Source organism: Dicentrarchus labrax, unplaced genomic scaffold (assembly GCF_905237075.1).
Source record: "Dicentrarchus labrax unplaced genomic scaffold, dlabrax2021, whole genome shotgun sequence".
Classification (NCBI taxonomy): Eukaryota; Metazoa; Chordata; class Actinopteri; family Moronidae; genus Dicentrarchus; species Dicentrarchus labrax.
Window position 1 is genome coordinate 11,540,319 of NW_026136719.1, and position 143,183 is coordinate 11,683,501.

General features: G+C 39.7%; 8 protein-coding genes across 19 annotated transcripts; 5 read left to right on the forward strand and 3 right to left on the reverse strand.

Moving 5' to 3' along the window:
* Positions 1-18,964: 18,964 nt before the first annotated feature.
* LOC127351502 (coiled-coil domain-containing protein 81-like) lies at positions 18,965-28,500 on the reverse strand. 3 transcript variants are annotated; one of them, XM_051379092.1, is made up of 16 exons: positions 28,197-28,500; positions 28,013-28,074; positions 27,785-27,938; positions 26,604-26,800; positions 26,443-26,517; positions 26,180-26,351; positions 25,281-25,350; positions 24,314-24,407; positions 23,667-23,813; positions 22,232-22,330; positions 21,698-21,867; positions 21,533-21,611; positions 20,871-20,981; positions 20,272-20,381; positions 20,015-20,140; positions 18,965-19,428 (listed from the first exon to the last, which is right to left on the reverse strand). In XM_051379092.1, exons 1-16 carry the CDS (start codon positions 28,270-28,272, stop codon positions 19,290-19,292), a joined length of 1,881 nt encoding a protein of 626 aa, XP_051235052.1. In that variant the 5' UTR covers positions 28,273-28,500; the 3' UTR covers positions 18,965-19,289. The 3 variants fall into 3 exon arrangements, with proteins under 3 accessions (XP_051235052.1, XP_051235051.1, XP_051235053.1); XM_051379091.1 differs by having other exon boundaries at positions 25,281-25,353; positions 28,197-28,497; XM_051379093.1 differs by having other exon boundaries at positions 25,281-25,353; positions 26,616-26,800; positions 28,197-28,493.
* Positions 28,501-31,013: 2,513 nt separating this feature from the next.
* LOC127351507 (interleukin-1 receptor-like 1) lies at positions 31,014-48,337 on the forward strand. 4 transcript variants are annotated; one of them, XM_051379102.1, is made up of 11 exons: positions 39,292-39,386; positions 41,925-42,082; positions 44,343-44,583; positions 45,159-45,345; positions 45,453-45,594; positions 45,665-45,730; positions 45,831-45,954; positions 46,560-46,705; positions 47,034-47,177; positions 47,292-47,444; positions 47,530-48,337. In XM_051379102.1, the coding sequence occupies exons 2-11, from the start codon at positions 42,028-42,030 to the stop codon at positions 47,871-47,873; spliced, it is 1,602 nt and encodes a 533-aa protein (XP_051235062.1). In that variant the 5' UTR covers positions 39,292-39,386; positions 41,925-42,027; the 3' UTR covers positions 47,874-48,337. The 4 variants fall into 4 exon arrangements, with proteins under 4 accessions (XP_051235061.1, XP_051235060.1, XP_051235063.1 ...); XM_051379101.1 differs by lacking the exons at positions 39,292-39,386; positions 41,925-42,082 and adding an exon at positions 31,014-31,249 and having other exon boundaries at positions 45,668-45,730; XM_051379100.1 differs by lacking the exons at positions 39,292-39,386; positions 41,925-42,082 and adding an exon at positions 31,021-31,249.
* Positions 48,338-49,893: 1,556 nt separating this feature from the next.
* On the forward strand, positions 49,894-59,157 carry LOC127351505 (interleukin-18 receptor accessory protein-like). 3 transcript variants are annotated; one of them, XM_051379095.1, is made up of 12 exons: positions 49,894-50,378; positions 50,503-50,692; positions 52,200-52,371; positions 52,456-52,624; positions 53,967-54,035; positions 54,427-54,556; positions 54,626-54,771; positions 55,922-56,056; positions 56,343-56,432; positions 56,520-56,663; positions 56,744-56,859; positions 58,502-59,157. In XM_051379095.1, the coding sequence occupies exons 1-12, from the start codon at positions 50,288-50,290 to the stop codon at positions 58,781-58,783; spliced, it is 1,734 nt and encodes a 577-aa protein (XP_051235055.1). In that variant the 5' UTR covers positions 49,894-50,287; the 3' UTR covers positions 58,784-59,157. The 3 variants fall into 3 exon arrangements, with proteins under 3 accessions (XP_051235055.1, XP_051235056.1, XP_051235057.1); XM_051379096.1 differs by having other exon boundaries at positions 56,523-56,663; XM_051379097.1 differs by having other exon boundaries at positions 52,215-52,371.
* Positions 59,158-59,915: 758 nt separating this feature from the next.
* On the reverse strand, positions 59,916-62,895 carry LOC127351521 (PEST proteolytic signal-containing nuclear protein). The gene is made up of 5 exons (XM_051379126.1): positions 62,787-62,895; positions 61,915-62,141; positions 61,424-61,498; positions 61,274-61,329; positions 59,916-61,180 (listed from the first exon to the last, which is right to left on the reverse strand). Exons 1-5 carry the CDS (start codon positions 62,833-62,835, stop codon positions 61,069-61,071), a joined length of 519 nt encoding a protein of 172 aa, XP_051235086.1. The 5' UTR covers positions 62,836-62,895; the 3' UTR covers positions 59,916-61,068.
* Positions 62,896-63,153: 258 nt separating this feature from the next.
* Positions 63,154-68,966, forward strand: stk16 (serine/threonine kinase 16). 3 transcript variants are annotated; one of them, XM_051379118.1, is made up of 8 exons: positions 63,154-63,259; positions 63,634-63,758; positions 64,294-64,513; positions 64,600-64,733; positions 65,397-65,484; positions 66,491-66,619; positions 66,758-66,879; positions 67,404-68,966. In XM_051379118.1, exons 2-8 carry the CDS (start codon positions 63,673-63,675, stop codon positions 67,540-67,542), a joined length of 918 nt encoding a protein of 305 aa, XP_051235078.1. In that variant the 5' UTR covers positions 63,154-63,259; positions 63,634-63,672; the 3' UTR covers positions 67,543-68,966. The 3 variants fall into 3 exon arrangements, with proteins under 3 accessions (XP_051235078.1, XP_051235079.1, XP_051235077.1); XM_051379119.1 differs by having other exon boundaries at positions 63,170-63,240; XM_051379117.1 differs by having other exon boundaries at positions 63,193-63,227.
* A 10,349-nt stretch (positions 68,967-79,315) lies between these two features.
* On the forward strand, positions 79,316-94,663 carry mnx2b (motor neuron and pancreas homeobox 2b). Its single transcript, XM_051379116.1, has 4 exons — positions 79,316-79,834; positions 90,116-90,562; positions 91,853-92,013; positions 93,446-94,663. The coding sequence occupies exons 2-4, from the start codon at positions 90,145-90,147 to the stop codon at positions 93,866-93,868; spliced, it is 1,002 nt and encodes a 333-aa protein (XP_051235076.1). The 5' UTR covers positions 79,316-79,834; positions 90,116-90,144; the 3' UTR covers positions 93,869-94,663.
* A 5,106-nt stretch (positions 94,664-99,769) lies between these two features.
* atic (5-aminoimidazole-4-carboxamide ribonucleotide formyltransferase/IMP cyclohydrolase) lies at positions 99,770-106,040 on the forward strand. Its single transcript, XM_051379094.1, has 15 exons — positions 99,770-99,950; positions 100,144-100,270; positions 100,372-100,515; positions 101,749-101,837; positions 101,972-102,123; positions 103,034-103,190; positions 103,429-103,554; positions 103,664-103,771; positions 103,856-103,941; positions 104,025-104,114; positions 104,200-104,325; positions 104,444-104,536; positions 104,620-104,802; positions 105,301-105,456; positions 105,654-106,040. The coding sequence occupies exons 1-15, from the start codon at positions 99,932-99,934 to the stop codon at positions 105,771-105,773; spliced, it is 1,776 nt and encodes a 591-aa protein (XP_051235054.1). The 5' UTR covers positions 99,770-99,931; the 3' UTR covers positions 105,774-106,040.
* Positions 106,041-106,809: 769 nt separating this feature from the next.
* On the reverse strand, positions 106,810-127,382 carry fn1b (fibronectin 1b). 3 transcript variants are annotated; one of them, XM_051379069.1, is made up of 46 exons: positions 127,077-127,382; positions 126,631-126,756; positions 126,156-126,293; positions 125,743-125,874; positions 125,138-125,275; positions 124,904-125,050; positions 124,597-124,779; positions 124,162-124,344; positions 123,663-123,839; positions 123,268-123,423; positions 123,009-123,137; positions 122,723-122,866; positions 121,247-121,368; positions 120,160-120,328; positions 119,896-120,072; positions 119,249-119,377; positions 119,042-119,131; positions 118,742-118,936; positions 117,460-117,738; positions 117,103-117,366; positions 116,913-117,007; positions 116,412-116,580; positions 116,129-116,215; positions 115,724-115,915; positions 114,527-114,805; positions 114,127-114,318; positions 113,922-114,011; positions 113,464-113,730; positions 113,234-113,350; positions 112,994-113,155; positions 112,749-112,904; positions 112,513-112,629; positions 112,102-112,371; positions 111,834-112,021; positions 111,662-111,749; positions 111,387-111,566; positions 111,171-111,260; positions 110,611-110,799; positions 110,301-110,390; positions 109,419-109,861; positions 109,167-109,305; positions 108,312-108,473; positions 108,102-108,227; positions 107,892-107,998; positions 107,693-107,785; positions 106,810-107,598 (listed from the first exon to the last, which is right to left on the reverse strand). In XM_051379069.1, the coding sequence occupies exons 1-46, from the start codon at positions 127,216-127,218 to the stop codon at positions 107,521-107,523; spliced, it is 7,386 nt and encodes a 2,461-aa protein (XP_051235029.1). In that variant the 5' UTR covers positions 127,219-127,382; the 3' UTR covers positions 106,810-107,520. The 3 variants fall into 3 exon arrangements, with proteins under 3 accessions (XP_051235029.1, XP_051235027.1, XP_051235028.1); XM_051379067.1 differs by lacking the exon at positions 114,527-114,805 and having other exon boundaries at positions 127,077-127,381; XM_051379068.1 differs by lacking the exons at positions 114,527-114,805; positions 126,631-126,756 and having other exon boundaries at positions 127,077-127,381.
* Between the last annotated feature and the right edge of the window lie 15,801 nt (positions 127,383-143,183).

A 143,183-nucleotide genomic window follows, 5' to 3' on the forward strand; every position in this document is an offset into this window, starting at 1 on the left:
TACGAATATACCACCCGCATATCTGTGCGATGTCTGGGGTCTGTAGCAGGAGCCAGCAGCTAGTTAGATTAGCTTAGCAAAAAGACTGGAAACAGGGGGAAACAGCTAGCCTGGCTCTATCTAAAGCAGTGGGTCCCAACCCAGGGTTGCTTCGTAGGGAGCCACAAGGCCTCCTTGATTTTAAGGTGTGTAAGAAAACTTAAAAACTACACTATGGGCCTATATCTGAGCATTTAATCTAATTCTGTGAAGAAAAGTAAATGAAATTGTTTGCTTGGATAGAATGTATCATTGTTAAAACATACATGATAGAGATTTGTATAAAAAATTCCTAATACCATCAGAAAAGTCATCTTTTATGTAATATTTTCAGAAAATATCAGCTCAAAATTCATCTGTAAACTGCTAATTTTACACAAACTTCCTACAGTTATTGTGTTCACTGTTTGGGTTCATTGTACTGTTTATCAGTTGTTCCATATTGTTAAAATCCATAAAATGTCACTCATTCAAGGGTTGTCAGTTTATACTCAGTGATATAAAAGGGGTCCCTTAAGGAAAAATGTTGGGAACAACTGGTCTACAGGGAATAAAAATCCACCTACCACCACCTCTAAAGCTCACCAACTAACATATTGAGTCTTGTTGCCACTGTGTGGTTGCTAGGCAACCAGCTGGGACTTTCAATTGGGAAGTTACTGAGCCTTTATGCTAAGCTTAGCTAACCAACTGCTTTATATTCACTGTAGACGTGAGAGTCACAGAAAGAAAAACAGTGAAAATGTTGAACCATTGCTTTAAAAAGTTTTCAAATCCTGTTCACGGTCTCCTGTAACTGATTATAGATCGGCACCTTTGCCAGGACACAGGGTGGATCTGCTGGCTCATCAAACACTGCTCTGAATAACCCAACACCCCACCCATCCCACAACACAAATTTACAATTAACACTCGCACACACATACCTCTCTCTCTGGAGCAGTATCTGGGGCAGGTCTGCTAGCGTCTCATCCCAGTAACTATCATCAGCTCCTTGCCAGTCTCTGCTCACATTTTCAAATGAACCCAAAGGTACCTGAGTTTTTATAACCAAACTCTCTGTAGATGTCTTCTTTCCATTCCATCAGTTATCATTTTTTTGCTGTTTGATGATTGATTATCTGTGCCAAGTCCACATTCAGGCACATTTGAAACGTAGAGCACACAAGCTGTAATAAAGAAAAGAAGAAATTTGGAGATTTTTTTTTTTTTGACGACAATAGGAAGGGATGAGCCTTTTTACCAATGCCTGGGTGCTAATAAGGGTGCATTTCTGTTGGTTTTGAATTGTTATGAAAGGACTCGTTTGTTTGGCCATGCCCGCTGTTGTCAAGGAAACCCACATTCCCCGGAGTACAGTTCATGTTAATTGTTTTATTCCTCCCACTCTCCTCCTCTCGCTTCTGGCCACAGACACAATCAACCAAGTGTGGATGGCCTCACATGTTCTTCTGAATCTTCTCTCTTTCCATCCCTCTGTCTGTCTCTCTATGTCTGTCTGTCTGTCAGCTCTGTTCCTTCTTTGTATTCTCCCGTCTCTGTGCCTCGCAGTCTCTTGTTTGAATCTTCTCTCCCGTCCTGGACCTCTTCTCTCACTGGTCCCAAGAGGCCATGAAACAGCTGTTTGGCAAAACAAGACAACCACAGAGCTCTTTTGAGAAGTTATTTGCTGTGAAATCTTGAGGGGAACTTGGGCCAAGTTTAAAGCTCTAGGCAAAGCCAAAGGGAAGATAATATAACTGTTGGCACGCACATTTGCTATACAACTTTTAATGCCTCATGTAAAAGATGGTAAACACTGTCTCGCTCAGCTGCAGTTAAAGGAAATTTCCCCTCTTGATACCGTGCATTCCAGTTACTTTCTGATGAAGGTTTTTGAGTTTACTGTTTGGATTACTTACTTTCCTCCACCCTGCATGTATACTTGTGTGTCATTCTGTGAATTCCTGTTGCCCTAAAGTCCAACAATACTCGTGATGATTACATAGAAACAGCATTAGGGCAATTAGAGTTTATTTGGTTGTAGCCCGTCATGATGTGCACTCCACTTACTGAATATGTAAACTAAACATCTATTGTTTTGGCTCTAATGTTGACGTTACATCTGATGTTTTAGGATGTTTTCTTTTTGTGGACTTTTAAACACAGTTATGTTTACGTTCAGATTTTCTCCAAAAACACACTCTGTATCCTCCAGGCCTAACAAATTTTCAAAGGAGGTTAAATATATATATATATCGGAATATAATATTGGAATATGCATTTTTAACATTCATGTCTACATTTACTAGCATTCCCCTTCTTCCATGCCTTTTGCTGGCTTTTGCAGCTACCACCAACTGTTGATCAGTTGAATAGTATGTAATTACAATCCAGTAACAATCCAGGCATCCACTGATCAAAAACATGGAGAACATGGAGTCACTACATGGTTGATCCCCCTCATGACTCCTGGCATTAATCACAAAGACTTTTGGGAGAAAGCTTTTTATTTCACAACAAAAACCTTTACATTCAGAAACGATCTCACTGCTATTGTGACTTTTCCTTTCAAGGAATTAGTTTGTTAGTTTTGCCTCAGTTCACACCCAGTAGGTCAAAGGCATGTTTGTTGCACCAGTAAGTGATATACTTCACTGCAACAGGATAAGAAGTTAACCTTATTCTCTAAAGAGCAACTTAAAACCAACTTAAAGTCTTCTTGGCTGACCTCCAGGAATTTAATTGAACCTTGTTGCGGTGATGTAGAACTGTAGTCCTGGGTGTGGACAGTACACTGTGACTTCGCTGCTGGGTGTGGTTACAGGTGCAAAAGAGCCACACCCATCGGTGACACTTTATGTGTTCAGAGGTTCTAGAGAAGATGACAGATGGTGGTCAGCCTAGTAAGAATTTCCATTTAATCATGAAGTCACGCATGCGACATTCAAGTCAAATAGAGGAAGCAAAAGATAGGGAAACAGAATACAATACCCTCTTTAGGTTTTTTTTTTCCCTGTCATATCAATTTATATTCTCCCTCAGTGTCCTTTCACATACACATGCCGTTCATGACTGAGCTATTCTAAGGAGTTTTGCACCATGACTATGGGTAAATCCCTTGGTTTGAAAATTCATGTGATACTCTGGCTCACTGGAGAATGACTCACTGCCTTGTGATGGATATGGCAAAACAATTATGACACCAACCATGATGCTAGTCTCTGGTTTATAGTTTGATGTAATTTGATGTCCTTACAAGCATAATTTGGTTTCATTTTGATGGTAAAGATTATTTGAACTCTCCTCTTTTTCACTCCTAAGGCCAGTGCATGTAATCAGATGAAAGGGTAATTTAATCGAAACACTGAGTCTTTCATTATACAAAGTTCTGTGGTATTTATCCTTCAGTAATATGAATGCTGGTCATGGGTCCAGTGTATTTCAAATAGACTCATGATCTGATGACACACATGCAGAGGGAATGGTGAGAATGAGCTGCTCTACTGTTGAAATTATTGTCAGAAAATATAGAATTACTTTTTTCCTTACTTCTGGCTCTCTTTGAATTGCCTCTCTTGAGAATTCTTCACTTTTTCTTCTTTTCTGAGGTTTTCTTTGGCATTTCTGCTGGGTTTTTTTGGCATTTCTGCTGGTTTTCTTTGACAGCATTGGCTGATGTCTTAATATTAAGTCCACCGAGACACTGCATGTGATGTTGTTATACTGATAAATGTGACATTATGTGACTGGTGCAAAACCTAGCTTTAATTGGATTTTTCTTTGTCCTACATCATCATTTCCAAGTCTGAAATATGTTTGGCTTGCTTCATACTAGTCTACTTTTTTTGGACAACAGTGCGTTAATAATTAGAAAACTTTCCATTTAAATGATAAATAATGTTGTCTAAGGGACTGGTGACACTGAATCAACAGTGAAGAATCAACATGCTAATCCTGTAAGTTAAAATATGATGTTTAAGAGCCATAGTAAATGCATTAAAACCATCTTCAGTATAAAGGCCATTTTGAAGGGGTGTGTAGTTAAATTAAAAAAATCAGATTTTTCTACGGTGTCTGCTTCAGATTAACAATTGGTCAAACTCTGCTGCATTGTAACTGGCAAATATACTTAGCCTCAGTTTAGCAGGTTTATATAATTTGATTTACTGATGAATGTTCAGTATGTAACATCATGAAATCACAATTATCCACAGGCAGAAATACGTAACGCTCTTATTTTGATCACTTCAGAACATTTTGATACCCTTTAAGGTATTCTAAGGTAACAAAATGACTGTAAAGAAAATATACCAATGAATATTATATCCCATTTCTGCCAATAGATTCTCCTATAATGTTACTCACTGGACGTTTAAATTTACAGCCAGCTGTCAATGATTGAAAATAGGGGCACACAGCTAGCCTGGCTCTGTCTAAAGGTAACAAAAAAACCCTACCATCACCTTTAAAGCCCACTGATTAACATTTTATAACTTCTCTGTTTAATCCATACAAAAACTGAAGCATAAACACAATTCACCACTTTATGAGATGTGCTGGATTACTTCTTGGCTCTGGGCATTAATTTCCTGGAATCTCTGCCCATTGCTCCCAGAAGTTCTGAAAAATTGAAAAACCATTCTTCAAGAACGTTTTACAGCATGTAACTCACTATAAAACCACTAATTGTTGTTTAGACATCTCTGTTTATGTACGGATCAGAGATACTTTGTGTAATTTAATCAGCTTTAGTGGTGCTCGTGGGCATGTATTTGAACTTTGGAGACCCATGCTAGCTGCTTCCAGTCTTTATGCTAAGCTAAGCAAACATATTTTACACACAGAGATAAGATTAGTATCAAATGTCTCATCTCACTCTGAGAAAGAAAGCACAATTTCCCAAAAATGTTGAAATATTCTTTTAGACTAATTAACTGTTAAAGCTGTGTGTGTCTCACATAGATAGATAGATAGATAGATAGATAGATAGATAGATAGATAGATAGATAGATAGATAGATAATAAAACAGACAGACAATAGATTATGTTTATTACAAAGATAAAGCAAGTTAAGTTAAGCACTGAAGCTGATATCAAATATGCTTCACAACAAAACACAATATTAAATCTAGTCAAAAGCATGTCTTATTTTTTATCAAACTGTTCACATTAATTTTCATTGAATATCCGGAACAGCTTTAGCCTGTCAAACACACTGTGACTCAGACAAGTACCCTATTTACATGTAGTTGCTCCCATCCCAATCCAAGTTGAGTCAATGTGAGCATCCACCCATCCCTGAGAGAGCAACCACACACTGAGGAAAGTGACAGAGACCCCAGATATGAAGAATTCCTGTGAATCTAATCCATCTTTAAACTCTTCAAGTCTTCACAGAGGATTTTTTTAGGGCTGTCATCCAGGGATTGTCTCATTCTCATAGCAAAATATATTAATCCTTCACTCTGTCTCAGTTATGTATGATTGAGACACTAATTTCTCACAGTCAAAGCACATCTTGAGATAATCCCCTACAGCAAGTCAAAATGTCAGGAGAATGATGAGTATCTTCTGCACGGCAGGCACTGTGTTCATGTCTCTAATATTCCCTCCAAAGCAGCAGAGACAGTGCATGTTAGTCTCATTGGACCTGTGTGACTCAGATAACCCAAAACATCAACAGCACAGTGTTACTGTCACTGTTATTGAGCTGTAGGTTTCCTGTTTTACTCCCACTTCTGATAGGGAACATTATCTCTCTCTCTCTCTCTCTCTCTCTCTCTCTCTCTCTCTCTCTCTCTCTCTCTCTCTCTCTCTCTCTCTCTCTCTCTCTCAATCAACAGCTCTGTATTTCTGATGATATCACAGCTCAGAGGCCAGAGGTTAAACTCTTCCAGCCAGGCAGAGGTGGTCTGACCACATGACACAAGTTTAAGCCTGGAGTCTACCAGCATACCAGTAAGATCACTTCTGACCATAATAAGCACCCACAGACCACATCGCCCCCTTATGCACTTTTGATGATGAAATGATCTCCATTTCTCTGGTGCAGACCCAATTATCTCTAGAGTACCGCAGAGGGAGTTCTGCGTGTGTGTGTGTGTGGGAGGTGTAGGGGGATGTTAATCATGGGGGTTGGGATTTGGGACCTGTGAGTCATTTCCAGGTCAGGTCGGTTAAAGCCAACTTTAGCTATGATAAAAACAGAAGGGGTTGCCAATGCCGGGGGATCTGTCAATAAAAAAAACACAAGGATGTACGGCAAGAAAAGTTGGCTCAACTTTTGCCGATATTCAAAACAATAGCATCCGGCAAGGGGCTGCATTGCCAATCATGTACATGGAGGAGCACATTCCTGGTAGATTACTTTAAGATGTGAATGCCGTGTTTCTGCTGTTTATTTAGTAAACAGTGTAGGGTTTCATTACTTTTGCAGATACTTGGTCATGATTCAGTCAAGTATTGGACAATAAGTTGGGGGATCACCAGAGTCATTGAAATTAATCCTGAGTGGTACATGAATGTCTGTACCAAATTTCATGGAAATTCATTTAGTAGTTATTGAGATTTTTCTGTCTGGAACAAAGTGGTGAACCAAATGGCCATTGCCAGCCATAGAGTCATACTGCATGCCAGAAGCTGACTGTTGTCATCCATGCTACGATCAATTCTTCACATCAAAATGTATCAGCAGATTTGTCAGTCGATTAGTGGTAAATGGATTCTACAGGAATGACCAAAGCATGTAGGAGAGTATTTTGCTTTGTGGGATCTTTTTCTTGAATTGGTTTTGGGGAAACAAACAAACATTCAGTTAACGCACAGTCTCACCTACTGCAATGGCTCCCAACCTGGGAGTGGGGACCCCCACTGGGGGTCGCCAAAGCATCACATGGGGGTCACAAGGCCTTCTTTATTTTAAGAGGAGTAAGAAAAGTTTCAAATATACACAGTAGGTCTGTACACACACATTAGGATATCTCAGCATTGTGTTCATTTCTGTGAAGAAAAATAAATGAAATTGTTAAAGGAAATGAATCTCTGATGCTTACAGAAATTAATCTGCTCAACAGTCATCCAAATTGCTGAGTCTGTAATCAGTTTACTCAATTATAGAAAAGGGGAAAAAAGTTTGGAACCACTGACCTAAAGTCACGTCAGCACAGTACAAAGAGGAACCTAAAGTCTCACATTCCAGACATTTCAAGCATCCAGTTGACAGCCGGCAGTAGAAGTTTGTTTTTAGATGGTTGCTGTTGACAGTCCTCCCAAAAGATAGTGCTATTTTAATTATGAATTTGTTGTAATCTGGTGTGAGAAGAAGCAGAAGTGCTTCCAGAAGTTATGTGTCCCTGGAATGGTTGAGATGTTTGTCTGATGAATCAGAACATTATAATAGCTGCTTTCACAGTTATTAACACAATTAACACAGCTGGTGTTTGACAGGAAGGAAGCTTAATGGAGCTTAATGTAATGTTACAGTTTAAGGGAGGTTGAGAGACCAAATCTGAGACAAACATTAGGCATGGGGCTGCAGGGACATTGCATGTTTGTCTATTTAATATATCTGTATGACTCAGAGAACCCAGAACATCATCAGCACAATAACTGTTGTGTTCCTGAGTTTCTTTCCCTAGTATATACTGTAATACAGCTATGTAGAAAACAATAGTGCCAAAGTTAAATTTTTTTTGTCATTACAGCTGTAAAATATTGTTTGAAACTTAATTTTGATCTTAAAAACAGCAGCGGAGACAACAATCCCACCACAAGGCCCATTTAGCTACTGTCGTGGAGTTTTAGCTCATATCATATTCACTCACATCATGTTACTTTGGAAAAATGCACAGAATATGACAGAAATGTCTTGTGTTTGATGGATTTGCTTATTATTTTGAGTACATTCTATATTTGCAAATCTAAATGTTTAGGCAAAAAGCCTTTTTTTTTTTTTTTAACGTTAAAATGTATAACTATATATAAGCGCCACCATGAGATGCACATTTGTGGTTTTGACTGAACTCTCCAAAAAAAAAAAAAAAACACTGGCTCTAGAAAAGGCCTTTCCTGTTTTTGTGGCCACTGTATGAAGCCAACATGGACTTCCTCAAACGTCCACTTGAGGCTGTGAGAGAAGTGAGTCACCATGAGACCACTTATTGAAATTTATAGTAGAAATAAACATGTTTGCAGTCTGGTCTCTGTAGCTAATTTTCCCGTTCATGACAACTGCACAGGGATCAATTTTTGAATAACCCTGTCCTAAATTATATTAAGGCCTAATTAAGGTTATGCGTAATTAAGGGCATGGCCGCTTTGAGTGCCGTCACAGGCAGCTGTTTTCTGTAACCAGGCTTCATTCTGCCCGCCTCAGCTCCACCGACACGCAACATATTTGCCAATTTAAATAGCCGGGAGCCAGTGGAGTCAGGACTGCCAAGATGGTGAAGGCCACAGCCCACCACAATGAGATTCACAACAGATCCTCAGAAAACCTCTTGATGGACTACAGTCCTGCTCACCATTATTGGCACCCCTTCATTTTTTGCATAACCTCTACAATATCTTCAGAAATAAATAGAAATGTACCAAATTTATATCATCAGGATCTTTTAATTGGAGCTCCAAAGTAATTTAACAAAGAAAATTGTTTTTTCAACTTATTGTAATTTCAAAGAAGAAACAGAAAAAAACAGCATGTGCAGCCATAATGGCATCCCTCTTTAATATTTGGTTGCACACCTGTTGGCAGTGATGACAGCCTCCAAACGTTTCTTGTAGCCATCTATAAGCTTCTTGCACGTCTCAGCTGGTATTTTCTCCCACTCTCTTTGCAAATTGTTCAAGCTCTTGAACTTTTGCAGGTTTCTTTTCCCCAATGGCAGATTTCAGCTCATACCAAAGATTTTCAATCAGATTGAGATCAGGACTCATTGCTGGCCATTTTAAAACAGTCCCTTTTTTCCTTTTCAACCATTCCTGCGTGCTTTTGGATGTGTGCTTTGGTTCTTTGTCTTGCTGGAGGACCCATGATCTTTGACTCAAACCAAGTTTTCTTACACTGGGTAGGACATTTCTCTCTAAAATCTCTTGATAATTCTCTGATTTCATGATTCCTGTGATACGGTCAAGGCGTCCAGTACCAGATGCAGCAAAGCAGCCCCACAGCATTATGGATCCTCCACCATGCTTAACTGTTGGTAGAGTGTTCTTTTCCTTGTAGGCGTCATTTCTCCGTCTGTAAACAAACTGTTGGTGTGCATTGCCAAAAAGCTCTATTTTTGTTTCATCTGTCCACAGAACATTTTCCCAGAAGGATTGTGGTTTGTCCAGGTTCTCTTTGGCAAAGATTAGTCGTTCCTTTTTTATGTCTTTTCCTCAGCAATGGTGTCTTCCTTGACCTTCGCCCATGAAGCCCTGTTTGGTTTAGTGTGCGGCGTATGGTATTGTTGAAATCATGACCTCAGACTGTTCCTCGTTGGCCTTCAGGGCTTTGGATGTTTGACGTGGTGTTTTGTCCACCATTCGCACCAACCTTCGAAGACTTCTCTCTATTTTTTCCTCCCATTGTTGATTGTTTTAAATTGTTGTTTATCATTTGCTCCTTTGTATCAAACACGAGTTCTCTATAGAACAGAAATGTTTCACTTGATGAAGATATTCCACATTATGTACTTCATGGGTGCCAATAATGGTGAGCAGGACTGTACGTGCATTTTAATCATACAGTCTATGGTGACGAACTACAGCTTCACAGAGCAGCTAACATGACCGATTCCCTCACCGTCATGTGCAGGAGTAAAGGGCTGTTTGAACAGAGGACTCGATTAAAAGTGATCAAATTTAAATTTCAGTTTGAATACAAAAATCCTCTGTGTTTGCTAATTTTAATATTGCTCCTATAAAGCCGCATAACGCTACAAACAAACAACAAGACTTTTACTGTGCAGTCTGCCTCTGTGTCCACGCCAGACAAACATTTCTCTGTAGCCATCATTTGACCTCTTTCTCTATCCAGACACCCTTGCGCCCACAAAACAACTGTTGCCATAGTAACCCCTTAACCAGGGCACAATTGCTGACCAGCAGGAAGTGTGCAGCCTTTTCGGGTTAATGAGAGCTTCCGTGTGGGAAGGGGTGTGTTCACAGCAGGAGGGAGACCTCTGCGTCATTCTGACAAAGGGGTTTTCCATGTTTTTATGACAGTGGGAATATTGTTCCCGTGTTATTCTGCTGGTACTTACAGTACCACCGGGACATTTTTATGTTCAGACTATTTTCTTTTTTCCTGTCTGGACTCTGTATAGTTTCCATGGTCTATTGTGTGTGTTATCTTTGAACTATGTTCACATACCAAAGTGTGTCTAATATTATTTGGCCTCTTTAAAACAATTTTTTGTTTGATAAAGTGAGACATTTATACTTAAATGTGGAATAATCTTGCCTGATTCATGTAATGTAAACCACATCTCCTTATTTTTCTCAGTTGACTTTGTTATCCTGCTTGACATTTCTTAAGAACTGAGAGTGTAACTTCAGTGGAAACAAGAGTTTAACCACTGGTAAATAATTCACTGGAAAAAACTAAATTTTAGTTATTGACTAAGATGGATGCACATATTACAGTTTGTCTCTCAGTAGGATACAGATGTAATCCAATGTTTTCTCCAAGGATCCGTGCCTGAAATGTTTCTGATTGCATTTCACTAAGGTTTTTCACTCTAATCTATCAAGCTAAGGTTGATGTGTTGCAATATTGAATACATACAGTCTAGATCAGGGGCTGTGACAGGAAATGGCCTACAGCCAGTTGGGCTCGACTTCAGGTCAGTGAGTAATTATGTTATGTTATGTGCTGATATTGGACCTGAGCTGCAGTCCAAAAACACAGACAGATACACACACACACACACACACACACACACACACACACACACACACACACACACACACACACACACACACACTGGGACACATATAAAACCATCACCTGCCCTACCCTTATCTTTAAACAGCAGAAATTGATTTATTGGCCACTTGGGCAAAGCGGAACAAGCTGTAAACTCTCTATCAACATCTTCCTTAGTTGATATTGCAATGTGTGTATAAGCTAGCAGATACACATCCAGTAGACACTGAGTAACAATGGCATTCATTTGGAGTTGCGTTTCTGGCCATCTGATGAATGTTAAGGCCTCAGTATGCTCAACTCAAGTTGGTCAAGCAGTGTCTGACACCCCCCTCCCACCACAACTTTTTAACATTGGACTGGGGAAGGGGGACTACATCCAACAATTCTGATAACTTCACAGTATCAAAGATTTAATTGAGTTTCTCTATTAGCTCTCTTTTCTTTCTTTACACAACTATGGCCAAAAACAACACTGATAAAGAACAGTGAGAGTGAACTTAAACAGTAAAGCTGCAAGCTGTACAATCAAAATAACGAGCTGAAAGAGACTAAAACGCTCTGTAGAGCTGAAAGCAACTGCAGAGTTGGGTGATCCACATTTGATCCAACTATAGCAAGAGGGATTAGTGCAGGTTTAATCAACCTTAACCAATTTTAATCTGAACTTTAAATTAAAAATTTCATGCTGTGGGGAATGACCAAAATGTCATCACATCACTAAAAACGTCTTGTCAAGAGAGGGTCCTTGCATGTATAGATATACACTCTCACACAACTACGGCCAGACAGACATGCACGCACGCACGCACGCACGCACGCACGCACGCACGCACGCACGCACGCACGCACGCACGCACACACACACACACACACACACACACACACACACACACACACAGTGGCCTTGCTTCTTAGTTTTGGCAGGTTATCAACATTGTTTCCATCTTTCTTCCTTTTCCCTCCATTCCCAGCTGTTCACATCTATCAAGACTCCACTCATTAGCTGCAAGCAATTAAGGGGCTGGAATGAAGGTATTGTACTGAATTCTATTCAAACACACATGCACACACACTCTGACATCAAATGTGGTGTTTGTGTTCAGGCCAGTGTAATCAGGCAAGCTGCTGCAATACCTTTACCATGATCCGTTTGCAGCTGGATCATACTGAAAGCTCTAGAGGCTCCTCCCTGCATTATCAGCCAAACTGTTGCATAAAAAAATTATTTCTTTCTACGTTGTGCTGAAACTGCAGCTCACTGGGACCTGTTCCTTCATAATATCAGGAGACACCCTCTGTCTCAGTTATTAAAGGACAAAGAACAAGTGCAGAGGGATCAGGGGGAGAATTAACTGTAGTTGATTACCAAGTGATGACACAGGGACTAGCCTGCATGTAATTTACAGTTGTGTGTGTGTGTGTGTGTGTGTGTGTGTGTGAGGAGAGAGAGAGAGAGAGAGAGAGAGAGAGAGAGAGAGAGAGAGAGAGAGAGAGAGAGAGAGAGAGAGAGAGAGAGAGAGAGAGAGAGAGAGAGAGAGAGAGAGAGAGAGAGAGAGAGAGAGAGAGAGAGAGAGAGAAACTAGATATAGACTTAGTGACCACAAACTCGCTATTGAAACTGGGCGCCATAAAAAGGAATGACTTGAAAGAACAAAGATAATTTATACACATTGTGAAACAGAAGTTGAAACCAAAATTATTTTTCTCACAAGTTGTCCAAAATACAAAGAAATTAGAAATCAATTAGAATCAACCAGAAAATCCCAACCTTCCCAAAAGACCAACTAATTCAAACCCTTAAGGGAGATGACAGCACGACAGTAGAACTGGCAGGAGAATATGTTACAACAAATGATTTCAATGTGGGATACTTTCTTTTCTTTTCTTTTCTTTTCTTTTTTTTAATGATATTATTAGTATTTGCTTCAATGTAATACTAAATGGTATTGTATAAGTTGTATTTATATTCTATACAAGACTTTGCTTTGGCAACATGTTTGATTTAAAACATAATGCCAATAAATCCAATTAGCCCAAAAAAGAGAGGGAGAAAGCTTTATATGCTTTTCTTGTGAACCTTACTGCATATTCAACTGTTTTATTAGGCTATTAGGGGAAAGTTACTCACCCCTAGAGCATTATCATTTTGGCATTTTATGGTTCAGCTTGCTTTTGAGGGCTGAGCTGTTGATGGTCACTAGAGGTGGACAGTAACCAAGGGGATAAACTGAACTGCTGAACAGAAAGATCCCCTCCTGTCAAAAATGTTTGATGTTTTTCTTATGTTTATGTTGTCTAAAGTGTTGGAACTTGACTTTACAGGCTTGTATCTATAAGTTTGGCAGAGGTGTTTTATCATTCCTAGACAAGGGGGGCAGAAATGGAATATAATATTCATAGGTAGGTATCAGTATGATCTGATTATAGGAATTGTTGTGTTTTTGTTACCTTACAATGAACTGTTTATATCTACAGATGCCGCGGGTCGCCTTCCATGGTGTCCGCCATGTTGCACCACTATGTTTCTACAGTTGCTCAGAACAGACAAACAGTGGTTGTAGTTTGGGGCTTTTGTGCTTTTTACAAGTTTCGCAGCCACTGTAGTTCTCATTCCCAGGTCACCCAGATACTAGCAGTCTTCAGTTAGTTGCAATCTGAATGTCACAAAATCCTACATACTGGTCCTTTAAAGTTTTCCTTAAAAAACTAATAAGCTTATAAAATGCAGTATATTTGAATTGTTAAAAACAGTTCTTAAACCTTTTTGGGCTTGTGGCCCCTTACAAAACGTCAGTGGATGTGGTTCAAGCCTCTTGAGACGTTTCAGGTGTCTTTGAGTCATTAGCCGTTCCAGTAGGCTAATGCGAGAATTCCCTTCTAAACTTCTCACATGGTTTCATAACTGTTTGAGGCACATTTTATGAAATAGTTCACCAAAAAAATCAAAGTTTTGAGAAAAGTCAGACAAAAAAAACAAAACCTGACTGTAAAGTAATTAAAACCACCACCAACTCAGTTAAAACAGCAAAATGTTGTTTATGCATTGATGCAAAGTTTAAAAAGTTTAATGACATTTGCAGTAAAGTAATATGTAAGTCACAAGGGGCAAATCTGGAGGAACTGTGATAAAGTGACATATAGTAAAGTTATATTTTTTTTTTCTCTAAATCACTCAATCAGTCTCTCTCCTTCCCACATCCCATGGCTGTGCTCTGAGAGACCGTGCCAGCATACTTTGACCATAAACAGGCATGAGAGAGGGCTGAATTCTGAGCAATGCTCAAACCTAACATTTACAATGGATGCACATGTGCGTACACACAAAGATATACACCAGAAAAATTAGTGATTTCAGTCGAGAAGAGTTTGAAATGCCTTTCAGAAAATAATACTGTAAAACAACATGTTCCCCAGGCAGCTCAGACCCTGTTTGAGAGACTATTTACTTTTAGTTTTTAAGGACACATTGCAGTGTGATGTACAATTTAACATTTACCAAAAACCACAGCACACACACTTTGGTACACCAATGCTGACCCAGTGTTGCTACCAAGATGGGCTCCGTGCAGCAGCTGTGTCTTTATCCTTATAACCGAAGACATGTGTGTTATGTTAAGGCAGACAGGAACCTTAGGTAATATACTGGGGACAGGCGAGCACTAAGCGAAAGTAAGCAAGGATAAATATGTAGACAAGTGGTGGATGAGGAAAGGTAATCTACATGGAAATGTAAGTCAAGAAGTAAAAGAAGTGAAGAAAAAGAGAAGCAGAGGGAAAGAAAAGGCTGATCTCATACCTCAGAGGAGTAAAGTAAATGTGGATAAGAGAAGATGGAGATTAGAAGAGAGGGAGGGGGAATAAGGAGAGGGTAACTCAAAATCCCTACTGCTGCCCTCAGGCAACAGCACAAACAATATCTGTAAGTGTATCTGCGTGTAAAAGTGTTGAGGTTGTTCACGTGTGAACCGTTAGGATGTACCTTACAATCGGAAGAGGAACAGGAAAGGAGGGGGCTTCAGTGGAACAGTAGAAGTATATTTGTCAGGAAATGACATTTTTTGACATGCAGAGTTTGTGACATGAGATGCCCTCTGGTTGTGTGTGTACTGTGCGTGTGCATGTTCATTTGACACCGGTTAAGGGGTTGAGGGAGCAGGCGTGGTTGTTTCTGGGCTCCGGCCTGCATTTGTTTCATCTCAGGAAACAGCATTTGGTTCTCAGACATGCTGAAAATGTCCCTGATCAATAACAGATCTTGCTTTTGAAGATAAATAAAATGTTCCCCCCAATCACCATTCCCCATCATCAATTCTGTCACATATAGATATAATTTAGATTTAGGGTTTTTTAAATTTGATTGCAAACCTTGAACTGAGAGAAAAGACTTTCAGAATGAAGACTAACCCATTTGCCAAACATTTGCAAAAACACTTTGCCTGGGTTGCAAGAGTCCAATATAGAGCAGGAGAGAGCTGCTAACGTTAGCCCAAACTGTGACAGCATCCAGCTACCACACAGTTGGGAAATATAACAGCGGATACGCTGGTCTTTTCTTTTCATTTTATATGATAATGATATGCTTCTTGGCCTTAGTATTAGAGAATTGGTCTCAAGCCTCATTCACACCACTTCAACATGTGGAGAAACCATTGCCATGACATAACCGTGTCTTTAACTTAGCTGTATTCACCACTATGTCCTCAGCTGGTCGCTAACTTTGCTGCTTGATGCTGGTGCTGGACAGGTGGCATACAGGGAGTTCTTCAGCGCTTTTAATATTTTAACAATTTTAACTTTTAACAGCTACTTGCTGCAACTGGAATCAAGGTTGATGTGGGCAGTGAGTGAGAGCGAACAGTAAAGTTGTTGGCCATCAATCTAAAACAATGAGCTGAGGGAACTGCAGAGTAAATGTGTGTCTGTGAGTTTGTCACTATCTATCTATTGTTATAAGTCCAGTGTGTAACATTTAGAGAAATTGAATATAATATGCATAACTATGGTTTCATTAGTGTATAATCACCTTAATACAGGAATACCTATGTATTTGTTGCCTTAGAATGAGACATTTATACCTACAGATGCCGCAGGCCGCCTGCCATGGAGTCACCATGTCGAACCGCCAGGTTTCTACAGTAACCCAGAAGGGACAAACCAAACACTGGCACTAGAGTTGCCGTTTTTTGTTTGTTTTGCACCCACCATAGTTTCTTCTTGCCACTTTAAAGGGGAAAGTGAAGCGAGAGAGATGCAATCTGCAACTATACTGCTAGGTAACACTGACCTTTAATACAAAAATGTTGACTAGTGCAGCTATTAAAGTAAATTGATTTTGTCACTTGACATTTTTTCCTCTATCTTGACCCTAAGCATGACAGTCTTCAGGGTAATTATGTCTGAACTTCATCAACATACAAGGACCTTTTTGTTCTACAGCTCATATACTTCATAAACAACAGGTTTCCTTACAGTGGACATAAACACGTGTCATTCCCCATTAGTTTCTCTCCCAGTTAAAACAACTGATCATGTGCTGGTTGTCATTCAATGACACAGCCCACCCACTCTCACGATGTGTTTGGTTTGTGAGGATTGTACTCTGGCCATCGTGAGATGGCGTGTGGGCAGGGTGGAAACATCTGGACATGAAATGAAGCTCGGACACAAACTGTCAAAAAGCCAACCACGATCCGCCTGCCAGTAAAACTAGGATGGATATCCATTAGATATACTAGCTCTGGGAATCTGGAAACATGGAAACACACACACAAAAGAAAGGCTGAGGGTAGAAAACAGAGGGAAATGCAGGGTGTTCACTATGTTTTATAAGTTTCCTTAATTTCACACATTTTACAGATTCAATAAATTCCAATCTGAACCAAATCTGTGTGACACTTTGCCTCAGTCTCACATAACCTCCACCATTGGTTCAGTCATCATGTGCATGACAAACAGTATAAAATATGTTTCCTAGTCTCCTGGAGTCTTCTCACAGGGGAGCATACAGTACATCCCCCATGAGGCAGTGCCCTCCACCCCTCTATCAACCCTACAATGCACTCCAATGACTAATCTTAGGCACCTCAGGGAGCCTAATCGAAGACAGCTATGAGTCCATAAACAACTAATGTTATAGTTTAGTCACCAAGCCTGGATTCCAAGTCCTAAATCTTGAATATTTAATTCAACATTCAAGTCCAAGAAACCTCACAAAAAGAAAGTAATCTGTTCTGGAAATAAGATTAGTAAAAAGAGCATTAAGACCTTTTGCTACATTTCAACTAATAGTTGTGGTCTTGTTCACAGTTTATGGGGAGACTTGAACATAACAGTGCAACACATTTGCCCTTGAGCACAAGCTCCAACATCAGCATGCTAACATATTCACAATGAAATAGTCACTCCCTCTTCAAAGGTCGATCTCTCGCAAGTCCACTTGAGTATTCAACTCAACACTTCAAAGTCAATAAGGTCTTGTTAAACCACTAACAGGACACACACAAGACTTTGCAGGAGATGGGTGCATCACACACGGACACATCCAAATACATTTTTATTTTATTGTTTATTTGTATGTAGTAACAAGTATGTAGCATAAACAAATGCCACACACCACAACATTTATAGCCTAAGCTAATTTGCGATGCCGTCCCTAGATGGGCCTTTAAAATAGATCAAACTCAACAAATACACAAGAGACAGCGCAAAACACACTCAGCAATAAGTACTGATTTTGGTTCAGTACTGCAGTTTGGCACAGATATAACTAATTCAGGGTGGATCCTCTAATGGATCACATATCTCTTTCCTGAGATACAGTATACAGTATGTGAGATACAAAGTATATGCACAACACACGTAGTCACACACACATAAACACCCATATACACACTTCTCTTTGTCCATACACACAATATTTATGTCAATTAGTAAATGACTCACTCAGCCGGAGTGTGCAACTGTTTCAGCACAAAGATCTTCAAAATGCCTCCATGAGCTCATTAAGGGAGTTCTGGCTTTACAGAGAACTGGGACTGCAGCCAGAAGCATACTGTCATGATCCTGCAACACATTTATCATCTATAGAAACTCTCCACTGCATGAACCCATCCTCCCATACCAAAGCCACATACCTTCTTTCATCCTTATCTTGTTTTATTTTCCTCTCTTCTCTCCGCTCCAATTTGTTTTCAACCTTTAACAATTTATGAAGAAACCCACACAATGATGTCTAATGATTTGTGTTTTTGTGTTTTCCTACTTCTGTTCTCACAGTCTTCAGACATGTGGGGCCCTATTGGGGGGCCTTTTGCTTTTCATCTCTTTGTAACTAATGTTCTTCTCTGTATGTGCTGTAGCATGGAGAACTTCCCTCTCCTGTCAGGGTCAGATATGGGACAGCTACCCTTCAAAGTATGTAATACTTTGAAGGTAACACCATAGACAGTCTCTGTATCCCTGTCCCCTTTATGCTGCACTGATGAAATCCATGAAAGCTTTTCAGAATATATATATATATATGTATATATATATAATATGGCCTAGCGTGCCTTATAGTCTGTAGACTGCACTCAGTAAAGAGGATTCAAATCTGTTGTGAACTGAGTGGAAGTTATATTTTTTAAGTGCATGAACTTATACCTGCGTGCTAACTACACGGCACCACCATCTCAGCCCTCTGCGTTGTTTTAATGCAGGACTGTTTTTGGTCTGAATCCTTGCTAAGAGAACAGCTGTCACCTCAGCAATGAGTCTCATAACTTTTGATGAAAGGTTTATTTAAAGACTACAATGACTACTGAAACAATAATGATTTGATAACTCTGTGGAAAATAAGCGCTGAGCTGTTAAACTTGTAGACGCTGCTTGTTTTGTTCGGGTTTTAAAGAGCAACGTACTACTGAATATAACAGAATCATCGCTCAACTTCAGTGTTATGAACAGCTCATTGATGTATGTAGTGAAGTGCAGTTGAACAGCAATTCAATTGTTTGACTTCAGAAAAAGGTATATCGTCAGCGAAAACAAATCTTTGATTGGGCTGACATATGTAATTTTATTGAATGGATATGTTATCGGTGAGTATTATAACATGCAACCATTGGACATACAAATACAAAAAACAACCATATGGGGAAAATAAAAGTGCAAGAAACGAGAAAGGAGCAAGAATAAATCTCACATTAAAACAGAGGATAGCGCATACTGCTCACCATAACATCCAAGTATGCTTCACATATGCTTAACTTATTATTTTAAACTTTGATGACTGCTGCGTGATGAGTTACAAGGGCCGAGGTCTTGTTCAGGCTGTGGGGTTTTGATGTTCAAGTGCTGCTGTTGGCTACACTGTTCATCAGATCATGAACTGGGAGCCAGAGAGATAATGAGAGTCTTTCCAGATGTTGGTCTCTCCACCGTTAGTGGTCCTCCGTTTGCACTGGCAGCAGCGCCTGTACTGTGCAAGCTTATCTACCAGGAGCTGACCAGCAGACCTGACCACAGGGAGACAGAACAAAGCACGGAAGGATGAATTAATGAGCAGGAAAAAACATTTTGTCCTGCATTAATGATGTGGGCCATGATTGATTTTCTAGGTACAGTACATCACAATCAGATATTGTAGCAGGTTTGACAAGCAATGGGTCTATACCACTTTTTCATGTCCAATACCGATACCCAAACCTGAAGTATCTGCTGATACCAAATTGATCTTTTCCCTCTCATAAATGACAAAGCTGTTAATAATTTGTATGGATGCACTTTGGTTAACCTTGCCATCTAAAAAAAACGTCATATTCAAACTTTGAAACAAATATTCTACTTCCTCGAAGGAACAAATACATAGCCCAATGTTTAGTTGAGACTTTATGTAATAATTAAAGCTAATAGATCTTTTTTCCAATATCTACTGAATCAGCATATCCCTAGTTTTGACATTCTAATGATAACATTTTGATGTTTAATTACAGTGCTGTAGAAAAGTTCAGTGAATGTTTAACCAACTTATGAATATATGAATAAATGTAAATGCTCGGGTGAAAGCTGATGGAGGCTCAAGGTGATCCTACATCCACACACCTCAGGAAGCGCCTCTCCTCTTCCTCTCGTTGGTGTTTGAGCTTCGCACTGCGACTCCACTCATCCTCAAGTGACTTACTGAGGTCCCTCCTCTTCTCAAAGCGATTTATGCGGTCCAACATAAATCTGGGAAGGAAACACACCAGGGAGACATTGTTTTCAAAGAAAAAACATGTTTTGGATTAAGGCTGCTGCCTTTTTCTCCACATCTTCATTGTTATCTATTTCTTTCACCCCCTCCCCCGTCTATCACTCACTCCATTTTGTTCAGTTTGAGAATTTCTCTCTCTTTCTCCAGCTGTTTTTGGCGGTTGTGCTGTTCTTCCTTCTTCCTCTGGGTGGCAGCACTGAAATTTACCTGGAAGAGCTGCAGTATATAGAATAACATGACACCAACTTTAAAGTGTAGAAAGTGTAGAATATTTGTGGGCCTGTTAATAAGATTGTATTTACAAAGCATAATATGATGCATTTTTAAAGTTCAAACTATCCTACTGTATATAAAGTTTACAATGAGCATGTTAATGCCTCAATTATATTAATCTCAATTCTTTAATACTTAATAATATAACACTGTAAAAGGGGTGAATTTTTATACATTTATAATAATATTACTTTAAAAATGACCTTTACTTCTTACTTGTGTATTGTGTAGTGTATTTTTACACTGTAGTATTACTACTTTTTACTACTAAGCAAAGTATCTGAGTACTTGTTCCACCACTGCAAAACAAAACAAAAAAACAATGCAGAGACTTTTAATATACTTAAACAACTATGACTATAGTTATTTCTGCCATCTGCATGAGGCCACACTGAAAAGTAATGTTTATGGCAGCAATAAGAAACGGGTGACCTTCTGTGCCCTGTCTCGGCTCTCTGCGTTGCTGGCTGCTGTCTCACAGCGGTTGATCCCAGAGTTGTTAGGCTGGCACACTGTAGGGTCTGTGCACTTCTTATCTCCCACCTAAAGCACAGAACAAACTCATTTCAGCTGTGAGGTTACAAAAGAGCAAACATAACACGCCCCTTGGGCCAGATGTAACCTTGCCGTTTGACACACGGTTAAGCACCACAGCTTGTCACTTCCTCTTTTTCCTTCTAACTCGGTGCACACATTGCCCACAATGCAACCTGAGATTCAGTTTTCTTTATGCTACAGTTTGTAGTGGTGGCTTATTTAGCTCTAACTGCCTCAAGCTGAGTTAAGAAGTGGGATACATGCTTGTCCATTACTGAGGCTATTTTTTACTTTTTGTTGTTATTCAGATACATTTTAACTATTTTATTCTAAGCTACCAGAACAGGTTCAGTTAAAGCTCTATAATGTAACTTGTCTACCTTAAAATAACAGCTTCAAAATCATTTTGATGCTACACTGACTTGTAGGGTAAATGGTACCTTTGTCATTCCCAGAGTAATTTTACTCACTTCTCGCCCTACTGGTGATCATTGCTTGTCCTCACCTGCTTTATAATATATTTTCAACATCCTCATATGCAAAATATAATTTCTTGCCTGAGTGTCCAGAGCCCTCTTGTAATGCTTAGTTCTCTCGTGTTTCTGCTGAAGCTGCTGAGCCTTCTGCGAAGCTATCCTAAAACGCAAACATAAAAACCAGTTGACACACTATTTATCACAACGGATTATTTGAGCAGTACCACCAGGCTGTTACAGACTCACTCCTGGACCAGCTGGACCTGGTCGAGACGCTCCATGAGTAGACAGTTCTGCTGGTCTCGAGCCTCGTGTTGCCGCCGGCTCTCTATCTGGCTCTGAAGCTCGTTCATGTAACGATGCTGCTGAATGCTCCGGACAGGAGTGAGAGGCCGAGCCGGAAAGATGAATGAAGTCTAAACACAAGCAGGCCAGAGAAGACACTTAATTTTAAAAGCCACTGAACTAAAACGCTGCAGTGAGTGACAAGAGCTGTGTGATAATCATTTTAAAGTAATAATCCTTAAGATTTTCATGAACTCAAACCCTATTTCTGATTCTATTTATGAGCATTTTACCTCTCTGTATAGTAGTTTTCAGTAGCCTCACAGTTCATAACAGTTTGAAATTTAATATTAGAACAGAAAGCAGAAACCACAGTGAGCTGTTAGCAGGCACGCCTCTCCTCTTCCCTGCTGTTGTGTAGAAAACAATTTCTGCTGTATAGCATGAAATAAAAAATCTTAAGGATTACGCCTTTAATGTCGAGGTTCTACTCACAGGGAAGAGAGAACTGTAAGTCTTCTCTTTCTTGTCGGACATTTGCAGGTTTAATGAAGCAATTTGCTTTGCATGCTCACGCTGCTCATTCAGCTTTGCCTGCCATATGAACACACAAAAACACGCCTTTTGAAAAAGAGAAGACATTAAGATCATAACATATCAGCCTCACAATGGTAAAAAATTAAGGGCGGTTTCTTTGGCTGCTTAATCGATTTTTAGGGACATTGTAATCTGTTTTAGAGGCCGTTTTATACAACCATGATATAATATTGGCAAAAACTACGTGCACTTAAAGTTGTTTCATTTGGAATTATGATATCCCACATGTTCCACACTTATTTCACAGGGCTGTAAAGAGGAGGAAAAGAAAATCTCAGCTTTTTTTCTATTCCGTTTTTATTTGAATAACTAGTAGTTGCAGTTTTCACTTCTTCTTAATATAATGCCCGACTTTTGCCTTTGCGGAATAAACAGTTCCTACATCCTCAGTGTGGTGTGTTGTTTTTTTCTTGGCTTGAAACCACAATCCCTAGAGCACTTTTAAATCCCTTGCAAACTGCAGCAGACAGTATGCAACACGTATTACGGCCATACATCTATTTGTTTGAGTATTTTACTTTATTTTTAAATATTTTTACAGCACCAAAGCCCTTGCACTTTTACCAGCACAATCATAGTTTCAGCTACACTAGCAGCGTTAATGTTGGTACATCCACCACTTTGGCCCAGACTGCAGTATCATGACAACTAATGGACTGCTATTTGATTCAGACATTCATGTTCCCCTCAGAATCAACTGTAATAACGTCGGTGATCCCTTGACTTTTCATCTAGCACCATCATCAGGTCAAAATGTACCTAACCAAAGTATGACCACATGACTGCAAAACTAATAACATACCTTGTTTTTGTGTTGATTACCAACTGTCAGTATGCTAACAAGCTAATATGGTGTCCACAGTAATTATTATACCTGCTAAACATGGAGAGGCATTGTGAGTCGGGGCTGTAGAGTCTGTCTCCAGACTGTACACGAGGCAAATTTTAGAGGTGGCACGATTTTATACAAAGTAAATGGAAAGATGATGGCGAGAGGCCGTGAATTGATGAGATGATGATGAATCTGACTGCACAAGTTGAAAGTAACAGGGAAAAGAGAAAAAAGGAGAGAGACTGGAGGGAAATTACAAAGAGAACAGTAGTCCCTGGTGAGTTTGGAGATCAGGCTGAGCTGCACAAAAACACACAGAGACACACTCCCGCTGACACAGTTGGTACGTCCATTTCTAGCTAACTTACAGCCAATGTCTGTGCTGTCGGTAGATTGGATGTTTGGGATGAATCAACAAACAATCCGCAACTTTTCAACTTTTTAGCAAACAAATTTGCTGAAAAGTTGTATATAAATACAAATACAAGCACATGAACACACCTGTTCTTTGTCCATGTACTGCTTGTCTCTCTGTTGTTCTTTAAGCAGTAAGAGTTTTTCCTGAGCTTTCTCCTCTGCCTGCTGCTGCTCTCTGAGGTAAACTGGAACATTTCTTTGAGCCCGCTGCATACACAGGTAGCACAGCTCCTATGATGACAAGGCCACAGGAAACTGACAATTATCACTGTAATTCATTAGTAATGTAAAGATATAATTGTTTTCCTCACAGGCTTTTAAATGTAAATATTTTGTAGATGCAATTTTTTTGTTGTTCATATTATTTTCAGATTTCGGAACATCATCCTTACAGCTGCCTTGACAGACACCTGAGCTCCAAAAGCAATAAAGGTTTACATCTAGCATTGTGTTGTCAAGCTCTGAGTTATGTTCTAAACTATCCTATGCTGGAGCCTATCAGAGCACACACACTTGTTGAGGGGTGGGGTACACCCACGGTAATATTATTATATTGATAGATCAATATCAATAAAATCTAATTTCTTATCAATAACATCTAATTTCCCAGCCACTCCACCAAGAAAATAAAGGCACCTTGAACCCTCACCTTGGATTTTAAGAGACAACTGTAAAAGTCAGATTAGATCTACATTCACACACCTACAGTACACACGTATATATACACCTACCTGTCCCGCCCGGGCGTGGCCAGAGCAGCTAATGTTCACAAGAGGTTGCTCCAGTTTGGGAGAGACCTCTGGTGGAGAGACTGAGGTCTCAGGCCTGGGAGTAGAAACAGATTATTTAAGAATTTCCCTTGGGATAAATAAAGTATCTATCTATCATATAAAGGGAACTACTCGTAAATTGTGGTGTTATTATTGTAACCTATTATTAAGTGGATTTAACCAGTGTGATTTCCTTATGCATAAGAAATTTTTTAAATGTTATAAAGGTTATTATATTACACATTATTTATAAGATTCTTCCTAAAGCTCACTCCTTGTTGTTTAGGTTGTTTACTAGAACCAGAAAAAGTATGTACTCAAGAACATTTTCATATAAACCGAATAAATAAGCTTGTTATAAGTGTTTTAATTTATACCAATTTGGGGGACCATAACTTTTGAATTAAAATAGAAAAATTAACTTCATCACAGTGGGTCAATCACAAGTTTTTGTGAACAGCTGTTGTATACATATATTTTTGCATGTGTGTTTTAGGCGTGTAGAGGGTTTCTAAGAACAACAACAGTGAGTGGCCTAATTATAAACTGAAAAAAGAAAGTACATTTGTTGTGACAATGTGTGTGTGTGTGTGTGTGTGTGTGTGTGTGTGTGTGTGTGTGTGTGTGTGTGTGTGTGTGTGTGTGTGTGTGTGTGTGTGTGTGTGTGTGTGTGTGTGTGTGTGTGTGAATGCTGACAGTGCAGAGAGGTGATGACAGAGGAGGAATCTGTCCCACAGGTAGTTGTGCATCATTGATGGAGCTGGAATCCGCCTCTGGGCAGTAACAATATAAGACCACCACTGAGCTCTCAGCTCTCAGGGACTCATCTACCTGAAAACAACAGCTCTGTGCACTGCACACTGAACCACCCCATAGAGTGTGTGTGGTTGTCTTTCTGTGAGCTTTTGTGTCTTTGTGTGTGTAGTACTTCTCTTCTTCAGCTTTCACAGTGACGGGCTGCGGTGTCTGAAGGGATTTAGTTTCTCTCTGTTGGGGAACTTCTGTAGAGACACACAACACTCTGAGTAGGTCCACTTTCCCTAAACATAACTGAATTTATCTTCAGTCTATCATTATTGATTCTGTCATTCTGCTCTTTAGTTATTCTTTCTATGCTGTATCTCAATCTCTGTTACACCCTGTTGATTCTGTCATTCTGTTTTTTAATAGATATGGGTTTAGAATTAGCAAGCTCCAAGTTGAAGTTGGTACAATGCCATGACTCATTAATCAAAGTGTCTTAAGTGCTCCACCCCAAAATGCTGGAGCCACAGAGCACCTTAAAGGAATAGTTCGACACTTTGGGTTCGACTACTCTCATGACTGCGCAACAAATATGAAGCTTTTAGCAAGGAAATGGTAATCTTAGCTTAGCATAAAGACTGGAAGCTGGAAAACAGCTAGCATGTATGTTGAATTGGACATATAACTAAAATTAAGGTGTTAATCAGAAGCCCCCTAGTCTATGCTAAACTAAGCTAGTCTAATCAGCATTTGGCTGTAGCTTCCTATTTAAAGGAGAGAGACAAGAGTCAGTAAAGAAAGTAAATAAGCCTTTTTTCCCAAAATGTCAACAATAACTACTCCTCCAAACAGCAATTTTTGCACATTGTACATAGGATAAATGATAATTAACATAATTTCCACCATGCTGGGTTTATTACAGCTACTGCAGCACCAGCTCATCCTCACAGTGAGGAATGCATTTTTTTTTTCTTTTGCAGCAAATTGATATTGATTTGAAAGGATTTGGAATACTTAATTTAGACTCATTAAAGTGCTATCAAATCCCAAATTGTCAGCCTTGTGCAAAATAAACTCTTTCACCTCCTGCATTCCTCTGGTCTGGAGCTGGTGACAAGCTCCATAGATCTTTGTCACCAGCTTTGTTGTCTGTTTGAGGGGAGCAGACAGTTGGCAGGGTGATGGGGTTGGCAGTTTGTGGCCTCTGAAGCCTGGACAGTCCACCAGACAGTAAAGAGACACTGCTCCCAGGTCTCTGGAGGGACAAAAGTACCAGTGATCTGTGTGAGTACATATACTGTACATTATACTGTAACACAAACACACATGCAATACTTTATACTCACATTGTTAAAGGCTAACAGCAGCCTACCGGTTCCATCCATGGTATTAATAAAATCTCTGTTGAACTTCATCCGCGCCTTTGAATAACATCAGAAGAGATTAAACAAGGAAAAACAAGTGCCCAAATTCCACAACAATGTGATAATCACAGCATAGGAAATACCGTATGAGCCACCTTGTTGTTCTTAAAGGACAGAACTCCAATTCCCTGGAAGGCGAGGAACACATTTTGTTCAGAGGCCAAAGCTCTGAAAAGGACCAGAAGAGTTTCTCTAATGCAGCCCTCCACTACATCTCGACTGAAAGGAGTCTCTTGTGACACAGCGGCAAAGTTCAGTTGCACCACTGGTAGGTGTGTTGCTGCAAGGGACACACACACACACCCACACACACAAATCCTTATTGTTCTTTTGTTAATGTGTCAAAAACAATGATTTGATCCACCCCACTGTCCAAATCCAAATCTTACCTATCTCTTATTTGTCTCTATGTTTTTGATTAAAGCCCCTGAAAACTTGGCTTCAATTCTTAATTCTCTGTAACTTTAAATAAAAAACACCTTTAGTTATTATTTATTAAGAGGTTAACACTGAAAAACCCATTTCATCTGTTTGTTTTGGTCTGATTGACAACAACCAAGCAAACTGTCATGAGATTATGATTCAACTATGATTTCACCTTTTTCTAACTGAACCCCGCCCACTTCAAACCAGTGAGGAAAACACTGGAAAAAAATAAATCTCTTATGTGAAATAACCACATGACTGGTGGAAAACAGTGTGACAACATTAGCTCCTTGCACTCATAGCAAGCAGCTGATTGAAAGAATATGTTTTCAGGGCTTTTAATACATATACTTTATCCATGTGGTGGCACTCTGTGTCTTTACTGTGCTGATGTAAAAACAATAAGTTTGTAATGAAGTAAATCCTCAATAGCCGGTAACTCCCTTTAAAAAAAAATCAACAAGTTAAGAAGATCAATTCTTATTGCCTTGACTTAACAATCCTGTCTTGCTCTACATAATAATTAAAGGAAAAGTTAGACATTTTGGAGAAATGTGCTTGCAGAGATGTGAGAAGATTGATAGCACTCTCCTCAGTGAGAAAGGCATCCATCTTCCCGCCTGTAGTATATTTCCCAAAATGTTAAAAGCTTGAAGACCGCTATTGGCCATGATGTCATTAATAGAAATGACGAAGCATTTCACACATTTAAACTATGAATTACCAATTCTTCAGCACACACTATAATATACTGCACAGCATTTCAAATTGTTATATATTATGATATTGTACTACAGCATATCACAAACATACACTCATATATTAAAGATGTGCTTACCTGCAGCAAGTGGCCTGACCTGCTTTAAACCGAGAGACTGGACTAGTTTCCCAGCAAGGAGAAAGATGGGTCTTTGGATCACCATGAACTTGTTTCCTATGTCCAACTTCTGCTGAGAAAAGGTGAAGGTCCCCAGTCCTACCAGATGGACCCCCTATTACAATCAAATGACTCTATCAGTTTCAGATCGATAGACAGATAAATAGATAGATAGGCAGGCAGGCTAACCTTCTGTAATGTCATCTGACGTTCAGTGTAGGCGGATACATCAGCCCAGATACAGGTAATATCTGAAAAGCAGTTCAGAGTTTGGTGGTATGACACACTGCGCACTTTATTTGCAGTATAGGCCAAATATAATATAAAGTAAAAGCAAAAAAAAAGAGATAATGATACAAGTTTTCTATCCGACCGTTTTCAGAGAGCTGGGAGAGGGTCGGTAAAGTCCGTCTGTCCGCTTCTGCCGCCAGCCGCAGTATGTCAGTCATCTTTAATAAACCCCAAATCCTCCCAGAATGAAGCTTAAACGTTAAAGTAATGTGTTTCTGCTGCCTGGTTGCCAGACATCAAGACGAGGTTGCCATTAGCAATACCCCCGCAGGGCAAGCGTCGGCGCCTCTCTCTCAGTGCGGCTGACACAAAACTACAACAGAGCAGGAGTTCGAGTTTCATCTTGTGGGCTAGTTGTCATTATTATAATGGAGAGCACAAAGCCACAAAGAAGCCAATAATTAAACTATATTCAGGAGGCAACATGCTCTGAGCATAGTCAACACAAGTCTGCTTTCTTAATAATAATTCCAAACAATTCCGACTGCTTTTGCACATAAATTGTGTGTCATTATAAAGAGTAAAAACAGTTAGAATAATGACTGCTGTTCTGGAAATAATCCGTAATATTGTCTACAGTGATGCATAATAATTACATAACAATTATCCAGTAATTCATAAGAAAACGGCAATGACTAGATTCCAGTTTTGCACACTTCACCGCAGACTGCGGTTGGTGGTACTCTGGCGTCAAATTACGACGTTGGTGGTATTCGGGCGTCAAATTACGACGTTGTCGTAACTTGAGTGTACATAATACAATCTGCACCAAACTTCACATGATTGTGACATCTATCACATGCCAATAATCAGTCACAGTGCCACCTATTGGCAACAGGAAGTAAGCCTCGTGTGACAATTGTTTATATTTAGCCTACATGACATTTTCATGGTGTGCTTTATACTTGATGTGCTGGCACATAACGTTTAATTAATGGACATTTTTTTAGCCCCATATGGGGAACACAGGACGTGACTTCGCTCAGTGTCACTAAACACATAAAAGTTCTCGACTACATTGACCCACCTCCAGTAACGTCCAGATTGAGAGGGCCCGTCCATCACCGCTTGCAGCTTTAATCATTTCTTTCTTTCTTTCTTTTTTATTTTAAACATTTTGAGGCTGTGGGTTGGACAAAACAAACATTGTGAAGTTGTCCATTGGGCTCTGGGTAATCATGATGGCATTTATCACTATCATTTATAACTTTTTACAACCCGATCAATAAATCGATGAATTGAGAAAATAATCAGCACATTTATGCTTAATGAAATATTCATTAGTTGCAGTACCATGTGAAGTTCAAAATGAGCTCCACATCAACCAAGTACAGTGCTTTTACATGAATGCATCAGTAATAATAATTGAATGAAATAATATATAATAGTCTTTTTCTGCACTGAGTGAGTGCTTTATTTTATACCCTGGCATCGCCACACTAATACTCAAATGCCAGCACAAATAAAACATGAACTTGGCAGATTTGCCTGGTTCCCAGGATGCTCATTTTAAGCCTTTAATGGGTGCGCTTTATTGGTATCCAGCAGTGAGATTGGAACTAACCTCAAAACCCTTAAAAAAAAAAAACGATTTAACTGTCAACTGCATGAATAAAAGAAAAGAACACACAAGCCCATCAAAGCAGTGGTTGTTCCTGTGCTCTACAAACTAGTCAAAGAGGGCTCCACCCGTCTCGATTGGATTGTAAGTCCAAAGTACCTGCAGTTTCATTTCAATGAAAAACTGAAAATGAAAAGCAATTTGAATCCCAATTTCCATATGGATAAAAAAAAATAGCTCATTAACTTACATTACATTGATGTGTTTGTACTCTTAAATGTTCAATAATGTGAACTGTTCCCAGTAAGTAAGTAGTAAGTAAAAAAAATAAAAGTACAATTACATGTTTATGTTATACATAACTGCAGTGAATTGTGGGTGACACACCTCTGGCACTTGTTGTTGACTGTAAGACACTTTCTTGTTTTTTTTACAAAAGGAACCTGTTCTTCTGGATCCTTGACCTATAAATTTAAGCCCTTATATAATTTAAAGGAGTGAGCTGCATAACAATTCAGCTCCCTTACATTGGTCATGAACGGGGTATTTAGCTATAAAGACCGAAACCAGGTTTTCTACCACGCTTTAAACATGTTGCGCTATACGCAAATGGAAATGGATGGAAAAGATAAGAGTCAGTAGGATACTATGTGTACTGGAACAGAGAGGGTTACTCAGTCATATTTAGAGTGGATTTCGGAAAGGACGATGAACAATAGATTATAGTTAGGGCTATGACCAAAATGATGTATTATCAAATTAAGTAAAATTGGTATTGGATAACCGAAGTCATAAACTGGGAGCTCAGTCCTTACATCAGCAGGGGCTAGCTCAAATGGTCTTTCACTTTCCCTTTTCGAAATTTGAAAACATTTATTTTTTTCTGTGTCTATGTAAATTGAGTAGGTGGCAACAATATCAGTCTGAAGCAGGATTGGTCAGGAAGAGACTAGTGACATTGTATAGATGAGAGCAGCCATACAGTCACTTGGTGAAACAAGCGCTGTAAAGTGCCTAGTGGTACAGAGTAAAAGCAGAGATCTGTGGCTTTAGGCAAAATCTGTAGAGAGGATAAAAGTGGTAAACTGAGGGACCTGGACAGTCAGTGATGACTGTAACACTTAATGATGTTATTGAGTAAATGAAATGGGCTGTGGATTGAAAAGAATCAGTAAAAAGTTGAACCAAAGTTTTTACTGTGAAAAAATATGGCATAAAACACCCGCTATTAGATATAATAAATAGATAATAGAGTTTAGAGTTTAGTTAGATAAGAGAGAGGTTTGACAGCGTGGAGCAGAGGGCATTTTAACCGTAATAATTCACATAAACTGACCTACCTTCTAATAATGAACCTTCTAAAACAGCATAAAGCAATGTAGGAAGCTAAAACAGACTACTCTCTACTTCATCAGCAGGGGCTAGCTCAAATGGTCTTTCACTTTCCCTTTTCGAAATTTGCTTCAAGACATGCTGCTACACGTCTCTCAAAGATACTTGGATGCGAGACACCATCATGAAGGCGGTGAAAATGCTTGCAGCCCTTTCGTTTCTCCTCCTTACATTACTGACCGGTAAGAACATTTCTTGTGGTGTGTGAAATTAGTATTACAGTGCTTAACGTATAGGGACAGTTGAGTTTCTCATCAAGTTTTAAAGGTTATTCTGATATTCACTCCGCATCAGCGACGTCTTCATCTTCAGGCGCTCGCTCCTTAAGCACATAGGTTTCATTTTCTTTTATGTAGCTATTTTATACTTTCATTTACTTTTTATGTAATACTTTTCAGAGGGATCTTTTGTGCTTCTCACTTCGTCACTGCACTTATTTGATTGATTGATTGATTTTACATTATAAACCAGTGGATTAACCAGTAGTTCTAGCCCTCAGTTTCTTTTCCCTTTGAGGAGTGAAAGACAAAGTAAGGAAAAGTATGAAAGAGAAAAAGAAACTGGAATGAGAAAACCTGTGGAGGAAGCAGGTGAAGAGGTATGAGGAACAAATCAAATGACATAATTATTAATCAATAAATAAATTGAATATTAAATAATGAATTGAGTACAAACAAATGAAAAAATAATACATTTTGGTCAAGGAAAGGGCTATTTCTGTATTTTTACATGTATTTCTTTATGTTTTTCAACATTTATTTATTTCTGTGTCTATGTAAATTGAGTAGGTGGCAACAATATCAGTCTGAAGCAGGATTGGTCAGGAAGAGACTAGTGACATTGTATAGATGAGAGCAGCCATACAGTCACTTGGTGAAACAAGCGCTGTAAAGTGCCTAGTGGTACAGAGTAAAAGCAGAGATCTGTGGCTTTAGGCAAAATCTGTAGAGAGGATAAAAGTGGTAAACTGAGGGACCTGGACAGTCAGTGATGACTGTAACACTTAATGATGTTATTGAGTAAATGAAATGGGCTGTGGATTGAAAAGAATCAGTAAAAAGTTGAACCAAAGTTTTTACTGTGAAAAAATATGGCATAAAACACCCGCTATTAGATATAATAAATAGATAATAGAGTTTAGAGTTTAGTTAGATAAGAGAGAGGTTTGACAGCGTGGAGCAGAGGGCATATTAACCGTAATAATTCACATAAACTGACCTACCTTCTAATAATGAACCTTCTAAAACAGCATAAAGCAACATAGGAAGCTAAAACAGACTACTTTCTACTTCTATCGGCTTATGGTAAAATATCTAATAAAAAACATTCTGCTTCACGACAGCAATGCTATTAGTTTACAGAAATGCACAGGCAACCAAAATTGGGGCAAAAACAGTGTCCTAACAATAGAAACAGCGCCAGATGTCAGAAAATGTGAGACTGAGTCAGACCCTAGTTCTTTATTTTCTTTATAGCAACACTGATCAACAATAACATCACATAGTCCGGCTTTTTCAGATTTTCCGTGTGGACATGCCCTTAGTCTGCTATCTTGGTCAGGCAACCAACAGAGGCTCAAAGAAGTCACTGCACTAAGGGCCTGTCCTCCGAATACGTTTTTCTCAAATCCGGATAAATACTTTATCGTATCGGCCTCGCGTCCAGACGGATACGGCGTTTTCGGGGTGTGAAAGCGGTATTTTTTTGGAAACGTGTCCCAGAGTGGGAAAATCCGAAAACGCTGGATAGCCCGGAGTCGTCTGGACGGCGAAAACGGATTAGCCCCACCTCTCTAGCCTTTAACCTCAGCCGCAGCCGCTAGACGCATCATAACAACAATACAACAATGGCGGACTACTACTACTTGTTTGTAAACAGCGCATGCTCCATGGCTTCTCTTTCGGTTTTAGTGTATTAGTGTGGCGGCGTCACAGCGCCACATACAGGCCTGGCATATGTACTACAGGGTTTTGGGTTGTTTCAGTGAATCCATGTGGACGCAGATATTTCTAGAAACGACGCTGTGTTTACGGAGATTTTTTTCGAAACAACATCGTATTGGGTAAGGCCGCGTATTCGTGTGGACAGTAGGGCTGCTCGATTATGGAAAAAATCATAATCACGATTATTTGGGTCAAAATTGAAATCACGATTATTCAAACGATAATTTTTTTTTAAACTTCAGAAACATGCTACATTTATTGGACATTTGTCAAAAACACTTTGCAAGGAAGTCCTCAGTTCCACTTTTATTTCCCCATAAACATTTGTAAGTCTCCTTTTTACATTGACAGTCATAGTGCACTCTTGCAATCTCTTCAAAAAGTTAAATAAAATAACACACAAAAGATAAGTCATAGAAAAACAATTTGTGTTCTCAAATTTTAGTGCACTGCCACAACATTTGAAATGAGCTGTTACCGCTACGCGTTACCTGTTCCAACGAAAACAACGTGACTGACTCATGTGCAGTGCATGCATGTTGGGGTGGAGAGACGGAAATACGCATGTGCGAAATATACACAGACTGTGGTTGTGTCCCAATTCAGGGGCTGCATCCCTGAAGTGGGAACACAGCTTTTTTCTATACAACGTTGCACAACAGAAAATGAAACAAAATTGTTTTCCCCCGAATTTCTTATTTTTGAGATCGTTTGGCCCCAAAATCGCAATCATGATCAAATTTTGATTAATTGAGCAGCCTTAGTGGACAGGTCCTAACACTGAATCAACATTGAAGCTATAATTGAATCAATGTCACCTTGCTACCTGGGTGCCAATTTTACAGTGACAAGATTTCAGAAAAGTTTTTACACTTGGCCAAGACTTGGTCTTGTAGCTAACCCCCTGTTTCTAGTCTTTGTGCTAAGCTCACTGGCTGCTGGGTAAACTGTAGAGACATGAGAGTGGTGTCAATTTTCATCTCTAACTCTAAGTCAAAAATGTTTAAATATTCCTTCTCCTGCCTAGTCTCCTGCCTTTAGGATTGAAGCCGTTCTCTGATTGGTACATTTCCTTTTCAGTTCATGTAATAATGTTACATTGTAAAATAAACTAAAATTTGTGTCTTTGCAGGTGTGTCTCCCCAGACAGCCAGAAAGATATATGTCAAAACAGGTGAACTGGTGGCGCTACAGTGCCCTCATTACACAGGGAATAAGCATAATGATACCAAACTGATCTGGACCAGTTACACCACCCAGGAGAGGGATCTGACAGCGGAACAGAGGCCAGTGGGCATTCTGGTTCATGGGAGGAGCCTTGTGATTCTCAGTGTTTCTGTTTTCCATCAGGGGAATTACTCATGCTCTCTGGGGTAAAGTATCTACACACATTCCCAAATTGATAAACAGCATTCCTGTATTTGGAAATTTGCAAACAGACATCCCAGAAAACACATTTAAATAGAGGCCTTTCGTTTCTAAGTCTGAGACTGAACAAGGTTATGAAAGTGGCATAAATAGTTCAGAAATGTAATCACATTTTTTGTCTTGAGGAATTATTTTTGCTATAAACTACTAACATCACTGATGAATGATGTTCTACATTAGTTATTTCCATTAACAAAAAGATGTTAATTTGCACTGAACCATTGTACTCGCTGCTTGCCATCATGGTGAGCTACAGTTTTGATGATGTTAGTACTTAGTGGTTCTTTGAGCTAAACGCTAACATCAGAGTGCTAACATGTTAACAATGTAAATGTTAACAGGCTGATTTTTAGCATTTAAGTATACTAACATTTGATTATAGCGCAAAACACAGCACAACTAGAGCTGAGGCTAATGGGAGTGGCATTACTTGCAGCTATTTGGTCATAAACTGAATTTACCTCATGATGACGCGTCACGAAAAGTAAGAGATTACAATAAATGTGAAATCCTCATATTATCTTTTTCTTTTATGACATGACAGGAATGCCAGCAGAAAGTTCTGGTTCACTCTGACCGTGTACAAAACACAGACCAAAGAGTATGAAGAGAAGACCATGTACACTAGGACATGTTACACACAAGAATCCTGCAAATTGCAGTGCCCTCGTGCAAATATCCCTGCTTGGAATATCCAGAATATTACCAGCAAAGGCATTATATGGCACAAGGTATTTAAAAACAGCAGACTTTTGAGTATAAATTAGATTTGATTGTGAAATAAGAATGCATGTACTGTACTTTTTTAAAAGAAATTTATAGAATTTGTTTTTATACATTTGAGGCTAAAACTGGTTTGCATTCACTTCTTTCTAAAAATCCAACTTAATTTTCCATCTTGTAGGAGGGTAAGTCATTCCCAACTGTTTATTTTCCAAGTCTGGAGGAGAAGGACCGTGGTGCCTACACCTGTACCAGATCTTACCTGTATCATGGTCAAACATATAACATGACCTTTATAGTAAAACTTCACGTCAAACCTAACGGTAAGAAAAACACTTTTTGGGATTTATCTTCATGGAAGTCCATATTTTCAGTGTCTTTTTTTTTTTTACACGGAAGATTCTGACCAAGCTGCAAGGATCATTTCACCACTCAAGAGTGAAGTAATTAGTGTGGATTTGGGTGAGCTTCAATATTATATTGTGGATACACAAACTTACAAGCATTCATTATCTTTCCAAATTACTACTTTTAAATCTTGTTTAAACTCTGCTTTTTCTAGGCTCAACAGTGGTGATTGATTGTAAAGCTGTTGTGTATTCAGACTTTGCTGACGTGTTCTGGTTAAGTGGGAAGTCATTTGTAAACTCAAACAACAACTCACGAGTCTTCTACAATTCTTCACGGTAAACACGTCACAAAAGTGTACCTGTTCTTACAACTAATACACATAATGCTATATAAAAAAGCTATATAGTGCAGGGATGTAAGTGTCACAGAAAATGTGAGGTACTATACCAGCAATTAATGATCTCCACTGTTAAGAAAAAGTAGGGGAAGTTGAGGAATTTAAACAATTTATTTTGACCATATAAAACACAGCTCATTAACAAAAATAAAAGACAGGCATTAAATACTTTAAATGGTAAATGGACCTGTACTTGTATAGCGCCTTTCTAGTCTTCCGACCACTCAAAGCGCTTTTACACTACGTGCCACATTCACTCTTTCACACACATTCACTCAGTAATGTGTGAACAGAAACTAACATTCATACACACTCACACACTTCGGGGTTCAGTATCTTGCTCAAGGATACTTCGACATGTGGCACCAGGAGCCGGGGATCGAACCCACAACCTTCCGATTGAGGAACGACCTGCTCTGCCTCTGAGCCACAGGCGGGTTTAAAGGGTTTAAAGTAAAAAAAGCTAAATAAAATGGCTCAAGTCAAATCAATGGCTGAGTGAATGGGTGAATGTGGCATGTAGTGTAAAAGTGCCTTGAGTGGCCGGAAGGTTAGAAAGGCACTATACAAGTACAGTCCATTTACCATGTACAAGCTGCAGGTGAGACAAAGAAGACTGGCTAACAGCCAAGTTCAGCAAGTTGCAGTAAGTAGGAGGTAAACTACTTGAGGACATTGCCATGGATGCCAACCTGGTCCCTAACGCAGTTTGAAAGACAGCAGTGCATTGTATGGCCACATAAACATGCACATAAAATAACTTGTTTTTTTGTCTTCTATTTTTTGCCTTTCCAGGGAATATTATAATGAGGGGACAGAAATTACAGCATCACTAGTCTTCAAAAAAGTATTAGAAGAGGATCTGTTAAAGAATTACACCTGTAAACTGGAAACTGACAACCAACGGCCAAGCTTTGTCACCGTCACCTTGGCCCAAAAAGGTATGCAAGATGGATGGATAGATAGTGCTTTGTCTTTACTGTTGTTGATTTTGTATATGTTTGTTTCCAACAGAACTGTGTTCAATTTACTATCATAATGCTTGAACCGGTTCAGCTCATTATCCTCGGATCCACTTAGTTGCACTTGTTTAACACTACTCCACACGTTTAAGCTACAGGGAAGATTCATTTGGTGTCTGCTACTTTAAATAAATTCAAACTTTTAGAGTTATTTTTAGGATTTTATTTATCCCCCTACAGCTTCTGCTTCGTCCCTGTCCCTGGCTCTCAGCATCGTGGTCAGCGTTGTGGTGATTTGTGTAATAGTAGTTGTTTATATGAAGTTGAAGATGGACATTGCTCTTTTCCTGCGAGACACTATTGGTTGCCGTCGCAGCACCTCAGGTGGGAGTCATTTGTTTGGAAATTTCTTTTGAATAACTTTAGTGTAACAGGTACATGTGTTGCTTGGTAAAAGTAAGCAGCCATGTTGTCTCTATGTGCCTCACTGACAAAGCTGTTGTTGTTTGCTTAGATGGAAAGACCTACGATGCCTTTTTGATGTGTTACAAGAGTGACGCAGAGGCAGGACTAAATGAAGATGACAGAAAATGGCTTGAGAGTGTTTTGGAAGAGAGATTTGGTTACAGTCTGTGTCTTTATGATCATGTTGTCTTACCAGGAAATGGTATGGTATAAATAATAATAATGTAATAATGAAAGAACATATTTAACATGAATATCAATTCATGTAAATATCCATTTACTGCTTAATGTATAATCTGAACTCTGGTTGGTTGCAGATGAAGCGGAGGCAGTGTTAGAATCCATAGAGCAGAGCCGGACAGTGGTTTTGGTTCCCACCTCTTCAGATCCTGGTCCAGGATTTGGCCTGCTGAAAGACATCCATGCAGCCCTTGTGGAGCGGCAGACTCGCATGGTTTTCATCAAAACTGAGACAACAGAAGAGTCAAGATCAGGTTCATTACCAGAGGCCTTACAACTTCTAAGAGAGGCTGGAAACTGTGTCACCTGGAAGGGCATAAGCTCCATACCACCCTCCTCCTCCTTCTGGAAGCAGCTACGCTACCACCTAGCTGCCCCTCAGCATGCACAAAATTAAGCCTTTACCTCAGACAGCTAGCCAAGTTCTTGCATAATGCCGTAACCCGCACAATGTTTTCTATATCATACAGGGTGCTACACTTAATTGGTTAGGGTTATTTGACGTAAAACAGTCCTCTAGAGTGAGCCTTTATAGTGTAACAGTAATGGATACTTTAAATCTGGGGGCTCATGATAATATCGTATGTATCATGTTTTTCTTCTGTGGAATGTTATTGTTGTGGAGGGGGTCTGACCTTCCTGTTTGGGTCTTTCCCTTTTAGGAGGGAAAGCAAGAAGTGTATCACTAATTAACGCCTGATATAGCCCACCAGGTATATAAGCTGAAGGAGTCTGTTTCCTTTTTCTTTTTTCTTTTCTTCTTTATTTTGTTTTAAATTGGTTTAATGTAGCAGGGATGGTGCACATTGATGAAACGTTTCCGTAAATGTGCTAGAGTTAGTCAAGATGCTATTTGACGTCTGTTGTCCCTTGACAGATTTTACGAACAGAATATAAGATTAAAATTACTATGTAATTTAAAGTTAATCAATTATAATCATGCAACAATAATTATTATGTAAAAATGTATTTATTAAAAAATGTATATTTATGTTAATCAAAGCATTATTCTGGACACCTTAATACTTCACGTACTATTAAAAAAAAAAAAAAAAACAGAGGCTCACAACACAAGAGTACATACAAAAACGAGTATTGACATGGACTATGTAAGACAATATTGTGTGTATTATTAGACAGGAACATGAAACATGCAAAGCAGAAACTGAAGTTCTCCAGAACCAAGAGTGGACCATGAAAGATATAACTGAATTGTTAAAAATGGACTTGTAACTTGTAATTTCAATTAATAAATATTTTTTATATTAACAATATGGAATTGATATTCATTAACTTAGTTAACTCAAGAACCTAATCAGCAGGTGACATGATTGTGGCAGTTTATATTTCAGCTTTGATGTTTTCCTGCCACCTGGTGGATGTATAAGGACAGAATATACTGTGTTGCCATAACTGTTAAATGCCCCCAACATCTCCTGACTGGTGCTGTCAGCCTAGCATCCATGACAGCAGTCTGTGATACAGGTGATTGGGATTTTGTTGTATTGATCAGACTTAAAAGTAAAAAGATGAATTTATGGCAACACAGTATATTCTGTGTTTTAAAGAAAATCAATTCCTTGTAGCTGCACTTATTAATTTCCATCCACTAGGTGGCAGGACATTTTCAAATAAGCTGAAATATAAGTTGGTTTGTTTTGTTTAAGTCTGTATGTCTCAACCTTTGTGGCTGTTGTTTTTATTGCTACTGCGGCAGAGAACCAATTGCCCTTCAGGAACAAATAACAGATTGTTTTGATGTGAGTTGCTGAGTTTTTCTCCAAACGTCTGCCCGTTTGATGCTGAGTAGGTAAGTGTACAGTGGGTTTTTAGAGCTTTTTTGCCAACAACAGCAAACAGCTGTTAAAACTTTGAGAATGATGAAGTGAATCAAACCAACAAAAATGCAGGCCACAGCTAAACGATGACATATATGATATGTATATATACATATATATATATATATATATATATGTATATATATATATATATATATACATATCATATATATATATATATATAGGAAAAACAAAGCACATGTGACATTTGTCCGGACAGTGAAGTAGATAGGGGAGACCGGGGCTTGTTGTCACACGGGTAAGTTGTCACATTGCAATTATCTTCTCCTCCAAGGGGCGCAACTAAAAAGTGGAATACTAGTTTTCTTCCTTTACATGGTCAGGTGTCATGTCCTGTCTGAGAAGAGGATAGCACATTGTGAGCTGAGATGAGCACCAAGTAACCATTTTGCACAACCCAAAGTAAAAAATATCAACTTTATATATTTCGTTCAGATAAAAATCAGGTTTTGTTTGGGTTTTTATGAATGGATCTTCCAGTTGTTGTTGGAACTATGTCCACATTTCAGGACTGGTTTAAGTTTGATGATGAACCAATGTTTTCTTTTTTGTAATTCAATTCAATCTGGAATTTTTAGCTTAAGAAAGGTAAAACAGGCATTTGATTCTGAGAGCCATAGCCTACATGCCAGCAGTTCCTAAGGACTTTAATCCAGTGCATGTTGCATAATATGTTATGTTAACGTTTGTTCAATGGCTTTTTCAAGCCAAATGATAAACTGTGCCTTACTTCAATGTTCACTTTCAAGTCAAAAAGAACAACAACAATAATTTTGTCCTTGTTGTATTAGTTGCAAAATCCAGTGTGACATCTTACCCCATATAGTGAGACAACTTACCCGATGGTGGGGCAACATGTCACATGTTCACACTCTCTATTTGATTGCTTATAACTCTGCACTGACACAAGATATGAAAATGACATGAATACAAAATATATACCTGAGACTTTGGTCTTTCATCTGGTACACATTTGTTTTATATATGATGTATTGATTCCAAGAAATATATACAAGTGTAAAAAGTGTACTGCAGACATTGAGTAGAAATGCAAGAAGGTGAATCACCTTGCTGTTCTTAAAGGAAAGCTCCATTGACACACATAAATGTCATGTTATTATGGGGAGTATCAGTTACTTCGTGAAAACAGTTGAATAATGTCTGCTGTGGTTCTGAAAATAACCCATGATGATACCATCAATGATGCTGTCAGTTGCATTATGGTTAAGGTAGCATAGGGTCCTGGGTTTCTTGGAACTAGATCTTTAACTGGGACTAAATAGGATATCTCAGCCTCTACCTGTGTCTTGTGAATTCCCTGACTGCAATACTATATGTCTGGACCACTTTAAAGCAGTGGTTTTGGCTTATCACAACCTAAAATAAAGCAATGTCCTTGCAACCCCTTGTCACTAGTTATCTTTTAACCTGGTCGGTCTTATTATATTATTCTTTTAGCTATTTCAGCATTTCTACTACTACTACTACTACTAGTTACCAGTGTTGGGCTAATTTCTCAAAAAAATAATTTATTACTCATTACTTGTTACTCTTTTCAAAAGTAATATTACTACTTTACTTATTATTCCCTGCCAACAGTAATTAGTCACACTAGTTATATTGCTTTTCTGCCAACCCCCACAACATTTGTAATTCACCCCTTCTCCCCAAAATTCAGACTTATAACTGTTAAAATCCAGTTTTATTTGTTAAAATCAAAGTAATGGGAATATTTCGAGCTGCTGAATGTAAGTGTTTCCATCTTCTAGGCAAGTTTCCTCCACAATTGCAAAACTTAATCCAAGGATGTGATTGGTTTGTTGGATTCCAAAAGCAGTAAATGTAATATTATTTCTAGTATCTAGTATAGTATTATTAGTATTAGTAATTAGTTACACTACAAGTAACTGGGGAAAGTAATAGTATTACTGCCCAACACTGGCAACTCTCTGCTTTTCAGATTAATATTTTATATGTAGAAAATATGATAATTTAAAAAAAACCCAACTAGTTATTAAGATCATCTACACCATGACAGCATTAAGTAGTATTAATTTAACAATTTCATTTATTCTTTAGTATTGCTAGTTTGAATAACTGATATTCTTGATAATAATTATCCTCTTACTGATTGTGTTGAAAGAAATTAGAACATCACCAATCTGAATCTCATTTTCTGTTTTATTTTCTACACATCTCTGTCTAACTTATCTTTCTTGTCAATGAGGACACGAAACTACAAGGTTTTATAAATTAAGGTTGCATATTTCTGTCCTTTGTCATGGAGATTAAAGATCAAAAAGCAAATCATGAAAATAAAGAATCAGTCCAAAAACGGGTGTAATAATAATAATAATAATAATAATTAAAAATATATATAAATACATTGTTTTTATTCAGTTTGGGGTTTTTTTATGCTTCAGGGGGTGTCTAAATTGCAGTGACAACATGACACTCTTCCTTAAGTTTCATTTTTTATCATCACCCAGTGTGGTTTGACGAGATTGGGGAAATGCTCAGCAGAAGCGAATCTGGAGATTTGCATTTGTGACGACGCTCCTGTATGTTTGGTGTGCGGTTCTGCAGGTTATCATGACGGTGAAAGTGCTTCTGGTTATTCTCATTTTCCTCCATACATCATTGACAGGTAAGGGAATGCTCTTAGTGTTGTTAAAGGATGTGAATGCAGTGTTATGTTTGATTTGATTGAATTCTGACATAAAAAAGAGAAACAGGAAGAAGGAAAAAAGAAGCACACCAAAGCAAAAAAAACAACAACTGATTTAATACATAGAACATGGACATACAAATACAAAAAGTTCAAATGAAATGCATAATCAACCATAATTGAAGTCAACACAGCATTATGCATAAGCCTACCAGTGATGGAAGGAAGTAGCCTATTCAAATATTTTACTACATGGAGTAGAAATACTCTCTGTATTTAATAACTTAAACTTCTGCATACCACATTATGTGCATATGTATAACATATACTTACTTATTTCCTTTAATGTACTGACCAGTGGTGACTTCTCCAAATCTGACCCATTTTCCTTCACCCTGAGCTAACTAGACTAAGTAACAGGAAAAAGGATGCGGTTAAGAACCCACATGTGCTTTCATAACCGTTGTATCAAGTGAACTCACACTGTTTCACAAATGACCCTGTAAAAGAAACAAATCTACATCCATACACATACATAACTGAAGGAATTCAGTGGTTGAGCAGGAAACTATTCATCAACATTTGGATTATAAGATTAAAGCCTTTTCAGGCATAAAAAACAAAACACTTCTAGTCCTGTGCCTTTCAAAGTTAAGAAATAGCTTGACATATATGGCACACATCTTTTTAAAAAGACTATAGCAAAATGCATTTGATGTGAATAGTTGTGTTCAAAATGTATGATATGATGGATATGATGACTTAAGATATGGCAAGTGTGTTTTAAGAAACAGCTCTTATTGCAGTAGAGGGGACAGAGTGGTGAGTGATATATGCAACAGAGAATTTCTGTTGTTTTTTAAGGACTCTTTTTAAGGGGCATAATCCTACTGTATGCTTGATTAATCAATTTCTCATATCCACAGACAGATATTTCTCAATCAAAAGAACTGACTGATAGGGAGACCAATTTTAAGGGATTAAGATGAAAACTTGTAGCCAACAACAAAGTGTCCTTCCAGTAGAGTGTCAAAATGAAGTTTCGGGGCGCCCGGTCAGCTCAGTCGGTAGAGCTGGCGACCCAGATTCGAATCCGACCTGCAGCCCTTTGCTTTGTGTCATCCCTTTTCTCTCTACCCCCGTTTCCTGTCAATCTTCAGCTGTCTCTATCAAATAAAGGCATGAAAAGGCCAAAAAAATAACGTTAAAAAAAAGTTTTATACATTAGTATAATGAGTTACTGTAATTTTCTACATCATATAAAGAGTTACTCTGTTTTTTCAGGGCATTAATGCTTTCTGTAAATTCATACAGTAATTTGTTTGATTTTTTTTACAGTGGTGATTTTTATTTCACTACTGTGATTTTCACACTAATTAATTAACTAATTTTTGTACTTTAGTACTTTACAGTAATTGACTGTGCACAAACAGTCAATTACTGTGGCTTTCACAGGGATCCGTTACAGGGAGACATTATATTTCATGACCCCTGTGTCTAAAAAACTTTTTCATTATCATAGATTGATATAAAGCATAGTTTTACACACTAAAATGAACAAACATTTGTGATATTCATTTGCAGGTGTGTCCCTGAGACCCATAGAGCAAGCTGTCTCTCATGTTGTACAGGAAATATGAGACTACAGCCAGGACACAGTTAGATTAACTTAGTTCAGCATAAGCTGGAAACCGTGAGTCTGGCTCTATCAAAAGATAACAAAATATAGCATGTCTAAAGCTCACCAATTAACACATTACTGTAAATCTCATTTTTGAAATGTGTTGTTTTACAAGACCTTATGTGTGGGACTATTTCTTGGCTGAGTGCAGTGACTTCTTTGAGTCTCTGTTGGTTGCCTGACCAAGATAGCAGACTAACACTTAATCAACATTGAATCCGTTTTATAATATAATCCATGTCACCTTGCTACCTGGGTGCCAATTTTACAGTGACAAGATTTCAGAAAAGTTTTTACACTTGGCCAAGACTTGGTCTTGTAGCTAACCCCCTGTTTCTAGTCTTTGTGCTAAGCTCACTGGCTGCTGGGTAAACTGTAGAGACATGAGAGTGGTGTCAATTTTCATCTCTAACTCTAAGTCAAAAATGTTTAAATATTCCTTCTCCTGCCTAGTCTCCTGCCTTTAGGATTGAAGCCGTTCTCTGATTGGTACATTTCCTTTTCAGTTCATGTAATAATGTTACATTGTAAAATAAACTAAAATTTGTGTCTTTGCAGGTGTGTCTCCCCAGACAGCCAGAAAGATATATGTCAAAACAGGTGAACTGGTGGCGCTACAGTGCCCTCATTACACAGGGAATAAGCATAATGATACCAAACTGATCTGGACCAGTTACACCACCCAGGAGAGGGATCTGACAGCGGAACAGAGGCCAGTGGGCATTCTGGTTCATGGGAGGAGCCTTGTGATTCTCAGTGTTTCTGTTTTCCATCAGGGGAATTACTCATGCTCTCTGGGGTAAAGTATCTACAAACATTCCCAAATTGATCAACAGCATTCCTGTATTTGGAAATTTGCAAACAGACATCCCAGAAAACACATTTAAATAGAGGCCTTTCGTTTCTAAATCTGAGGTCTTGAGGAATTATTTTTGCTATAAACTACTAACATCACTGATGAATGAGGTTCTACATTAGTTATTTCCATTAGCAAAAATATGTTAACTTGCACTGAACCACTGTACTTGCTGCTTGCCATCATGGTGAGCTACAGCCATGCTAGCAGCTTTGTGATGATGTTACTACTACTTCTTTGAGCTAAACGCTAACGTCAGAATGCTAACATGTTAACAATGTAAATGTTAACATGCTGAGGTTTAGCATGTGAGTATATTAACATTTGATAAATAGCACTAAACACAGCACAAAGTAGAGCTGAGGCTGATGGGAGTGGCATTACTTGCAGGTATTTGGTCATAAACTGAAGTGTTGGACAAATTAAAAAACTGACCTCACAATGACGCGTCACGAAAAGTAAGAGATTACAATATATGTGAAATCCTCATATTATCTTTTTCTTTTATGACATGACAGGAATGCCAGCAAAACGTTCTGGTTCACTCTGACCGTGTACAAAACACAGACCAAAGAGTATGAAGAGAAGACCATGTACACTAGGACATGTTACACACAAGAATCCTGCAAATTGCAGTGCCCTCGTGCAAATATCCCTGCTGCGAATATCCAGAATATTACCAGCAAAGGCATTATATGGCACAAGGTATTTAAAAACAGCAGACTTTTGGGTATAAATTAGATTTGATTGTTAAATAAGAATGCATGTACTGTGTCGTTTTTTAAAATATAAATTATTTTTCCATCTTGTAGGAGGGTAAGTCATTCCCAACTGTTTATTTTCCAAGTCTGGAGGAGAAGGACCGTGGTGCCTACACCTGTACCAGATCTTACCTGTATCATGGTCAAACATATAACATGACCTTTATAGTAAAACTTGATGTCCAACCTAACGGTAAGAAAAACACTTTTTGGGATTTATCTTCATGGAAGTCCATATTTTCAGTGTCTTTTTTTTTACACAGAAGATTCTGACCAAGCTGCAAGGATCATTTCACCACTCAAGAGTGAAGTAATTAGTGTGGATTTGGGTGAGCTTCAATATTATATTGTGGATACACAAACTTACAAGCATTCACTATCTTTCTAAATTACTACTTTTAAATCTTGTGTAAACTCTGCTTTTTCTAGGCTCAAGAGTGGTGATTGATTGTAAAGCTGTTGTGTATTCAAACGTTGCTGACGTGTTCTGGTTAAGTGGGAAGTCATTTGTAGACTCAAACAACAACTCACGAGTCTTCTACAATTCTTCACGGTAAACACGTCACAAAGGTGTACCTGCTCTTACAACTAATACACATAATGCTATATAAACAAGCTATATATAAAAATATAAGTGCAGGGATGTAAGTGTCACAGAAAATGTGAGGTACTATACCAGCAATTAATGATGTGATCTGTTAAGAATAAGTAGGGGAAGTTGAGAAATTTAAACAATTTATTTTGACCATATAAAACACAGCTCATTAACAAAAATAAAAGACAGGCATTAAATACTTTAAAGGGTTTAAAGTAAAAAAAGCTAAATAAAATGGCTCAAGTCAAATCAATGGCTGAGTGAATGGGTGAATGTGGCATGTAGTGTAAAAGTGCCTTGAGTGGCCGGAAGGTTAGAAAGGCGCTACACAAGTACAGTCCATTTACCATGTACAAGCTGCAGGTGAGACAAAGAAGACTGGCTAACAGCCAAGTTCAGCAAGTTGCAGTAAGTAGGAGGTAAACTACTTGAGGACAGTGCCATGGATGCCAACCTGGTCCCTAACACGGTTTGAAAGACAGCAGTGCATTGTATGGCCACATAAACACGCACATAAAATAACTTCGACTTTTTCTTTTGTCTTCTATTTTTTGCCTTTCTAGGGAATATTATAATGAGGTGACAAGAATTACAGCATCACTAGTCTTCAAAAAAGTATTAGAAGAGGATCTATTAAAGAATTACACCTGTAAACTGCAAACTGACAACCAACGGCCAAGCTTTGTCACCGTCACCTTGGCCCAAAAAGGTATGCAAGATGGATGGATAGATAGTGCTTTGTCTTTACTATTGTTGATTTTGTATATGTTTGTTTCCAGCAGTACTGTGTTCAGTTTACTATCATAAAGCCCAGACTTTGTCACCATCATCCTGATTGGTGAATGTATTTCTATAATGTCTGTGCAATACATTAAATCTCAAACCTGTTAAATCATCTTGCCTAGTTCTACTTTATTATTTTTTGAATTAATCATCATCTAATAAATGTGACATGCTTTTGTTTCACTTATGTTTGATCCAGCTTTTTATCAATGAGTCTTTGCAATTTAATAAATGTATTCTCTCTGTTATTACAGTTCGCCCTTCTTACATTTCCCTGGCTCTTGGTATTGTCTGCACTGTGGTGGTGATGGTTTTCACAGTAGTTATCTATGTGAAGTTCAAAATTAACATCACCCTTTTCCTGCGAGACACTCTTGGATGTCATAGCAGCACCTCAGGTATTTGTTTCATTTTAACTAACAACTTATGTTTACGAGGCACATATTTGTGCTTTTTTGGGGGGTTGCAGACAGTGGCAGCAGTGACAAATATGTGTGTTATTGTTTGCTTAGATGGAAAGAGCTATGATGCCTACTTGATGTGTTACAAGAGTGACACAGAGGCAGGACTAAATGAAGATGACAGAAAATGGCTGGAGAGTGTTTTGGAAGAGAGATTTGGTTACAGTTTGTGTCTTTATGATCGTGATGTCTTACCTGGGAAAGGTATGTTTTTAAGATATACTTTAAAGAAAATCTATCCAAAAATCTTAATGAAGTAATGTACAGTCTGAACTCTGGTTGGTTGCAGCTGAAGCGGAGGCAGTGTTAGAATCCATAGAGCAGAGCCGGACAGTGGTTTTGGTTCCCACTTCTCCAGATCCTGGTCCAGGATTTAGCCTGCTGAGTGCCATCCATGCAGCCCTTGTGGAGCGCCAGACTCGCATGGTTTTCATCAAAACTGAGACAACAGAACAGTCAAGATCAGGTTCGTTACCAGAGGCCTTACAAATTCTAAGCGAGGCTGGAAACTGTGTCACCTGGAAGGGCATAAGCTCCATACCACCCTCCTCCTCCTTCTGGAAGCAGCTACGCTACCACCTACCTGCCCCACAGCATGCACCAAAATTAATGCTTTTACCTCAGAAAATCTAGGAGCGAAGTCAGAACTTTACTGTCTTATATATCATATAATTTATATAATATATAGGTTGCCTGTGGGAATCCTTTACTTCAGTTTATTTTTGAACATGCAAGCTCTGTTTTTATACGCACCAAAATCTGTACTGTCACTCATCCTGCTCTTTATCATTCATTTCCTCAGTCACTGCATTTACTGTAGCATAAAATGTGTTACTGTGATAGCCTTGGGCAAGGGTCAGCAACCTTTTCAATCAAAAGAACCGTTTTTGGGCTGGAGCCTGAGAGGGGCTAAAGAGCTGCATGAAGCTCGGGACCCGCAGATTGCCTACCCCCGCCCTAGGGCAAAATAGGTTGTTGTATATATGTTTTAACTGTAATAAAATGTGTTTTGTACCTGCGTTAATCAATACTCATATAATCAATACTATTCTATATTAAGACAAAATTAAAATGAGTCCATACTTTTTGCCTCTTTATGTGCTTTGTTTTCGTTTTACTACCTGTACTTTCAAGCACAATTACACACATGCTTTACTGAGTCTAGTTTCTAACATTAAGGCTCTGGTAAACTTTCTGTGGAGACAGAAGTTATTGTGCAGCTAAGTTGTTCACATTTAAAGGACCAAGATATTTTTTGATGGAACAAAATGCCATTGAAGTTTTTACTTAAACTTGTCAGGGGGTCACACACACAACTCCAGATGCTGCTTATGGATGTTCAAGTTGACAATATTTACTAACTAATAAGTCGTAATAAATGTGAGACACCAACCGACCGGAGGCTGTCCTGGCGAGGATTGTCAACTGATCAAGCTCACCTGGGCTTGTAGGCTATAAAGCTGGTCCATGTGTTCACTTTCTCCCTTCATATGGCTTGTATCCACCCTGCATTGTAAATGGATTGTACTTGTATAGCGCCTTTCTAGTCTTTCAACCACTCAATGCGCCGTACACTACATGCCACACTCATCCACACATTCATACACTGATGGCAGTGGCTGCCATGCAATGTGCCAACTGCTCCTCAGAAAGGAAACTAATCATTCATGTACAGTCATACAACGATGCACAGCATCGGGAGCAATTTGGGGTTCAGTATCTTGCTCAAGGACACTTCGACATGCAGTGAGGGGAGCCGGGGATCGAACTGACAACCTTCCGACTAGTGGATTTTTTTGAGGCACCTGGATAGTTCACCTGCTAGAGCTGGTGCCCCATGTACCAAGGCTAAGTCCTTACTGCCGAGGCCATGGATTCAACTCTGACATATACATATACATTTCTCTAAACCTAACCACATGTTTATTATTGTTACCATGATGACCAAGGTCCAGTAGGCTGCACTTGCTTGTCTCTGATACTCTTCAATGGTTATAAATGTCATTGGCAAACAACCTATTGTGTCATTTAGAGATAGCCTATTAAGAGCAAACCCCCCATTGATTCAGCTCAGTGGACAGGGCACTGAGCTAACAACGGAGAACTGACAACTTTCAGAGCAATGGGGCATGGGACCATTGAGGTTTCGAAATGATGGGCTGTTGGAACAAGGGGCAGTCCCCAGTTGGATGATCCTTGTTTGGGTGGGGGGGTTTCACAAATAGGCAGATGACTATTCAAAACAGTCCAAATCGGTAAGTTGTCACATTTTGTTTTGCAGGAAGACAAAATTATTTGATTTTGATGCTAAATACAAATAAATTGATTTTTTGTATATTGTTTGGCATACATTGTTAAATACATAGTACAACATAACTGAGGATGCAATCTTAAAGGGTTAAAATTATGTTTTCCACCTGGACTTTAAGCTTAGTAAAAGTTCAGCACATTCATTATTAGAAAGCAAATGCAGCAGAGAAGAAGCTAGAGGAGGGGAGATACAATATAGGCCAGAATATATGGTGGGATTAGAAACCAGGCCAGTTAAAGTAAAGGTGTGCCCTACAAAATTAGGTTCTTAACCACCATGGGGAGGTTAGACCTATTTACAACAGCATAAAGCAGCATGATGCACTGTTTTTTTGGTGTCTGAATTTCTCTGACTCTTTTTTGTCTCCTTTTTTCACTGTAGCATAATATTTAATATTTTTTATGCTTAAAATCATGAAAGGGGTTTACAGATAGTGTTACCAAAAGATTATGTTTTGCAGTTCACATAGGCAATGACTAACAACTAACAAGAACCGCAGCTATAGAGTAGATTCCAGTGAAATCATGCGCAGTCAACAAAACAGGAAACCGAGACTACATCTATATGTCCTGTGAAAATGTCGCACCACCCAAGAGTCAAGGAGTAAACATTTACCACAATGTGATACTACCAAGAACTCCAGAAGTGGTTAGACATCAGTGAACGAAACTGAAAAAAAGATTTAATCAGCACCATGACTGAAATAAACTACGGTTTATTGATTTAGAGACACAGGATGCAAACTACAAATGTTTTTTTGTTATTTTTTATCTTTCCCATTTCTTTGGAAGGATGCTGTGAGGAAAACCATAAAAAGAAAACAACAGGTATGTCATTTAAAAACCAATTGCATTACAATATCATAGCTGAAAAACTGCTTTCAAAGGATGTCCCGGATCTGAAATGAAACAAATTTGATGTTGTACCAACTGCTGTATCACCATTGTCTAGGTCTTCAGCAGAATATACACCAGCACTACAGAGCTGTGGAGGGGGAAATGTTTATGATGCCGTGCTTAAAGTCTGTGAGTCAGGTGGTGTGGTCAAGGACTGGAGAACAAAATGAGCGCCTATCATTCGACTGTGGCAGCAAGTTTCTAGCTGAAGCAAAACATTCTGGAAATTACACGTGCCTCACATGGTAAATAATGATGTTTCCTAACCCCACAATTACCTTGAATGCTTTTGATTGAACTTATAAGACAATGTAAGACTTTATTGATTGATTGATTGATTGATTGATTCCTGTGTAAGACTATATGATACCATCCATGATAACATCTAAATCAATTTTAACTAAGGTATAATTTTTTTACTTTATTTTAAGCTGTCGACATAGATGTTAACACAAAAAAAACATCAGAATCCATCGTGTATATACAGATGAAGCACTGAGAAAAAACCCTGAAAAGCTGCCAAACAAAAAAAGACAATAGAAAACAGATATAAAATAAATAAATTAAACACAAATAAGTGTATGAGAATAAAATCACTTAAAAACATATATAATTTCATACATTCATTATTTTTGATAGCTTTTTTGTTTTGTGAGGAAGAAGAATTGAGTTATGTTTGTTTGTAAATCCATATTTGTGAACATGGAATTTGGTGAGAAGTACAAATAGATTACCAGTAATAAGAAAAAACTGCTTTACTGTCTTTGTCACTATTATCATAGCAACCAAACACAATGTTTCTAGAGTAAAAAGCTAAATCTGAGAAATATTGTCGAGAACCAAAATAAATGGGAGTGAGTTTCAGGATGCAATTCACTGTATACAATTAAATAATGCTTCTTTTATCTAATTTGTTAGAGGGTACTTTAGTAACAACCAACGTTGTTCTAGTCAACGCTGCTAACAGAATTACTCAAAAAAACTGTACTCTGGAATTTATACATCGACCACATTTCTAAATTACATGTATAACTTCGATGTTATGGCATCAGTGACTATAGAAAATAATTTTGGGGTTATTATTATTTATTGTATCTGACGAGACATTCTCAGCAGCTGTACAGTTGCCTTTCTTTATTAAACAACTGACATACCAATACTATTGTTATAATATTGAAAAATATAATTTTGTGGAGAGAAACTGTGCTTGCCAATGCCAAAAGAACCGGTTGATGAAAACTGGAAAGTTTTTGACAGTGTGGAATTGCCCGCAAGCATTATGTTCTAGTGTGTTTCACAGCTACCGGCTACAGTGTGCTCACTCAATATCATTAGTCATCGGATTCATATCTGCAGTTGAAATAAAGTTCACACTGGTTGGTAAGTCTGAAAATAATAAACAGTGCCATTTTTATCCAACTGTCACTGTCTACATCATGGCACACGTCCCAATTTGGTCTCATTAGTGAAGTGTTTGGCCTGTATTTGTATATACATGGGCTCTGCTATATGGGCTGCCTCAACTGGGTGGTACTGGCAATACACCAGTAACCGTTTTAGGTTTAAATTCAATTATCATATCATCATATTTTCACATTTTCACATAATTCTTATTGCACAAATACCAACCAAACCCCAAAATATTTCTTTGAGTAATTAGAAGCAACTTTAAAAAACCTTTTTGGTAAACTTAATGGCAAAGTCTTGGATGTGCGTAGGCGGCATGTGACTGAACTTAAATTAAGTGTCCAGGTCTCTGCTGTCCAGTGGCAGCAAGTTGTCCCTCCATTTACAGGTTGTGGAGAAAAACAGTCTGGGATGCCAATCTGAGGAGAGCAGTGTAATACTGGTCATGTTTAGAGGAGGGGTGGTCGACTGCCCAGGTATCAACTGTAGTGACAACACGGATGTTATCTGGTACAAGGTGAAGTACACACATGGCTTATCCATTTCACAACAGAAACATATAAGTTACAACAAAAACTCCAACAAGGGTACTTTCCTACAGGATAACAAATATGTGTCCGAGCAGCCTAGAGAGTCCTGGGAAAAGAATGGACAGTTACATCTCGAACAAGTCAAGGAAAAGGATACTGGTCAATATTTCTGTGATAGAAAAATAATCGAGCAAGGAGTCAAATGGATCTTCAGGAGGGCTGTTCACGTCACAGCCATACGTAAGTGCTGTGTGTGTGTGTGTGTGTGTGTGTGTGTGTGTGTGTGTGTGTGTGTGTGTGTGTGTGTGTGTGTGTGTGTGTATTTGGAGAAGAAGCATTTGATTACACAAAATGTACTGTGTACTCCAATATAAAAATAATGGAAAGCAGTTTGTGGTGTTTTCTCCACCAACGGTTAGCCGGTCGGTCGATGGCCCACTGACTGAAATATCTCAACAACTCAAAACAAAATTTTGTGGTTATAAATGCCATGGCATATTTGAATGACTTTGAATGCACTCTGGATTTCTGAGTGAAATGTCTCCACAACTATTAGACGGATCACTGTGGACATTTTGTTCACTTATTAGAAATTGTTAATTATTCAATGTTCGCAAGCTCATGTTCACATAACCAATAAGGTCAGATTCTAAGTTGAAACAAATTTATTTAGTCAGGTCTGTGAGTGCCTCAAAAAGAAAGTTTTGCAGAGAAACTTACTACATCGTGTACCTAAAGGAGTTGGATTTTTTGTTGTTTTCACATTCAGTATAGAAGATATTCTGGCTGTTAACCCAAAAACCACAGGGCTTCCTTCCTGCAGTCATTTGCATGATGGTATGTTTGAAAGAACTATGGAGATAACTACAAGTACAGAAGGATAACTGTAGGCCTGTTATTTAAAACTTAAGAATATTCTGTTTTCTACTAGTTGTTCTTCTTTAGTGGCCTTACACACTGTTAGATTATCGTCTCCCTCAACAAAGCTACTGGTAGCCACTCCTAAAAAAGAAAATTGCTGCTTTTCTGGACAAAGGGTAATCCTGAAAATCAGGTGAACCATTGGAAAAGTCACAACAGTGTCATGGATCAAACTGAGAAGGAATCACCTGTAGGGCTGTGAGGATATGGATGTTTGGATTTTTTAACCATGAAAAAGCAACATTTCCCCGTAGTTTTTACGGTTTCACTGCCAATTAACCCCCTTGTTCACCATCAAGTCTGTTAAGCAGTTAGCGGCTGTGTTTCAGACTTATCCATTAATCAGAGTCAGAGTAGGTCTTTACAGGATGCCGATGGAAAAAAGAACTAATGTGACAGATGATAACAGTTGCGCAATGAAAAACATGATCTGAGCTCTTCAGGTGATTATACACTAATGAAAACATAGTTATGCATATTATACTCCATTTCTGCCAATAGATAATCATAAATGTTACACACTGGACCTTTAATTTAGGTATTTTAAATGTTCCATACACAAGTTGCCAATTGCATGAAGCTGTTTGAATGTTTTTTTGACTTGCATGTGGGTAAAATTATAATACAGAATTGTGTGATTTTATTTCCCATGCCCAAATAGCTTATGTCAAACCCTCCACTCCCAAGATTCACTATCCTACAGATAACACAAGAGAGGAAGTGGAGCTTGGTAAGTGTGTCCAGATGTACTATGATATAATCCCACAGCTATCTGATTTTGAACTGCTTTTTCAGAGCCACATCAGCTGTGTGAATGGAACAAAGCGATTGGCACTCAAAGGTCAAATTGTTGTATAGATCCCAGTCTTTACAAGCTCTGGTTTTGTTGAAAATCACTTGATGACAAGTGACAACAGTCGTTGTATGTATTCACTTAGAACTGATTTGGCTCTGGCAGCTTTCAAAACTATCTAACATATCTTGTAATGTTGACTGGTTCAAATTATTGACTTTTAATTGCCGGAGTTTATAATTACATAAGTAAGGCATCACATGTTTTTCCCACTTTTATTTGGACATTAAGTGAGATTATAATGGCCATGTTTTTGTACTTGTTCTAGGTCAGAGTCACACTCTGGAATGTGTCGTACATTTTCCTTTTGAGTTAAAGGTTGTGGCAGTGGTGCAGTGGTACGTGCATTATGGTGGCAACATGGAGAATATGACTCGACTACACATGAAGGAGCAACGGTGAGTCACTAATTCAGTATTTGCTTTCGACAAAAAGTAACTGTAACTGAAATTATTTTGCTTATTCAGAATGGAGAATCTGACACGTGCAGAATTTAAGGTCACCGGGAGAGTTGTGGTGACTCCACAACACTTGAACCACAGATATACTTGCATCGCCAGTAATAGTGTCGGGAAAACAAATGTCACTATCCAGCTCAAGAGGAAAATGAAAGGTACTATTATTTTATTGTCACCGTCATGTTGTTTTATTCATACTATATTTTGTCAAAAAGTTGTTACATTAAAATTCTAATAATTCTATATGAACTATCAACATTAAATGAGAATACAGTATAATATATAACAAAATCTAGTAAAATCTAGAGGAAGGTCCCACCAGCTTTTGAGCTGGGTGAATGCTGTCAATGGAGGCAAGCTGCTCTGACCCAGTGACTAAGGTGTGTGACTAAGTGACAGTGTGTAGGCAATACTAAGTGTTCAAAGCTATGAACTTGCCAGAACCCCTATGTATACTGCTGCAGTCGGAAAGTGAGTGTAGTTTGACACAGTTTCACATTATTGCTCAAGCTGAAAAAACTCCCCCCATTGAGGTCAAAGATAATGTAACCAATCCCGTTATCTCAATCGTGACACTATCTGTAAGGCAACTTATATCTAAAGCTATTTTCAAAACATCCATTTTCACGCAGTTATCTTCACTTACTGATAACAGTTTGAAACATTAGGTTTGTTTTTTGTGCAGGCAACATTTAAAGCTGCACTAATCAATATTTTAATATTTACAATTGATCAAATTGTATTCGAATTGAAGTCTTTTAAGCATGTAGGAGAAACTATGGTGGCTGCAAAACTTGCAAAAAACGTGAAAGGCCCTCCCTAGAGCCAGTGTTTGGTTTGTCCATTCTGGGCTATTGTAGAAACACGGTGGCTCAACATGGCAGACTCTCTAAGAGGATGCCCTCCATCTGTAGGTAAAAATAGCTCATACTGACGTATTCTAGTCATATTTTCAGGTATTTCATGTTTCTGCTGATAGATCCTCTTAAATGTTACACACTGGACCTTTAAGTGTACCACATCAGCACGTGCACATGTATTCGCTTACGCAGGCACAATATGCATTGTCATCAGGATAAGCAAAGTTAGTCACTTGCTAGTGAAGAAAGTGGTGGAGGTGGAGGCCAAAACAGAGAAAAAAGGACAGTGAATACTAGGGTGGACATGACTCTAAATAAAGATGTTTGTTAACAGTTTCGCCATATGAACTTGTGTGTTTTGTAGTTTTTGGCCACTCCAGAGTCAATTATTTCTGCTTTAAAGACACAATACAATCTAATGAGTGTATTTTGGACTGGATTTCAGTCATTTTGCCATCGCTTTGTGGGCCCATTGTGTCTTTGCTGCTGGTAGCTGGGCTGGGAATCATTTTGCATATTAGATGGCTGGAAGTACAGCTCATCTACAGATCCCACTTTCAACATGGAAAGCACAATGGAGGTCAGAATGCAGACACACACACACACACACACACACACACACACACAATATACAGTAGAAACCCCAAAGCATCTTGACTGCAACAGCTGCTTCTCTTTGCAGGATGTAGCTGATGTATTTTGTATTTAATGCTACAAAGCATCACATTATTAAGCTAACTGACATACATGACAATACCTTGAAATAGTCCAGTGCACATACTTGAAGAGCTGCATTCAAGAACCCAGATTTACATTTCTGATGTCCTGGTGTCACAATTGTCTTCACATCCACCACCACCATCCAGATGAGAAAGAGTTTGATGTGTTTTTGTCATACGTGGGGAGCCCTCCATCAGCAGAGGTAGAGGGAGTTTTCACCATGTCCCCAAAGGAAGGTAGGCCAACATGTTCAGTGTTTGATATCCTTATTTGGATTTCATTTTCATGTACTGGTAAAGTAAATGAAAAATTACTTTCACAAGCAGCATGTTCATCTAGTATGGACCTGCTGAACTCTGAGGAGGGTAAAGCCACCCAGAGACCAGAAGTGCAGCTACCCCATGTGTTAGAGGACCAATGGGGGTATCGCCTCTGTTTGCTAGAGAGGGATGTACTTCCTGGAGGAGGTGAGGAGATCAACTGTGTTTGTATGTATGTTTGTTTGCTGGCCGCAAATGTTCCTCACGGTTTCCATTTTGTATTACAGCATATACAAATGATGTGGTCCTTGCAATACAGAGAAGCCAAATGCTTATCTGTCTCCTGTCAGCTGACTACCTCTCCAACAATAATGCTGTGTTTGTACTGGAATCAGGAGTTCAGGTAGGCCTACATTTCATTGAAAGTAGAAGACAAATGCTGCATCAAGGCATATTGGAGTTACTGTGATATCGACTTTCTTGTAAAAAATTTTCTGAAAGCTCTGATACATCTGACTTGGTGCTTCATAATATGGAACTGTCAGAAAAACTAAAAAATAAGTCCACATTTAATGGATATTGTTTTATATTGTTAGTGCACAGTATTTTAATCCTCCCATCTCTCCCAGACATCCCATATGATGTGAACACAGCACAAGCAGTCCAGTCCCGTGGTGGCTGTTACTTTGCAATTAGAGTTGTTGTACTGGATGTTGAAAAAAGAAACAGCAACACAATTTAGAAGACCAACCTGCTCAGGGTTGCCGCAATCTTCACCAAGTTAAATTTAAGACTTTTTAAAAGCACAGAGTGCAATACCACAGTCGTATTTGTCAGTACTTTGTAGCAGTGTATAATAACTAGAACATTTCTAAAGAAATTTTCAGCATGCCTGAATGCTTGGTACGTATCCAGAAATAGAGAAGATCTGGAGGAGTCATATTGTTAAAATGATGTGACCGTCAGCATCCCAAAGCTTTGCTGAATGTTTACATACATAATTTGTGTGACTAGATACATGCAGAAAAAACATACGGAGGAAGAAAAATCATTAAAGAAGTATGGAGAAGATTAAACAGTGTGCAGCCACACTGAATAATTCCTAACGATAGAATAAATTACTTTAATGCGACCAGGTCCCAGGTAAGTGGCATAAAATAGATGGACAGATTAACTAATTCAGAATGATTAGTTCTTGCTAAAACTGACACTTGCCCATTAGGAGACAACAAGCTTCCTAGCCCTTTGCAGGGTAGAGACATTCAAGGCTAGGGATGTCATGATATCAAAATACAAGCATCGGGAGGTGGGCAGAGCTTTTGTAACCATATAAAAGCATACAAAAAGAACAGTTACTCAGAGTGGGAAACACAAAAGAAGAGTTGGATTATTTACATGATGTTGTCCTATGTGTATTATCAACATTATTCAATATTCCATTGTTTAAATTATGGTTAATACCAGTATATTGCAACACCCATATTCAAGACCCTTGAAAATTACATTTAAGACTTTTTAATATAATCTAAGTCTTTGTTTTCTTTTTTTTTTTTACTGAATGTTTTATAAAGACTTTTCATCTGCAGATACCCTGCCTGCAGTTACTTAACTTCACTGGCAACAATGGTAGAGGATTTACATGTCCAGCCAATTAAAAGTGTATTTCTGATCATTCTTCTACTTTCCAGCCAGTCACCATTTATTTTTAGTAAACGGTAACCATTTACCTTTTCAAGTAACTATTGTCTTCTGGGTTTCACTTCCCAGCAACCAAATCCTGAATTCAATTCTTAAATAACCACATTGATTTCATTTGAAAGAAAATTGCTGATGTAAACTGAAACTAAGAAGGTGTGTGGATGGGAGGAAAATCTAGAAATGGATGTTGCATAAACCACAAGCAGAAACACTGGTGTGATCTGATTCATTCAACTTCTAACTTCTCTTTGTCTTTGATGACAAATTCTTAAACCACAGTTTTTTATGATTCACACACAAAAGCACAGCTCATTAATGATTTGCTACTTGGTCCTTATCTTTCTTAGGCTTTACTGCAAAACTCTTCCCTCAAACTCCTGCTAATATGGACCAGTAGAGCCTCATCCCTCATCCAGCCGGACCCCCCTTTGCCCACACTGGTCCAGAGGGCCTTGAAGGTGTTACCCAGTATGGATTGGACCTCAGGAAAAACGGCAGGAGTCTCCAGCAACTTCTGGAGGTCTCTGCGGAAAGCCATGCCCAATCACAGAGTGGCTGGTGTCAGTCATGCAGGACCATTAGACTGCCTTACCAAAACATCTGTGACTGAGTTCTCTGAGTTTGTGTGAGGTGAGGATCTGAGGACTTGTGTGCAAGCTGAATCGATAGGCGCATTGCCAGGGTTGTCCCTACCATTACAACCCTGACCGTGTAAAAATAAAGTCTGCAGTTGTTGTATTACACAACCACAGAGCTCTTGTTAAGCTAATAGTAAATTGTTAGGAACAAGTTAAAGCATAAGCGGTCTGTAGGTTCCACAAATCTGGCAAATTCTTGTAAACTTTACTGGCTGAGGCAGTAGTGACTTTGCTGATGTAAACTATTTTTGCTCTAGAAACAATACGATATAAATCAATTATAATTGTATTACGAATGTATTCCTTATTATTTATGTTCCTGCAATTTACCATTGTGGGAAAATAAAGTTTGTTTACTGAAAACATTTCTTACAGTTTGGATTATTCCTACCCTGCATGCAACCTTATTTGTCAGTCACATGTGTATTTAAGTGATGAACTACACTACTTGTGGTTGTTTTTAGTACTAGCAACAGATGTTTAATACAATTTTGTGGCCTGCGCTACAAAACGTTCAGCCTCTGTATCAGTAACCAGTGCTGTCAAGAAAAGAACTTCTGCTTCAGTTCAACTGTTAAGAATCACTACATTCATGGCATGTACATGTACCCCTATTTGAGAAACACTTGTTCCCTAACATGAACATATTTATTTTACAAAGCAGCTTGTATTACTGTATTACTTACTTCTTCACTGTTGAAATCGTTTGCAGGCAAGTGTGAGTCTTGAATGAACAAATATGTCATAGGAATTTCTATGATGGTAGGGAAGCCAATTCATAATGCATCGTTCTCAACTGTTGGAAAAAATGTGTCACCCTTTCTATCATGCTCAGGATCCAGTGGTGGTGTGTACGCCAACTTTAATTTCCATCTGTACCAACTATTTCAGTTGAACAGTTGAATAATTAATTACCTATCCACTCCATAAAAACATTAAAAATATATACAACAGATAAAGGATCTGTAGTAGTACACTGATAGAAGATGGACACAATTAACAATTAAACTTAAACAATTAGCTTTATGGCTGTTTGTACATCAGTTTAAGTTGAACAGCTGTAAGGCTTATTGTGTATTCTGTTACAGCAGACATGTCAGTAATGAACATTTGACACGTATGATCCAATTTCTTTTTTTTATTGACTGGCTTTTAAATATGTATGCAAGAGAGTCCTGTCTGATAAATCAGGTCGTAGCAGTGGATAGCAATGTCATTAATTTGGGGGATGTCCCTTCACAAGAGTTTGGTAACCCACAGAGGAATTCAAAGTTTCTATTTTTGATCAAGATCTTCCAAAAAAAATAATAAAAAAAGCCACTGAGGTACCACATTTATCTGAACCAAAAGGATGGGGGCTGTATTTCTGAGGCGTCGTTTTTATGATGCAAAAGTGGCAATTAAAAGAGCTTATAAATATGCCTAATAATCACTAACTTATATTTTAAGCATCCAGAAATAATGTATGACAGTTACCAGCATCCTGGTATCCATGTCAAGGCTGAGTCCTTCCATTGTGTACATAAAAATAATCACAAATTTTGCCAGATTCATTGAAGCAGACTGAAATTGAATGAAAGCACTGGCACAAAGCTCAAACAATCATAGAACAAAACAGAAAAAACGAGCTAGATTGCCTATGAGGTGGCACAGCCGGTGAAACAAAGGGTTGTACATTGATGTTGAGAAAATAAAGGGAAAAAAAAACAATCTGTACGTCTAGTCTATCTCCCCCCACCCACACGCACGTTAACGTAACTCAAACACACGCTCCAATTTGTGGATTTACAAATAAAACATTATCACGTTTCTATGTACAATTTTATACAAGTAATAGACAAACAACACCAAGCTTGCTCAGGACCACACCTAACCAGCTTCAGATAGGAACAAGCATGTCACATAGGGGGCATGAGGGCTCTAAGATTTTCTCATTAGCCAGCAGAAAGTAACTGTAGCAAATTTTACACAGTTGGAACAATATTCTGGCTAATTTATTTGTCCCATCTTCCCACTCTTCACCTCTCATCACAGAGGCTTGACACCCTGGTACCTCTCCTCTCAGTTAGCATCAGCCGGTAGTGGTTAGAAACGTAAACATGAGTTCAGTCGTAGAGTATCATCGAAGGCTTAAAGCATTCTTAATGTCATGTCCACAAAGTTGAGCAGTTGTCAAACACAAGGGGACACTAAAGAATAATTTGAGCCTTCGCAGATATCCAACATTCTTTAAACTATACAAATTATTCATTAGTGACAAAAACTGTGGTAGTAATTTACAGTTTGTCTGCTTGGGCCTTTATCTTCCTCTCCCAAAGTTTTTGATGATCAGAAAAGCCCTGCTTGCCCTTGTTGAAGGAATTGGGTCCCGCAGATGTTGGTGTCTCCCTGAAAAGATAGAAAAATTGTCACATAAAACTCAAATAGAAACATGTTAGATGATTAGGTAACAATTACAGTACATAATGTATATGTGTGTACCTGCCAATGTTCTTCATTCTCATCTTTGCTTCTGGGGGCATCTCCTCAGGTTCACTCTGCATGGCAAGAGAAAGTTAAGGTTTAGCCTTTACATATCTGTGATTTATGGATTTGTACAACCATGACATTAGTGTGTGTGTGAGCACTTACATCATCATCTTCGTTAAAAACAGATGCCAGTCCAAGCTTTTTTGGAGGAACTGAAGGTACAGGCTCTTTGGGTTTCTAGAACAGGTCATCACACATTTTCAATCTCTTCATAAAATACAAAAAAGCTGCAAATCCTCACATTAGATAAGTTTAACCAGCAAACACTGACACAGAAATTACTTAAATGATTAATGGATTAGTTCTATCAATCAACTCAAGAATAATTCGATTTTTTCGTTTTTTTATGATAATAAAAAACACCACTCACAATGAGAGTAACGTCAAAAAGTATGTGTTTAAAAGTGTTGAGGATTTTAGCCTGTGTCCTTTTTAAGGCCTCTCTGAGCAGTGTTTATAAGAATTAAATAAGTTACACAAGTAGCACCATATCTGTGCCCTAACTTTCAAGATGTACACTAGAATACTAGATCACATAATGGTTTATTTACATTATGTCTGCAAGCAGATAACATCCACTGCTACACACTCACTGTTGCTCCAAGTTTAATAGATATGGGGTTTGACTTCTTCCCCATCGGACTGCTCATGCTAAAGCCTATCTTGGAGACTTTGCAGGGTGCTGGTGGGTCAGTCGAGGACTCTTCCTCATCTTCAGCTGTGAGATGCTGGGATGTGCGTTTGACTGCTGTCCCTTCTCCTCCCACAGTGCTACAAGAGACAGGCTTAGTTTTCACTCTGTCTTCCTCCTCCTGCGGCCCTGCTTGAGGCAAGACAACTCACCAAGGTGAACAACAGTTTCCTGGGAACTTGAGAAAAATAAAAGCTATTACCTTTGCCTGTGTGGCTAACGTTATAGTACAGTATAGATAACTCAGATCCATCCCTTACCATTTAACTTACAGTATTAAAAGTCCACCTGGGGACTGCGTGATGCTGAAACCAACTACTACAATGTCAGGGTTTAACTTAACTTATGAGTACTGTACCAAATGTCTGAGGGCAGATAACAACACTGTTGTTACTCATTCATTTGATATCAACCTGCGCCAAATAGCTTAGGCTAGCTACTTGCACACTAGCAAGGCTAACACCAGGTTAACAAGCCAACAAGAGATAAATCTTTGCTTTAACACCAGGGTAACGTTAGCAGTAACTTTAGCCTAGTAGTTATTTGCAACCAGCCCCATTTCCATTACTACCGTAAAAAGGAAACGTTCATTTAATGTCATCGGTTAAGTTACTTCGTATTAGCATTAGCTAGCAAACGAGTCGTAGTTAGCTAAGTGAAGTTTCCTCTGTCTAACATTAGTTGGGGCCAGTTTTAATGGATAGACAGCAAGTTAATCTAACGCAAAATCATTTTTCAACCATATTTCAGACTTTAAACCAGCACAAATATCACCTCCGTCGTTGGTGCTACCCTTTCTGTAATGCTCGTAATCCGCCATCATTTCTCCACTCAAACTTGCCAGCTCTTCTTCTTGTGTTGAAAATTGCGGCAGATTAGACGCATCAAAGGCGTATGGCTGCCCCCACAGGTCATTTAGCAGAACTCCATTAAAGTAATACACATTTTATTATGGAAATGTATTATATACATAGTTTTTGATATTTTTGTTTTATGGAAATTATGTAAAATGTTCAAAATAGTGGGATATGGAGAAAGTGGCCAAGGGTGGAAATTGTTATTTATTTATTTTTAAGGATTATTGGACGGGGAAAGACGTCATCTGAAGGTGGCGGTGTTGCATCACCGCCAACTGCCGTAAGAAGAAGAGGAAGGACAATAAAAGCACACGAAGAAGACGGAGGAAGAGGAGGAGGAGGATGAGGAACTATGGCAGTAAGCTAATTTGGTAAACAAAAAGCTAGCTGGTAAGAATAAAGACGTAACGCCACCGATGTATAGCTTCAGTATGTCATGTTCAGCTGCCCGTAGTGTTAACGTCAGGTCGTGAATTAAAACTACACGTTAAAACTTTACGTTAATGTCGCAGTTTGGTTGCTGTAGCTACGCTTACGTTAGCTACAACGTTAGCTTGGTGATGTGTTTGCTGTCTTGTTTGTTTGTTTGTTATCATAACTTTTTATTTTCTCTACAATGGACCCATAGCTTAGTTGGCAGTTTGCGTTCAAGAGTGAATTGTTTTTTTGTTTTGTTTTTTAGCTCGTAAGTAACTTTGTATCTCAGCTTGTGTTTCTCTGTTTGTCTTTCTCGCATAACTTTGTGTTTTTCCGGTTTCTCCTAGGCCCTTAAAAGCTTGGTGTTAAACAATGCACCAGTCAGGATGGGGCAGGCGCTGTGCATATGCTCCCGTGGCTCCATCACCATTGATAATAAAAAATACTACTTTGTACAGAAGCTAGACGAAGGGTAAGGGGACGTGTTGACGTTGTTTTAAACTTAATTTAACTTCACATTAAGGTGAAGTGTGGTGACATTTTTATGTTTGTCAACAGTAATAATGAATTGATCTTACAAGTGTTATCTGTTGAGCCAAAGCTTAAGCTTGACAGTGCGTTGCTTTGACCTTCATTGTTGTCTTAACACTTTTAAAAACTTTTATGACTGAGCCTCACTGTTGCATTGGTCCCTGTAGGTTATTTTGAGTCAATCGTATATAAACCATCATGCTGCTGTAAGCAAGACACCGAAAATGCATTGATTATTCCTCTTAATTTCTGAAAAATGTTGTGCCCAGCTGTTTGATGACATTATTTAGGCTTTTTTTATTTTGTTTGTAAGAACAAATGGCTCTCCAGACAGGCTCTGGAAATCAAACAGTATTAAGAGATGTTGATATTGGTGTTTTTATGTGATTGGTTTACCAAAAATATGGAACGTCGCCATTCAAATTGGGACCAATAAACACCTCCCGAACTCTAATCACTCTGTCTCCTCTCCTCAGTGGGTTCAGTTATGTTGATCTGGTAGAAGGGGTGAAGGATGGGCACTTCTATGCCCTAAAGAGGGTCCTGTGCCATGACCGTGAAGGTCGTCAGGAGGCTCAGACAGAGATGGAGATGCATCAGTTGTTCAACCACCCCAACGTCTTGAGCCTGGTTGCACACGCCTTTGTTGATCGTGGAGGCAAGACTGAAGCCTGGTTACTTCTGCCTTATATTAGAGTAAGTTGATGCAGCAGTTCATATGACCAGAATAACCTGTAGGGAGACGGTCTGGTTCTGATATATTGGTGTGTTTGTGTGAACAGAAAGGCAGTCTGTGGTCTGTTCTGGAGAAGCTAAGAGACAAGGGGAGCTCGATGCCTGAAAAACTGATATTGCAAATCTTGCGTGGCATCTGCTCTGGACTCAAGGCCATTCATGACAAAGGCTATGCACACAGGTAACCTCTCTCCACATGCACACACATCCAACAAATATTTACATGCATAGGACCAGAGTAAAGACTGTCTGTCGCTGACTTTGGGTGTGACACCAGTGTCTTTCTGGACTACTTGAGTCCTTTTTGGTCACAGTGCACACCCTGTATTGTGATCGAAAAGCAGAAACTAATATCTCAGGATTCAAAAGCATTCTCTTCTGTACGTTGTCAAAGTAAAAGTTACTGCTTGACTTAATTTCTCATGACCCTCGAAAGATCTTTAAAATGTTAGTTGTGTTTTTTCAACCTTTAAAATATATATATTTTTTAAATAATGTGGAATGTGTGTGCAGATTTTTGGGACTCCTAGTTTATACAGATTATACAGTATTTTAGATTATATCACAATAAAGGTATTTTTCATTATGTGGTTGATAATTCAACTTTTAAACAGTTTATTGTATATTGTCAACAACATTTAACTTAACATAGAAATTGAAAATAGTTGTAATTGTTATGTGAGCACAAACAGTGAGATACTATTTGCCAGACTTTTAGCATTTAAGTTATCGTTACTTAACCAAACTTTTGCAAATGGCAACTTTTGTGTATTTCTTTTTTATATTAACACAATTAAAATGAAGAGATCTGAACACAGGCTATGTGTCTGCTATCATTTTACAGAGACCTGAAGCCCACAAATGTGCTTCTGGATGAGGATGACAGGCCGGTTCTGATGGACCTGGGCTCTATGAACCGTGCCAGAATTGAGGTAAGGGTGCAGTGTCTATTAAGAGTGTGTACAATTTTACTGATCACTTTAAAAGCATAAAGGTGTTGGTCAAACACCAAAGCCCAAATGCGTTTAATTGAAGCCTGAGTTCTGTCATATCCCCACAGTGTGCATTGCCGCCACCTTATTTTGTCTTTTTATTATTAAAAAGTAACTTCGCACAATAATCACAGAGTGATTTTTAGTATGAAATTTAAGATATGTTCACTCACATGTATTTTTATGACTTAATCTATTTAATCTACAAGAAAGGGGTCTTAAAATGAAGACTAGTCTGCAGCATTGGGTGATATCCAACCTCCAACTACTACAACAATATGCACATATAACTATAACATTTAGTGGCAATCATCAGGTCCATGTGTAGATACTGTTATAAGAGTAAATACTCAATATACTTGACATCATTTTAGAAAAAAAAGGTTCAGATTTCTGCCTCTAGATGGCAGAAAAACATTTTTAATGCCAGTAACCCACACATTCAAAATATCATGCTTCACATCCTTAAATTGAACAGCTACTGGATTTCATGTATCGTTTTTCAGAATATAGCTTATAACCTTCTACATGTTTTACTGATGTGATGTTACTTGGAATTATCTCAAAGCAAAGTTCATTGTCATTGAATTTGTGTTTTTGTTGGCTGGAGGAAGTGTGTCACGTTTATTCAATGCTTCGGACCATGTTTGTTACCCTGGTTCACTTTTTATCTTGTCCCATATTCAGGATCTTTTACATTGTACTGCAGAAAGTTTATTTTTATCACATTTGTGATTTTGGAGCTTCCAACACTCATTATGCCCCTTGAAACATCTATATTGGACATTTGTCATTCTGGTGTTTTATTTTGTCATAATTGCAACAGAAAGAGTTTGTCACGTGTTGGTATAAAATAAGTATTTCTGTAACATTTCACACAGCTGTCTCTAGGCTTATCTTCTAAACGTTAACTAAATTATCCTCTGTTATAATTTTAATATTTCAGGTTAGAGGAACCAGAGAAGCCATGACCATACAGGACTGGGCAGCCCAGCGGTGCACCATTTCCTACAGGGCTCCTGAACTCTTCAATGTAGAGAGCCACTGCATTATAGATGAGCGCACTGATATCTGGGTAAAGCCTTGTATTTTTTTTATCCATTTAGGCTTGTTTATATTGTGCATGTTGTTTTCTATAGTCACCAAGTCTCTGAAACCAAGTGCTTAACTACTTCTTTATCTCGTCTTTTTATGTCTTCCCATACTCCTCCAGTCGCTTGGCTGTGTGCTTTACTGCATGATGATGTTGGAGGGGCCATATGACATGGTGTTTCAGAAGGGGGACAGTGTTGCCCTTGCTGTCCAGAATCCAGTGTCCATCCCACAGTCTTGCAGGTCAGTCTTCAGACTATGACACTGTGCTACAGTATAATCTGAAGAAAGTTTACCGCTGATGTATCCGTTTCGGTTTCTGTCCTGGATAGTGGTGGGAAAAAAACCCTCCATTTTTTATTTATTTATTTATTTATTTATTTTCCAATTGAGAAATTTAGGAAAATAAAACAATGTCACAGTTCCAAAGTAAGTAGGTGTGACTGATTTTAAGGACATATTGCATACTACCAGCAACCGAACAAACTCCATTAACCTGTAATAAATAAAAACCTCTAATTATTTAATGCCATTGCGGCCAAGATTTCATTCCACTGGAATTTTCTTTGTATTTACTTAATAATAGGAATCTGATTTATCATCTAGGGCTGTAACGGTTTGTGTATTTATGACCGATGCACATAATACAAAACCACAAAGTTTTCACAACAAGCTGATTGGTGTGCGAGTCACAGTCAAAAGAAACCAGCTGAATATGGATCAAACTTAAGTTGTGCTAATTTGCTGTCTGTTTGTCTTGTGCCCAGTTACTCACAGGGCCTACAGATGCTGCTGAGCTCCATAATGGTGTCAAATCCCCAGGAGAGACCAAACATCAACTGGGTTCTTGACCAGGTACAGGACCTGCAGAGTCGCAGCCCCAACACCCAAACCAACATGGTCTAATCTTGCATGGTGCACTGGATGTGGGACACCTTTGCACACAAAAAGGAACATCTCTTAATTTGAGCTTGAAAATATTTCTTTTATTTATTGATTTCAGTGTAAAAGCTTAGGTACAGACTTTGACTCAGCTTCGGGGGCTTGGCAACAGTATCAGCTTTTAGTTTGAATGATCCTATGTAGCCTGTGTGTAACAGTGGAGCCTTTTAGTTCTATGTAGACAAATTATCTGAAGATATTGAATGGCCTTAAATGTAGTTTGACCCTGCAATATAATGGTTGTCAAATCCTTTCTCTAATAATGAGCTTGAAAGGCCTTTTCATTTTCTGATAATGAAGTTGCTTTGGCTTGTATTCTGGAATAGTTTGACATTTTTTAAAAATGCACTTATTCGCTTTCTTAGTGAGTTACATGAGAAGATGACTATCACTCTCATTCAGTTGTCATTCTGCGTGAAGCTTGAGCCAGTAGCCTTTTATCCTAGCTTAGCATTAAGACGGGAAAGAGGGGGAAACAACTAGCCTGGTTCTGTCTGAGGGTAACAAAATCAAGCACATATTGTGTTTGTTTAATCTGTACGAAAACCAAAATGTACAAAAGACAAGCGGTGGTTCTTTATGTGTAGTTATTGTTTTACAGATTAGTTTTTTTATGGATTAAACACACAAGACATTAAATGTTAATTCGTGAGTTTTAGAGGTGCTGTTACGGAGATTGTTTTTCCTTTTGACAGAGGCTAGCTGTTTCTTTTCCTTTAAAAAAAGAAAAAGAAGAAATAGTTTGTTTTTTTCCTTTAAACTGTAGTTTTAATTTTTAATAAGAAAAGGGATCACATAAAAGCTTTGCCAAACTTTCTGGTCAATGAAAGTTACCCTAACTCAATACATATCTGATTACATTCCCAATCATGAAGGAATATGTATCTTTTTTTTATTCCTAACTTTATTCCTAACATCTTGTGGTTACACACGTTAGCTGTAATCATCAGTATAAAACTTCACCGTCAGCTTTTTTCCACGCCTTTACTCACAATATTGAGGCAGTGCTCCTCACCTGCAATGCTGCATTTGAACACACAGAGGTGCTCCACCATCACAATCCCCTGATGCGCATATTCACATGGTGATTGGCCATGTTTCTGTCTGTACAGTAATACTGTCTCTTTGTAAAACACAGCAAAGAGTATCTGATTACACAAAAAAGAGAAGTGTCAAGTGTTACTGTCACATACCTAAACAATAAGAAATTAACTTGTAATCAGTTTAAAGAATGACACAGAAATGTTTTTATTTACTGTACCTGAAAGGCATTGTCATAACTGTCATTCCAGTTTAACGTTTTTTTAATTCACTTTTCTCTGTATTGTGTTTTTAAACAGTATTTTCAATTTCCGCCTTGCTTGTGTTAAATTCTGGGTTTCCTCTCATGTGTGAATGTGGTCTCACACTTTTGTTCTCTCAGGGTTCACCCACATCTCAAAGGGTCTGACAGTCTTTAGTAGACCTATATGGTACCTTTAAAACTGTTGTTAGATAAAAGAACGCTTTGGGCATTTAAGTTAAAATGAATGCTTTGGTGACTCAGTAATGAAGTGATATTGACCTATAATAGAACTAACTAAAATATATTGATAGTTAACTTATACAGTTAATTGTTGGATTGACAATTGGCATAATGTTTAAATATATTATCTTTTTAATGCTTTAAGTTTGTAAAATGATTATGACTCACTTTTGTGTGGTTGTTAATGGAGAACTAATCCTGGAACCATGCCATTGGTAAACTAAGGATTTTTGTAAAGGACTAGTGTGTAGGATTTAGTGGCATCTGGAGGTATAGTTATAGATTACAACATAATCCCCATTCAAAGCATGTAGGCCAAACTTGCCCTCTAAAGGCCCTATCTAGAGTTTGTTTTTTGTGTTCTGGGCTACTATTGAAACATGGCAGACCAACCTGGGAGGGCCTGCTCCCCCTGTACATAACAACTCATTCTAAGGTAACGAAATCACAAGAATTCTTATTTTCAGGTTATTGTACACTAATGAAAATATATGAATATTATATTCAATTTCTGCTAAATGATCCTCCTAAATGTTACACACTGGACCTTTCTTAAGTGTACTGGTAAAGTTCACAGATATAAATGTAGGAGTAAGGGTGTGTTATTTAATTATGGAAAATTCTGTTAAAATTTTGTCTCATCTCATTCACTGCACAGTATAAGATAAATATTAAATATGTAGCTCACCGTATACAGTTTTTCTATAATTGTGAAATAAAACAGCATCCTACAGTAAAAAGTAAAAGTATGAGAATCAGTGCTCAAATACAGTTGATATACACACTATGACCAAAGGTATTTGCACACCACTTGTATTTAGTCAGACTAACTACATAAAATCAAATAAACATCCATGAAATTTGCATTGGCAAACGTTAAGTCAAAAATCATTGGTTCTGTGTCAAAACTCACTACTACTACTAGTTCCAGACTTCCTTGGGAAACACTATTTGTCAGGACCTTCACGACATGGGTTTTCATGGCTGAGCAGCGGCACTCTAAGATCACCATGCACAGTGGTGTACAACACACTGCCATTGGACCCTGTAGCAGTGGAAACGTGTTGTCGTCTTTGGGTGATTAATCACACTTTACTGTCTGGCAGTCTGATGGATAAATCTTGGTTTGGTGAATGCCAGGAGAATGCTCTCTACCTTTCTTAATCCACCGTGCCAACTGAATCGTCTCGAAGTTTCTGCCTCTTAAAGGGACGTTTTTCCATGGCGCTGTCGCCAAGTACGGTCTATACCTGCTCTATTAGTGTCCTGAGATAAGTTTTGTTATGATTTGGCGCTATACAAATAAAATGAAATTGTAAACTAATGCTCCTGAGGCTGAATGGGAGCAAATCTTTTGTAAAAACTTCCCAGAAGAGTGGAGGCGCTTGTATCGCAATACAATGTTTCTTGTTGTCCACATCATTTTGGCCATTATTCCTCTTCCACCAACCTTTACAATTCAATTTTATTTGTATAGCACCAAATCATAACAAAGCAGAGAGTGCTGTTATAGGTTCATTAATTCTAATGAGAAATTACTGTACTATTTCATTAAGTTTGGCTCCCATGGCAGACAAGCACAACCTTGATCTGACAGTACCGAGCGCTGTTGGCCATTCTCTGTGTGTGTTTGTGTGTTTATTTATGCACACATGCTTGGAAACAAATATCAAACTGCTCATGTAGCAGGATTTACAACCCTTACGTCCACTCAGATCAGTGAGATGTCACACTTCACTGCTGTCCCAATTACTTTCAAAGGTAATTCCGACCTTACCAGACACACAAAAACACACGCACACACACACGAATGACTAGTCATAAAGTATGCATAACATACCACATATTTACAGTGCATATGTCCTTTTATACACAAACACTCTAAGGATTCATTACACTTGAATTAATGATATCCCAGCTGATTTCTTTCCTCAGGCCCACCTACAAACCAAAGTATCCCCTGGGGCTGGGTTCAGGATGCCCACACACACACCACACACTCCAGCCCCCACCTTTTTATAGTCACCATCAGCTGCCTTTGAGGGGTTGAAATGATGTCATACAACACAAGCTCAAGGTCAACTCAATGTTCGCCTACATTTTAGCACCAATTTCATGTGCTTTTGCTTATCATTCAGCTAGGGGAATGCACTGGCGGTTTGGATACTGTGTGTGTTTCATTTGTAACCCAACCCCAGTCCTTAAACACAAACACACTTTAGCTCTCACACCATAAACCATCTGCAGGCTTTATTGATTTGGCAATGAATCAATTAGTGAATTATTTAATTAGCAAAGCATTATGGGTCAGTGCTGAGCTGCTCCCACCCTGCAGTGTTCCTAGGTCTCTTTAAATCATTTTACACATATGTTTAGGCGATGTGGGTTTGAGCATGTCGTCTTATCTGTGCAAAATGACCATACAAAAGTTTTCTAAATAGAGTGAATGCAGATATGATTTCAGTGGGACCTTGTAAAGTCGCCCAGTAAAGTTTGTGTTGTTACTTGCCAGACGAGGATCCTATTTCTTTAAAGCTTTATGTGTACAGACCTAGAACTTTTGCCGTCACTCAAGTCCAAATTAGTCTTGGCTCCAGCTGAAAGAGGGAGAAATATGGACATTACGTCTACCCCGTTGAGTGGATGAGTTATGACTTGTGTTCGCGATCGAGGCGTCCTTTCCATCCAGGGGCTTTCTTTGTGCTCATTAATTCATGGGAGTGTTTGGGTTAAAATGCATAATGAGTTCATTAAGGGGGATTGGCGTAATCAGGAAAGGTATTGCCTTAATTACTGGCTCAGGGCCAGACCAATCAGTTCTCTGTGAGATCGGCAACCCACCCTGTCCACAGAGCTCACTAATTTAATTAAGTGTACAAAATGCTACACCCTAACGTCGCCCTTGGGGGCAATTATGGCACTAGAGATTGAAAGATCTCCGCCGGGGGTATTTTTACTTACTGGCAGGAGATTGCCTGTGTCAGTTAGCTGATTGCATTGATTATATTGATTTGTAACAGCTTTTCGGGTAATTTCATCTGCAAAGGTGAGAGCAACACGTTGGCCCAGGGACTTTTTTATTTATTCTTTCTTTATTTAGACCCTGGACTCTTTTGCCAAGTGATTAGATGAAATGGAGCTCCACAATAAGTCTTTTAAAGTGGGAGTTGGGGAGGGAGGATCGATAGTTTTTATTTGCCGTATAAGGTCAGTAAAGGTTGGATGTTATGAATTCTTTTAAAGGCATCACAACTCTTTCACCTAAAGTGAAAGTGCTGCACGGTTGTGCTGAGGCAGCAAAATAGTGGCTTAAAAAGGCAGCTAGGAGGAGATCTTCAGCTTAAAAGTGAACAGGTCTGCTGTACCTGAATCACGTAAACCAGAACACAGAGATACATTCTTTAATTTCTGCTTTTCACAGTGCTGCAAGGATACCGCATGTATCAGTTACCTTCTATTAAAGGTTGCACTTTCAGCCAAAGTTTATTAAGAATTGGAGAATTTGTTACTTCAGTAGATACATTTTTAATGTTGGCAATATTTTTAAATGAAGTTAACGATAATTGAGAAATAAAAAATATTCAAAGATTCACATTCATTTTGATTGGGTTATGCCAGCTCCTTAAGGTAGTGGTTCTTAATTTTGGTCCTCCTAACTCAAGCTAAAACCACAGAGTGAGCCATATCACGTTCTAGGGGACTTAACCAAGATTAATTCATAAATTCCATGTGGCCGTCACGCAGGCTCTGTGAGCTAAGACAGCTACATTATAGTAGTTCACATCTAGAGAAGCATCAGTCCTACTATTTATCTCCTGATACCAATTCCAATACACGCACTTATCTGACAATATCAATTTTTTCCTCTGATTTAAAATCGTATATCTCTATCGTATATATCTCACTGTGTGGAACTCATTAGTATCAGTTTTAAGTAAAGTAACAAGACCAGGGATCGCAGGGAGTCAACAGCTTAATATAACTAAAGTAAAGTAACTGATAATGAAAACACTGAATTTTATAAAACTGAAAAAGAAACATTTAATATTGATTGGTTGCACCATGATGACGACTGATCTGTATAACAACAGTATTGGCCCTAATACTGATCCGGCGTATATCTGATCGGTGCATCCCTACTAATTGTGAAATTTTATGATGACTTTTGTTTATATCATCCCCTTGTTTCTGTTGTAAAGCTTACATTTCCTTCAGAAATACATGGTGGCCCAGCAGTTTAGGAAAACACAAGCAAATAAATCAGAATCTGCTTTACTGGCAAAGTATGTTTACGCATACAGTTTATTGCGTACTCAAGTGTGTTCATGAGGAACTGTACTGTGCATTTGGGAAAAACTTGCTGCAAATAAATAAAACAGAAGCAAACTGAGTGGTTAATGTGCAACGTTTCTCTATAATGCTTCTATATTCATGGCACAGATCTTATGCTGCTTATGTTTTATTTATTTGCATTTTTTTCCTAAATGCTGCATATGTGTTGTCAAAGTTGCTTATGTTTTCTGAAATTGCAGTGAGCTGAGGCCCCATGGCCACTGTAGGAATGCTACTGAAATGGCTACTATCCCGCCGATTAAAGGGAGAAATATGACCCAACAGATTGGTTTTAATTACAGGCCTATAACCTTTGCTAAGCATGGCAAAAGGCAAAAGGAGGCTAATAGTTTGATGAGCAGTTCATCAGCACTGATTAAGAGGATGGGACGACAAGATAATCCAGAGGTGGCACGGTCATTAACGGTGGCCAGAGAAGAGCAAATTAGCTGATTAAACAACTTCCCGCCCGGCCTATGCCAAGGAGGGAGAAGGGAGGGGCTTCACGAGGATTGATGGATGAGGAGGCGTGGAGGAAGTGTTTATGTCGCTTGCCAGTAGAGTTGTCACTGAATGAGTGAAGTGTCTTCATCAATTTGGAGCCATTACCATGTCAAAAGGAGACGATGGTGCTTGAAGGAGGGGGAACAGACTGGGGGAGGAGAGAAGCAGAAAGGCCATCTGCATACTACAAGCTTATTCATTTTCACAAACACACACACACACACACAGACGCCTCCCCCCCCGCAGGCAGGCCAGTTTACCGTAAGGCTGTTTAATTTTCCTGAAATAGGGCTGTGACAGCTGTGTCATGCTGATGAGAAGGTGCTGAGAAGAGTGAGAGCCTGTCACATCTCATCTATCTCAGCTCTGGTACTCCTGAACCTCCTCCTCCACCTCCTCCTCCTCCTTCTCCTCATACCTTCACCTCCTCTGGTCTCTGCACTCCTTCTGAGATGTTAGACCTTTTCCTCAAATAAATGTAGGTGTCCCAGTCTGTTAAAATGTGTGTGTGTGTGTGTGTGTGTGTGTGTGTGTGTGAGGGGAGGGGAGGGGCATTGATTGACGTTGGAAAAGGACAAAAGTAATAACTGGGAGCTGTTTTTTATTTCACCTGCATTGATTGTTATAGGTCTCTTTACCATCTGACCCGGCTCAATTATGCCAATTGGATAGCGCAGTGACACTGTGAGGTTGCGGGGACAGTAAAACGAAACACAGAAAGTGAGTGGGGGATTAAAGCATGTGCACATATGTGTATGTGCGAGTATGTTTGAGAAAGGTGGAGTAAAGATGAAGTAGATGAGAGTAGAAATAGCTCGGCGGTGGAATATTCATCACTTAGGATGTATTACTCTGCAGAGAGAAGGACAACGATTTAAATGTTAGTGATGTCATTTCCACCTGTCAGTCATGTAAGGGTGCGATAAATGTGGAGCCATTACATAAATGAGATGTTGACGTGACCCTCTATATGCATGCATGTAGACACACACACTGGTATCTCTTTAGTTTTAAGTCATTAGAATACAAATCTTGCAAATGATCTGAATCCACCGTGTTCACTGTGACAACACAGACTTTTGTTGGTTGTACATCTAGAATGTTTTTGTTTGTTTTAAAAATAATATAGTAATTGGGATCGTCTACAAAAAAATATATGCAAATTCAACCAATCCTTGTGAATTTGCAGTGATCTTGGAATTTTGTACTGTGCAAAACAGTGAGCCATACATCATCAAACTTACTCCCTTGTTTGTAGTTGTGTTCAAACTGTTTGATTTTATTCTCACTGGAACAAGTTGCCTTTTGATTTTTTTATTAATAATACAAAAAATAATAATAATACAATTTTTTAAAATGTCGGTTTCTCCCTTAATTTAATTGCAAAAAAACCCCAAACAGTCCAAAACTGCTCATATTGATGTTTTGAAGTGTTGCATGTTTGCCCCCCAGAACCTGTGTGTGTGTGTGTGTGTGTGTGTGTGTGTGTGTGTGTAATTTCTCACATTTTAACAGCATTCAACAAACCCCACGGATCATTCCTGAAATAATGGTGTTGTCTGGGTGCGTTCGATGGACAGGAGCTGAGGGACATTAGCAGATGCAATTCAAACCAAAGTAGGGTGCAACATTAACTTTTCGTCCACAAGCCAAATAGCTAGTGAATGTTCAAATGTGCCATATTATGTACATTTTACTGCCGTCTGTCTGGTGGCCAGTCCTAATTCGTGCCCTGAACCAAAGATACCTTACAATTGGGTCCTGAATGATTGTTGCAGACCGAAACAGGTTGTCCTACCTGGTAAATATTTTTGCTACTACACGGAGTTGGTACCACTCCTTCCGCCACTCTACCTGCTGCTGTTTGATCTATAGCTGATAGAGATTAAACATAATACCTGCTGCTGGCACTCAAGTGTTTTGCTCTGCACTTGACAAGATGTCTTTTACTGGGAAGAGCGAATGCTGTGTCCCTCCATTGTAGGTTGAAAGCATTTGCTAAAGGGAAAGTTTCCGATAGCAAGCGAGATGGCTGCAATGCAGTGTTGTGGTTCTGTTTCACTGTAGGGTGCTAAAGAAATTAAATGTCAGACTATTGTTTATCAGCTTTTGTTCATTCATAGCAACTCAACGTTTTCAGTAAAGGGAAAAACTTGCATGATGGAGCATTATTTGACATTTATCACTGCTGTGTGAGATACTGAAATATTTTTGTGCTAATAAACTTTATACCTTCTGTTAATAAAATGGTCTACACCACCATCGGTTAAAAAAACAAAACAAATAGTTAAATCGGTTAATGTTTCTAATTTGTGCTTACTTCTGTGCACACAAATACATGCACCTATACCTACTTGGGCACATTCAAGTTCATGTGTAACCTTCACAAACAGTGTTTGGAGCCGGTGTGGCTACGCCTCAGCCCGAAACTGTATTAATGATGCCAGCCGCTTTGATGCTGTCAGCCAGACGGATTACCCTCCTCTTAACCCTCTTTTGAACCCAGCGTGCCACACAAAAGCCAGCTGTGCTCCTTCATACCAGTGCAAACACATTAATGCCACTTTATTCACTGTCATTACTTCAAAAGTAAAGGAAGGACACATTTATTTTGAGTCAGCATTAAGATCATATGTCATTTACACTGAAAACAGGCTGGATTATAAAAGGTCAACAGCTCAGAGAGGGCATTCATAGTTGAAAGGGGAAAAGCATCATCACCATATGTTGATTAGCTCAACAGCCCTGGGAAAGCAAATATGGTTATAACAATAAAAAAAAACTCAAATCGATCAATGTGCGAAGAGTATTACACAGCTGACCACAATGTTCCTTTTGCCCCTTCGAATTTGAATGGATTTATTTGCTGTTTGTAACTGAAACTGAGAAGCAGATGATCACATCGATGTCCACTCCTTACACAGTATCAGACTAGATTTATGGTTTAGGATTTATGTTGACATGTGCTGTGAAGCATCGTAATCTTAAAAGTCCAGTGTGTAACATTTAGGAGGATCTATTGGCATGTGTTGTTGTGTATGTTTTCGTTAGCATAGAATGCCACTAAATCTCACGCACTGGAATCAGCATAGTATTGGTATTAATTAAACATAATTTCTCTTCATGCATTAACTGATCAGTGATTGACAAGAACTGTCTTTCATTAAGCACACTGTGATATGACAAATTAGCTTGATTTAATTTATATCAGTCATATCAGTCATTTTTTTGTGGCCTGTAAGTGACATTAAAGATTGAGGTCTAAACTCCCATTAGAACAGAAAGCTGTTTCCATGTGTCACTTTGCTGTTTGCAGAGCTGAGGTGCGAGATGCAGGCAGCAGGAGGGGAGGTCGGGTTGGAAGGTCAGTGTCTGTCCTGCCGGAGGAGGGGAGGCAGTCTGTGTAGGTGGAAGGGGGATTTAATTAGAGCGAGTGCCTGCATCCCCCTCTGGTCTCCTGCTCTGCATTACTACATGCCGCCAAGGGTTAACTGGCCTGATAAATGGGATCATTCACACACACACAAACACCACACACACACAACACACACACACACACACCTGTGTTCTAGAGAGGGAATGACTAAGGCCTGTATGATACTAACAAAATGGGTGAAGTATATACAGATGTTGAAATTGCCTGTATGGTCTACACACTGTTCTGACGCACTCAAATACATTGTAACAGCGACATCAAGTTTGCAGAAGCCTAACTGATCGCTTGTTAAATGTTGGTTCATTGTTGAATTTGAAGCCACTATCACGTCGGATGTAATGTGATTGTACCTGGCTATGTGTCCAACGGCGAGCTCTCCTAAACACAATCACTTCCTCATCTTAAATATAGAGATGGAATTGGCATCCCTTCTGTTCTCTATCCAACAACTATTCGATGGATTGCTCTGAAATTTAATACAGACATAAATGGCCATTAAAAGGTTAACCCTACTGTCTTTGGTGATCCCCTGATTTTTTATTTAGTGCCACCATCAGGTCATAATTAGTATTGTCCAATAATTTGCTTTATGACCAAATAACTGTAAAACTAATGGCATTACAACCTCAGCTGTAATTTGAGATTAATGTTAACTAATTTCAACATAAACATGACACCTACTCACTATCATCATGTTAGCATTGTCATTGTGAGCTTGTTAGCATGCTGACATTAGCATTTAGCTCGAAGCACGGTTGTGCCTTTTCCACCAGTTTTGGGCGGAACCATTGTGGTCAAGGACGCGTCATCAACGAAAGGCGTTGCACAATGAACAATATGCCACCCCCACTTCAGTTCACACTTAAGGTCAAGAAAAACCTGCTATTTGGGTTCCAAACCAATTTATTTTGGGATGAAATGGTTCAAAATTAGGTGCGCAAACCAGAACAGAACCTTTCACCTGTTGGTGGAAAAAGGGTTAATATTGGTGTCGACTCTTAATCTCGTTTATCATGCATTCTGGATGGCCATCATTCTTTAATATACAGTAACACAGACCACAGTGATGTAAATATATGTTTCCTATATGAATTCTTGATCGTCTAATTTAAATGACTTCACTTGAGAGTAGTGTGGTTACTGCATGTCTTTGCCATTGTGAATATCAGCGTGTCCAAAAGATAAATTATATAAATGTCCTTTATCTGTCAAATTATAGACTACATACTTCCTGTAAGTGTATCTCTGTGTGAACACACCTCAGTGAAGGAAAGCATGTTGGTTGATACGCCACCAGTGTGTGTTTTTTCATAAATCTTCAGTCTTAATCAAAGCAGAGGCCGTGTCCATTAATAACCCAGTGTGGTTGGCCTGATGACAGAACACAATGCACCTAATGGAACAATTTATTTCCATAATGCAGCATTGTCAGGGCAGGCGGGAGGGGGAACTGAGGGGAGCGTAGGAGAGGGAGCCGCTGCAAGAAAAGAGAGAGGACAATGAAGGACATTAAAGGCAAATACATTTAGTTTTGAAAATGTTAGAGGGGACAAACATAGTATATTTAATACCAAATACAGACATAGTAATATTTAATGGTAAGACTTGTAGACAGTAGTTTTATTTTCCCTCATAATTTGAAATACCACAATACATTTCCATAAGGCATCGTACAACAATAAACCCAACCAGAATGCAAAACTGAACTCACTCGATGGCAACTCGGCCAAACCTTTAATGACATTTTAACTTCAGTTAGCTATGGGGGAAAAAATCGAGCACCTCATACTACAGGGGACTTTCTCAGGACAGGGTGAAACACCTGTTGACCGGGAGGTTCACCACCACAGATATGATCTAGGTTTTCTTTAAATAAGATGATTAATATCCCATTGAACAAGGCAGCTCTCCCATATTTAGACTTTAGAAAGATGACTAAAAAGCAGTGTTTCACTTCCTTCACTGGTTGAAAAGAAGGAACCAAGCTTCTGTTTAACAAGTTGATAACACTGTCATGCTGGAAAGATATAACCTTCTGAAATGGGGAAACCTGATCAAGCATGTAAATATATGTCTCATCTCTCAGATTATTCATGGCATGGCTTCTTTCCCACTCATTGTATAAATACAAACATATCTCAAGAGGAGTCACAAGAGGAAAACTGCATTATCCCCCTAAGAAAATCTGATCTCAGTCAATCTGCATTTTTAATTAAAGCAGCACATAAATGGAATACCCCATCAGGGGAAAGGTCCTTTTCTAGACACTAAATAACCTTAATTTATTTGAGTTTGTTTTCATTGTTACTCTTGTGTGTCCTTGTTTGTTGTTGTGTGTTGTTTGTTTTTGCATTGTTGAACAGATTTTACTGCGGCCCATGTCATTCGGCATCACTGATGGGTTTGGTTGGGTGTGGTCAGATGTATACCCTGTTGTACCTGTACATGACTGCAGCAAGGTGGGTTGATTTGCTCTATACAAACAACACCTGACCTCCTTCCTTGCCTCAGATGGACAAGAGTCATAATAATAATTGCCACATGTGCCAAAGAAGATGTCACTTGAACATAAACAAATGTTGTTTTGGAGCATTTGCTGAAATGACTTATTCTATAATTTTACTCCTGGGAAGAAAGTCTCTTTTAGCTGCATATACTGGCATGTACTTTGCTTGTGGCGCTTGGATGTGACACAGTGGATGTTCTAATTAGTGACAGACGTTTTGTGTTGGGCATAGTGTGAGACAGAGCAGGAGACAAATCACTTAGTGACCTCTTCATCATATCAGCTTGTCAGAACCTCTGACAGAATGGCCAATTATGGAATTGCTGATTTCTCAGATAGCTCACTTTGAGCCAGTCCCGGCTTGGCACATGTGGAACATTTCCTGAAACTCAACACACGTCAGTTCACCAAAAGCAAACAGAATATCCCAAACAGTGCTAATCTCATAAGGATATTTGAACAAAGCCAAATGTCAATAAACAAGAGATTTGGCTATATAAATATGGGAGGTGTAGAAATGTTTCCCTCAGAATCATTCTGGGACATCTGGAAAGAGGATGTTAACGTAAGTTATATAGAAACTTAGTTAGAATCATAAAATGAATATTAAAACAGATGATAAAGAATACCAGTAGGGAATTAAAAAAAATCTGTAAGGCCCAATCGCCACACTAACAGATGTACGTTCCAGTAAATCTGTGAGGGCTTTGGGCTGTCCCGCTGTCAAATTGGGCTACCGATTGAAGATGGTAAATGAAAATGGTAAACAAACGTGGGAGGAACAACTACAAGAAAAAATAAGTTCATTGGTAAGTGTATGATGTTGTTTTGACAAAAGCAAGTAAACTGATTATTTGACCGTTACCTCTCGTCCGATCAGGCAGTCGGTCCACTTAGTGCCTTGGCCCTGAAGAAAGTAAAAAATAAAAAAAATAATAAAAATAGTCCCAAACCCACAATTGTATGTAAAATGAAGTAAAACCCCAAACAATAAAGATGAATACTAATAATAAAACAGATAAGACATGTTGACAACAGTGTACTAGAATTAATAATAGGCTTTTTTAAAATATGTTTTGAGAAGTGTTTTCAAATATGTCACTGATGCTGCAAAGTGCTGTCCCATTTAAGGCGCTTACAGCCTCTCACACTTACAGGTGATGTCGACAGAGTCTGTGAGGATTCAGGGCTTAAAGGACCTGTATAGTATTTAGTGGCATCTACTGGTGAAGTTGCAGATTCCAACTCCCTCGCTTCACCCTTACAAGCGCAAAGGAGAAACTATTGTGGCTGTGAAACTGCCCTATCTAGAGCCAGTGTTTGGTTTGTTTGTTCTGGGCTACTGTAGAAACATCGGACCTAATTTGGCTGGGGACTTGAGCCTGTAAGCCCTAAATAGCAAATGTAAAATCTTTAAAATGTATTCTAAAACGTACAGGCAACCAGTGAGAGGAGGCACAAAACCCCTTCTTCCTTCTTACCTCTAGTTCTGACACTGTTCAACCACCCAATAAGTCTGACCCCTTAAAAAACAGAAGAAAATAGACCTTTGGGTACCCCACAGGAGAGGAGTCCCATGAATGGGGTAGTTCCTCCAGCTATCACAGAAAAACTTCAGGAGCAGAACCTCTGATGTCAACCCATTCTCAGAGGAAATTGCCAGTACAAGAGGGGTTTCTGGAAATGCACAGTATTTCAGAGACTCAGTTTGACACAATTTGAATGGTTTATCAAATTCACCAGTTAATCTTCACTTAACATTTTTGTCTTTATAAATCTTGGTGATTTAAAAAAAACAAAAAACAAATACATGTAGAACCTTTGTTTTTCTGTACTGTTACAAAACAAGCACATATTTGACAAAAGGTTTGACAGCTGAAAAGGACATTTTGAATCCAAGTGAGGTGGGGAATTTATCCTTAGTTATTTGTGACAGGCTGACAAAAACTGATTTACGCTTCCTTAAAGGTTGAACATGCATAGTTTATTTGGAGGAGTGGCCACTTATTCAAACCAATTAGCACACTGACAGAGAGGTATGACTTCCCTGACCTTTCTACCCTTGTAGCCATAAATAGAACAAATATAATGAACAAGGAGTGAAGAAAAGACGAGTAAGTGAATGAATAAATGAGGCAGATAAGGGTGTATTTCAACCACTTAAAAACTTTCATTGTTCCTTCAAGTGAAAACTCGCAGGACTGGACACTATTACTTGATATTGCACTGTTATCTGAAGTCATTAAAGTAAAAAGGGCTAACTCATTTAGATCTGATCTGTATTTCTCATTTTGTCACATGTGAAATATTCTAAGCTAAATGAAAAGAGATCTGTTGGTACTCTGTGAGGGTATTTTGACTGTTTTGTCACTTCATCAGGGCTCTGTTGCCGAAGGAGCCGGACTGACCACACTTTGTCACACCTCTGATGACGTTTTGATCAATTGAGAGCCATTAAAATACACCACAATGCTGTGATTTACCTCTGCCATAACTTCATAGATTGACAAATCTTAACAGCACACCATTAATCTATTGACAAAGTCAAGTGACTGATCAATTCATTTAAATTTTTGGAATATTGACTCCGTCCTAACAGAAATTACCTGATTGGAGGTGGCACTTCTAGCATTAACACAAAGAGATACATTTTCTTAAAAAATTTGCCTGATGAATTTGTTTTCTAATCTGCATGGCCCGTCATACATAGCTCTTAACAACGGAAGTAACAGAAAAGATTTATTTGGCAAAAAGTTTGTGTGCATGTGGTACACAGTATGATTAACTCTAAAAGAAATATGTGGGTCATGGTAACAACTAATCTTGTCTGGACTGTTTGTCCTCAAACTGAAAATTAAACAAGGCTGAGACTCTACAGCCGCCTTAAACATACGGGTGGATTACCGTCCTCAGAATCAGCACCTGTCAGTTCTTTTTCTGCCCAGAGCTTTCGTTTTTATCTTCTTACCTGCACAAGTCGATAGTGGGTTAGGTGTCAGCTGTCTGAACAAGAAGTCACATATTCTGTTAAAACAAAATAAGAAAGCACTGGATTTAAAAGCTGTGGATTCTGCGTAATTTCTCTCTGCAATATCACCTGCAGTATTATTCAGTTGAGACAACCCCTACACCTGCCTGTGTCTTTCTCTCACTATCTTTCACTGCTGGCCTGTCCTTCTCCCCTCCATAACCTTTGGTTAGTGCGAGTAGCGAGTAAATTGGGCAATAAGAAGACATTACCTGAGTGCTAATGGCAGTGGGCTATTTCCTCACAGCGGAAAGCATGGCAGAAGACATGCTATCATGAGCAATAAGCCTCATCCCTAAGGTAGCAATTAGATGCAGATTTAGATGTCATTCTAGACACCAAAGTATTGCGCAAAGTAGACTGCAAGATGCTGTATTTAACACTCTTCACAATTAAAACTGAGTTGATCTGCAGAAATGGAGAAACAGAGAGAGCAAACAGCCAATTGGCGGAGATCTTCAAAGCACTTGATGGCTCTGAATGTCCTCATAAGTGGTCAGATAATGCATGGTGGAGAGGGACAGTGAGATAGCAGGGTGAAAGTAATGATGTGTTGTTGTGGCTGATAAGCTGTATTTATCTCCTATCTTCCCATGTCTATGCACAATGGGGCCCTTGTATGGGTGATAGTAAAACACAGGGCTGTTCGATGGAAGGACCCATTAAATGGTCATAAAACTCACACTGGACTGGATTACATTGAAAGGAAGCTTTTGTTTCCAGTGTGGAAAAAATAAACAGGTGAGCTGGGAAAGAGATTGGAGAGTCGCAAGGTTGGAATTTCCCAATTTAGATCTTAAGCAGACTCTGAACCCGTGCTGTTTTATTTGTTCTGCCTCTATTGTGGTTTTATCAAATGTGACGACTTTATTAAGCTGCGATTGATTAGCTAAGATTATATCTGAAAGATGCAAGGGAGCTATACAGATCAGACGATCTGTCATTAGATTAAAACAAACTTTTAACTTTTCTAGCAATAATATATTTATTTAGATATCTTTATATAATTAGATCAAGAGCTTTAGTGACAAAGTGTTCCCAAACCTAAAAGCTAGGGGTAAGTATCACAACTATCACACAGTCAAAAGCATGCAATACACTGTGGGGGTTTATTTGAAGCTTCTTGTAGACATATGATTCATATATGAAGAGTTCTTAATTTATCCAATTCAATATAGTCAGAAGCTTAAGTCATACATCTTTGAAAGTGCACAATGGAAGATTTAATGGTGCTTAATTTTCTTTGTGTTAAATCTCTGTAACTATTGACATGTTAACTAAATGATCCACAACCAGCAGTTAAGGTTTCAAACAGCTAACTGAGAAAAGTAAAATATGTTGTTCTGACCCCCTTCGGACTCTCGATGCTTCAGCAGCATTTGTTGGACTTTGGGATTCTCAGTTGGAATTAAAGGTCTTAATGAATTAACTCAAGTAAGTCAGGCCAATTTGTAGCTGAGTGTCAGGACACTTGGCTCTGTTCTGCCACTGAAAGATCAAATGTGAACACGCCCCAGGCCTGAGGCAATATATGGCCAATTAAGGTCTTGCAGGGGGCTTGGGGGTTTGGACTTGATCTTATTTGGAATTTGTTCAAAAAGCAATACGTAGTGTGATACCTGATATCTCTGACTTGGAATTACAACTTGGAGGCTGACGTGAACGTTTTTTTTCCCATTTGGACGCTCGGTCTGAACAATATGAATGCTGGAATGGATGTATTCTGGAGCATGAACTCTGTAAAAAGAGATCTGCTAGCTCTACATGCTGGGATAAATAGCCTGGCATTAATGTCCTTGGGCATCGTTTTAGTTCTTGACATTAACATTATATTTACATTGCTATGCTAGTATCTTTTCCTGAGCAACTGGGAAAAAAAAAAAAAAAGAAAAAACTCGACTAATGACATGAATTCCAGGCTCAGCAAACAACTTAATTTTCTCTCTACCAGCAGTTCCTGAAAGTGCTGATACGCACCTGATGAGCGTAAAGAGTGGGAACGGGCCAAAGTAGGAAACACAGACAAAGGGAGATTCACATCCAGTGGGCTAGATGTCATATGGCAAAGCTCAATATTGGTTAATAAATGTTGGGTACAGAGACTGAGAAGTAGAAGTAAAACTCTAATAAATTACTTTTATCTTCTTAATGAGACAACATTAATTTTGGTCTCAAGGTCTGGCAGAAAGCGAGCTGATTTATTGTCTGCCTTTAACATTGTGGGAATTAGTCTAATTACCAGTGGTATGGAGAGCTGATTTTTACTTCATAGAAAGCCCATTGTGCACCCGTATCATTTATCACAGCCGCAGTCCGGACCTCGTACTCCAGGCCCGGTGGGAAAACTGCTGCTGATCGACAGCGTCACAATAAGCCTGAAGTAATAACAGATACAGGAATGTGCACGCACAAACAAACAAGAACCAAAGCACGTTGAACCAGCATTTATCAACACACCTGGAACATTATCTTCTATGTAGCTACCTAACAGTGTATAAATGATAGTAACTCAGGGATCTGTATCTTTCATGATCCATTGCATGGTGTTGACCTGTTGTCATATCATGCATGTTATCAAACTAAAAATCTGTAGAAGCTCTTTATTTGCTTAATTTCAGCTCCTGAACTTTCTCATCTATCAACAGCGTGAAGGGTCTTATCAGTAGGTTAAATAAATCAGCAAGGATCAGTGACCCAATGGGAGTCAATAACGTGCTGACTGAGCCAGCACACAGAGAGCACCTGGATTAGTTGTGGGACAAGGCAAGCTGTCTCAGAGCTGTGGTAATGATTGAAAAATATGCCTGTAATTGCTGATAAGCTCTTTAATGTTTCAGTAAACTCCTGTTGGCCGCTAAGTTCACTGACGCATAACTCGTCGATAAACCCTGGCTTTGTAGTGCAACGTCAAGGGCCGGCGGCCTCTTTGAACCAATTGTCCTCTCACGGTGTGGAGGGTGTGCGCTGCATCTCGAGAGTTCTGCGAAGGGTTCAAGAGGGCATGTGCATGCGAGGACATGTGTGACAGTGAAAGAGAAAGGAGGCAATGAGAGTTTAGGGTCGTCAGATACAATGTTAACTGAGATCAATGCAATCAGATAATCCATCTGATGATTCATCTTGCTGTTGCTTTTCTGTCTCAGTTGGAAGCATCATCCACACTGCTGAAGTGCCCGTCAGCCACACAGTAAATTGTACTCGTCGTATTGTAGCTGACCCTGACCTCTGAAAGGTTTTTCCCTAATGGATCAATATACGATCACATTACTATCTCTGCTATTTGTAGCCTGTGTGTGAAGTAAAAGGAAAACAAGACTGTGAGGCTATACTTAGGCATAACAGTGCTTTGAGCTAAATGCTAACGTCAACATGCTAACATCACACTCACAATGGCAATGCAATGATGTTTATCCGGTATAATGTTTACCAATCACCATCTTAGTTGTTAGCATGCTAACATAAGCTAAGTGCAGCTGAGGCTGGTGTGAATCTAGTTTTGCAGGTATAAACCAAAGTGTGCGACAAATATCATTTTGATCTGACGATGGCACTAAATGAAAAGTGAAAAGTTGCAATCCATCCAATAGCCGTTGAAATATTTCAGTCAGTATTTCAAGTGGTGGACCAACAGACACTGTCACTGCTTACATGACTCGGATATCTTTGTAATGTCAAACTATAAATATCTCAAAGTGAAATGGCCTTCGTGGACTAGGGCTATATTATACTAGCAGACTCACTAGGAAAAGGATTACACCTGTACCGCGCAGAAAGGTAGGAAAGATAAATGTTTTATCTTGCTCAGTGGACCTGGAGGCTGGGTTTCTAACTAGGTAAAGTGGACAACTGTCCTGGGCACCCAAAATTCCTGGCATTATTTGAGTTACAATTTGATGAATTGAAAATGTTTCACAATTATCAACGCTGAAGTTCAGTATCAACTAAGACTGGTTTTGCATTAGGCCTGTAGCCTATACGCAATTGTTTGGCCCTGCAGCTCACATTGTTTGTCACAAAAACATCCAAAAATCAGCTTTTATTTGTTACCCCCTGCCCTTCTGTTTGTTTGTGTGTCTGTCAGCAGGATTACGGAAAAACTACAAGCCTGATTTTTATGAAACTTGGTGGAAGGGTGTAGCTCACACCAAAGAGGAACCCAGGGAACACGAAATTGGGTTTTTCTTCTTTACTTTTGTTAACATTGCAAGATAGGTCAGTTGTAACACCATGCATGAACCCATCCTAATCAAAGTGAATGTGTACCAGACATACAACTAAACATAACAACCAGCCACCTCAAACATCACTATAACAGAACACTTTGGTGGAGATCTGCACTCTCCAACCTTCTGGTTTATTATTTATTCATTTACTAACTTCCCTAACTTGTTTGCTTGCTTTATAAGTTTGTATTATTTAAAGTTGGGCACCATCCTGCAAACAGATGATGTTGTTGGTTGTCTGACCTAAGTAGCCTTAATATGATATGCATTTAATTAATATAAAAACGGCTAATATTGGACTAACACACCTTACATGCACACACACAGCACTATTTGATTTCCTCAAGGAGAACAACAGTGTGCAGAGGCGTTTGACACTGGCGCAGTTTCAGGCACCGATTCAATTTCATTTGTGCACCTCTGTCAACAGGCCCGGGTGACGGATTTACCCGTGGCCTGGCTATTTAAATTACTTTCAAATCATAAAAGCAAAGGAAACGAGGCTTTGCAGTGGGGGGAAAGGTTGAGAGAAACAGGCAGAAAGCAGCGCTGATTTCCCTGGAGCAAATTACCTCTATATCAGCGCCGGAGACAGGCGGTAATCTGCCTGATAGAGAGCCGAGGGTGAGAGACATAGAGCCACAATGGTGAAGGAGGAAGAGAGAGAGAGAGAGGTGGGCGGACCTGCAAGACCGCTCCAATCTTCTGGAGGTCAACTGCACGCGCGCGCGCACACACACACGCCAGTTGTGTGTGTGTGTGTGGGGCGGGGGGGGTTTGAACAGATTCTGTTTTATTCATATCTGCAGAATGGATTTCAATTCCCTTAGATACACGATTTAGAGGTGTTTGGGTGGAGGCTGCAGTCTGTAACACTGTGACACCTAAAACTAACACATCTGCACAGGCTGTGTGCTGCTGCAGGGGTTTGGCTGCTCGTGAACTTAAAAACTGGTAAAAAGTTATTGAATTAAAATCTTTTAGACCAAACACCAGCTTTATTTATCTCTGGGTTAGACGTTCATTTCTAGAAGGATGATTTAACCATCATGGTGAATATTGTCTGATATGGCTGCAATAAACTTATTTTCAATATTAATTAATTCTGATGATTATAAATTATTTGGTGAAAGATTCCCATCTAAGTTCCTAAAGTTCAAGGTGGTATCATAGACATTCACATGTAAGAAGATGGAACCACTGAATTTGTGCCATTTTACATTTAAAGCCCACTCAAAGCATTATCAGAATTGTTGCTGATTAATTCTTTGGTGATTTAATTGTTTCAGCTCTGTTGTGTAATGTGGTGGACAGGTGATACAATGAAGTCATGCAATAGAGGATGTCTCGCACATTCAGGGCCTGAGGACATTGAGGTCAGGTCCTCCATTTTATTTCTTTTTTTGTACATCCCAGAACTAAAAACGTACAAATGGTGGTTGCCCTTCCAAGTCTGCAGTTTTATGCTCAGCATGTACAGTTTTATTTTAGGCCAGCAATAAAGTAAATCATAAATAAATAAAAGATTCCGCATTTCATCACCAGACTAGAAGTCTCTGAAACAGAATTTAGACATAAATGACATTTTTGCCTATAACTAAACTTTAAAATCTGCACGACAATTATGCCAACAGGCTTTTTCTGTTTGTTTGTTTGTTTGTTTGTTTTTGGGGTGAGGGGTATTAGTCAGCATTAAGTTTACTAAAAAAAACGACGTTTCGTTTAGGTCTTTAAAGAGTCTAGTTTTTCCTTTTACATAAAGTTTAACCCTAAATGTGATGAGAATTAGTGTGTTGGCCCTAACATGCAGATTCTCAGTATAAAATGAATTCGGTTTCAAAAGAAGGAGCATTACCTAAAACGGTGTTTGCAGCATAATTAGACGAGGTTTTTAGACTATTACTTTTTACAAGGTTTTATTTTTGTCAGTGAAATCACAAATCAGATTCAACTGACAGACCTCCAGCCACGTTGAAAAGAATAAGACAGACTCCACTTCAGCTGATGCACCTCCGCTTTTCAGGCTTAAATTGGCATTAGTTCACCTTAAGCAGAGAGCCAATTAACTTATAGCCTCTTCTGCCAAGTCATTACACTTTTATACGATTTGTGTGCTGTTCTTGATCGTTAAATTTAATGGCATTGCTATGGCCTTAGTATGAGAATGAAGCAAGCCATTAATATTAATGATTTAAATACTAGAGTGGACACTTTTTTTTAATCAGAAGTACCCAATAATCTTAAAACTGCTGAAAAACAACCAATATTTGGTGCTGAGGTGTGGAGGATGTTTGCAGCACTGATAATTAGTTCGGACAATCAAAGCGGTGTATATAGTTCTTTGTTTATGGCATGGTAGCCGCAATCTGTGGTGAGTGTGAGGAGCTGGCAGTAAGATAGATACTGAAAATACAATTGCCTAATCTTCTAATGTACCTCCGCTCTTTGATGCAGTTGAAGGTGTTTGCAGGCGGGACAAGGGTTGGACATTACCTCACTCTGAATGCTTTCTGGGGGGAGAAACGAGCGAGTAATTAGCTGATTAGAGGCCCGTCAGAGCAGCTCAGCCTTCAGCCAATCCCAGCTCACACCGTCCGGCCTGCAGGGGTGGAGAAGGACGGCTGATGGAGTGGAGACACATACCTCTGTTGTTTGTGAAGTTAGTGTTAAACACCAGAGCGGACGCAATGTTGCCGAGTGACACGTGGTGTAATTCAAGGAAATAGATGGAGGGACGCACATGCAAGCGTCTGTGATTTAGAGTCTGTCAAAAAAAAAAAAGTATTTCTAGGGAAATAAGCCGAGTCGTTAGGATACAAGCTGATAATGTATTAATGGTAATTTTTCTGAATAGCATACAACTTTGTGCAAAAGATAAGGAGAACATATGAGTTTGTGACTGGAAGAGGCTCCGCTGTCTGCGCGCTGACGCACGGCACAGGTGCGCACCCGCCAAGCTTGACGCGTTTGTTTTTGTAAAAAGACTCTGCAGTCCACCTGAGGGAAGCCGCCATGGAGAAATCGAGAAACTTCAGAATTGACGCCCTGCTCGCCGATGAGACCAACCGGAGGAGCCGAGACCTCTCCCCGGGTCTGAACAGCGACAGCCCCGCAGACAGCCCGGTCTCCTGCCGCCGAGCGGACACCCCGTCTCCGCGGGCCGCACAACTTCAGACCGGAATAATCCCCAAACCGGGTATCCTAAATCTCCCGCATCCAGGACTCGCTTCGATTCCCGGCATGTATCCTGCACCCATGTACCCATTATCGGCGTTAGGTGGGCAGCACCCCGCCTTCGCATACACCGGCTTCACACAGCTCACACAGACTTACCCAGAGCACCTGAAGGCGGCTGCCATGGCGGGATCTCTGCCCCTGGAGCACTGGATCCGCGCAGGGATCATGCTGCCTCGACTGCCAGATTACAGCTGTGAGTATGATCGGATAAGATTCTGTTATAATAGGTCCAACATATTCAAACGTTAAAACCAAAACTTTCAAATCCAAATGAATAAGAATTGACAGGTGCAATTGTATTGTTTTCAAATAATTCAAGGACAGACAGAATTCAGTCAATTGTCAATTGTTTTCCGTTATCAGTTTACAGGAAGGGAGAGGATTAAATCAGGCGGGTAGATTTCTGAACAACCGCTGAAGTGTCGTAAACCATTTTAACACACTCACTGATAATGGCATGAAAGACATGAAGTTAAGTTTCATTTTACAGCTCGACTTGTTCTGTTTAGATGATGATGGTGATGCTGATGATGCTGATGATGATTATTATTATTATGGTCGATAATAGGCCCAATTCATCATTATATTTATAGCTGATTTAGTATTTAAATTATATTATAGGCTATTCGATTTATTTTTTTCTAAAAAAAAATTCTAAATCTTATTTCTATGATTCAGATTTTTTCTTTTAAATTAAACATTAATATTTTGACGATGTCCGAGATTAGACACAGTTTTCTTTATTCAAACAGAAAAAAGCACCCTGTCCTAAATTAATTACACAGTCAGTATAATTATAATTTACAACCTAGTTTTGTCTTTCAAAGTCTTTCAAGACATGCTTTGTATAATATTGTCTCCAAAACACCGGAGATTTACATATATTATTTTGCATTAATAACAGCCACACGTTGTCCCGTTCAGTACACTGGCGTAGTTTTACTGCGCATCTGTGTGTCATATTTTAATTTTGGCCCATTTATTCCTCTATAAACGCCAACCCGATGAAAATTGTCTTTGTGTGATGAAGAAACTATAAACAAACACCTAAAACGTTCTGTAGTTCATCAATAAAATCCCAAAAGCCTTCATTGAATTTTCATTAAGTTAATGGCATGCCTGTGTTTTTATGGCCTCTGCGCCTTCTTCTGCCATGTCCCCCCGTCAACAATAAACTGGAGTAAAGCTATTATAGTTAATGATGGCCAGAGAGTGCGGGCACATGTGTGCCTGTTCCCACCCACAAAATTCCATTGAACTTCCCATGTCCTTGGCATTATATAAATAAGACAGTGGCAGTTATTGGCCAAACACTTCAGACACATTTAAGACTTGATTCTCCTGTAAAAGGCCACATGTTTTAAAGTTTTAGTTTTTAAATAAAAATCTTCAACTAAAAAGTAGATCAATGAGGCTCTATAGGCTGAAATTAAATAAGATGAAAGTTCTCATAAAATAAACTTTGCTCTTCCTCCTCCTCCAGCGGGCCCTCAGTCTGGTTTGTTAGGGAAGTGCCGGAGGCCACGCACCGCCTTCACCAGTCAGCAGCTGCTGGAGCTGGAGAACCAGTTTAAGCTCAACAAGTACCTGTCCAGACCCAAGCGCTTCGAAGTGGCCACCTCACTCATGCTGACTGAAACACAGGTAAGAGAGACCAGCACTTCACAAACCAAAAGGTTCATTTCAAGGGAAAACAATAAAGGTCATTCACAGAAACAAGAATGAGGGGAGAACCCATTGCAATGAATACTCCAAAAAGACAAAGTAGACTGAACATTAGACATTATATTCCTGCTGATGTTGACTCAAAGTGAATACAAACTGCAGGCCATGAGCACATTTATCCAACAGGATAACTGGATTTGAACAGACTTATACTTCAGTAACTATAAAAACAGGCGCATTTATTCAGTAACTCTTGCTGGTATAAGACTTTTCATTCATGTGGTTTTATTTTATTCTTTTTTATTTAGCTGAGAGAGCTAACTGAAATCTCTTTAAGCAATGTCCTGGCTGAGATATGCAGCAACAAATATGAGTACCAGACAAACAACATAAGACAAATAACCCAAAATATTCCTCGCAGTCAGAGTTAAAACGAAATATGATTATAACATCCTGAATACATTTTTAAAATGTATTTATATAAAATATTTCATCCTAAAACACAACAAAAAAACAAACCTTGAAAATAAGTAAAAACAGTCCATTAGAACTGTCGGAGCCATCGCATTAAAAGTTAGCCTACATTTTAATATTTTCATTCTGGGAAACTGGTGTCTGGTTCAAACCTGATTAATTGCCCAACAAACTGTGACTGAGATGTGCTAAAAAGTCTCCTCAGATTCACAAGGAGGAGTCAATGTGTTACCTGAAAAAAATAAAATCTGTTTCAAGAGTCTGTATGTAAGATTTGATGAAGAAATTATGTTTTGTGTTTCTATTTTCATTGTACATTCCTTCATAACTCTGGTGATGTTGATGTTGATTGTTTATGATATTTCATCATAAATAATGATTTATTTGAACTTCTTTCAAATCCACACCACAACAAAATTCTTTTTTCATTCGTACATTAATTGTTTAAAGGCAGGTTGCTTTTATTGTGTCCCAAACAGAAGAAGTAGGAAAAACAAAGAAAGTTTTATGAATTACAAATAATTTGTTTGTTTTGTTGGAGGTTCTGTACTTGTACTTCTGTAGTTGTTTGGTCTTTAGTGTGAATCGAAAAGTGAATATTAAGATGTAAGATTTTTTGCAGCATTATTAAAGGCATGTCAAGTCATAAAATATTACAATCACAACAGCTTTGGCAAAACTGGAAAAAAGAAGGAACCTCATAAAGAGCAACCGAGGAGGGATCCTTCTTCCAGGACTGGCAAACATAATGCGAGAAAATATCTAAAATATATCAAAATGTACTGGTAGTTTAAAATAGTAGTAGTAAAATTACTTCTACTACTAGACTTCTGCTGCAAATGATAGATGTAATAACAAAAAAACCCTCTGGACTATATATTTCCTAAACATGGCCATCTTTTGAACACAATTTCTTTGCTCTGTCACATCTCGGCAGGTCAAAATCTGGTTCCAAAATCGGAGGATGAAGTGGAAACGCAGTCGGAAGGCGAAGGAACAGGCCACCGCCTCGGCCCAGTCTGAAGCACAGCGACTACGCAGCGGAGGGAAAGCAGCCAAAGACAAATCTGATGAGAGCAGACAAGCTGTGAACCCAGACGACAGAGGAATAGATCTTGATTTGGAGGATGGAGAAGAGGAGGAAGAGGACGAGGAGGAGGACGAGGAGGAGGAAGAAGAGGAGGAAACCCAGCATGGTTTTCCTGTTGCTATGGGTAACGGCATAGGGATGCCACGATCCACGGACTTCTTGCAGCGCAGCACTGATGTTGGCTACAATCCCCACAGCCCTTTCTCTGATGATGAGCTGGAGGGAGTGCAAGTAGGAGGAGGTGACAGGAAGATCGGAGCGGGACTGTGAAAAGACACCCAGAGGAGTTACACTGGGACGTGTCTGTGTTTGTGGGGACTGGAGAAGACATTTCCAGACCTAAAGAACTTTGTCTGGTCTGTTATGTGAAGTATTATGTGTTCCATTCAGGAAATTTGTTGGAGTCACTAATTATTCACACAGATACACACAGGTTTATAACACAAATATACTGTATAAACTATCTGTGAATAAAATCATCCCTAAGTACTGTACATTTCGTTGCATGCTGAAAAAAGGTGCTAATTTCCGCACTAAATTTAGCTGTTTTCATGGGTCATCACCTTCTGGTCACCTTGTCTTTGCTTCATCCACTGACAGCAGGGGCTCCACCCAGTGAACACACACACACACACACACACACACACACACACACACACACACACACACACGACTACAAGAATGAAGGATGTGAAGTACGACAAGTGAACTGTGGTGCGTTCAGGCACCGTGAGAATGTACAGTAGGTGCAGCATCCACTGCATCATGAAGACAAAAAGAAGTCAAAGTAAAACAAGCTGGGTGCTGTTGAGACTGAAGCAAATACTTTGCAGAACATCCCATGCATTACATTTACTTTTGTGCATTTTGTGTGTATAATGATGTTTCTTCTGTTCTTGATGGTGTTTCTGAATTTGTTCTTGTCACTTACATGTAAATTAACTTAATTTATTTGAATGATTGCAAAGATGAATCATACATGCATTTATCTGAAACTTGTTTGTGGTGTAACTGTGAAATAAAACAAATGACAGCAAAAAATAAATGAAGAATGAGCTGAAGAAATTGAATATTTGATTAATGTTCCTGATTAGTTTGTCCCATCAAATGTTAATAAATAACAACAATAAAATAGTGATAACAAAGGGCAGCCAGAAATGAGATATAAGATCAATGTCCCCAAAGTCAAACTGACCCCCTTTTTGTTCTTGAACAAGTTGAATGAGGTTGTTGTGCGCAAGACTTAAAATCCCTCTCCACTCAAAAATAGGTTTCTCTTCTTGTTCTACAGTTGGATGTTTGAGCCTCACTGTGCATGTACAGTATGGTGTATGTGCACTAAAAGGATGGTTTCACATTTATCTGCTAAAAGTGGAAAGTTTGAGCTCACTGAAAATCTGATTTTAAGGGGCGGGACCTACAAGTGTGATTTGTAACATCACAAAAAGTTTGGAAGTCAATCCTGGTCCAACTTAAACAAGTGTGATGTAGAAACCTGAAGCCTCCTGTGCACACACACTAAGAATGGACTTTAAATGAACAGCATTTGCATATTCACAGATTCTGAATAAGGAGTAGATGCCTTTTTCGGAATTTTAATGTAGAAATTATCATTATTTTACAGGAGAAATATATCAGACACACATTATTGTTCCAAGTAAACTATTTATATGTGTCATAATACATGTCTGGAGAGTGGATCTCCAGGTGTACAAACACATCAGGGCTTTGAGCTAAATGCTAACATGCTGACGTCTACCAGGTATAGTATTTACCATGGTCATCGTCTTAGTTTAGTGTGTTAGCATGCTAATATTTGCTAATTAGCACTAAATGCCAAGTACAACTGTGCCTGACAGGAATGTCATTTTTTATTTTTTTATTTTTTTTGCAAGAAATTTGGTAATAAACAAAAACAGAAGATATTCTTGTCTGATGGAGCTAAAATCAAAGCTCACCGACAAGATTATAATTCATCCCGAGGGGGGAACACGACTGTGTGCTCTTAATTTCATAGCAGTCCATCCGAGAGTTAGGCCTCAAGAGAAATATCACTCAGAACCACAAATGTCAACGTACTGGTGGCACTGGAGGGAAACTCAGAGGACCACCAAAGTCAGTAGGATTCATCCTCTGTGGAACATTAATGTCTGAATAAAACTGGTGTTCTGACTGACATTGGCATCAAGACAGAGTTGTGATCAAAATAAAGAAATCCCACAAAGGTCTGTGTAAAATGGCTCATGTTTTCATTAACAGTCCAACACAATGGAGAAATAAAACATTTTGGGTTCGCATCTCCTTCAACTCTTTCCTGTTCACCCACAGTCACTGCGCTGTGACTGCAAGCAAAGCGAAGCAAAAGTTATCCTCAGTTCACAGTTTTAATTTATTACAAAGCCTCTCAGATATTAATTACTCGGTGGGGTTTACTGATAGCCAAATAATTAAGTTAATGAAGAGGAAGTAAAGCAATCAAAAGCCTGATGGTGATGTCACACAGGCCCATTTTAATTTCCAAGAGCAACAGCATGATGAGTGTGTATAACTGCAGCGGGGCGTTTTTATTGGGAGCCATGTAAGGGTTGTGATTAAAGAGCAGATTGGAGGACACGCAGTATGGTGTCATTAAGCCCCGTCTCAGACCACAGTCCCATGTTTATATAGTGATTAAATGTATTCTTAACTGGCTGGGCAGACATTGTCCGCCTTGTAGCTCAGCTGGTGGAGCGTGCGCCCCACGTAGGATGAGTCCTTGCCACAGCAGCCCAGATTCGATTACAACCTTCGCCCTGTGCTGCTTGTCGTCCCCCCTTTCTCTCTCCCCCCTTTCCTGTCTATCTTCACCTGTCCTATCAAAATAAAGGCATAAAAAGCCCATAAAATGTCTTACTGGAGTTTTAGTGGAGACTTTGTTGTGATTATAGGTAAATTGAATAGTGTATTCTGCTCGGAAAAAAAAGGTATCAGCAATCATCTCTACAATTAATCACCATGTCATCAAGTCTCTACAACAGAAGAAGGCCTAATGGTCCAATTTTTATTTGAATCACATATCACTCGCTTATTATGATTTAGGTTTTTTTATTGGGTTATGTATGGTGCTGACATTAATTAAAGATGAATGGCCACCAAACCCACATTATTAAGTCAATATACTTTTTGAAAAACTGCATTAAAAGTAGTTTGATTGCTTTGCTCTCTGAATGTTTGGGCAAATACAATGATGTGCTATCATTTGAATTTAACATGCAATTACATTTATATGCAAAGTCATCCACTTTCCGTCTCATTGTTGTCTCATGTAATTAATATTATACAAATTAACTCAGTTCAGTTTAATGCTATCAGTCAGTTTTATACTATTATGTATCTATTCTGTGACCTGAATATATTTCAGCTACACTGCCACTGCAAATGTTTTTCTTTTTTTTGTCATACTTTATCATATTTTGTTGCCAAACATGGTCAACATTTATTTAGAACATTTACATAATTTTAAAAACTGTGATGTTGGTGTTGGCTATCAAAATTTGTGACTAGTCAGACTGTAACATTTGAGGATCAATTATATGAAATAGATGACAGTGTTGACCAAATAATGTCAGGTGAGATCTGCAGACACACTTCAACCCTACAGTTTGTGTTATTACACGCAGGATTTGGTCAACAATTGTCAAAATGTGTGACCCTGTTTATTCACTATGGGGGTTGTAATCTATCAAAATGAAGCAATAAATGCTAAAAAAAAATATTTCAGTGGCAAAACAACTGAAATTCCCATTTACCCTCTATCACAGGTTTTTTTTTAAATGAAGAAACCTCAAGTAGAGCAACAGAGTGATGGAAAAATTAAGATCCACACAATAATAAATGCTGAGTAACTTTGTTTGCACTTAAACAGCTAAACATGCAGTTGTTTATGTGACAGCACAACTTTAACCAACCTGGTTAAAGCCTATCAATACAGTTGATAATTAATATGAAGCTGCAAACCCATGCAGCAAAATCGCCAGTTCAATTCACCAGATCAACGCTTCCAGGTTCACGTTAAACATAAAGACCTTCAAAGGACTTTTCATTTAACTTTTTAGGCTTGATTTAATAGGGGAGAATAGAATACATAACAACCCAGCAGACTGAACCTCTATCAAACTGCAGCTTTTAATTTGGCTGATGAAAAATCATGCGAATCAATAGGAGCTCATTTAGTTGTGTGACTTGTCAGCTGTATGACAAATGCCATTTGGGCTGTTTTATGACACAGGCCCCTCTGACACAGTACAAAAATCACAGCTAATTGATAAGGCAGTGGAGCAATATATGGAGGTCATTGATTCCGTTTCTCCTCTAATTTAATCTGAATACACCAGTCATGTTGATTAAAAATTCCCTGCGTAAATTACAGTTACTGCTGATAATGCTGTCAGATTTTCTCAACAGCCAGTGGGAGAAAAGTGCTGACGGCCTCCCCTACCTCTGTCTTTTTTAAACCTAATAATGCATAGTGAGCCTGTGTCTTTCTATAAAGATGTTTCACTGTCTATTGAATCACTCAAGTCACCCCCCCTTACTTGAGATGTCAGCTCGGCCCCTAAAACACAGAGCGGTTACCAGAAACTCCCATTTTCATAGTTAGACAAATAAATCGGCCTCTTTTTTTTTTTTTTTTTTTTGTTGCTTTGTTGGATTGTAAATCAGAGACCCCCCTTTAAAATATTTACACTCTGTAGTTTAATCAATCAGCAAAAATGTCGTTCTCATTACGTAAATATGAACAGATTGTGCGATCTTTTAACGTAATCACACGTATTGGGTGCAGGTTTCCCCGGGCCCCTGTCCTGTCACTTAACTAATGGGCGAGTCAGGGAGTGAGTGACGGGGCCCAATAAATTCACATCTGTCCGACTTAAAACGCTGTTCTAAAGCACGAAAAAGCCACCGTTTTTTGCCAATAAAGTTTATTGAAAAGGCGTGGGGGGGTATTCATGAGCGTCATTTATTGTTGCAGGAAATGTATGTCCCATTTTTTTTTTTTTTTTTTTTGAAGCAATTATTGTGGATATAGAGATGTTCGCGGTGTCAGTGTAACCTTCAATTCTGCTGATCAGCAACAGCATTTAAACTGCATCAAACGAAAGAAAACACCAACATTTTAGTTTTATTTTAGGTTAAATCAGCTGATTCTGAAAATAAAGAATGCACAAAAAGTCTGATTTAAAAATTGGTTTAATTTAGGCTTATAATTAGCTTTTTTTAAATAGTGATAAATAAGAGAACCAAAGAGCAGCAGATAACCATTTAAAAAATAAAATACTCTAAAACTCTTATTATAGAAGCATATAATAAAAAAAACACTGCTGTTAAGGGTCTCACTATGAAAATCCGCTTTCAGTCTGCTTGTATTAACTTTACATATTACCAAGTTATGGTAACTAATGTCTAGAAACAATATGGATCTAAAATATAGAAATATTATCTTGCACGAATGTCACCAGAAACAATCAGATGTGCACGAACAAGGTCCATGTCTGCCCTCTTGTGGCAAAATAAAAGAAGACACATGACACTTTTTTTTTAGCAGAGCTTGGACCATTGACAGTGGATTGTACATAAAAAGAGAAAAACTGGATGCTTGTGCAAGTAACAGTGCAGTAACAACAGACTATATCTTCAGCTTTTAGTTGCTTCTGAGTGTTTAAGAAGCTCCAACAAATATAAATGTGCCCCCTAAAACAAACACTCATTGTTTGTTGATGGAAAAAAGTAAGTTCAGCTGAAGTGAGTTAAGTTGATTTGTTAACTTAACTTAAAGTTAAAGAGTTAAATCTTTAAAGACATGACAAAATTGATTAATTAATTTGACTTTTTCACTTGTCATGATTTAAATGGAGACATTTGGGGTTCACGCTTTAGGATAATCAGATATATATTTAATAAGATTCTTTTATTTCTAACTAAATTGTTTTATAATTGTTTGGTTTTGATCAAACAGCTTGTATGTTGCCTTCTTCCTCTTCCTCTTCTTCCTCTTTTTGAACTCACTGTTGTTGCCTAACCGGTTTGTGAACACTTCCTTTATGCGGATGAAAATGCGCATTCTCTGCGCCGTACGTCTCGTTTGGGTGCGTTTGTGTGCCAGGGGCGGGCCGACCTCAGCAGGGCGGGTCTTTGTAGTTTTGAAGCACATGATGAAGCAATGAAAAGCGTGTAGATTTTGTGTCTCAGCCTGCACAATCTCTGTTTTTGTTCAGTTCAGTGAGTACTGTGCAAGAAACCCAGCGGACCCACACACAGAGAGACAGACTGCGGACTAACACTGTGACTGTGAACATGGCCTCCTCAGAGCTCGGTGAGAAGTTTTTTATATTTAATTAATTCACTGTCGTCATTATAAAGTTTAATACTGCGACATGCAGGATGCTAACTAGCTCCGGCTAACATTAGCCAACGTGGTCAGCGGTGTGTAGCTGCAGCAGAGCTTTTTATTGTCTCGTTTGTGTCTTTAAAAACTGAGTGAAAGTTTTTTTTATCTGTCCTCGCAGCACTTTTGAGTGTGTCGGACAAAACTGGGTTGGTGGACTTCGCCAACAGGCTGGTGGCTGTGGGTCTCTCTCTGGTCGCCTCAGGTGGTACAGCCAAAGCCCTGCGGGATGCTGGACTGGCTGTCAGGTTGGTGCTGAAGTTGGTCATTACAATAAAAGTTTAAATCCTGTCCAGTGTGTTTTTTTTTTATTGATGTCCTCCTCTAACCTTTCTCTGCTGTGTGTCAGGGATGTGTCTGAGCTGACTGGTCATCCGGAGATGCTGGGAGGCAGAGTGAAGACCCTCCATCCTGCTGTCCATGGAGGCATCCTGGCCAGGAAAACCCCCACTGACACAGCAGACATGGAGAAGTTGGGTTACAGCCTGGTGAGGTGAGAGAAGCACATTTAAACACACAGACGTTCATCTTTTAAAATAGTCTCAGCTGTATAACAACACAGAGGAGTGTTTTATATTAATTTACAGCAGGGTTAGAGATAAATACTTCAAAGCCCAGTTGAATCAAAGAGCATGTATGACTTGTGGCTGTCGGGCAGGTCACAAACTAATTTGGTTAAAGTGGAAGCTAGTGTTTCGCCATTAGGAAGCATGTGTAGTTTATTTAGCAGCTGGTTAATTGGAAAACTGCTGCTCCTGCTATAAGCTCGTCTTGTGACTTCTTCCTTTAGGACTAGAAGAATGTGGTTAGATAAGAGATTTCACTGTGCTGTCACTGGTGAATTAAAGTCTGATGGAGACAGAACTTGTTTGATTTAGACATTGACAGCACTTACATTTGATAGAAATATCAATTTCTTTGTGTTAAAGGTGGGTGTTTCTTTTGTGTGCATGTGATAAAGAGGTAGAAGTTGAATGGTTCGTCTGATTAGGATGGAGGGATAACGATGAAGCCCACACTGTAGGGCAGCTGATGTTTGTACAGGGAATCACACTGAGAGCAAGACAAGATGCTTGTTCATAGTGTTACATACCCAGCAGCAATATAAGAATAACTAAGAAACTACATATGTCAGAGATTTAGACAATAATGTTTAAAATGTTGTTTAAGGCCAAAAAAGCCATCACAAAGTCTGTCGTAATGCTGCAGTATTGTGGCTATGTAACTAGCTGTGCTGGAATTGTGTGCTGCTTTTCTCTGTTTAATAAAACTGTAGCTTTAATATCTTTTGGGTTTTGGACTGTTGGTTGGACAGAAGAGGCATTAGACGATGTCGTGTGTGATTGTGGGCTCAAAGCAGACAAAAGCAAACTGCCATAAATTTGAGTTATATAGTAGTTTCCACCCAACATCCACCTTCAGAAAGGTACTGTGAATGGATTTAAATAAATACATTTGAGCACACAAGGATGCATGTGAACACATGTTCTTTCCAATTGCTGTAATGGGCCGAATATTTACCAAACAAATCTTCTACAATTGTACCTCATTTTTAAGATAAAACAAGTCAATTGGTTCATTCTGACAGACCATGAGCATGAACAGTTGAACACACTGAGAGCTAAAATTACAAGTAGCCGTTGCAGCTGCGTCGTTAAACTCAAGATGTGGAATTGTTTGAATGATGGGCCTAAAAGTTCACAATACTTTCTGCGCACTCTTTTAGAGTGGTGGTGTGCAACCTCTACCCATTTGTGAAGACCGTCTGTAACCCAGATGTGACCGTTGAAGATGCTGTGGAGCAGATAGATATTGGTGAGTTGTGCAGATGAGATTGTGTGCATATAGCTTCAGATCATTAAATTAAACTTGATTAATAACTGCACAAGGTAAGATCAGTGTCACATTGCATTAATAACTACATTTTCTCTTTTTGTCTTCCCGCCCAGGTGGCGTAACTCTGTTGAGAGCAGCAGCCAAGAATCACGCTCGGGTCACCATTGTGTGTGACCCTGCTGACTATTCGCTGGTTGCCAAGGAGATGGAGAGTTCAGGAGACAAAGATACGACTCTGGAAACACGCAAGACCCTGGCGCTCAAAGTAACATGACCTATTTTTACTTTTCCCTATCATTTCATCTTGCAAGTATATGAACTGAATTTGATTCATACAGTCTTAAAATCTACTCTTTTAAATCTGTTGATACCCCCATGTAAGTATAGCAACAATAATAAGTTTGGGACATTAAAAAAGGATCAGATGACTCCTGATATGTCACAGTCCTGAGTTGAACATTTTACATTCAGAAGGCCTGAAACTGTGTTACTGCCAGCCTTACCTTCTTATCACGTGTACCTCAAACATCCGTTAAGCCCGCCCCCGTCACTGTTGAGGCTTGTTCCAAAAAAACATTTAAATAAGAGGTGAATCATACCTTTTGGCTTTTTCAATGAGCAGGCCTCAGTCTTAAAATGACAGTTGCATAATAGGAACCACATGCTGTTAGATTCTTATGAAACTTACAAAGTGTCCAGGAGGTTCCTGAAGCACAAATCAGTTAATGTAATGAATATTTTGATCTTGTTACCCAGTTTAGGTAATTCTCATACATAGTCACCAAATTGTGTCTTTTTCAGAATCCTGGTTGTTCTGTTTTTGTTGTTTGTCTTGCACTGACCCACACTGACCCTCAGCTCTAAACAAAGTCCAGTGTAGGCTTTTTATCACAAGTGTTGAAACATGTGTTTAGCTTGCAGAGTTTAACATTTGATGACCTGTGAACTTTATTCTTGTAGCCAGACTAAACTAATCATTGAGTTAGATAGATCTGTTTTATCTCTGACATTGTGTTGCTTTGGGTTGGTGCCTACATAAATAATGCAGGTCCTGTATTAAACTCCAAATTGTTGTTGTAAGTGCTTTGAGGTTTTTAACCCTGGCTCTTTGGTACACATTAGAAGAGGGTGTATTAATGTGGTTCGTCTCATGTTTTATGTTCTTTGCCCTTCAGGCTTTCACGCACACAGCACAGTATGATGAGGCCATATCGGACTACTTTCGTGGACAGTACAGTCGTGGTGTTTCCCAGCTGCCTCTGCGATATGGCATGAACCCTCACCAAGCACCCGCCCAGCTCTACACCCTGCGCCCAGCGCTCCCCCTCAAAGGTAGACACACATTGCATAACAAATGTCCCAGCATACCTAAAATGTGTCTGTGTTGGCATTGTATAGTGATTTTTCTTTAAAAAGAGTAGCTCAACATTTTGGTTAATACACTTATTTGCTCACTGGCAGAACGTTGGTGTTAAATGAGAAGATTTATACCACTCTCACATTGATGGCTTAAATATAAAGCTACAGCCATCAGCCATGTAGCTTAGCTTTTTTCTGTTCCCCCTCTCAGTGGTCAACGGTTCCCCTGGCTTTATCAACCTGTGTGATGCTCTGAACGCCTGGCAGCTGGTCAGAGAGTTAAAGAGCGCCCTCGGCATGGCTGCTGCCACCTCCTTCAAACATGTCAGCCCTGCAGGTAAGACCAAAAGAGACATGCAGACACACACTTAACAGTATAAATGTGGGCTTGGGATTAAGTGCCTTTTTTAAATGTGAAAATGACTCTTTTCATCTTTCTACTGAAGGAGCTGCAGTAGGAGTTCCTCTGACTGAGGAGGAAGCCAAAGTGTGCATGGTGCATGACATGCTGAAGGATCTCACCCCATTGGCCACAGCCTACGCCAGGGCAAGAGGTCAGGAACAGTGAATTATATAGCAGGTAGCCTGGAGTTTTTTTTTTTTTCTTTCAATTGTATTAACTCGTTCGACATTCCCAGGTTCTGACAGGATGTCTTCTTTTGGAGACTTCATCGCTGTGTCAGATGTGTGCGACGTTCCCACCGCCAAGATTATATCAAGAGAGGTAAAAGCAGTGTGTCAAAGAACAAATGCAGATGAGAAGGGTTTTTGTTCTGCTTTACAAGGATTGAATTTGATTGCTCTCAGGTGTCAGATGGTATCATTGCTCCTGGTTATGATGAGGAGGCGCTCAAGATCCTCTCCAAAAAGAAGAATGGCAACTACTGTGTGCTTCAGGTGAGAGATTTGTAGGTTAGGTTGATTTAGAATCAGAACGAAGTCAAATTTTCAGTTTGATTAACAATGCGTGCCTGTGTCCCAGATGGATCCAGACTATGAGCCTGATGAGACTGAGGTAAGAGTGTTGTTTGGTCTCTATCTCAAACAAAAGAGGAACGGAGGGCTTATCGATAAGGAATTCTTCAGCAACGTCGTTTCTGAGGGCTCTGTGAGTATTTACCTTCATATTGTATTTCTGGCTCATCCTGTCATTTTGAATCATTCTTTTATTAATGGGACAAACTTACCTGAAGTAATCCACCCTTTTGATTGTCTGTGTCCACAAGCTCTCTGAGGACGCTGTGCGTGACCTCATTGTGGCCACCATCGCCGTCAAATACACTCAGTCCAACTCTGTCTGCTATGCTAAAGACGGACAGGTAAGAACAGGTAAAAACAGGAGAAGAGAATCTGGATGAGCTGTAAGTTTTTCTCAAATATTTTTTTTTTGTCTGTATTACAGGTTATTGGTATTGGTGCGGGTCAGCAATCTCGTATCCACTGCACACGACTGGCAGGTGACAAAGCTGATAACTGGTGGCTGAGACATCACCCTGGTGTCCTTAACATGAAGTTTCGTGGCGGTGTGAAGCGAGCGGAAATGGCCAACGCAATCGACCAGTACGTCAGCGACACCATTGGAGAGGTAAGGGGGAAACAACTCGTAACATAAAGGCAGTAGTTAAGTTGTCCTGTTATAGATCGGGCGTGATGGGATATTTTTAAATACAGAAAATTTACAAGCACATAAATTGCATCTTGTTGAGGAATTATAAAGAATATTTTAATTCAACAAACATCTGTTCTGTCCCATTGCAGACTTTGGATTGAGACACAAATACAATGCCACAGTGCAGGCCTAGGGCTAGCATGTCTAGCAGCAGATCATCTTTGTTTATTCTATAAACCAGTTCATACAGTATTTATAAATATATAATAATGTTAGCTACCACTCCAAACACAGCTGTGGCTACATTAGATTTCACTTAATTTCTTCACTTGGAAAGATCAGTTAAAATTGTGGCGACAGTAGGCCTCAATCACACACAGTCCACCTGTGTGCATTGTTATGTCTGATGTCAGTGTTGTGCCAAGTTTGAGACATTGAAATTAAATGAAAAGCGTGGGTATTTTGTGTTGATAGGGTCCAGACTTGGAAGTTTGGAAGTCCATGTATGAAGAGGTGCCTGAGCTTCTGTCAGAGACTGAAAAGAAAAACTGGATCAGCTCCCTGAAGGCCGTGGCTGTCAGCTCTGACGCCTTCTTCCCCTTCAGAGACAACATAGACCGTGCCAAACGGGTAAATATAACACACATTTCATGAAAGCGTGGGTTCATATTGTATGCACTTTTAAGAAACTGCATGGGAATGGCCTGCAGACACCTGCTAACATATTGTTACTAGTTTGGAAACTCTATTAACTCTGAAGACAGTGTACTGACAAGCTTTCCAACCATCTTTACTAACGTTTCTTTCCTCTGTGTGTCCGTCTGTAGAGTGGTGTTGCGTACATCGCAGCTCCAGCGGGCTCTGCTGCTGACAAGGTTGTGATAAATGCCTGTAATGAGCAGGGCATCACTCTGGTGCACACCAACCTGCGGCTCTTCCACCACTGAACACCTCAACACTTGTCCAGGTGTTTTAAACTCCCCTCACACAGTTTAGCATTATTACAGAGTCAAAATCTTTTTCTAACATTGCTGATATTCAAAACATTCCTGCTCTCACCATTCTGATATGTAGAAGTAAAAAGAAACGCACTGTTTTGTAACAAATTAATTGCATTCCTGACTTGTGGTGCTAACATGGAGAGAAATACAGTAACTGTTAATGTTTATTCTAGGTCAGTCATGTTGGGGTGTGAAATAAACTGTTGAAGACCATTCATGAGTATTTTGTCTGGTTTTTTTTAGCCATGTTAGCAGTGGGAGATGACCATGTTGGTTCTCAGTCCACTACTTTGGTCCAGAGTTAAATATCTCAACAACCAATTGATGGACTGCTGTGAAATGTTGTACTTGGTTCCCAGAGGATGAAGCCTACTGACTTTGGGGCTCCTCTGACATTCTTTTTAACGCCACCAGCAGGTTGACATTTTTTGAATTGAGTGAAATATCTACGTTTTTTTGGGTGGATTGCCATGAACTTTAGTTCGATCATTTCATGTCCCCCACAGGAAGAATGTTAATCACTCTGATGGCCTTTTTGTCTTTTCATTCAGCATAATCATCCAGCAAATGTTGGCATGCTAACATGCTAAACTAATATAACAGTATACCTACTAAACATCAGCATATTGGCATTGTGATTATGTTTGCATGCTAACATTAGCATTTAGCTCAAAGCACCCCTGTGCTTAAGTATAGCTTCACAGAGCCACTGGCAAGTCATGTTAGACGATCCCATTTTAACTGTATCAAATTTATATTTCCTAACAATGGCTTCAGCTTGGAGCTAACTTTTTTTTTTTTTTACTGATCTAATTTAGTCCATTTACTATATATTCGAGTATTTTAAGACCCTTTATCTCATCTTTTTTTTTTTCTTCGTCTTTTTGGGCCTTTTGAGAGTGGATTGTAGAAAGATGGAAATGAAGGGAGCCCCTCAGCAACCAGCCAAATTACAAAAAATGAAAAAAACGTCATATTGTGATTCGGTTTCAGGATCTCTCCAGCTTTATTAAAATAAGGGACCTCTTATTGTCAAAGGTAGAAACAACTTTGGCACGGACAACAAAGTACAAAAATAGAACAGTTCAAATTCTCACATCCCAGTTCACACATTCGCACGTTGAGATTAAAGGGATAAATTAGTAAAAAGACATTAGAGTTCAGAATGTGTCAATCACACAGTGCGACCCCTCAGTAACAGAAGAAGGGCTACAGGAAAGAAAAGCACATTTTTATGGGCAAACATTTGTTAATAACTACTACATTGACATTCTTTAACACAGTGCTTACTTTCTGACAGTTTCTGCTCTTTGATTGATAGGATTTTTTTTCTAAATAGTTAAATGAAAAAACATGCCAATTTGCTAATCTGACTGGTGACAAGTCCTAAATAACTTCCATTGAGGTTCACACAAGTACGTGGAGGGAAATGTCCAACATAATAGAAAATGATAATGGCAGGAGTCTGCATCTACCAATCGAGCATGAATTTAGAGACTTGAGTCAACAGTGAAAAGACTGGCTTTAGAAGAGGATCATTTTGATCAGGCAGCAGGTAAGTTTAACATCTTTAGCTAAACGTGTCAGAAAGTGATAAGGCATTTAGTTCAGTTCAGTCACAGACAGCATGGCTTCTACAGGGTGAGACAGTGCAGCGGTGAGGGAGCAAAGCAGATGTCAAATGACCGATCCTTTACTCTCGAGGATTTGGAGGAACGTGTGCGTCTGCCAGCAGGTCGGGTCGGAGGCACTCAATGGGGCAATGAATTTTCTGGAGGAAGATTTGATGAGGTGAGATCACATGCTCAGGTACAAACATCCCATATTTTCATTAGATTAAAAAAAAATAATTATATTCTGCTTACCTTGAATAGTGTGTTGTCTCCATATCTAACAGGCTGCAACAGACTGGCATCAACATCAGTACCTGGTCTGCGGCAGTTCTCACAACGCCAGCCCTGATAAGACCAAACATACACAAGTACATTTATTAAACATGCTTCATTTCACTTATGATGACACTAAACATCAGACACAAAGCCACGGGAGGCTCAGGTTTCGTACCTGCTGTCCTCCAAAGCAGGTGCAGGTGCAGATAGCACCAAGGTACTCCTTCTGCCACTGGTTTCCCACCTGATAAGCTTTGCCATCATCGTAGCACACTGAATCATCTGTGTGGGCACACATATATGTTAAAATTCACATGCATCTCCTTCACACACTGTTGAAACAGTTATACTGAAGAATATTTCCTTGAGTCTTAAGTGGTCTTACGTGGTTCACACTTGAACTCTCCTTTGCCATTTCCCAAGCAAGTGCAGCTCATCAAGTGACCATTTTCTGCACGGCGGTCCCACTTCTCTCCAATGCGGTAGTTGTTGCCATTGTCATGGCACCACTCTAATGATGGACAAAATAATAGTTAGAGCAAGTGAAGTATACTCCAAATAGGCTTAAAAAACTTACTAGACCCCGAAAACTTACTTGATGAATCACATCTGAAGTGGCCACTGCCCAGGCCCAGACACCTGCACCACAGCTTGAAGCCTGTCTCAGACATCCGCTCCCATTCACCACCAACATCATGGTAGGTTGCAGTAAAGGCATCATAACAAGAGTCCTTAGTGGAGGGGTCTCCCTCTGGGACTGAAGCAAGGGGAGGGAAAAAGATTTGTGTAAACCACTATTTACTAATTGAATCTAATCTGAATGAACTTGGGGGCCATGATGGTTTTTATTTAGTTACTTATCAATGATATGTCTCATCACTATCATATCTCCAAGATGATGAACTAAAATGTAAAAGGTTTAGGGTAAGCTAAAGAGCAAGCACTCAGTCAGTACTAATTTTTCTTAAATGCAACTGGAATTATTTACTAAATAAAAAAAGTTCTATTAGAGAAGATGAGTGGTGAATATGAACTAATGGAATTAATGTTTTGAAATGTATATTATACTATAGTAGTAATATACTATAGTCAATATTACATGTAAAAGTGGAGGACGCTCAGTAGGTTATATTAACCAGGGAACAGGAAAAAAGTTTTCTACTATAAAAAGGCCATTGAGGTAAATAAAAGCCATGCCCACTATTTGTGAATTTATGGTATCCACTCAACTATAATTTAGCTTGAGATGCTCATGAAGTCACCAATCGCTTTCTTTTACAGGGAGTTTAAAAAAGGCGTAGCCTCCAAACAACTGTGGTGATTCACATCTGCCCCTGATACCATTCTTCTTCACACAAGTGCCCCAAGTTAAGTAGCAGGAGTTGCTTTACACTGAATTTTGAATAAATCTAGCCTAGTTTAGACACAGTAGTTGCTGTAGGATGCTTACTTGTGTTTCCAGCAGTGATGACCTGCTCCAGAATCTTGTGTTTGAGCGCCCCCAACAGAGCCTCTACGATCACATTATAGTTCGCTCCAGGGGTGAGTCCTATCAGAGTAGCTGTGGTGGCTGTGCCCGGCAGGCGGACCTGGACAGGTAGAGAGAGAAAAGGTTTGTGCTCATGGAATAAGAGATTTCATTATATATGACATTCAGACAGCATGATGGACTGGGCTGGAAGCCTCGGCCCTCATCTCTTACCTGGAACATCTTCTCATTTAAGTGTGTGAGAGGCTCGCAGGACACCAGGTAGGCATTGCTCTGGCTGTAAGGCTTCCAGGAGATGGAGGTTTTGGTTTGAGCCTCCTGTGGCACTCCCGTCTCGTTACCAAACGTGGAGCCAGCAGGCACATTCAGCTTCAGGATGGGCAGTCTGCGGCCCTCTGCATCAGGAAGGGGTAAAAACACCAGGGGCTCACGAACTTGCCCATAGGGAGACAGTGGGCTGCCACTGCTCCCATCATATCTGTTGTCTCCATTGTTGTTGTACTCTGTGTACTCCACATGCTGGCTCTGACCACTATTCCCATCCTGGCCACCGTTGCCCACTACCTGGACTGTGTTGTCCAATTCAGTTTCAGGCACATCCAGCCTGTCACCTCCAGGGCGGTGGGGCAGAGGCAGGGGAAGCAAGGAGTCTGGGTCTGGGCGGGAGAGAAGGGGTTAGGGAAGCAAGCAGGTTAGATGAGGCAGCAGGTAAAGCGCAGCTGTAGTAACATATCTCAGCCAACAGGGGGCGATGTATAAGCAGCATCGTTTGAGTACTACTTCACGGCAAAGTGTGTCTTAATGCAGTATTACGAACACACAAGGTATTTTGAATGGCATTTCTGGAGGCATTCAAAATAAAAACTGGTATTACTGTTTTAGGAGCCTAATGCTGATTCACTGCACAGTTTATCTCAAGGCCTCTGAGCTGTAACAGCAAATTGGGTTCAGCTGAGCAGATTAAAGCTGCCATTCAAACCTCAACATATTATAGGACGTTTACCCACAGCTCATTGGAATTTCGGCACTTTAATACATGATCATTTTTATTATCGCATCTGTCACTGTATAGTGCTGAAGTCTCAGAATACTCACTAGTCCTGATTTTTCCGACCAGAGGTGTGCTCCTCTGTGTGTTCTGGATGGCGATGATCTTGATGATGTACTCTGTGGCTGGTCTCAGGCCTGAGGAGAGGAATAATTATCACACAGTTGGCATCGGTTGCAACTGACTCATGATTACATGTAAGAGGTTGATATATTCGTGGAGCCTGTGGATTTAAAACCCAAACAAAATGGAAATTAAAAATAAAAAGCACTATAGTCAAATTAAATAAGCAAACAAATGAAAGATATACAATATCAACTGTTTGTAGTGAAAATGGACCAGCTGACAAGCGCATACCAGATATGGTGGCGTAAGTTTGGCCGGCGTGGGGTCTTGGGATGAGCTCCCGTGGTCGTCCTCCGGACTCCTCGTAGGTGATGTAATATCCTGTGATGTGTGTGGCAGGTGGCTGCCAGGTGAAGGAGATGGAGGTGGGAGTTAAAGATGTGAACTGGAGGTTGGTGGGAGCCTGGACCACTGGTTGAGCTATGGAGAAAAAAATGTTAGACCATCTGATAGCCACAAAAAGCTATATACATGTGTTTTTACATAATATGTAATTTATTAGGCAGTAGTACTCCCCAAGACCTATAAACAGGCTTTTGAGAGCGTAGCACATTGGTCTACGTCCATACGGACGTACAGACTTTATTTTTTACCATAATCTTTTTCTCTTTGTCTCTTCAAATTGCTTGTATTCACATTGTAGAATATATATATACATTGTGTACTGACAGAGATAAGACACAAGCAACCACATTTAAATTAAAGGATATTGGATATGGAAAAATCTGAAGCAAACTTAAGTTCACATTCATAAAGAAAACAGAGAGATCAGACAGAAATGTGCGTAGTACCTGTTTCAATAATGAGAGTAAAGGGGGCGCTCTTTGTGCGGCCATTCAGAGTATACAGGCTAACAGTGTACGTGGTGCCTGGCTGCAGACCTTAGAAAAACAACAAAAAAAACACTGTGAAGCAAGAGTGAAACACCAAAATCACACTTCCAAAAAATCTGTAGAGATACCACTGTTCCAGTGAAAAGATCTGTTTAGCAGGAGGGTGTGATGTACCTGTAAAAGTGTAGGTGCTCGTTTCTCCTGGGATGGTCCTGCTGATGGTGGGTTGCGAGCCGACTCTGGGCGTGGCTTCAATGAGATAACCAGTGATGGTTTCGATTTTGGAGCGCCAGGTCAGTGTGAAAGATGTATCCTTTACATCAGAGATACGCACACGCCGAGGAGGACTTACATCTACGTCAAAGAGGAGAGAAAACAGAATAAAATAGAGCAGTGGATAATAATTAGTGACAACTGGAAATGTGTCCATTTATGGCGCTGCCAGTTACCTTCCAGTGTGGTTGTCTCTCCCTCCAGTGGTCTGCTGGTGACTGAGTCCTTCAGAGCGTAGACATGTATCTGGTATGTGGTTGCCACCTACCATACACAGACATACAGTTGATATTCACTCACTTACTGACTATGAATCTATTTAAATACTGAGACAAGACCTCTGTTTACCATGAGCCCTGGTACGACGACACGTGTGGTGTCCGGAGCAACATTCATCTCTTTGGTGGGGCCGTTGATGTTCTTGGGGTTGACGACCACGCGGTAACCTGTCAGGCGTGCACTGGGGGCTTGCCATGAGACGGTGAAGGAGGAGGGACTGACATCTGAGATCACCAGGCTGGTCGGAGAAGGGATCACTGAGACAGCAAAAACCCATTTAGAATTGCTGTCGGGGAATTAAGTCATGAATGTGTTGATGTTTTTTATGTATTTCTACCTGTGGCCTGGGTTCCCACCAACGGCGGGCTGGGTGTGCGGTCATGGAGGGCGATGACTTTAACAGTGTACTCTGTCCCAGGGCGAAGGTTTCTCAGCACCACACTGTTCTGGTTACCTCTGGGTGCTGGACGCTGTTCTCTCTCCCCCTCCTCTGAGCTGGAGTACAGCACACGGTATGATGTCACAGTACCATCTGGACTGTCCCAAGTGATGCGCATGGAGGTGGCGTCGATGTCAGAGAAGGTCAGGTCCTTGGGACGGTCCATAGCTGCAGGAGAGGAGGGAGACGGGAGGTCTTCATTTCAGCTCTGACCAGTTGTTTTTAATGAATGAAGGTACAATTCTAAGGCTATAATTAGATCTTAAAGCCTTTCTTAGATCAGTTTTTACTGAATTGAGTCAAACTAACCAGTGATAGCATTCTCCACCACGGGGGAAGAGGGTTGTCCATCATTGCCCAGAGCATAGACACTCACAACATACTCAACAGTGGGCATCAGACCTGTGAACGTCAACTCTCTCTGATCTGTAACACGGGAGCAGATAGGGAGCCAATGAGTAAAGGATACTGTCTTGGAAAAATATAAAATTATATATAAAATTACCATGACAGCCTGTTTCTGAATAGCTATTTTTTTGCCTTACCAGGGGCCACCACCTCAGAGTAGGAGGGTCCCAGGCCATTCTTGGGGACACTGGTGATTCTGTAGCCTCGAACGGGTCCCTGAGCAGGAGACCAGCGTACTGTGATGGCATTGTCACTCACATCAGTCAATTTCATATCAGTGGGGGGCTCGGTATCTAAAGGAGAGATGGACGCAGTATGAGTATTAGATTAACCCTTCAACAATTTGATTTAAAAAATCGAATACTTTTAAATGCTGCTTTACCAGTCCTGTGTGTAATGTAGACCGGGGTGTTGGAGGCAGGGCTGTCCCCTCTTCCGGAAACAGCATAGACTGTGATGGTGTAGTCAGTACCAGGATTCAAACCAGTGATAGTGGCAGTGGTCTGAGAGCCTGGGATTATGAACTCTTGAGGAGTCTCGCCACCTAGAGAGTGAAGAAGTGTTAAACTCAGAATATGACTCAGGTTTAAAGGAAACTATTAATTAAATTACATGTACGGACTTGCTCCTCCATAGGTGATCCTGTAGTTCTTCACTGTGACAGAGGGGGCATCCCAGCGAATGGTGATGCTGGTGGGGGTGGATGATGTTACCTCCAGGTCGGTGGGAGCATCGGAAACTGGAGAGGAAAGGAATAAAAAAAAAAAGAAAATAATTTATCAAGATTCAGCTGAGGAATGTCACTACAGAGGAAGAGGAGAGGTGACAGTAGAAATCAATGTAGAGACTTACTGGTGGCCTGTGTGCCAGTCAGAGGCTGACTCTCCTGATTGTTGCTGACAGCATACACATATATCTGATACTCTGTCTCTGGTGTCAGTCCAGTCAAAGTGAAGTAGTTCCTGGTTGGGGGCAGCCTCTCATCCTTGGCCCGACCACCGCTCGTCTTCTGATAGCGGATGTGGTAGCCGGTGATGGCAGAAGTTGGAGCCAGCCAGTGAACAGTGAAGGAGTTGGTTCCAATTTCAGAGAAGTCCAAGCCAGTGGGGGAATCCAAAGCTGAGTGGAAAGGTATTGGAGGTTGAGAAAAATGTTACATTAAAATGTACTGGGGTGCCCCGGCAGCTCACCGGGTTGAGCTGGGGCCCCTTTGCTGTGTGTCATCCCCTCTCTCTCTCCCCACTACTAAATATATATAAATATTTTTTAATTTCACAGTATCAGTTTTTGTACGTATCTGTCATACTCACTTGTCCTCTGAGTTCCTGTGGCTGGTTGACTGGTTCGTTCACCGTACACACAGAAAACACTGATGCGGTACTCGGTGTTGGGAAGCAGGTCTAAAAGAAAAAATTACATTGACAATGACATGGAAAAAAGTAAGGAAAAACAATTTTGGACATTAAAGCCAGCATTCTGTCAAACACATTTAAACAAACATGATCTTTGTCTTACTCTGCAGAAGGAAGGTGTTCGTGGCTCCACCGACATTAACCTCTTTGATGTCATCATCGGTGGCTACAGGGTGGTATTGGATGACAAACCGAGAGATGTCGCTCGCTGTGACAACATTGGGGACTGCCCATGTCACTCTAATGTGGTCAGGACCCACCCCTCCAAACTGCAGGTTGGTGGGAGCTGGTAGGGCTGGCGGAAAAAGGGGTTAAAAGTTATAGCTAACACAGGAAAAAGAGGTTAACTAAATAAAATTAGAAAGAAAATATCACTGATGTGATAAATGAATCTGAAATTTACTGTAGCTTTTGAGTTCATCGTGTATTAATAAAAGGGCTGTTAATGTGCCTTCATCAATTCTCTCAGATCAAAACCTGATGGAGTGAAAGAGTTAAATCACCAGCTTGTGTTTGCTTTGTGTATGTGGTCGGCTCGCTTTCGCCATCTTCTGTAAGAGTGAAGATACTGATGTCATAGTCCACGCCTGGCTCCAAACCATGAATCGTGTAATAACCAGCAGACGCTTCCACCATATCTTGAAAAATTGGCAAGCTCTCGCCTGAGGCTACTACCGTTATCCGGTAAGCAGTAATGGTAGTATAGTTCAGAGGGATCCAGCGCAGGCCAATGGCGGTGTCACTAATGTCGACAAAGTCAATGTGACTTGGTTTGGGGATGTCTGCAAGGGGTTAGGTCAGTTGCAAAGCGCAAGCAAAATTAGACAGACAGAAAGACTAAAAACCCATAATAATTACATTGGTTATGTCAAAAACATTCCGATCATTCCCAATACAGCAGTCAGAAATTCAGAGTGTAACCGTAGCCATGCTGGATAGAGATAATTACAAATGTCTCAAGTCAATACACATTCAGAATTTACTTTATGATAAAAGCACAGATTAAGACTACTGTTGTGGGCATGCTCCAATACAAAAAAAAAAAAGAAAACACCATCCCAATTAATAACCATGATCTCCATGCATGATAGGTTAGCCAAGGACCATGTTAGTAGGATATGATAATTGAAGGTGCATTAAAGAATGTATTTTTTTAAGAGACTAGTTGGATATCAGCAGTAGGCACCTGCTTCCAGCAAACAAGCTGTGATGAACCTACCACATGCTATCTGCCCAGTACCACATGGCTGATTGACAACAAGTTCACAACTAGCTTGGTGAAGTTGAACATCTATAAAACCGAGATATTTTCCACAAAAACAACTTCCAATGGGATGATAATGTTGCTCTGTGTCTGCTAGTAGGCACTGTTCTAACCCATTGGACAACTTTAAAAGATAACGTCAGAGCTGTGAGGTTGAAGTTATTCTGCCAACTCTGTTCATGCAAGTTTAAGAAAAAAATGTTTTTAGAGGCATTCTGTCTTTTCTTTTGAAACTATGCCAATTTAAAAACTAATGTATTTGTATGTAAAAGGTTTCAGCATGAAGAGGAATACATTGTAGGGGTGGGAATAATGAAAACATTGCTGTAATGACAGGAGGTGAAATATTGGAGGATCTTTCTCTCCTCTCTCCCACATATAGACACACTGGACACAGTTGCGTGTTTGATGTCTATTAACACGTGTGAATGCTTACCTGGTGTAACAATAGTGGACACTGGCACACTTTCCAAATGATCCTTGGTAGTAAAGACACTGACGTTGTACTCTGCCCCAGGATTCAGGCTCTCTAGCATGCATGAGGTTTGATCAGCTCGGACAAACTCTTCCAGGGAGTTTCCTCTCTGGCCGTTGGTCGGCGTGCTTGTCACTCTGTAGCCTGTGATACCTACAGAGCGTGGGGGCACGTGACAAATATGGAGGAGATAGAACATAATGTCAAGAGGTTTTTGCAATTTATGAGTCACTGTGAGAAATGAAAAGGAAATACCGGGAAGAGACGTTTGTCCAAGTGAAAAAAAAAAAACATTTGCAGGCCAAGGTCTAGACTTGGAGTGATCCAATGGGCTGGCAGTGCGTGGGGAGCACAGTCAATATTTACCTGGTGTTTTGGAGGCTACCCAGTGGACAGTGAGAGCTCCTGTGTCCGGACTGGACTCCACTCTGAGGTCAGTGGGAGGAGACAGGGCTGCAAGAAGAAGAAAGCAGATCATGACACAAGCATGAAAAACTTGATTTGATGCAGCGGTAACGTCTTACACAAACTCTCGCCAGATAGTTAGAGCAGTGATATGTGGACCCACAGCAGTATTAAATCCAGCTGGTGATCAGTTATACAACTTTTTGGGTGTCTGTTTTTCAGTCAAAATTAATTAGATACGCACAAGTGACAACGTTGCGGGTGATGGGGTTTCCACGATTGCGTCCATTGAAGATGGGCTGAACGCTGTAGGTGTACTGAGTTCCAGGAATCAGACCGGGAATATAAATACGACCAGTGTCAGAGGTCTGTTCTTTGGGAGACTCGCCTTCCTCGCTGGGGAGCACAGACAGCTGGGAAGAAGGATGCAGACATACACAGATCAGAAACCTAGAAAATACACTTAAAATATACCACAGCAAAGACATTAAATACACTTTTTGGCCATCTAGGGACAGCGCAACATGCTGTAAACACAACACTGACATATAATCACCTTATAACACTGATATGGCACTTTAGCAAGCAGTTGCCTATTTACATATCTAGCAGACACAGAGAGACAGCGTTCATTTAGAGTCATGTGTCAGGCGACCAAACAAATTTAAATGCAATATTCACTCTCTTTGAAAATATTGCTCAGGGCAGCTTTTTGTTAATTTTGTTTAAGGATGCATGTGTCTACCTTGTAGCTGAACCTGCGGAGAGGTATCCAGGTGACAATGATAGAGGTATCAGTGACCTCAGTGCTAAAAGGAGGAGCATTTCCCATCTGGGGAGCTGGGAGGAGGACAAAATGGGGGAAAATAACATTAAATTCATTGCAACAATTTACTCTGCTCTCTGCTGATGTTTCTCTTTGTTGTAATACTGACTGGTGGTAAAATGTGTAGTGACAGCCTTGCTGAGCTCATTGTCCAGCTCAGAGTGGAAGGTAGCAGTGTACTGGGTGTCTGGACGCAAATTCCTCAAGGGGAACTGGCTGACACTGCCCGGGATCCTCTTCTCAATGGGGTTGGAGCCCTCAATGCTCAGGTAGAGACGGTAGCCACTGACGATGGCACGGGGAGCCTCCCAGATGACCAATGCACTGTCGGAGCCGATGTCAGTGAAACGGACATTGGAGGGCGAATCAGGTTCTGGAAGGTAAGAAAATATAACTCTCATGTTTTATATTTTGTTCTAATTCCTCTGTGTCTATTTTGGGTTTCTTTGTCCAGGGTGATACTTACTGGTAGACTTTTCTCCCACAAGGGGCTTGCTCTCCACTCCATCATTGATGGCGTAGATATAGAAGCGGTACAGTGTTCCCGGCTGCAAGTGGGTGATATCAGCATATGCGTTGGGTGAGATGGGTAGTGGCAGGGGCCTCGTCTCAGTGCCATCAGGACCAACAGGGGAGAAGGTCACTCTGTAACCAGTAACCTCACTGGGTGGACCGGTCCAGGTGATGGTGATCTTTACATCTGAAACCTCGTAGAACTGCAGATCTGTGGGTGCCGGGACCTCCTCTGTGGAAAGGAAACAGCAGATTGATTGACACAGGGCATTACAGAATCAGACTTACAATTACCCATTGGCGTTTTTGACCACTAGTAACACCATGGAGTAGTGTTTTTATGAGTGGGTCCCATTTTGTTTAAAGAAACAACATGCACTTAACTTGTTTGTTAGGCCTCAAGGATACACACAATGTGTTTTGGGGGAAAAAAAACATAACTTTGTTTACAAAAAACTCCACAGGGCACAAAAAATCTGTACAATAACAGGCATTAACTATTTCCAGGCTGAGATATTTACAAATCTCAATAATAATGCTAATAATGGCTCAGATATGGCAGAAAATGGCAGACCAGACATGGATAAAAACAAATTCAGAGCCATTTTCTACAGCCTCTGTTCTGTTTCTTGAGCATAATGAAACAGTAAGTTTTCCAGTGTCAGGCACAAGGAGCAAAGAGTCAGAAATGGAAATCCAATATATCCAAGATATACTGAGGATTTATGGAGTGTGTATGCCTTTGTGTGGGTGTGGGCTGTGCATGCATGCTTGCCTTTATCAGTGTTCTCTAAATCCATCTGAAGTTAAGCTTGTTTCTGAGCTTACCATGAATTAAAGAGAGTTCATTCAGGGGCCACCATAGAATAAGATGAAGATAAGAAGACTAGGAAAAAATTTTACAATGGTATAGCTAGAGCTGTAAAAGCCTATTTTGACAAAGCAATGTTTTGACAAGCTCAGTCTTTCCCAAACACTGCCAAGTCCTTCCTAAAGCTCCCCGGACCCTATAAGGAATCTTCAGCTGCAAGTATAAACTTACTCTTTCCAGCTTTCACTGATAGCCAAAAGACAAAGAATAATCTCAAGAGATTCTTTTATCATCTAAAAAACAGAATAATACACTGAATGTTTTCATATAACAAAAAACCTGACATCAGCCTAAATTACAAGGCACTAAATTACATAATCTATGAAGCATTTTTTAACTAAAAAATCTGTTTAAAAATGTGTACCTGGTTTTGGAGATCCGGCAGTGTTGACCTGTACAAAAACAGGCTCACTCTCCTGGTTCTCTTCCACAGCGTAGATGCTGATGTTGTAAAGAAGACCGGGGCGAAGGTCAACCAGGTTCACTGAGGTCTCTGATTCAGGCAGGGTCAGCTCAGTGCTGCTGCCTTCCACTGATGGCGTGTAAACCACACGGTAGCCTGGCAGGCACACACATACCGTTAGACACAGCCAGAATACTCTCTACGTATATCAAACACCTAATTTGAATCACATAAACGCTCATACAGAGGTAAGTTAGTTACCAGTAATAGGAGCCTGAGGTCTGGACCAGCTGATTCGGATGGAGGACTCTCCCACCTCATTGACTGTATGCTGAGCAGGGGTGTCAGGAGCTGGAGTAAAGGAAAAGAATGGGAATCATTCACGTTGTATTTTGTGCAAAAATCAACAAAATTTGCCTAATCCTGAGTTTACTGTCATGACAAAGAGGAGGAGAAGGTTTCTCCCACCTGTAGTCTGGGAGGTAGTCAGAATAAGGTTTGGCTGTCCCTGAGTTGGAAGCTCATAGACGTTGACATTGTATCTGCGTCCTGGCAGGAGGTCACCGATAGTGACGGAGTTGGATGTGCGAGGAACATCTGGAGAAGCAGACAAAGAGTTTGTTAATACTGTAATAATGTATATTATGATTTTGCGGTACCTTTTATACCATGGTAGCTATGGCTTATATTCCTGGGTGACTGAGGCCATTTTGGGCAATGTTGTAATCAGTAAGAAGGGCTGCTTAATGGCAATACTGAATAGGATAGGACAGGATAGGATAGGATTTTTGCATCAATGTGAGGAAGTGCCTTGACTCACAAGGCATTCACTTGACTGGATTAGCCAAGAAATGAATGAACCTTTCCAGTTATTTTCCAGAAAATGTACAATATGGCAATATTGATCAATACTACGATAGATCATTTTATCCATATTGCCCACTCATAATAGAATTGGTGTCACAGCATGTAGTACAAGTCTGTTGATCACATTTAACCTGAGATACGTCAGTCAGAGCCTTAACAGAAAAAGTACCCAATTAATCAATCCATTCAGATATTTGCATGCAACATTATGGAGGCATTAAGTTTCAGTGATGGTCATAGGATTTTACCCAGGACTTTCGGCTTCGCTCCATCCTCACTGAGCTCGTACTCCACTCTGAAGCCGGAGATGGTAGAGGAGGCTGATGTCCAGGATACAACGAAGCTGTTTGAGGTGATTTCTGTCACGGACTCAGAAGTGTCCACCACTGGAGCAGGCACGGTTGTCTCTCCCTCCGATGTCTCCACTTGAAGGATAAAGAGATATAACGTTCCTGTGATTTGCTCATCAGATCTGTGGCATTGAGAGAATGTTACTGCTCAAGTCTACTCACAAGAACCATGGGTAGTGGTGAAATCGAAGCGTGTGACCTCGCGGCGTCCGTAGCGCAGGATACTGATCAGCTGACCCTCGTAGGTGATGCCTGGACGCAGCCCACTGATGGTGTAGGAGTTGAGGTGGCCAGGGACAGTGACCTCTTTCCAGGGCGCACGGGTATTTTTCTAACAGGACAGGTAAAAAGATAAAAACTTAATGGGTTTTAAGTCGAGTTTTAATTGCATATGCATAAATTGAAGAGCGCATTTGCTGATGAAGCTCATGTGATATAATCAAAAGTCTTAACATCAGCTGCTGAGCTCTGAACCTCAGTTTTTAAGCAACTATGGACAGGAATACCTTAAAGTGCTCAGAAAAAAATGGAAATTGTTGCTGATGAAGACCACGTTATATAATTGAAAGCTCCAGTTACCTTGTGGTGAGATCGTTTTTTTCCACCGGAATGAATCTGATTTCTAACGTCTTGATGGTAAGCAATCAAACTTTTTGACAGCACAGACACATTAAAATATGTGAAGAATTTAGAGATTTATTAGAATCATTGAGAAACTTAAGACTTTATGCAGTAGCTTGTATAATTTGGACTGGACACTGGCTCAGACCCATTTACTGCTACATCCTGATTAAGGAGTGTTTAGACTGGCTTCACACTCCATTGGAAAACTACAAACTTTCGCAGCAGGAGGGCCAGCTGAGGGCTTTTAGTGACTTTGCAGTCCAAAATATACAAACCCTCTGGAGGAAAATTGTTTCGACTTCAATTAGGCTTCAGAAACATTTCAACCAGCTTGTCGGTCTTTGAGGTCTTCAAAGAGAAAAAAAAATCACAGGGATGGGAATATTTTCATTGGATTCTGCAAAAAAGTGCGTGTTTGTGTATGCAGACTGTAAAGGGGGGTTCATGTACCCTCTAATCACCTTGTTTGTCCGTGCATGAACTTCTGTCAACATTACCAAAAGCACTTGACCTCATTCAGACTGTTTTCTCACCAGTCAGCAAATTTAAAACACCCGTTTAAGAAAAAAATGAGAGCTCACTTGGCAATTTCAAACTTGCATTTAAAACCAAAAGAGGGACTCACAACTCTCCATTTGAGGATATACTGGGTGATGTGGACAGATGAAGGGGGGTTCCACTGAATGGGGTGGGAGTCTGGCTGTTTCCCTGCCTCTGTGATGATCACCTGGACAGGTCTGTGGCCGTCTGAGGAGTAAGAGAGAAGATTTAGGAGAAGAGATCAGGAGAGACACGAACAAAGATGCTATTAGCAATGAGAAAAAGTTGTCAAAGACATAATATAGAGTGTGGGTGAAAGTTGGCTACTTTTTGGTGAGGCTCTGTCGGACAGATTCATCATTTTTGGGACAAAACCAAACCACCAGACGGTGCTAAACCAGCTCAAACCCCCGCTGACATCTTACAGTGTGACATAACACTCAAGTACTATATTCATCACAGGTTATCTAGCCTCTGTACCCCCCAAACACACACACACACACACACACACACACACACACACACACACACACACACACATATAGCTTCAAACTCCCTGCTCTGCACACTCACAAACACACTTTCCTCTGCTACTGTTCATGGCGAGATAAATGTTGCAATTGTACCTTTTTAGGTCTATGTTTGTTTCAGGACACACAATGTGCTGCAGTACAAAGTACCACATTAAGCAACTTTTACTCAACCAGAGGGAGAGGCAGGAAGTGTGTTTAAGGGTCCGTCCATTCCCCCCCCCGCCTTTCCCAGCCCAGCATCCCTTTCCCCTCAGAAGGTCAGCACAACAACATCAAGTGGGGGAGGAATAACCTCTTCAACTACAAAGACCAAGAGGAAGACGGGGGTGATGTGATTGGCCGACACTTCTCCATTTGCCAGTCTTCAAAGTCGAGAAAAACCCAACCCCCCCTTTCCCTCCTCTAACCTGGCAAGTGAACTTTCCGTTTCAGTGAGATGTAATGGGAGGTTAGGGGTAGGTGAGAGGAAGGAGGTCAATAACATAGAGGAGTTGAATAAGTACAGTAAACAAATTCAGCACTAACAGTTGACTGCAAGAAAGGACTGAGAGGCATTCAAGTAATTAACAAAAAAAACTTCAATATGCTTCCTAATTCAATTATAATTCTTGTTTGTCATGATAACTGGTTTTCATAATTGTTTTAACTGCAATTTTAGCAAATTTGCACCATGCCAACTTAGTTATTCACAGGTCCTGTTTGCACTCTAACACAAATGTAGACAGCTATCACTAGATTATTTTAATTCTGATAATTCTGAAGAAAACTTGCAAATGCAATGTTTATGAGGAAGATCTGAACAGGGAGTGTCTTTTTTGTATGATTTTTAAGTGGATTTACGAACATCTATCTGTAATGGACACCAGAGATACAGAAGTGAATCAGTAAACCACTAATTTAAGTCTTCTGGTTCACTTTTGTTGTTATGTGATATGTATTAACACTTAAACCACCAACCATCAGTCCACTTATGACCCATGTGTGCGTCTATATCATCCATATTTAAATACCATGTGGACTTTTTCTACCTTGGTAGGTCTGCTGAGGTTCACATCTCATCTCTCCAATTCCGTTGCCATAGCAATAACAGCGGTAGTGAATGTTATGGATGTCTTTGTCCCATGTCTCTCCAATCTGGTGGAACGCCCTGGTCTGTGGCTCCTGGCACTGATCTATTGCAGAAAACAGAATAAAACAAAAGAGTTGATCGGACGGGACAGAGAAGGGTGGGGTTGTGATTCTCAGCTGAAATATTAACATGTAACAATAGCATTTTAATTCCCAGACAGCTGAGTTAATGAGCCATGACCGCACCAATAGCGTCACACTTCCAGCGTCCACGTCCCTGTCCAAAGCAGGTGCAGTTCATCATGTAGCCCTCGTCGTGGCGCTTGGAGAATTCCTGGTTTACTTCATAGGACAAGCCATCAACAATGCACTGATCTGGACATGTAAAAAAAAAGGAATAAATTCAACATAAAACTTTTATGCTCTGTTGTCAGGTTATACTACATCACTACTGTAATGGCTTCAATTTTAAAGACTCAAACTGTTTTTGTTTTTGCTCTCTGACCTCGCAGCTGTGAGTGAGCAACGCAGCTCCACTCCCCACGGCCGTTGCCCAGGCATGTGCACTCCATCATGTGACCCAGGACATCATGGCGTTTGTCCCACTTGTCTCCTACACGGTGCATCGCTCCATCACTGGTGGTACACAACTCCTCATGGGCTGCATAAAGAAAAAGAGGAAAAAAGAAGTTAAAAACAACGAGTTTGCCCTGTGTGCTTGTAGTGTCTGAGCAGTTGCAGTTAATCCTGTGTCACAAATATGTATGTAATCAAATGCTGTTATGTAGCAACCCTGACAGAGTCATCACTCTCCCATGACCATAAACCCTCTCTTCTTAAACGTCAGTTGTTGTGTCTGCAAGTGACCGATGCACGCAAACAATCATTAGTATCACTCACTAGCCATGGGACAGAATCCAAAGCGCTGCTCTGTGTCGTAGTCGTGGGTGGTACCGCACCACCTCATGCCATCACGACGCCCATCAGAGGTGCAGTCAGTGTAGTTACGGCCACTGTAGAGGAAGGGGAAGTGGCACAGGGCGCCATTGGAGTTTCCACCTCGTGTTGCCACAATGGCTGGAATAAAGAGGGAAACATAACAGTTACAGAATATTGCTGATTTGGTTACCTATCGAACTACACTACCATGTCCTGTACTCTTTAAGAGTTTAGGGACTGTGATATCTTGCCAATATTTGCAGCAATATTCTGTATTTTTTTTTATTCAAGACTTACGTGTAAAAGTAAATGAAGTTCCATTGCAGGTTTTACATACTTTATAAGTATAAGATATTGAGAATCCTAAGTAAACTGGTGGTAGATGACATTGACTGGCAAAGCTAAATAAAGGGCCAACACCAATAAAATGGCTGAGCCTAGGTTTACATCTCAGTCTCACCATTCTTCTCTGTACAGAAAGAGTACTGCTGATCTCTCTCATAGTCTGAGGTTGTAGAGCACCAGAGCTGCCCATCTGTGCGTCCGTCTGAGGTGCAGGAGTAGTAGGTATTTCCCATGAAGACGAACGGGAGTGCACACGGTTGACCGTTAGAGTTGCCACCATATGCCTGGTTTCTGGCCTCTGCACAGACAGGAGAGGGAAAAGTGAGAAAATGGTAATAGTAGTGGAGACGACACAATGTGCATCTAACAAATATGATTATCTGAGTGTTGTGACATGAATCAGGGGCTCTAAAATGTATTTCACATCAAGGAAACCCAGTTAGAAACATAACTTTTGGCTTTTGTTTTGAAAAACACACAAAATCAGAGTAAAAATCATCTGTTTTCCCTACTGACACCCCTGATGTTCTTCCCTCCCTCCTGTACTCACCCCACTCCTGACAGCTGACTCCATTTCCCAGACAGGTACAGAGCATCTGCTTGTTGCCCTGGCTTCTGAACCACTGCTGTCCGTCGTAATAGGAGGCTCCAGAATCTGTGCGGCACGTCCCCTCCGTGGGGGTTACGGTCTGCGACCAAGTACGGGCAGGGGTCACCACGACAGCACCTGTGGCTGTATACCACCAAACAGAATGAAAGAATGATGAATTTCAGGGCTGTGACTGTGAGAAGATCAGAAAAAATATTTTGCCATTTCTAGCTAAATTGAACATGACCAACAGTTTTTTGAGTCTCACCTCTGCCTGCGTTGTGTCTTTCACACTTCCACTCTCCACGGCCATTTCCTAAGCACTGACACTGCAGGGCGTGTCCACTTGTGTCCGTCTTTGTCCATGTGTCTCCGATACGGTAGGACCTCCTGGTGTCCTGGTCGTTGCAGCGGTCTGGTTGGAGAACAACAGTGTGCAATTAGCTGGCACTCAAGCATAAAAAAGTGTGTGTTCATGTGTGCGCGTTTATATTCTTCTTACTCCTTGAGGTGCATGTGATGCGTCCATTTCCCTCTCCCAGACAGGTACAGTCGAGCATCATCCAGCCTTGGTACGGTTTCTCCCAGGTTTCCCCCACGATGTACGATGATGCAGCAGTGTTGTCGTAGCAACGCTCAGCTGTACAGAAAACACAGGAGAGCTTTCATTTATTGCATGTGCAGTTTGTAACAAGATACTGTAAGATCTGACTTGAAATCATAATCCCCTAATCAGTCAGTCTGAATCACCGCAGACATTTCCAGTAGAAAACCAAGTAAAAATCAATAGCTGTGGAGTTAAATGGGCAAAGAGGAGAGGCGTGCTCTCTCGCACACTTACCTTATTTGTCTGGACTGTTAAATATTTACGATGGTATCAAACACAGTCATGCTTCTGAGAAATTACCCTGTCTGTAAGTTTGTGTGTGTGTGTGTGTGTGTGTGTGTGTGTGTGTGTGTGTGTGTGTGTGTGTGTGTGTGTGTGTGTGTGTGTGTGTGGTAGCTGATATATTTCAGAAACATTTTGACATTTATCTGAGTTCATATGGAAACCGTAGACATCCTGGTTTCCCTGCAGCTTTAAATTTATGAGGTGAAAGTACTCACCCACAGGTTTGCAGGTCCACTCTCCTTTGCCATTTCCAAGGCACACACACTCCAGCATATAGTCAGCAGTGTCATGAGGCCTCTGCCAAGTGTCCCCAATTTTATAAGACCTTCCACCCTCATGGCAACGATCTGTGATTGACAAAATGTAGAAGTTCCATTAAGAATATGTCCTTAATTATTCATTATAACACATATTTATCATTCAAATGTTATATTAAATTAATTAAACATTTAATTAAAAACATCCTGATGTAATGCAATGTGTTTTCCAACTGACAAACAGAAGCAGATAACATACACAAAAATCACGACAAATCAAGACAAACCACTTTAATTTGAATTTAATTCGGTTACAAAAATGACCATGCCTAGTGTTGAACTGCAGGTAGTTTAGTATTCTGGTTACTCACTTGCAATGGTACAGCTGATCTTTCCCCGACCAGAACCAATGCATGTGCAGTCCCACATCATCGCGTCCTTAGGTCTCTCGTAGGTTTCACCGACCCGGTATGTCCGGTCATTGTACTTATCATAACAGGACTCCTCATCTGAGGGACAAACAGAGGAAACACTGAAAGGTTAAGACGCTGTTATTGTGAACCTATTGTGGATATTTCTCTCGCTGCGTAAATACGCACGTATGAACAAGAGCATATCTCAATCGGTTCTCAAAAGTTGTTGTTTTTTTTTTTTAAGTAAATCAGGTTTGGTTTTAATCATGGTGTGATATTTATTGTAGTTGTTGGTATTGACATAAACGTTCTGAAACAAGAGATAATGGACTCGGGGAGGCAACCAAAGTCAGTTTTCACTCCAGATGTGAAAAGTGAGAAGAAATGGTCTGCTAAGACATTTCTCTATTAAACCGGTTGGTCTCTCACTGACCTTCAGGCTTAGTGTTACATTTGATGCCTGCTGCTCCATTGCAGGTGCACACCAGTGTCCTACCAAGGTAGGGTTTCTCCCACTGCTCGTTTGGTCTGAATGATCGACCGTTTTCCTCACAGCCGACTATAGAAATAATATAATAAGAATACTGTTACAGAAAGATTATTAATTTACATTTGCTGTAGAATGCCCGTTTTTGTTTGATTTGGCTGTAGGATGGCCATTTTGGTTTGATTTGGCTCATCCCAAAAGAAACATTACACTAAATTAATGCAAAATAAAATAATTTATGAAAAAGTTACTGTAAATTCAATGCATTTTTGGACCAACACCCACTAGAAATCACTTTACAATGCAGGGGGGAAAACATATTAATTTCTTTTACACATTAAAGATAATTAAACTCAAGAAAACTTTAAAAATGTGAGTCCTTGTATACCAACCTGGAGTAACAGCGGCTGGGTCCTGGAGCTCAGGATACACCTGATACTGGCCAGTTTGTCTTTTGCTCTTCTTTGGCAAGCCGTGGACTGCGCTGCTTACGCACAGCGCAACCAGTAACCCTGTCAGTGGGCTACGAGTCATTTTGTGGAAAAATAAAGATTTCAAGGTAAAGTAGAAAATTATTTGTTAACAAAGCAAGTTTAAAAAAGAAGCGAGTGCAGAATAAAAGTTTAGCTTGAAGAGATCTAATTTCTGTCCCTTTGTGTCCGCTCCACGCTGCCGCCTTGCAGCTGGTGCACCAGACTGAGGAGAGGGGAGCGCACTGGTTTTATACCCGGACACACCGCTGCAGCCCATTGAAGGGGAGGGCTTTGACTGGAGCTTGGATGACCCGCCCGAGTATGCAACACTGACGTTCGATACTTTACTTTCAATGAACAGAAAGAAGCCAAAAGAGAAGACAAAAAATCAGGTTATAAAGATGAATGCGCATCTGAAGTCTGTTCATTGCAGAGATCCGTTAAGGTGAGATGGCACCAGGATCCTGCTGTGATAGAGAAATGACATGCACCATATTAATAAACCACAAACTACAGCTCACTAGAAACTTGAATTAAGTGCCAGACAGACTATAGATCTTAGTCCCTAAGAAATAGTGGTGTGTTATCAGGGCTAAATCAGGGCTTTTCTGGGAATATAAGATTTATGTTCAAGTTAATCAACCCTGCAATGTGAAAATTAAATGTTCTTTATGACTTTTAAAATTACTATAAAAACACGTAAAACATGTGTATGATTTGTTAAAGCACTCCCAGTTCCCAAAATATTGCTACAACAATTATCATAATATAATATAATAACATATCTATAACTTTAAAGTTTTTTCAAATCATTTGTAGGCCCATGTGATATACAGTAAGTGTACTTTGCTGCTTCCTGGGCAAAAACTTCCAGGGTCTGAGCACAGCAGCTTGTTGATGAATGAGGAATAGTGTAACTCAAGACTGTCTGTCCTACTGCTGTCCAGACAGGAGTTCACCACAATGTTTGTCTGTCCATGTTGAGAAATCAAACACAATCATCATCATTTTTCTTCCGTCTGTTGAGTGATTTTTAGATACCACATTGACTAGAAATGTCTACTTTAAGGTGTCACAAAAATGTGTCAATTAAATCTGTGCCTAATCAGCATTACTTAACACCTCAGCTAGTCTTACCGCAATCATATTCACCTCCCACCTCATATACATACTCACACTCCTTCTTTCCCCTCCACCTGCTCTACATCCATCACTGTGTTTTTGCTTTCTTCATTCGTCATCTGTGTGGTGTAGCCAAATGTTTATGAATTACAGAGAAAAAAGAAGCACTTTCTCTCATCCATAATTTATATTTGGTCTGCATGACATTTCCCAGCAAAATCCAGTGCAATGCCCAATTTGAAACCTGGTTGTGCTTCTGCTCATATACTGACTAAAATAAGCTACTAGCTACTTAGAAGTATGAGAGATCAAGGAAATATATTTCTGTTTTTAAAGACAATCAATTGTATTCTGATGAATTTAACATAATAAATGTGTTTTGTAATGAAATGCATCACATCACATCACACCACATCACATCACATTCTGGCACCTAATTAACTACTTGAATTTCCAATATTCCTCTAATTCCTCTAATGCTCTGCAAATTTTTCAACGCATTTGACGCTGATCACACATCACATATAAAAGTAAATTTACACTTGAGTGGGTAGTTGTATTCAACAGGCTATTTTTATGGCTGCATGTTTGCATTTAATAGATAATTCCAGATGCATAGTACAACAATATATACACTTTACCCTGCCATTAAGCCCAATATACTGTAGTTTGTATTGTGTTTAAAACCTGGCATGTTGTAGAATAAAACAAAATCTGTGGTTTAACTGTCTTCACATGGTTGATGGTTGGTTGGTCATAGCTAAGTACCCATCAAGTGTCTGTGGGATTCATTTATGGGAAGTTAATTTCTCTGCCAAGAAATGAAAGGTTTTCAAAAACAATGTGCAAAAGGATAAAAAAAATAATAAAACTGACCACAGCACGCTGCATTGGTCTTGTCATGGTGCAGGAGCTGCTGGTTCCACTAAATGTACTCATGGTTCTGGTCTGGAGAACAGCTACCGTGTGTGAGACTGCGATGTATGAATTCCTGTCAAAGGGCATAGCTGATAGCTGAAGAATGAAACAGATGGTTTTGGGGAAACAGAGGAAGAAAACAGCAAAAACACTGTCCTTGTTTTTAAAGTGAGTGCAACTGAGTCACAAATCTCTCCTGTGTGGAAAAAGCCTCCACATACTTTCCACTTGTGAAACAGCTCCAAACTGTGGAAGACCAAAACACACAGTTTCAAGCTGCAGAATCTAAAGTGTTACTTTCAAAAGTCTAATTTTCATATTTACTGATGTCATGCAACACATCTTTCCTTAAATGTGCACTTATGCAGTATAGGGAGGAACTAGTGCTATGTATAAATATTTGTGAACAAAAGAGACAGTTCCTACTAGAATGGTGTATTTGGTGCATGGCTTAATTTCCTGGGCTGTTAGGTCTCACTATCAGATTTATGAGCTGTCTACATCGAAGCCTCTGGAAGACTGCCTGGCTTATATCAAAGTGAATAACCTCATCTCTTCTCTCCCTGTCTTCCATACATAACATACATAAATCAACAAAACGTATCTCCTCTCTGCTTGTTTTCACAGTAATTTTTTTGTTTACCTTCATTGTGAGTGATTTGTATTTGGGAGCTTAGTGGGGTGAAAACCTGATCCGATCATCCTTGAAAACTGGAACTGGTACAACTGCAGAGTATACCATATAGTGTTTCAGATTTTGTTTTCCTACTTTTCTGTTGGTCAGGGTCACAAGTTAGACAATCAATTGTAATTAACATGGCATCTGTATTTATTGTTTCCAAGTTCCATTACACTATATGGGAATTTAGTTAAGCTAGATTGATTTGCAAGGTCTACAGTGCATTACCTACCAATCAAAGCAATCTTTGACCCCAAAAAACAGCTAAGATGATGTTCACTGTCACAGATTACCGAAACAGTTTCTGCAAGCAAATCTTCACTCTGTACAGCAATTCATTGAGAAATCCCTAAAAGCTGGTGAGATACGATGTTAAACATTTTGAATATTAAAGACAATGTTTTTTCTAATGAAAAAAATGCACTTATTTGCTTTTTTGATAACTTACTTCTATCACGTCTGTGCAGTAAGTATGAAGCAACAGCCAGAAGGTTATAGCATAAAAACTGGAAACAGGAGGAACAGCTAGCCTGGCTCTGTTTAAAGCAAATAAGCCTTTTCCCCCAAACTATTTCTTTAAGTAAACAGAGAAAAAAAAATTAATGTGGTCCTCAGGGTTTCTCATTATCAAGAGACAAATCTGTGTACTTCATGTGCTGCCAGTATTTAACCAGTGAGTGGTGTGTTTGTGCTTCAGTGACTAAAAGAGATAAAACTGGTAAAAACAGCTGTTTTGTGTGGAGTCTCCAACACTTTCCAAATCTGAAAAGGTTTTTGTAATGTGTGCCAAGCATTAACAAATGTAGAGCCCTGGGAGTGCTTGTTTTTACTGTGTGGTTCTCCACCCCGGCTTCACCAAACTGTGGACGGGCAGTTTGTAAAGTGAGAGCCAGATGGCCACAGCTGGATGGAATAATTGGGGGAAGGAGTGTTGGTTGTCTGAAGAGATATAGAGGTGGAAAGAAAGTTGAGAGGGTTTAGAGGAGAGGTAGAAAGTTTCAGGGTATGCGGGCTGGTTTATGTACTAGAAGGGTGGAGGACAAGATGAGCAGCAAAGGGACCATGACCGTCCGTCTGTCTGTCACACCCATTTCTTGGCAGTTCCTCCTGCTGTTTGCCTCCAGCTCCCTGCCTGGAGTTCTAAAAGTGGTAGGATTTGTGAATTTGTAGATCTTCAGTTAAAATATGAACAGAAGAATGCACCGTGCAGTCAAAAGCCTGAAAACATGACATAGAAAACATACAGTTATGCAGAAGTTCATACTCCAAACAGCTATGCAGAGAATAGAAAACGGTTGAGCAACATAATTTGAGCTTGTCAGCAGTCTGACTACTTCTCGTCATCGCTCAAGTCTGAATCAGTCAGAATTTTCTGCACAGGATGTGAAGAGCATCTGCTGGTCTACTGACGACAAATGCCAGAGGTCGCTGGGAGCACGGCCCGTGTAGAGACGAACACTCTGACGAAGCACTTCCCAAGATTCCACAACACGGTGCTACAATAGAGTTACCGTGGAAACCAGATTGGGTGGGGTCGTTTGGAGAGTGACAGCAGAGGGTTTGACTTGACAAGTGAAGGGTACTGATGGTGGTGCTTCATCGACTGAATTATATGTTGAGTCACACAAGACACTCACACACCCTTGAGATGAGGTAACCTCAGTGTCAGTCCTGAGGAGGAGCAGAGGGACCAGACAAAATATTTTAACATTCAATTCGTGCAAGGCTTGTGGAGTAACAGATTGTATCTAATGGAGTTATGTAATCAGGATACAAAAATGGCAACTGTAATCCATTACAATGACAAAGAAAAAGGATGAAAAATAGAGTGAAACCATAGCTAATATTACGGTGTCCAATTCATTATCATGGCCTCTATTTAAAAAAAAGCTTTTTTCTTAAAAGCAAAACAGGGGAACAACATCATAGTACAGTGCAAGTTCTTCCTCCCAGCAGTGAAAATGTTCAGTAGGGTACTGCATGAATTTGCTTAATAACAAGCATATTTTATTTGAAAATACACTGAGCAGAGGAGAGACTTTTAATGTGAAAAATCTTTGTTTCTCCATTTTCTTTTCTAAGGTTTACAATGACATGGATGTTTCGGTTTAAAACTTTCAGGTTAAGTCTTAATTTTCAGACTAAAACGTGCAATAACTGATTTTTTGGCCATTTGGGGGAAGCAGAAACAAGCCATGAACACAACATTAATGTTATAACCTGATGCAGTTGATATGGAACACGTGTTAGCAAACAGTTGCCTATTTACACACCAATCAATCTAAAGCAACAGTCCAATATAAATTTTCCTTTTAGCACGTTTTGGTCTCCAACTCCTGAGGGAAAATTCTGGCTCTTTAGGTGCTAAATGCCCCAATTCGGTGCTGGGCAGGTAGTTTTTAGAGCTTTTTTTGCTGATAAGAGTGGTGAGAGCAAACCAGAGAGCAAACCAGAACATTAAATTTGAGGGTGTAACAAAACAATGAAGAAATAATCCAACTGAAGATAATTCTCTGTGGGTTTGTCACCACAAGTGGCAACCTTCAGACACAAGTAATCATGTTGTGCTTTTCTTAACTTTAAAAGACACATTGCTTATAGGTGGAATATGAGGAGGTCTCTAACCTCTTCAGCCTTTTTTTAAGGTCCATGTGATCCAGGAACAACACTCCTACTTCAAAGCTTTGTGAATGCTGACCTACGCCATCCACCTCTGCAGACAGCTGTGCATCCTCAGTTTAGTCACAGTTTATACCTCCACCAGTCAAACTGGACATTAGCTGTGCTGCCATTTCTAGGACAGCAGTCTTCCGTTACACTTTTCCTTCAATTGGGGATGTGGAAACCTTGTCTGTGTTTTCACACCACGACACAAGGTGTAAATAAGCACAACCTTAACAGGGTAACACGTGTGTTTCCATTTCTGCAGTCTGGAGTGTTTTTGAGTGAGAGAATGGAGAGAGAGAGAGAGAACAAGGAAATGTGGTCTTGATGGAATTGTACACTTTGTGCTACTAGTGTCCTTCTTTAACTTGTGACCTCACACACAATCCACAGTTTGGCCATGGTGAATTCACTCAATGTGAAAAGGAGGAGCTGTGCTTTTCCTGTGGGGTTAATTTCCCAGACTGTCCTTGTGGTTTTAAGGCCAACGGGAAAAATAGAGGAAAGAAGTCTGCATCTTGTTTACCCGCTGAAATGAAAAAGTAGTGACTTTGTTAGTGTTGCAAAATGAGCTTCGCAGACATGCACAGAATTTGGGACCCATGTGAAACCGTCTGTGCCTTTTCCTGTTGTCACACCAACTAAGACTGATTGTCTTATAAAACAGAGACTACAATTCATCACATTAATGAATTCCTGATTAGGCTGTCAGTGGAAAGGTGATGATATTCACACAGACAGGGCACATTTCCAAAGGACTTACAGTAAGCTCCAAAGGCAGCGAGGTAGAGAATAATTCTACCCTGACCTTGGTCAGTTGTATTGCTCACACTGTTGGTGTCTGTCTGCGACGTGCATTTCAGCTCAGCCCCCTTCGCAACAACCTGCCTGCTTCGTCATCTCTCACTGAGCAGTTTGTCATCAAAAGCTCATGGAAGAAGGAGACAAAGAGGGGCTTTGAGTGAACAGAACTTTTGGTAGCCTTCAGGAGAGGTGAAACAGACCAATGTAGATTCAAATAAGCCAGCCAACAGTCAGACAAAGCATATAAAGAAAAACACAAAGATGCCGTTGTTGTAAATGACTAAATACATTAATTCCTTTCTGCCGCAAAAGCTGTTTGTGCCCAAAATGCTGAGCCAATTTGGATCCTTGTCCTAGCTGTTTTACTTGTGGTATTTTCCCCACATCTTTTAAAACATTTAGCCTTAATGAGAAAGCATTATGTTCTGTTTCACTATGTGTTTTGTTTGACAATAGGTTGTTGTCTCTAAATTACGGTATGTCGACATGCAAACAGCATACAGCAGCTCAGAGCAGGGAATATTCCAGCTTTACTGCCAGCCTCCCAAAACTTCCTGAAGACATGACCGATGTTAAGCAGACTTTTACTGTACCGACCCCGTTGGGAAGCAGAATGAAGGTTTACGAGACCATAGAATGTGAAAAAATTTAATTCTCCCTCTCTCTGCCGTGTGTTTTTCTCATTGTCTGCACTTTCCTTCTCTCTCTCTGCCAATGTGCACTATTATTGCCTAAATACAAAACTATTTCCCCGCCAATGCAGCAATCCTTTGCGGCACTTTTGTGTGCCACAAACACACATACATAGACATGCGATCCAGCTATGCCTTTCATAGAGTATCACCCCTAAATATTTTCCGCAACTGAGCCCTGATGATGATACGGGCACACTTTCCAAACTAGTAAGAGGAAATGTCATTAACTGTGTACCTTTCTGTAAGCATCACCATTACTCACCCATTCCCGTCTAGACGACATGAACATACCAGCTCACCTGGGGCTGTATACAAGAGGAGGCCCACCTGCCTCATCCCAGGTGAGGTCAGCCTGTTTTGGGAATTGCATGACAAGCCACACTGATCCTATTAACATTATATGGTTGGGCTTGGTGGGAATTAATGATCAACAGAAAGAAAACAACCCCTGTCATTTGAGATGCAAGTGCAGGAACCACAGAGTGACTCGAGCCTGAACTGGTCTGCTTAGCTAGAAAAATAGAAGACGTACTGACAGAGGCCTGTGTGGAGGTGAAAGCACTCATGTACAGACCACCACAGTCCCCTCAACACACACACATAGTCAGACACCTCCACAAATATACACATGCACAGAAATACACAGACACTTCAGCAAACACAGTCTGCAAAGTAAGCCGATGTTTGTTCTCAGCCTCCGCCACATTTCTGTGTTGCATGTGGTCACCTAAGGATCTTGAAACAAGAATTGAAGAAGTACTTCATTGTGATCCTTACCACAGCCAAGTCTTTCCTCCCTGACTTCGATTTTTCAGACACACCTGTGTTAGTATTCTGTTTTTACATCCCTACTAGAAATGATACACAGGCCTCTATATCAGCCGTGCCAACATGAGCACAGCAGGGCAGGGGAGGCTTGATTCAGAGGGGGAGATGGTGGCGGAAGGGCAGAGCAGCTGTGGATGAGTAGTCTCCTGTAGTTGCTGAGTGAAGCTTGGGTCACAGTTCACACCCAGACAATGATTCTACCAGTGGATAACAGGAGGGATATAATAGCATTTCTCAGCGTTGGTAGGGTGGTGATGATGTTGGGACTTTAAGGTGAGATTTCTCCTGCATAGACAGACAAGTACTGATATTACAAACCTTTCGCAGACAAGAACGTTGATGTTATACAATTCTGAAAAACCCTGGATTATGTTTAATTTATGTTCCTAAACTATAGTTTGGGTATGGTTAAGGCTGGGCAGCTAAAACACTGTTAAGGACAGGGAAAGATTATGGTTACAGTTAATTAAAAGGCTCCCATGCCTATCCACCCCCCTAACATCCACTCCCTTACTTTCTGCTTGGCTACATAAAGGGGGCGCTTCTTACTGCGTAGCCTGAACGATAGCACTACACATACATATTTGTTCAATTATGTATGTATCCGAGTGGTGACAGGTGTGGAATTCCCCAAGGTTCAATCCTTAGGCCTCTTTTATTTAACACTTACATGCTTCCATTAAGCCAAATATTGTAAACAAAATCTTAAATCTACCCCTTAGTATTGCATTTATATGCAATGTAACTTTTTAACTGTGATATAAGATAATGCTGACTTAATGTTTACTGTGATGAACTGGATATCTCAGACGTGTTATAAGTATCTGCCAAGATGATTTTCATGGTATATCTGGCGATGTTATGACATGAGAGTAAAAGAAAACTGGATTTACTGTTTTAGTCTTAATTAATTCCAACAAGGGGGTCGGTGCCCACACTTAAAGTTGTTCACATGTTGATGTCACGGAGTGGAAAGTGGGAAAGTAGAGGCAGTTATATCACAGCAGCATCATCAAAGAATAATTTTACGTGGGTGAGGATATCATTCCACCTTACTGTTTTATCCTTTCTTTTTTTTCTCATGTCACCATCCCCCGCACTCCTCTTTCCACTACCTTTTTTGGTCTCAGTCTGAATTCTTCTCTCCATTTGGCTCCACATGAGACTGACTGCAGCCTTCCTCAGACCATTTGCACAGTGCTGTTTTCTGAGGGAAATGGCAGGATGTTTTACTGGCTGTGCCAGAGAGAGCCAAAGACTATAACCACAACACTTCAATGCTACAGTGTGTTTGCTACTTGAATGTGACTGTTAACAGTTTACTGGAGTGCATCTTTGACCTTTCAGACTGACAGCCAAATACGGCAAACTTATTGCAATAATAAACTCCATGGCTCATTTGGCAAAGGCTCTGGCAATACTCCAGGATGGTTGTGACTCACATGTATGGCAAAGCAGCACAAAAAAAAATCCTAACCAAGCTGTGAGAGAATGAGTCACAGTATGTGGACGGGCACATCGACAAACCTTATTACATTATTTCCCAGCAGAATACTTTTGTGCATGGAGAAAACATTAAGAATGAACCGAAGGAGTTTCCCGAACTGTTTTCCTTTAGAAAAGTAGAGTTAGAAGTCTATTAAACAACTTCACACTCTTGGAAACAAAATCATCTTGTAATAAAGCCAGAACAGTTTGGTGTATGACTTACTACTCCATTACTCAGTTGTGCCAGTAACAGAAATTTCTGATCTGTGCTGCACTTACGAGAAAATGTAACAAGCAAGAGGATAACGAAGCTGCAACAATCAACTCAGTCAGACATTCTTAAAAACATTGGCCCCAGCCTCACATGGCTGACTGTTATTATTCTCGAAAACGAAACATAACCGGTCAACTCAAGGTTATCTGTCTCATCCTGCATCTCTGAAGACTGTTAAATAGATGATCAGTTCCAATAAAAACAAGCACGACATCATCACAGTGTGTATGTGCATGTTTATGTGTTTGATGTCTTTCTCCATTTCCAAACTCCTATAATTACACAGCTCATCCTCTCCTGAAGGCATCCAGCAGATGACATCAGACAGACCACAAGCCAGTACCTTATTCAAAAGTGAAAAGTTAGAACATCTTCACATTTTTACACATTATAGAGGCTCATGTGACCCGCCGTTCATCTGACTCACTGGAGACTGTGATGCAACATTAACAGGTGTTACGTGCACATACAGGTAGAGGAAGTGACATATCAGTTATTAACCACCTTTCAATACCTATCTATATGGAAAACAAATGTCTCTCCTGATATTTATGTAGATACTGTATATCAGTGTGAACTATAGTTGAACTAAACATTGCAGAAATGGATTAAAAGACCTCTAGACACAGAAGTATTTAGGTACAGTACAATCTAAATATAACTTCTGCTGGGACAATTACATGGAGAGGCATTGTGAAAGTTTGTGTTTGTTGTGGAGATGTCTTCGAAACAAAGAGGAAGTCTGGAGGTTTCTAAGGAGAAACCACAGAGGAGAGGTCACACTGACTAATAATTCTGTACATTCTGTAAAAATATATGAAAATATATAGGAAGAACCTTTGAAAATCAGTTTTGGATTTTACAGTTTAGTTTAGTACCATTTATAGATTTACAGTTGTAAATGCACAATATCATGTAGCCAAATGTGATCAGAAATTAATTTATTATCATCTTAAAGGGTTGTCTTGTAGGGCTTTCCAAATTTATTTTGACTCTTTCATTTTACTTTTTTCAATAAATCCTTTACTTGTTTGCCTCCATTTATTTTAGATAATAATATAATAATCTTTATTTATAGAGAATTTTTCAAAATCCAAAAAGAAAACATAAAAACAATTTGGTGCATAAAAACTAATACAGTGTATGAAAAGTCAATGAAAAACATTTTTAAAGGAATTAAATAAAACATGTTAAAAACGAACGACCCAGTGTTGGGTTTGTCCATTCTGGGCTACTTTAGCAACATTGCGGTTCAACACGGTGGTCTCCATTGAAGGTGACCCGCTGTGTCTGTAGATATATAAGGCTCAACCACAACAAAAATATAACAATTCCTATATTCAGGTGATTATACACTAATGCAAACATACCTACATAAATATTATATTCCATTTCTGCCAATAGAGCCTCCTAAATGTTACACACCGGACCTGGAGATTACTGACTCAGCAGACCTGACTTCCTCTGGCAGATTGTTCCAGAGCAAACACTCTGTCAACTTTAGTTTTTAACCAGACCTCTGGAACAAAAAAGAAACTACTGCCTGAGGCTCTCATTTTACAAATCAGCACATATAGTAAGAGGTCAGACACATAGGGAAGATGCCATGAAGAGCCTTAAAAGTAATAAGTAAAATCTTAAAATCATAATTTTGTCATCATCAAACTCAACTGTGACTCATTATGTGGCAGAAATATTAGGTTAATAAAATCTCCAGTACTGACATTTTCGACTCACAAGGCTCATTTTTTTCACACAACTGTCTGCATTACAGGAAAGAGATGGACACAAACCAGAACAGCTGTTCGACTCTATCAACTTCCCAGAAATATTTTTCCAATTCGTTCAGTCTTCCCCAAAGTTAACTTCAATTGGGAATACTTCCAACTGAATTATGAAAGAACATACGTATGTTATGCGTGAGATACATCATTTTAAAATCGTTTTTGCCACTGGTTCCATTTCCCATGTACAATTCACTATCAAAATCTCATTACTGCCATTCTGAGAGGACAAATGTCTTATGCAACCATAAATTAAAGGAGGAAGAGTAAACATACTATGGGATGGAGAACAGCTTACAGTTTGTGTGTGTGTGTGTGTGTGTGTGTGTGTGTGTGTGTGTGTGTGTGTGTGTAAGTGAATATGTTAGAGTTCATTATTGACTTAAATAACACTGGCCCAGACGGAGAGTCCCTGAAGACTAGACCAATGAAAACAGCACCTCTCTTTTGTGGCTCTGTTCAACACGACCCTCTTCCTTCTGCAAACCCAGCTGGTCTGACTGCACGTCACAAACACACACACACACACACACACACACACACACACACACACACACAGCATGTTTCATCTCTGCAGGCCCCTATGCTGTGGTGGAAACTCTGCGGTCAGTGACATCATCATTCCGAGACCACTGAGTAACATTACAGAGATGAGTGGAAATGTAGTCTAGGGCAACGACTAACATCACAACACCATGGCACGGTGTTACTGTCATTACTGTACCTCAACCACTAAAGCAAAAGCTCTGGGGCACAACAATTGAGGAGACCCACACAAGGACACACACACACACACACACACACATACACACATACAGCACAGAAGGAGGAGTAAAAACATCTCTCCAGGGAGATGAAGTGAGCTAATTTATTGTCTCCACTGTCCAAAAAAATCTTGCTTCATGATTAAAAACATTAAGGATTTAATTATCACTGACGTTTGTTCTGGACAGCCCCGGATGGCCTTTGTGTACTTGTTCACTATCATATCCTTCCCTTCCATCATTTGTCTATCCAATATCTCAAAAGCCACCTTAAAACAAACTCTTGGGGGGGGGGGCTATTCCCTGATATGTTTATCTGTGCTTTGGAAGATAAGAGGTTCTTGTAAATTCTTACGCTTTTTTGCTCTTGACTCTCTCCTGTGGATTGGAAGCATATGGCTTCATTGCATAACATGGACAAAGAGGGCAAACATGGGGAGAAATGACTTCACATAATTATAAGAAATGGTAGGTCGGTAGACTCCCTGTGTGGCTACAGCTCTGAATTTTTGCCACTGGCCTTCCCTGCAGAACCCGAGCTTGTTTGCACATGCCTGAAAACAAATGGAGTCTTAGTCAGTGTTTCCTTTTCCCAGGAATCAACAGTTTACCACAGTTTGACACAGCCCAGAGGACAAAGAGTTCCCCATCCATGCTGCTGCATTAAACTAACATCTGTAGAGAACAATTCAGTTCAGATGACTTCAAATTACTTCATTATTTAATCCCTCAATGTTAACCAGTCTGCAATCAACCACATGCGGAAAAAATACTGGAGGAAAAAAGTCAAAAACAAATAAAAAATAATTGAGTTCACGAAAGGTGCAACATACAGTGTTCATGATTCTGAAATCTAAATCTGTCCTCCTTGCTTTTACGTACCAGCCCTCATGAATGCATCAGTTCCAAAGACTCGAGGAGAACCTGCATTTGAAAAGGCCTTTTAAAATTCCAATCTGAATTTCATTGTGCAAGAAAACATTTCTAAACATGGAAGAGCTGAAATGGCAACTTGCAGCTGATTCTTGTCTTAAAGCCCTGAAGGAGTCAATAGAGATGTTACAAAGTCTATTTTACTATGGACCCTGCATTTTTACTAAACCTCATCCATCAACAAGTGTGCTTCACTGAGTACGTAACTCCAGCTAAAGTCTAAAGTCAAACATTGGAGATACAACTGTGATTCTAATGTAAACAAAAGAATGGCACCACCACGAAAGGTTAAAACACAGGGTAGGGGCCTGATATCAGTCCCCAACTGATTGACAGGTCTTTGAATGTATGGACTCACAAAAGACTGCAACAAAATATGTATTGATACCAATTGTATTGACCGCAATATACTGGTTGAAGTAAAAAAAATAAAATAAAAAATGAATGTGACATAGCTTTGAGTCCAGACAACAGAGTTCATGTATGAATCATTTCTGTGGGTCGAAGTCAGAGCAGGTCAATCTGTCTTATAAAGCCACAACAACACAGAGTGTCACAGAGAGAGTCTCTGTCTCATAATTTTTAATCACCACACCCTCTATTTCCTTTTACTTTTGTTCCTTATTTTCTGTCTAACTTACCCTTTAAAGTATTCTGCCTGGTAACAGAGCTACACTAAGTCTTCTTGCTTTCATTCACCCCTTTTAAGGAGCAAAACAGTCACACCAGTATTCCTAAGGGCAAAATGCGGTTGAATAGGCATGCTAGAACCAGAATGACTACATTGCCATTTCTGCCAGTAATTCCTTGGGATGTGGCTGGCTCTGCAGACGATTACTGATTGTTCAAACTATAATCCCAGTCATCTGTCTGGTTCTGAGTTTGATTCAGAGTTAAATACAAATACACTCTACATTCCACATACCCAAATGTCATGTACCCTCTTACAGTAGCAGGCACCATTTCTCACACGCTGTATACATTAGTATATGCCAGAAAACACTGCAGGTATGAGACTGCAGCCCTGAGTTGAACTTAAGCACTGGGTGCAGATCTGTTTATTTCTTGGCTGAACAGATGTGTTGAGAAAGTGAAGATCTTTGCAGGTTAAGGGCACTCTGTCTGATGGGGCAGCGTACACAAGAAGGGAGTCAGACTCCGCTGATATAACACAGCTGTCTGGCAGATTGCTTTACACTAAAATGCCAAAACAGTCCACATTAACTTTGCTTGGTCACATTTAATCTGCAGCGAGGAAAGGTGGAACACAGTTGGGATACAGTAAGTGCTCCATGGAGACTGTGTGAAAACACATCTGGGTTGATGGGTGAGCAGTTATTACCCCAAAGATATGCTCCTCCAGATGTGCAGAGGACATCATTGACACATGCAAAAATTCACATACATGTGCAACGATGAACAAGCACAAATGCTCACATTTTCTCACATATGTAGTCCAGTATGCACAGTCCTTCCACCTAAAGTAGTGTGCAGAAGAAAGAGAGAAGGTCACAAAACTATCTCATCTTTAAGTTCAGTTAGATGTTCCGATGACAATGCTAATGCTAGTTGATGTTAAGCAGGTATAATGTAAACTATGTTCACCATCGTAGTTTCGCATATTAGCGTGCTAACACTTGCTAGCAGAAAACACAATGTAGCTTACAGCTGTGGCTGATGGAACAACAATTCAACCTTTACTGATGGTGGCACTATATGAAAAGTCTGATAATCACCAAAGTAGTTACAACTTATCCTGAGCGGGGCATGAGTGTGTGTTAGTGTGTGCCAAATGGTACTGGTGCTGGTGAAGATCATGTGATATGATCAAAAGATCCAGAACAGCTAATAAACTGACATTGTGTTTGGCCAACAGCTGTTTCCAAGGTCTAAAATGAACTCAGAAAGAGAAGGCTCTCTAACAGATCATTTGGGATTTAAAAGCACACTGTGCCTCAGCGCCTCATTACACTCTGACTCAGCAACAAGGAATTTTAACCGCTTCACAAAAAAACAAAAATTGGCTTATCTGCATCTTTCATGCTGCGCTAGTTCACATTTTATAACTCTCTTAACTGTCCATGAGAGCACGCACATAGAAAGCCTTAACTCTGTCATCCTCTGGCTGCTGTCCACTGAGGCGGGGCAGTGTTGTTGGGTACTTGGCCGTGGCCTCATGGGAGTGATCTGTCTTCTTAAAACCACACCAAACAGCACCAGCGTTTATTAAAGTCGCTGTCTTGTTTACAGCCTCCCCCTTTAAGTCATCTGCTTGGAAGTGGTTTGCCACGAGAGAAAAGCAAGGAGAAAAACATTCATTTGAAAATGACTGCTACGAAGGAGCACGAGATAACTTGGTTCTCCTTTGGGCGATAGGAAGGTAGATTTTTACAGGTGGAGGAAAGATGTAATACCACGACTGAAGTGAGTCTCCAGTCAAATCCCAAAGGATCAGCTGGCTATACATGCACTTAGAAACTTCTGGTAGCAAACTTCCAGACTCATCTCAGGAGAAAGTTGAGGCTCATCTTATCCTGCTTTCAGAAAGAGACTGAGCACAAGAAAAAAGCTGGATCAGACTTGTGTTCTACAGTGAAGTTTTCTTGTCTCTTATCGCAAACCCAGAAAGATAACACTGTGTTGTTGTTGTTGCTCTCTATGCAGGACACATGTAATCTCAGGAAGACATCTCCCGACACAAGTCTGAAAATGTCTCCATGATTTCAGCTGGCTATAACGAAAGTACTGTATAATGATTCAACTCTTCAAACACACAATGGAGGTACCACATGAAACTTGTGTGGATACAGAAATGATTTATATGATTTTTTATGACTATGCCTTTCAGGGAATCATAGTTTTTGGGAGATTACTGTGTATGCCATCAATGAGAATCATTATTTTTATGTATCATTTTTAAGTTTTTCATCTTCCTACTCTGCAAGGACATAATCACTGTAATTTATACACTTAAACAAGACCTACAACTATTGCTTCCATTAGCTTCACATACATTATAGTGTCATACAAACTATTAGCTGCACAAAATAAGGTAGTTTTCTCTATTTCAATT

Bases quoted from the DNA above. Each gene is read 5' to 3' on its own strand.
- LOC127351502 (XM_051379091.1), bottom strand. From the start codon at position 28,272: ATGACTGACATACTGCGGCTGGCGGCAGAAGCGGACAGACGGACTTTA. The intron at 28,075-28,196 runs GTCGGATAGAAA...ACTGCTTTTCAG, and splicing joins CTCCCAGCTCTCTGAAAACG to ATATTACCTGTATCTGGGCT. The intron at 23,814-24,313 runs GTAGGTGTATAT...TTGTCATCATAG, and splicing joins GCCACGCCCGGGCGGGACAG to GAGCTGTGCTACCTGTGTAT.
- LOC127351507 (XM_051379100.1), top strand. From the start codon at position 31,177: ATGCGAGACACCATCATGAAGGCGGTGAAAATGCTTGCAGCCCTTTCG. The intron at 45,595-45,664 runs GTAAGAAAAACA...TTTTTTACACAG, and splicing joins ACTTGATGTCCAACCTAACG to AAGATTCTGACCAAGCTGCA. The intron at 47,445-47,529 runs GTATGTTTTTAA...GGTTGGTTGCAG, and splicing joins TGATGTCTTACCTGGGAAAG to CTGAAGCGGAGGCAGTGTTA.
- LOC127351505 (XM_051379095.1), top strand. From the start codon at position 50,288: ATGCAAACTACAAATGTTTTTTTGTTATTTTTTATCTTTCCCATTTCT. The intron at 50,693-52,199 runs GTAAATAATGAT...TTAAGTGTCCAG, and splicing joins AATTACACGTGCCTCACATG to GTCTCTGCTGTCCAGTGGCA. The intron at 54,772-55,921 runs GTACTATTATTT...ACTGGATTTCAG, and splicing joins GCTCAAGAGGAAAATGAAAG to TCATTTTGCCATCGCTTTGT.
- LOC127351521 (XM_051379126.1), bottom strand. From the start codon at position 62,835: ATGATGGCGGATTACGAGCATTACAGAAAGGGTAGCACCAACGACGGA. The intron at 62,142-62,786 runs GTGATATTTGTG...TGCCTCAAGCAG, and splicing joins GGGTAGCACCAACGACGGAG to GGCCGCAGGAGGAGGAAGAC. The intron at 61,330-61,423 runs GTAAGTGCTCAC...CTTGCCATGCAG, and splicing joins TTTTTAACGAAGATGATGAT to AGTGAACCTGAGGAGATGCC.
- stk16 (XM_051379117.1), top strand. The intron at 64,734-65,396 runs GTAACCTCTCTC...ATCATTTTACAG, and splicing joins GACAAAGGCTATGCACACAG to AGACCTGAAGCCCACAAATG. The intron at 65,485-66,490 runs GTAAGGGTGCAG...TTAATATTTCAG, and splicing joins TGAACCGTGCCAGAATTGAG to GTTAGAGGAACCAGAGAAGC.
- mnx2b (XM_051379116.1), top strand. From the start codon at position 90,145: ATGGAGAAATCGAGAAACTTCAGAATTGACGCCCTGCTCGCCGATGAG. The intron at 90,563-91,852 runs GTGAGTATGATC...CTCCTCCTCCAG, and splicing joins TCGACTGCCAGATTACAGCT to CGGGCCCTCAGTCTGGTTTG. The intron at 92,014-93,445 runs GTAAGAGAGACC...ACATCTCGGCAG, and splicing joins TCATGCTGACTGAAACACAG to GTCAAAATCTGGTTCCAAAA.
- atic (XM_051379094.1), top strand. The intron at 100,516-101,748 runs GTGAGAGAAGCA...GCACTCTTTTAG, and splicing joins TTGGGTTACAGCCTGGTGAG to AGTGGTGGTGTGCAACCTCT. The intron at 103,191-103,428 runs GTAGACACACAT...TCCCCCTCTCAG, and splicing joins CCCAGCGCTCCCCCTCAAAG to TGGTCAACGGTTCCCCTGGC.
- fn1b (XM_051379069.1), bottom strand. From the start codon at position 127,218: ATGACTCGTAGCCCACTGACAGGGTTACTGGTTGCGCTGTGCGTAAGC. The intron at 120,329-121,246 runs GTGAGTCCCTCT...CTGTCCTGTTAG, and splicing joins ATATCCTCAAATGGAGAGTT to AAAAATACCCGTGCGCCCTG. The intron at 117,739-118,741 runs GTACACATTTTT...TCCTTTCCACAG, and splicing joins TGCCGGATCTCCAAAACCAG to AGGAGGTCCCGGCACCCACA.